The sequence below is a fragment of the Piliocolobus tephrosceles genome, chromosome 8, assembly GCF_002776525.5.
Source record: "Piliocolobus tephrosceles isolate RC106 chromosome 8, ASM277652v3, whole genome shotgun sequence".
In the NCBI taxonomy this organism is placed as follows: domain Eukaryota; kingdom Metazoa; phylum Chordata; class Mammalia; order Primates; family Cercopithecidae; genus Piliocolobus; species Piliocolobus tephrosceles.
The window spans coordinates 58,284,341-58,413,842 of NC_045441.1; the positions used below are offsets into that span (position 1 = coordinate 58,284,341).

Genomic DNA, 129,502 nt, shown 5'->3' on the forward strand with positions numbered 1-129,502 from the left:
TGTCTCTACTGAAAATACAAAAAATTAGCCAGACATCGTGGTGTGCACCACGATGTAATCCCAGCTACTCGGGAGGCTGAGGCAAGAGAATCACTTGAACCCAGGAGGCGGAGGTTGCAGTGAGCTGAGATTGTGCCACTGCACGCTAGCCTGGGCAACAGAGTGAAACTCTGTTAAAAAAAAAAAAAGTAATTGATAACTAGAGGGGTTAAATGACTTGTCTTTGATCACAGAATAATTTTGGACAAGTTACTTAGACTTTATGAGCCTTCAACCAATTGCATATTGAAAATAATCTGGAAAAAATGGAGTAGTTTCACCTGTACTGAACATATACAGACCTTTTAATCTTGTTATTAGTCCCTGAAAATGTAGTATAACAACTATTTACATAGCATTTACATTGTATTAGGTATTATAAGTAATATAGAGATGATTTAAAGTATATGGGAGGATACGTATAGGTTATATGCAAATCCTACATCATTTTATATTGGGGGCTTGAGCATCCATGGGTTTTGGCATCTGACAGGGTCCAGGAATCAAGCTCCCACAGATACCAAGGGGCAACTATACTGTGATTTATTTATTCATGTTCCTCCTGATAGACACAGACTATTTCCTGTTTGTTTCTTCAAATATTGTTGTACTTCATTTATTATGTATTTATATATTATGTATTTATGTTGTAATGAACATTTCTTCACTTTTATGAATATATCTTCAGAATAATTTCTAGCAGTGAAATTACTGGACTAAAAGTTATTCACATTTAAAATTTTGATAGAATGGTCAGTTTTCCCACAAAGAGGCTACTCCAATATGAAGAAATTTTCTTTTATAGCTGCCCACAAGTGGAATGGGGGAGATTAGGGGTAAAGGTGGCAGATTGAACATACCTATCTAGTTCTTTCTCTCTCCCCAAACCACTCAAACTAAAATAAAGATTGTTTTTAAGAGGCACAGACCCACAAGGATAGGAGAATGAGACAGGAGGTCAAGCAAAAATATTTTGAAGGGAGCAAGTGATGGACAAGTGGTAACTGACTTAACATATCTGGGCAAGGTGAATGTTAAGCTGGTAGTGGGAAATGTGAAATCCTTGATTTTAACTTTGAATCTCTCAAAAACTTTGGAATTGGTGGCACCAGCTACCTATCTATGGAAACAGAGTAAAGAGAAGTTGAGAAGTAGTTGGAGTGCTGGGCCCCTCCCTCCAACAATTCAGCGATGCTAGATCATTGCTCCATCCCCGCTTCAACCTTAACAGAAGCCTGGAGGTTTTCTTCTCTAGAAATGATAAAACACAGTCTTCGGACTGTGGATTCAAGCATAGGTGAAGGCAGTGGCCGAGCTATTATCTCAAAACACCCTGAGCTCTTATGTCATGCGGGACTCCAGCTTCCAAACAGAAGAACCGAAGAGCATACTCTTCCATATCTTACCAGCCCAAGAAGAAATAGTTGATGTTTCTAAGGTTGGAGGTACCCCAACAAACAGCTCAGATTACCCTCCCGTGAAGCCAAAATTGTACAGCCATATTCAAAGATCAGGGCTTCCAATAGGCTTTTTAATCCCTCTATTAAAGAGTAGACAATCAAGGAATAGCAGACCACTGAGAATAGCCTCACATGAAAGATAAAGACCAAAACATTCAAATAAACAACTGGAGAAAGCTAACTCAGAGCGGAGAAAAAGGATTATGCAAGCAGAAGAAACCTTCAAGGAAAAAAATTGTTAATATTTTTACAGGTGGAAAATAAAATATTTTAACTGCAAAATGAAAATAGGATGCTAGAAAACATAATTAACAAAAGAAAAATAAACTCTTGGAAATTAATAATGACATCAAAAATGAATATTTCAATAGAATGGCTGGAAGGTAATGTTGAGGAAACATCTCAGAAATTAGAAGAGAAAGAAAAGAGACAGAAAACAGAGGAAAATAAGTACGATAAAATAATTAGAGGATCAGTTCAGGAAGTACAGTATTTGAATACAAGCATTCAAAAGAGGAAACAGAAAACTGAAAGGAGGAAATCATCAACAAAGTAATTCAAGCGCATTTCCCAGAACTGGAAGACATGAGTTTCCTGACTGAAATTGGAAACTGAATGTGGTACTGAATGCCGACCACAATGCAAGAAAATAGATCCACACCCAAGATAGCATTGTGAAATTTCAGGACACTCAGGGAGATATTAAAACCTTCAAGGAGGCTGGGCGTGGTGGCTCATGCCTGTAATCCTGGCACTTTGGGAGGCCGAGGTGGGCAGATCACCTGAGGTCAGGAGTTCGAGGCCAGCCTGACCAATATGATGAAACCCCATCCCTACTAAAAATACAAAAATTATCTGGGTGTGTTGGCAGGCACCTGTAATCCCAGCTACTCGGGAGGCTGAGACAGGAGAATCACTTGAACCCGGGAGGCAGAGGTTGCAGTAAGCTGATATCACACCATTGCACTCCAGCCTGGGCAACAAGAGCGAAACTTGGTCTCAAAAAAAGCTTCCAGGAAGACAAGACAGGTCATATACAAAGAACCAGCTACCAGAATGACTCTAGATTTCTCAATAGCCACAAGAGAAGCTGGAATACAATTTTGAATCAAGTTATAGGTAGAATAAAGACATAGCTAGCCTTGAAAAGATTCAAAAAGTTTACCTCCCATGTGGCCTTTCTCAGGAAGCCACTCTTTAGCACCACTAAAACAATGGAGAACATCAAAGGAGAGAAAGGTTGGAGATACAGAAAATGGGAGAAGGGTAAAGGGACTCTCCAGTAATGGTAAAGGAAAATCCCCAGATGGTAACTCTGCACCAGACTTGGAGGTAATCAGTTCACGTTAGAATAGGCCCAGAGGCTCTGAGAGAGGCTTCTTCGGAGAGGTGAAATGGCTCGAATATCCGACCTGTCTGAATGTCTTGAGAGGAAATTCAGACATTTGGCAGAAAATTGAGGGTATGAATTACTGATAAATACATAGAAAACTAAGTGAAGGCAAAAAGTAAGATTCTTAAATGAATTTCAGGGGAAACACAAGAGTTGTATAGAAGAGGAAAAATAATTATGATTTACCCCATGAATCAGCTCTGAATAATGTTTATGTAGTTATAATAATGTGAACACTAAATACCAATCTAACCCAAATCAGTACATAAACTACGCTGGAATAATAAGAACATGGAGAGGGTGTGTGTATTGTATATGGGGAATGAAAGAATGAAATCTTCATCCAACATTGTGGGTGGTTAGTGGAGAATACCTAATACTGAAAAATAAAGAAATAGCAATACAAGCATGTTATTTAGAAATATAGAGGTAAATCTTTCTAAAAGAATTACCAAAGAAAATTGAAAGTGGGTGCCTCTAGGGAAGGACTTCTGCTTTTCTTAATGAATCTTATAGAACTATTCGACTCTTTCAACTATATGTACAGGTAATTCTGATTAAAAAAGAAAAGAGTGTGCCACCTCTGGTGTGTTCTTTGCCCCTGGGATGTTTGGGAAGACCTTTTAGGAGTGTGCTGTAAAGGTGATCCAAGCATCCTGAGGGTGACTGGATGAAATTCCTTAGTTTCTTTCAAGCCTGGAGTTTGAGTTTGATGAGCTTATGATTTTCAGTAATTAAACTATTTCCAAAGCATTGATGTCCTACGGAACTGTGGAAAATTTCTTCCTTAAACTGAAATATAACCCCAAATAATCTCTACTGTTGATTCTGGTCTTACCACTTGGGACATAAAAAACAAATCCAATCCCTGTTCTTTATCTGCCCTCTTCAAGCATGATTAGACTGTCTTCATCTAAAAACCATTCCTCACACTCACTGTTATGGTTTTTGATCTACTCACTTCCTGTTCAACTTCCTGTGATTACATTCCACTTCTGAAGTGTGTGTGTGCATGTGTGCATGTGTTCAAAACAGAACATAATATTCCAGTTGTAGCCTGACCACAGGACACCTCCTTCTTGGTTATAAAGCTCATCAGTCAGGAGTAGAGACTTCAGAGTCAGTCAGCCTGGATTTAGACCTAGCTGGTTTTTTTGTTTTGTTTTGTTTTGTTTTTTGTGAGACAGAGTCTTGCTCTGTTGTCCAGACTGGAAGGCAGTGGCATGTTCTCGGCTCACTGCAACCTCCGCCTCCTGGGTTCAAGCAATTCTCCTGCCTCAACCTCCTAAGTAGCTGGGATTACAGGCACCTACCACCATGACCGGCTAATTTAGTAGAGATGAGATGTCACCATATTGCCCAGGCTGGTCTCAAACTCCTGAGCTCAGGTAATCCACCCACCTTGGCCTCCCAAAGTGCTGGGATTACAAGCGTGAGCCACCGCACCTGGCCTAGACCCAGCTTTGATACTTTCTAGCTGTGTGACTTGGAATGAGTTATACAACCTCATTGTCCTTCAGTTTCTTTGTTGATAAAATGGGGACAATGTCAGTATCTTCCTTATGAGATTGTTGTGAGGATTCAGCAATATGATAAACACCCAGCACTTAGAACAGAGGATGTCAAATAGTATGTGTTTAAAGAGTGTTAGCTATTAATTTTTTCCTAGAATTTTCTATTCGTGTAGCTCAAGAAACCTATTAATATTTTTGACTGCTTGTTTCAATTAATCAATAAAGCAATCAATTAAACAGCATACATTTGTTGAGTGCCTCTCTGCACCAGATGCTGAGAAGGGGAATAAGACCCCTTATCTGGAGGAGTTGATAAGTTGAGTTAGTTAAGAACTAACATCTTTTATATTTGTTTTATTTTCTTATTTTGAAAAAAATCATTTTAATCAAAGGTATACATGCACATCATTTAAAAAGACACAGTGCTTCATGTCTGTTATTCCAATGACTCTGGAGGCAAAGATGGGAGGATTACTTGAGGCCAGGAGTCAGTGACCAACCTGGGCAACATAGTGAGATCTCATCCCGAAAAATAAAAAATATATTAGCTGGGCTTGGTGGCTTATGCCTGCAGGCCTAGCTACTTGGGAGGCTGAGGCAAAAGGATTGCTTGAGCCCAGGAGTTCAAGGCGCAGTGAGCCGTGATCACACCACTGTACTTCAGCCTGGGCAACAGAGTGAGACTTTGCCTCTAAAAGAATTTTTTTTTTTAATTTTAGTTTTTGAAAAGTTAAGCCAGGTATAGTGGCTCATGCCTGTAACCCCAGCACTTTGGGAGGCTGAGGTGAGAGCCTTGTTTGAGCCCAGGAGTTTGAGACCAGCCTGGGCAAGATGGCAAGACCTTGTTTCTATAAAAATAATAAATAAAAATAAAAATATTGTTAAATAGTATTAAAGAAATTACAATGATTCCCTGTATCACTCTTCACACTCTTTCATTGCTTCTTCCTAGAGGCAACTACTTTTGACTCTTCTAGCCATTTCTTCTGGCATATACATCTCAGTACTTCTAAATAATATGCCTAGATAAACTGTTTGCAATCGTGACTTTTAGACATAATCATCTATTATGACAGATAATACAAATCCTTCCTTTTTGTTCCCATGCTCCACCCTCCCAAGATAATGCAATTTTTGATTAAATAAACTTCTGTGTTTGCCTAACATTTTATGCAAATACAATTTCCAGTTGAGTACTGTGAACTATGGTTGCCTTTTCTAGTTTTTCCTGAAATTGTTGACTTTTTTCCTATCTGCCTGATTTTCTTTGTAGTTCTTCTAGCAGACACACTTTCTAATAGACACCAACATTGGATGGTTTATCACTTTCTTTTTTTTCCTTAGGAGAGCCCACTCTCCACCCCACCCCCCATCCCTTTCCTCTTCCGAGTTGAATGCTCTCCAGGCTGTTGCAGAGCTGTCATCTATCCTGAGACTTTCCTTCACTGTGGACCTTGGAATTCTCTAGATTTTTCTCCCAAGTTGGTTTCCTCGTCTCTTCTTTTTTGGTTTACTCTCTTATTTTGGGGGAGAACATCCTCCAGGAAGCAGGTTAAAAAGGATCTTCCCTTAGTCCCCAGTGTTGTGAAATTTCACAATAATCTGCCTGGATTGTTCTGGGCCCTTAGTGGCCCCTTTAGGAAATCTGGAAACTTATATCTTTCACTTCTGAGAAATTTGCTTGAATAATTTTACTGATGATTTCCTCTCGTTGGCTTTCTTTTCCCTCATTTTGAAACTCTTGTTTATCAGATATTCAAACTCCTGGATTGGTTCTCTAATATCTTCATTTTCTTGCTTTTGTTTTCCCCTCTGTCATTTTACTCACCTATCTAGAATGCCTCAATTCTATTTTCTGGTCCTATGTTCCCTTTTATAGTTTCCTACTCTTGTTTCAAAGGGGTGTCATTGTCTCTTATTTCTCTGAGGGTATCCATGATACTTTTAAAGTTTTAGTCACTGTATTTTATTTCCTCCAAGTCGCTTTTACTTATTTGTTTTGCTCTCCAGTTTTCTTGTCCTGGGCTTTCCTTAGGCATCTGGCACCCTTGGATGTTTGTTCAGGATTAGAGGACTAAAACGTGGATTGGATGCTCTCAACTTGCAAACACAGCTTGTTGACTTTGAGCTTCACTGTAGGGTGAGCCGGAGGCACTGTTTGTTTTAGGAAACTTTTCTGCTTCAGTCTTTTCTGACATTTTTTCGTGGACTAGTCAGATTCCTCAGAAAGAAACCTTTCTTATCTCCTGCCAAGGTTACAAGTGTGCTGTCACTGTTTTGGTGGCCTATTGAGGAAACAGCTGGGGAAGAAGGGCTGTGGGTCTCACTATTTTATGGTCACCGAAACCCTGGTTTGTGTTACTGTTCTCAAATCAACCACTGTGCCAACTGACCTCCGATCAGGAAGGATTCCTTCAAAGAATAAATCTGCCATCTTGCGTGGGGGAGGGGGAAAGGACATACTCAGTGATGTGGAGCAGAGAGGTGAATGAAGGCTCTGATTGCTTCTCACACAGCCTTTACCCAGCTCATCCTAGATTGGCTTTTTTCAGCGTAACCTTCAGTTTCAGAAGCACTATCTGAAACTGCCAGTTCCTGAGCCTTTTGAGGACTCTGTATGGTAAATTTTGTTGGTTTTCTGTTTTTGCCACTGTTGGCTGAGACCTGACATTCTATGGTGTGCTAAATTATGTCAGCCCTAACTGCATTTGAGCTGCATTGTATATCAGGATTATATTTCTCTCTCTCTTTTTCTCTAATTCTGTTTTCTTTATTCTCTCCTTTCGGGTATTGGCCTTCCTGGATGGATCCTGTTTCTTAAAAAATCTTCTTTCCCTTTTCAATATCTTTGTCTTTATCTTATACTTCCTGTGAGATTTCCTCAAGTTTATTATTTAACCCTTTCATTGAGCTTTTAATCTCTGCTATTACATTTAGAATTCCCAAGAGTTCTCTTTTTAAAAATAATGTCTGTTTCATGAATATATCTTTTATCTCTCTGAGGACATTAATATTACCTGAAAACTTTTTTATCTCCTTATTTCTTCTGAATTTCTTATTTCTGTTAGTTTCCTTCAAGAGAGTTGCTTTTCACAAATGTCTTGGTCACTTATTTATTTGTTTTTGTTTTTTAGTTATTTTTTAGAGATGGGAGTCTCACGATGTTGCCCAGGCTAGACTTAAACTCCTGGGCTCAAAGAATGTTCCCACCTCAGCCTCCCCGGTAGCTGGGATTACCAGCTTGTGCCACCCCGCCCAGCACTGGTCACTTATTTTTAAGGGAGAGGCACTAAAATGTTGATTGGAAGCCTTATTTAGGAGGATTTCATTAGCTGCTGGGCTTCTCTAAGGGTGATCTGGCAGGTCTCCCATTTTTTTCCATTGGAAGAACTTTAAATGTGCAAGGGGTGGGGGCAGGTTTCCCTTTGATATTTAGTTTCCCATGAGGGGAGTTGTCCAATCTCTTGCCTAAAGGACATAAACTTGCCTTCCAAGCATTCTGAAGCTGAACCTCAAAAAGGTTGACAACATGGGCCAAATTGGTGTCGATGTGTGTGGACGTGTTTCCTCATTCCAGTTTGACCCTATCCCCTAATCCTGGTTTTTGCTGGTATTTCACTGTACCCACTCTGGTGGCTGGAGTCCTATAGGCAGACTGCCTTGGCTGTTCCGTGTTTTTTTTTTTTTTTTTTTTTTTGTAAAATTTGTTTTTGTAATGTCCTTTAAGTAGATTTGGAGGAAATAAACACACATCTTTAACTCTTCAAGTAAAACTAGAAGTGTTGCCTTTATAATGATTCCTATCTGCTTGGCCAAATCTTGCCTTTCTGAACTTGTGTAATTGTTTACATGGAACTTCACTTCCCTGCATCTTTTTCATCAGACAAAGCACACTGGAATTTTGATTCTGTCATTTAATATACAAATGAGAGTATTTTGGTGCTGGCTTTCAAGAAGTTGGGCTAGGCTTCCTCAAGATTCTGGAATGTGGCTCAATGTATCAACTTCTGCAGGACAGCTATGGGCAAGAGAAAGAAGGCTGATACACGGAGCAAGTGCACTTGCTGTGTGTGTGAGGGCGAGAGAGGGACATGGATGTGGTGGGACGTGAACTGACTTGTATGCTGAAATAACACAGCATGCACTCATCCTCAACATGGTGCCCCTGCACTGCTTGGGCACCTCTGAGAAGCCTCACTGATGCCCTTGATTCACGTTTTGCTCTGCATTTGCATATTCAGATTGCCAGGTCCTCTTCTCCTGAGCAGAGTTTCTTGAGAAAGTCCAGGTGGTGCAGCATGGCGTTTTTGAAGGCTTGCCTGCCACTCCTGCTCTGACAAGAGGTCATAGCCTAATTAAGATAGTGTGGCCAGTGGTAAATCTCCATTCTAACTGGCAAGAACCATTGCTATTATGTTTGAGTGGGAACATAATTTTATTAAAAAGCTTAAAAACAAAAAAGCTCAAAGAATGAATGATTTCCAGGTTGTATTTGGAAAATTTAGAACTTAATGAATGATTGCACTGAAAGTCTTTCTTACCTAGCCACTAAGCAAGAAATATCCATAAAACAGTACTTTGCCAGCTTATCCTAAATTACATCATGATTTTGAAAGTAATAAAAATACTTTTAAAAACTTCTATAAATTACATTAAAGTATAAAGGGGGCTGCTTCCCCAAAGGCTTGGGCAGGGCAGCTTGTCTGCAGATGGGCCCAGGGGTGTAGCAGCACTTTTTATGAGAAAAATAAAAATAAATAAAAGTATAAAGTGGGTTTTCACAAATTCAGACTGGCTGTCATCCTATTAGTTCAAAATGACCCGTATTTTCAAGCAGATTCTAAGGTTTTCTTTTGAATTATCTGCGGATGCTTTAATGGAACATTAGGAATTTGCTTGCTGTTCTAATCTGGAGCCTGGGAAGCTGGTTTGATGTCAGGGCCAAGCTGTGGAGTGGGATGGGATAGTGCTCTGGTTAAGGTTGGCATTCAGTCCTCAGCTGTCTGTCCCATCCATGTGTTTGCCAGTCTCCATCTACAGGGCAGGAGGGAAGGGGAAGCCAACTTGTCCTGGCCTTGGGTAGAAAACATCTGCTAAGAGAAGGGTTTTCAATTAGGAGTAGAATATATCTGTTAACCAGAAGTGGTATCGATGGAATGTGGAATTTTTATAACAATTCTTAAGAAGTTCCTTAGCTAATATACTTCACCTTCATGATTATTCGTAAGCATGTTATGAATTATTATTAACTTTGTAAATGTTCAATGGATTTTTTATTTGTGACAATGACATTTATAGAAATCATTTTCCGTGCCTTATATGTATTCTGATTTAGACTTAAGGTAGTTATAAAATCCTTAATTGGATTGCAAAATTCAACTATGACATCATTTGCTAATTTATGTTTCCTAGACATAGGAATGAAATTTACTCCCAATAATACTATTGCAATTTTTTTAATGTCCTTAGAACCTTAACCTTTTAAATAAAGGGTAAAAATAACACCAGAATGCCTGTTAATATGTAATTTTCTTCTTAGACAAAAACTTAATAGAACCTTTAATTTCTATCATGGTGACAACAGAGTTCCTTTATGGAAGTATTGGTAAAATATAAGATGTAAAAAATTGAGCCCTGTGCCAGGCGCGGTGGCTCACGCCTGTAATCCCAGCACTTTGGGAGGCCGAGGCAGGCGGATCACGAGGTCAGGAGATCGAGACCATCCTGGCTAACACGGTGAAACCCTGTCTCTGCTAAAAATACAAAAAATTAGCCTGGCGTGGTGGCGGGCGCCTGTAGTCCCAGCTACTCGGGAGGCTGAGACAGGAGAATGGCGTGAACCTGGGAGGTGGAGCTTGCAGTGAGCCGAGATCGTGCCACTGCACTCCAGCAGGGGTGACGAGCAAGACTCCATCACAAAAAAAAAAAAAAAAAAAAAATTGAGCCCTGCTGCTAAGCAACTGAAATGAAATGAGTTGGGATTCTGGGTGGCAACATCTGGGATTCCAGGTGTTAAGGGATAACAGAGCCGGAAGCTCATCTTTCAGAGGTTGCTAGTGGTGGAGTGTTAGTGGAGCCAAAGAAGGAAAGTAAAGCAGCAAGGATCTTATGGCATGTGAAATGCTGTGTTACTTATCTTTCTTTTTGTAACCATTTATCGTGGAAAATTTCAAGCATGAAATTACACAAAAGTAGAGAGATTCATATAATGAACCACCATTGTAAAAACTTATTTTTAACCTAACACCTTCAACCTGGTATGGGAAAAAACAAAGTTCCAAGTATGTCCTTTTAAACATGGCAGTACTTAAACACCATAGCTAGGTCATATTTCTTTGCTGCTTTGTCCACTATTCCTCCAGCAAAAACCAGCATAAAACAAATGTGATTTTTTTTTTTTTAACAATAAAGAGCTTTCTAAATTTTGACAGCGATATATTTCTTTGGAGACACATTGATTTGATAGGGCTCAGGGCAAGCTCATGGGAATGAACCTGGGCATCTGACCTGCGGGGTCCGCTGTCTTAAGTCAGGTGTAGATGGAATTCATGGCAGAAGAAGCAGGTGCTAAAAAGTCACGGTCACATGTCCACAGTGGCCTGGGGAAACCTAGCAGACAAAGGACGCACTTGACTTATGGGCTTAAAAGATGCCAATGCTCTATTGTCCCTGAGAGCTAGTGGAGGTGAAGATGGAAGCTTTGTGCGTTGGGCCCCAGCGTCTCCACTTGCCTTTCTGGTCCTTCATGACAGCTGTTGCAGGTGAGCACTCCAGGGAGCAAAGCCTGCACATTCCTTTTCAGAGGAATGTTACTCTTTAATCTACTGCATGGAAAGCCCTAAAACCCCCTAGGGCCTTCCAAAAATAGATAGAGTTAGTCACTAGTGACATTTACAGGGGGTTTTGTTTTTTGTTTTTTTCCCTCCTTCTCCCCTTCTCAGGAATAGCAAAAGTTTTTCTTCTTTCTACGTAGTAAACTTATCTCCCTTGAGAATTTTTTACCCTGAAAGAAAGACATGGTTGAAGTCTATATGGTATTTACTGGATTTTATTGCAAAACACACACACACACACACACACACACAAACCACCACCACCACACACACACACCCAGAACCCAAAACCAAACCCCAAAAATGAAAATTCTATGCCCGTATGAGATATTTCAATGATGTTGAAGAGCTAAAATGGAAGCTATTAACTAGAAAAAATGGTGGTGAATTAGTGAAAAGCTGAAAGGAATGGCTCCTCTGAAGTAGTAAAAGTCTGAGATTTCTCCATTCTTCATTTGGATAATGAGTGCTTTCCAACCAGTAAGAACCCGGGAAATGTTTGTGTAAGTGCTGCAGAAGTCTCTTTTCATCACAGTGGCAGGTGTCCAGGACTCATACCTGCTTTATAGACAGACTGAATTGAGAAAGAAACCCAATGAGGATAGTGTGCCAGTAACCAAGGGGGAGGCCGAACCGCTTATTCATTGGTTTGTCCTTTCGTTTGGTCAATCATTCATTTCTTCATCCACTCATTCATTCATTCATTCATTCATTCATCCATTCATTGCTTCCTTCTTTCCCACTGTAGGGCTTTGCACTGGCTTTCTTGACTGCTTCCCTTCTTCCTTCAGGTCTCACTTCCTCAGGGAAGCCTCCGCTGCCCCCTCCACCTCCACTTAACAGGTGGATCACCTCCTTAGAGAACTATAAGCCATGGTAAATAACAGACACACCACTCAGTAAATATTTGTTGAATGAGTGATAAAGCTAATCCATTCAGACATGCATTTTTCCTTTGTCTCTTCACTAAGCAAGAATTTACTAACAATAGCTCTAGGCAGGTAGGCCAGGGCTGGCAGGAGAACAACGCTTTGCAACTGAGAACTCAAAACAACTCAGGCCCCACCTTCTTCAAAACCCAAGGTTGCTGAGGGTGAGGTGGATTTCAGCCTGTGTCTAGGGGTGGAAGTTCATGGAACTAACCAGAAAGGATAGAGAGATAGAAAACAGTGGAAACTGTTTACATTTCTGCCAAGCTCATGTGACTCTTAGAATTTGAGGTATATCGTTTTCCTTGTAAGGAAGCTGCAGCCAAGAGAGATTAGGTGACTTATTTTGAAGTCACGGAACTGATGGACTTGGTTCCCTGAGATTTCTTAGAATTGATTAAGAGTAGTTGCAGCCTGAACTGTAGGAACTTGCAGTATGCTCTGGTGCTTTGAATTTGAAGGGGACAATTTATTTCCAGAGATATGAAAGGACCCAGAGTGTGGATCACAGAGGAAACATCTGGAAGAGAAAGAAAGGGAACCCCTCAGAGTCACAGGGCTTTTCTATCCTACCTCAGTGGTGGAAAAGGAAGTGCCAGCAACTCCATCAAGAAAACATTCTGAGGGGTCGGGTGCAGTGGCTCATGCCTCTAATCCCAGCACGCTGGGAGGCCAAGGCGGGTGGATCACTTGAGGTCAGGAGTTTGAGACCAGCCTGGCCAACATGGTGAAACCCATCTCTACTAAAAATACAAAAATTAGCCAGGTGTGGTGGTGTGTGGCTGTAATCCTGGCTACTCGGGAGGCTGAAGCAGAAGAATCACTTTAGAAAAAAAAAAAAAAAAAAGAAGAAGAATCACTTGAGCCTGGGAGTCAGAGGTTGCAGTGAGCTGAGAACATGCCACTGCACTCCAGCCTGGGTGACGGAGCAAGACTCTGTCTCAAAAAAACAGAAAACATTCTGGGAAGGAGCTCTTCTTTTAGCAGTTGATTTAACCACTGCTGAGCTTTAACAAAAAAAATCAAGCTTTTCTCATGGCACTGTAGAAACTTCCATGGTTTCTACAGTGGTTGTCATGTTCCATTTAACTCACTTGTTCTATTTATAGGCCATCAATTGTGTATTTTCAAAATAACTGCACCTCCAATTTTCAGGCTTTTAGTGGGTACAAAGCCCTTTCATGCACATGGGGCTTACTTGACCCCATGTGAAGAAACTGAGGCTTAGAGACATTGGCAGTTTGCCCAAGAATCAACCCACAGGCTAGTGGAGGAGCAGGCGCTTGGGCCCTGGTCCCTGACTCAGCTCCCATACTTTGTCCTGTGTGCCACAGGGGAAAGGAAATGTTTCTCCTGCAGGATGGAGATTAAGGTTTTGAAAACTCTCAAATTTCATTCTTTCCAGTTTTATTGAGGTAAATTGACAAAAATTTGATATATTGAAGGTATACAAAGTGATGACTTTGTATCTTTATACATATACACACACACACATATATACACACATATATACACATACACAGAGTAATGATGACCACAATCAAGTTAACACATCCATCATATCACATAACTACCATTGTGTGTGTGTGTGTGTGTGAACACTTAGGATCTACTCTCTTAGGAAATTTCAAGTAAACAATACAGTATTATTATTTATAGTCACTGTGCTATACGTTAGATTCCCAGAACTTACTCATTTTATTACTGAAAATTTTTACCCTTTGACCAACATGGAATTCCATTTTTCTACTCAATCCATGTGTCATCCTTCTCAGAGGCATGCTTTACTTCCCTGAAACTTCTCACCACAGACTGGAGCAAAAGGTGACACAGTGAGCGGCAATCTACAAGGGTAATGACAGTGAGCAATTCTCCAGCATCCACTCTGTGGCAGACACCAAGTGCTTCATATACGTGAGTTCATTTCATCTCACCATAAATCTGTGACATGGGTACTATAATTATTCCCATTTTACACATGTGGAAACTGAGGCACAAAGAGGTAAAGACACTTGATTAAGATCTCACAGTGGGTTTAGTATCTGAGATCTACCACCACAAACTGAGTTTTTAAGCTATGTGACTCATTCACCACCACCACCACCAAGACACCACACCAAACTGACTTTTAACCTGTGTGATTCGTTTCAATGAAGCCTTTTGAGTACAAAGGGAAGGCTAGCATCAGTATGGCATTGTGCAAAATATTCTGAAAACTCTGGGGCTCAAAAAAACGACTTTTCTTTCGCAAGTAATTTTCCAAACAAATTACACTTCGGGAATAAGCAATCCTCACGCACAGTACAACACTCACAACTACCGAAGAGTGTAAAACTGTCAGTCCCCCTCCACCCTGTCCCCCACCGGGCCGCGCTTGCTGTTCAGTTTCTGGTGTGGACAAGCCATTTGGAGAGCTACTTTCTGGGCTGTGCTTCCAGTAGAAAGAAACGATGCGGGGGGTGAGCGGGGGCGGTTTCAGAGAGAGCTGAGGGTCGGGTGTCCACGGAGATTCCTCAGGCGAGGACCTGGGCGCGTCTGGGCCACCGGGGTAGGGGTGCCGAGGGCAGGGAGCGCTGCGGCGAGGATCCAGGTGCATCTGGGCGGCGGCAAGCTCGCCGGTCCCCAGCCAGAGGAGGGAGGGCGGCGAGGAGCGCACGGCAGCGCCCGGGGGAGAGGAGCTCGGCCCCACCACAAAGCCCGGGGCTTGGCCGCAGGGCGGGGGATTCTGAGGTAGCCCTGGCGACTTTTCAAGACTCCCCAGGCGGAGCACACCCAGGCCCCTCACACTTAGGCATTTCTGCGCCCTCTGGTTTGGAGGGACCCAGGGGGCTGAGGTGAAAGCAAGCTAGGGCTGTTTCTCTGACTCTTCTGGAAGACGAAGAGTGGCCTCATCACTGCGGGCCACGAGCAGGGTAAAGCACCTTCCCGAGCACACCGCGGACCACCAGGCCACCGCCAAGTTTCCCGGGGTGGGGGCGGAGGGATCCCTGGAGGCTGCAGGGCCCGGAGGCGTGGGGGTGGGAGAGCGGTAGGTGTCAGGCAGCGCTTCACAGGCTGTAGGCGCCCAAGGAGCCAACCAGAGAGGAACAAAATGGCAGCCATGCCGCCACACCTGGCAGCTGCACACAAACGCACGTGGGGCAAACGTTTGCTGATGGCTGCACAGGGAATTCTATTGTTCGTCCTGGTTTTTTTTTTTTTTTTTTTTTTTTTTTTTTTGAGACGGAGTCTCGCTCTGTCGCCCAGGCTGGAGTGCAGTGGCCGGATCTCAGCTCACTGCAAGCTCCGCCTCCCGGGTTTACGCCATTCTCCTGCCTCAGCCTCCCGAGTAGCTGGGACTACAGGCGCCAGCCACCGCGCCCGGCTAGATTTTTGTATTTTTTTAGTAGAGACGGGGTTTCACCGTGTTAGCCAGGATGGTCTCGATCTCCTGACCTCGTGATCCGCCCGTCTCGGCCTCCCAAAGTGCTGGGATTACAGGATTGAGCCACCGCGCCCGGCTCGTCCTGATTTTTTGTTCAAGCTGCCGTCTTTTCCCGGATTGGCCACTTTCTCCTCCTTTTCCTGTCCAGTTTCCTGTTTATCCTTTAAGACTTGATCAGGGAACTCCTTCCCTGAGCCCCCACTTCCACCTCAACCCCTGCCCCTCTGTCTGTCTTTCCCTGACAGATGTAAAATGACCTGCTAGGGAGTCAGCCTAGGACCGGGAACTTCTTATGTTTGGGGGTGGTTTTGCTTAACTTTGTCCTTCCAGTGCCTGGCGTTCAATCACTACATTGAGACGATGTAGAGTTCCTGTGGGATGCTCTGAACTACACCGGGGGTACCATTTGTCTGTGTGAAAGATCCCTCCACTACAGTTTTGGTCGTCTAATGATCTGCTTTATTTTTATTTTTTAAAATTGCTAGTGTTCTCTGTATTGTTGCAATTTTAGTATATGTGATACTGAAGCGGGCACATGATCTACCTTTTGGAAGCTTGGGAGACCTAGTGAAATAATGATAGAAATGGACCTATGAAAATCTGCCTTTTCCTTGAGAGTAGGGCTAAAATGTCCGCTACACTCAGTAATTTTGACTTGAGTGAGCATATATGGAACAGGGTGTACTGGAAAATATCCTCTTTTTTTTGTTTTGAGACGGAGTCTTGCTCTGTCACCCAGGCTAGAGTGCAATGGCAGGATCTCGGCTCACTGCAACCTCCGCCTCTGGGTTCAGGTCATTCTCCTGCCTCGGTCTCCCAGGTAGCTGGGACTGCAGGCATGTCCCATCACGCCCGGCTATTTTTTTTTGTATTTTTAGTAGAGAGGGAGTTTCACCATGCTGGCCATGCTGGTCTCGAACCCCTGACCTCAAGTGATCCGCCCACCTCCCAAAGTGCTGGGATTACAGACGTGAGCCACCGCGCCTGTCCAATGACCTATATTAATACGTCACCATAATCATTTAATTATCTTAGATATCCATTAAAGTACTGCCTGTATTACTCAAGTTTGGACCTTTAAAAGAAATACCCCGTTGAGAAATCTTATCTTGTTCCTGTGAAGGAAATGTGAAGTATGTTGAGATGGCCTGAAGAAATACTCCGTATGATTATTTCCTCCTTCTTGCTGTTTTCCTTTTTTCCCGGTGCCTTTCTTCATTCCAGACATGGTGCTTCGAACAATTTGACTTGGAGGCAAGATTGCAATATAGAAAATGGGCCACTGTGGAGGAGATAAGTAAATGCTTTGTCGCTTCTAAGTGACAGGGGAAACTGATCACGATTGGTACACTTATGACATGTAACTTTCTATATCTTTAGAAGATCGTCAGGGAAATAGAAAAAAAATCTGAAATCTCTGAGTAGGTTCTATTTTGTGTGGTTCCAACTAAATGAACTAAATTTGTGTTTAAAGATTGTAAGTCTACATGTAATGGTGAAAGCTGAAGGTTTTACACTGTACAAAAATAGTGATTTCCCCCTGTGGAGGGCAAGGAGACCGGAATAGGAGGGGTGGGTGGGGGAATCAATGTGTAAACCAAACATTTGAAATTTCAGTGCAATCTTCTTAGTCATCACTTTCATTTCTGTCTTCTAGGGAAATCTGACACAGCTAGAAAGCAATGGAAAACACTAAGAGTTGCATCAGATGTTGAAGAGGAACTGATATTATGGGATAAAAAATGATTCTCTAAGGGAGATAACTGATCATTTAAAGGTAGCAGTCTTTTTGGGAAAAGCTAACAAGTGTTCCCGAGGCCAGCCTGTCTCTTGTTAGCAATGTTGGCCCTATGTTAGAAGGAAGAATGGATGCGTTTTGTTGCTATTCCTTTTCCTCTCAGCATAAATTTGCAAGCATGGACTGTAAATGAATTTTCATGTCTTTTCAGGATGTTTCCCTATAGAGCAGTTTCTAGGTTCACTCTGTGGAACAGTCTACAATAGATTTAATATGGTTAGGATTTTGCCTAATTCTGATTGATGAGTGGTTTTCTTTTATTCATTCTTAATTCTGCATCTAATATTTGCTTACAGTGTTACTGTCACTGTGTATAACCCAGGGAGAGAAAGGAAGTAAAAGATGTGACCTCAGAGAGCTCAGAGGGGAGAAACAACACAATAATGATAACTCACATTCATATAGAACTTTAAAATTTAAAGGTTGCTTTTTACTGCTTTACCTCATTTGTTCTCTCTGCAAGCACATTGGGTAGGCTTTACTATTGCCATTTTACAAGTGAAGACAGTGAAGCTTGGAGAAGTTAAGGAACTTCCCCCAGATTACATTCCTGTAAATGGCAGAGTCTGAATTTAGTATTCTGACTCTAAAAGGGCATCAGGTTCCATTCAAAGGTGGTGAGTACTGTAGAAGAACATGCTAATGAGGCATTGTGAATAGTCAGAGTGAAATGGGGCTCTTCAGGGATGGTATCTTGGGGAAGCACACAGTGTATGCAGATTACTGAAGAGAGTCAAAGGAGATCCTGCTGTGGGGAGAAGGATGGAAAGTGCCATGGGAAGAGAACAAGGACAGAAATGAGGTTGACACATGGGGCAGAGGAAGGAGGCAGACCTTCATAAGCAGAGGAACCATGATTGGGAGTAATGGGGGCTAAGTGTAGGAGACACTGGGGGCTGTGTATGTAAGGGGTGGGGGAACAGTACACCTGGAATTTTCTTTCCACTACCTCAAGAAACCCACAGTGGAGGGGCTGTGAGTGCTCCTAAGAACATGTTCTGCACTGGTGCCTCAATAGAAAAGGGGGTTGCCAACTGAGTTATATATAGAACTTGTGCAAGGGAAGTTCTTATGCAAAATGACTAAACACACTCCATTGCTCTGCCTGGTTACTTATAAATATGTTTATGTGCAGAAGTTGATGGGAATCCAGACGTTGTCTAAGAGATGGCTCAGAGAATAAAATAAGAAAAAGTTGTTGTGAAAGACAAAGGGTTTCTAGGTTACCTGCAGCAGTTGATGACAGTCTGTCCTTCTGTCACAGTAGAGGCAGTTTAAGCCACATTCCCAACAAGCATTCTATATATCTAGCACTAACACATTGGAACTTGAGGGAGACTATGTGATGTAGCTTTACTCTAGGGAGAGATAGACAGTCTGGGGTGGAGAGGGAAGTGAGACCCCATGGGTGATCTCTGCAGTTATGTAACTGTCCAGCCACAAATCACTTATTAAACAACTGGATTCAGAAGACCAAGATCTACATTTGGGTCACTCCAGTTATCTTGAGATCTGGGACCCGTGGGGCTGGGGTGGCAGCTGATCATGTCAGGAGGACTCCTCTGCACAGCATCACAAGTACAGGAGAGAATGCTAAACTTGATTGGAAGCTCACAGAAGACCCCTGGAACACAGAGCAATAAGGTGAGGAGGGCTTAAAGAGCCTGGAGAGAGGAGCTAGGTTGCAGAAGTATTCTCTTACCTTCCTTTGAAATTTCCAGGTAGGTTCCAGGGAACACATGATGAAAAGAAACATCTGGCGAGTTAGTGCTCGGCTGGCTGCACCTAGAGCATCTCACCCAGGGAAATATTTGCCTAATTATAGCACAGGGATTGCAGTTTGCTGATCCAGGTTGGTTAAGAGCACAGACTCTAAAATCAGGGAGTGTGCAAGTTTACTGAAGCTCTTGGGGCTTGAATTTCCTCTGCAAAATAGGGATAACAGTAGTACTCATCTTGTGGTGAGGATCAAATGAGACAATGCGTGCATTGCAGGTTGGGTTCCTTGGGACACATTATGAGATGGAGATTTGCATGCAGGAACGTTACTGAGGAGTCCTTGTGATATCAGTACTTTTGGGAAAGTGCCCAATAGCATTATTGGGCACAGGGAGAGGGAGAATTCTGATGCAGTTGTAAGAAAACTTCACGAATCCCACCAGTGGCTGTGTAGCTGCAATAACCCTTCAATGTTATTTTGAATTGAGGTCGGTCTTATGGCCCTACATAAGTTAATCATTGGATATCAGATGTCCCTGGGATGGGGATGTGATCTTGGGCAAAGAAACTGTTCAGCAAAAGGCAATGCCTGAAGAGCAAGAGCTAATAGCTGTTAGCCACCAAAATTCCCTGCAGGTGGGGAAATTAGTGCTTGAGCCCTGAAGGGGGCGATAAACCTGGGTGATACACTGCAGGTTCACCGCAGTCCACTCTGCACCTCAGTCACTTGCTTCCTATCATAAGTTCTGACAGGAGCTTTTCTAGATTCTGGTGGTCTTCTTTTTCTGGGGAAACATACAAGAGTAAGGTGAATGGAATGACCTAGTGCTCTCACCACAGCAGCTGCTCTGGTGGCTACAACTGACACTGTCTTCCTCCTTTACTACCTATTCTAGTTTCCCTTTCCCATTTGATCCAAGTGGTTTACCTGGCAGTTATAAAACTAGGCTGTGACAGCTGTATTTACCTATTTTCCATTAAGAGACACCCGGTAGGTTACCTGGGTGCCACACATAGTCTTATAAAAGCAGCCCTCTCCCTCCCTGGGGATCAGAATCAATTACTCATGCCAGGAGGCTGACTCCTTTTCTTGTCTGCTGTTCTCTTGGTATGAGGAATGTGAAGCAACTGGGTGGCAGCCACACCTTATCATTTAATGGGAAACTTACTGTATCCTCTGGTGAAAGCAAGCAACCAACAATGGTGCAAGCTGCTGAATCTTTGTAGAGTATATCTCCCATCATCTGAAGGGCATGTGACTTATTAAGACCCCCAACATACTTGCTACTTCTTTCTCCCTGGGTCCCAGTAGCATAATGTCATCAGTAGTATGGACCGATAGGATGTTTTGCAGAATAGCAGGTGACCCAGCTTTCTTTTGACTATATTTTGAGGGAGGGTGGAGGAGTTAACACAGCCCAGGAGCAAGACTATAAGACAATGTATACTATTGTCTGTCCCAAGTGAAGGAGAACTGTTTCTGATCTTCCTTTCTGAAAGAGATGGAAAAGAATGCATTTGTCAGATCCATGGCTGCAAACTATGTACTAGAGGCAACACTAATCTGCTGTAGTCAAGATATCACAACTGGCAAAGCATTTGTGGTTGGCGATAGTGCTTAGTTGAGTTTGCGCTGGCCCATGGCCATCTTGCAGGATCCACAAATGACTTTGGTAAAGGTCAGACTTGTGAATTAAGTAGGAATGTGAAGGGGATCACCACCCTGCATCCTTAGATCTGTTGTTCCCCTTGGGACATGATACTGTTTTTGATTTATTATACTCTCATGGCTGGGTGGGAAAGGCAATTTCAGTGGCTTCTACTTAGCTTTCCCACTGTGATATGTGGAGGCTCTGCCAACAACCAAGTATGTTGATTCTAGTTATGAATACAGGAACAGGAAAAATGACTAAGTGAGTCCAGGGAACCAGTGTAGCCACTGTGAGCCAGAATCGAGCCAGAACTCCATTTATTAATTGGCCCCCTTAAGCCTCCACTCTAATGGTGGGGGTGGGGGTGGAGCATGATGTTACTTTGGATCCCTGGGTTTGCAGTGCAAACTTGTGTTCTGTGTCCAGCCATTCTCAAAATTCTTGGGATTTCCCCCTTTCCACGTGTACAATTACTTGAGTAAAGGACCATCGATTCTTTAGGGAATGATTGAGATAATAGTTACTATATATACTTACCATGGTATTACAGGATCCTCCCTCCTAGAGAAATTGCCCCTCCTTTAGTCAGTAGATTCTGGCTCAGATCCAGAAACTGGGCCAGGGATAATGACTTTTCGTTGGGCTGCCCTTAGTCTCTTAACTACCAATCCTTGATTTTTTGGGGGATTGGGGAGAGGTGGGGGTCTATAGATTGAACATTACTCTCACTGACTTGCCCTAGAAATCTTGTGTTCTATTAACTATCTCCATGGATTATGACAGTTGTGACCACCTTGCTTCTAGTGGTTAAAGGTGGCTACCTGGCCTCTTTTTAGGATTCTCCCTAAAAAGGATTTTAGGATCCACTATTGCTTTCCATGAGTTCAGCTCTGTTATAACAACTACTACCATCAGCCTGGTTCTATGGCCACTGAGAATTCTACTGAGAATTTCAGTAGAGAATGTTTTCTACTGAAATTCTCAGTGACATTGGTGGCCCTCTCACCAGGGCATTCCTTGTCACTTTGATAATCAGAATATCTTTTCGCCCCTCTCATGGAACAAAGCCATCTGGTATATTTTCTCATCTTGTTTAGTATGTCTGCTCTAGCATGCCTACTTTTCTGAGCCTTTTGATCTTTTCTTCCACTGTTTGCTGTGGCAGTTCTGGCATTTCTACTTTACTGTTTTCTCCAAACTTACCTGATCCATTCTACATGTGTCTTAGCACTGTCTTCTGGGGCATTAAATCCTGTCCAGGCATATTATTCTAGTTCCTGCTGGCATATGCTAGCTAAATACTGCAGTTTATTTGGGAATATGATCTTTTTTTTTTTCCTTAGAAGACCCAGAACTTCCTCAATTGGGTTATGTTGTGATTTAATTCTAGTTAGTGGTCTGATGGCCAAGATGGGATGTAGGAGTAGATTCTGAGAGGGTGTATTATTTTATCTATTGCTGTGTAACAAATTACCCCCAAAATCTAGCAACTTAAAATAACAAAATTTATTATCTCAGGATTTCTGGCTCAGTGTCTCCCATGGGATTTCAGTCAAAATATTGGCTAGGGCTGTGGCCATTTGAAGGCTTGACTGGGGATGGAGGATCTACTTCCAAGATGGTTCATAACATGGCTGTTGGCATGAAGTCTCAGTTACTCACTGGCTATTGTCAGGAACCCTCGGTTTGTTGACACATGGATTGTTCCATCATGCTGCTTGAGTACACTCATAACATAGGAGGTAGCTTCCCCCAGAGTGGATAATCCGAAAATTGAAAGAAAGAAGTCACAATTCCTTTTGTGGCCTAGCTTCAGAAGTCACGCACTGTTATTTCTGAAATATCCTATTGGTTACAAAAGTCATCTCTATTCAGAGTAGAAGGGGACTACATAAGGATGGGACTATCAGAAGGCAGGAACCACTGGGGCTATTTTAAAGACTGCCCAGCACAGGCAAGTGTTATTTCAGAAGAGGCCTTACCTGTCTTCAGGTAAGAGGTAGTGATAGAATTTATTAGAAAGGAGTGAGCCAATTCTTTAGGCTCGGAAGTTTTGGGGGAGGGGTGGAGAATCTGGGGATTTGAGATTTATGAGTGTATCAACATACATTTCCCCATTCCAAGTCTCAGGGTCTCACCTCTTCATGATTAGAGACGAGACTCTGATGTGGAATACCTTCTGGATTGACAATTCAATTTCCTCTGTGGTTCTGCTATTTTTATAATGAAGTCCTGGGCTGATACTCAGCGTTTTCTGCCCTCTGGCTGCAGGATATGAGAGTTTCTCTATGTGTTTCCAATAAGGCCTCTGGTAGTCACATTTAACTTTAAATAGTGATTAATCACACTCGGTCTTTCACTGTTTTTACTCAATACATCTCTCTCCCTGACAACAGCCATCAAATTCCATAACCCTTATAATTATTATCCAACCCATAGCTCAACTACTTAATACATTGCACCTGACAGTGCATTCCCTTCTACTGTTTCCCATCCTACTTCATCCTAGTGCAAATTTTTAAAAATTCACTGTGGTTACAAATCAGGGTATCTCAGTGCTTCATCTTATCACTGGGGCTGAGGTCCTCATTGTAGCCCATTTTAATGTTGCTTCTTTAGACCAATCCTGCACCAACTTTTGCTGGACATACTCATTACGAAATGGGCTCTGAGATGGAGATTTGCATGCTGAAAGGTAACTGGGGACTGCTTTTGTGAGTGAGGAAAATAAGATGGGTCAGAAGGAGATGAACTGCAGTGCAGTTACATGAAAGCCCTGAGTCAATACTGTGGGCTCCTCTGAGTATGGGATGACATCTCAGAGTTTACCTGAGTTGATGCAAAAGTGCGGGAACTTCATACTTCTACACTCAGCAGTCATTGGATAAGGGCTGCCCCCAGGAAGGGGATGAGCCTAGGCAAGGCAATTATCTTCAGCTGAAAGAAATTCCCTGTGAGGGACTCAGTTGACAGTGCTCAGCCCCACGCTCCCAACACTGGGAAATGAGTACTTTGATTCTGAATGTTGTGATAGATCTGGGTGGCACATTGCAGCATTGGGGCTGAGACTAGGGGGAAGCAAGGGGTGCCCTAGAGTATGACATTTAAGGAGGCATCCACTCTCAGGTGCCAATATGCACATGAACAACCCTGACAGCAAGTACCTTTTTAAATTTTGCACCTCACTTGCCTTACCCTGCACAGCATTCCTTCTAGTGTGTAAGGCACTTAACCCAGGGCGTGGCATATGGTGAGTGCTCAGTAATTGTTATTGTTTCATTATTGCTTTTATTATTGCTATACACTTAGGCACAGTTGAGTTTCCCACATAGCTGGAACAGGACAGCTGGCAGTGTGAAAGCAGCTTTTTAATCCTGGTTCTATCTTTGATAAAATAGTTATCTTCGAATTGGGTGCGGTGGCTCATGCCTGTAATTCCAGCACTTTGGGAGGCCGAGGCGGGTGGATCACGAGGTCAGGAGTTCGAGACCATAGTGAAACCCCAACTCTACTAAAAATACAAAAAATTATTCGAGTGTAGTGTTGTGCGCCTGTAATCCCAGTTACTAGGGAGGCTGAGACAGGAGAATCGCGTGAACCGGGGAGGAGGAGGTTGCAGTGAGCCGAGATTGCGCTATTGCACTCTAGCCTGGGTGACAGTGTGAGACTCTGTCTCCAAAAAAAAAAAAAAAAAAAAAAAAGGCATCTTCATTAGTGCCAGAAATGCCTTCCTAGAAGTGGGAGCTGTGGAAGAGACCATTGGTTGCCTACTTATAGCCCTTACTAATAGAACTCCAAAATTTTGGGTATCAGATAGCCAGATGCTTTAGGCGAGACTGGCCCCTCCTCGTCCCTGGTGAGTTCTAATTGGCCTAAGCCAAACATAGTGGTCTTGTTCCTCTTGCCAATGATTGGTTTAAGTGTGGACATGTGACAGAATTCTGGCCAATGAGAGAAGGGGACGTCTGTTGGCGACTTCTGGGAAATATTTTCCTCATTGCTTAAAAACAAATTTTTCTGAGGAATCATCCTTTGTATTCTTGGCATCTAGGACTATGGCAGCCATCCTGGGATCATGAGGGAAGCCAGATAACAGGTTTAACGAATACACTGAGGATGGCAGAAGGGAAAGAAGAAAAGATTCTGGTCCTCAATGATATTTTTCAGCTACTAAATCCTAGACCACCATACCTTCACCATTTGTTATTTGATAAAATGACTTATTACTTAAGCTAGTTTAGGTTGTTTTCTGTTATCTGCAGCCAAAAGCACCCTATTATAACTGGAAATTGTAACTATTGTAATTGTTAGCAGTCAGGCATTGCTGACAGATTTTGGCTACTGCTGAGTGGTGCAGGGACAGACACCTGACAAATCATTTCCTGTATTGGGAACTCAGAGTTGTGACTGTGAAAGATGGTTCTTCTCCATAGTCCTGGCTGTACGGTGTAAGCTTGGGAGCTGTAGAGTGGCCATCTTCTGCCTGTCGTGAAAATGGATACGTAAAAAAGGCTAGTCTTCAGAGAGAGAGAAGAAGGACAATTCTTCCCTTGCCTCTAGTCTGGGCATCTTCTTTGAGAATCTGTGTGCTTATCATGTTTGTTCCTCATGTGGTTACTTTGTCACATCAGAGCTTGTATTGATATAACTGTCTTGTACATGTATTGCTTTTCTTCTCAATTATATTTACTCCAAAGGTTTTTGTTTTTGTGAGTTCAGATTTGATCTTATTTACAGTCAGCAGCTTATTGGAATCATCATCCAGAATGTTACAAATACTGTTTGTTGCATGAACACACAAAGACAGCACTAGAGCAGAGGACAGAGGAGCTGTGACACCTGGGGTTTGATAAATAATGTCATTATATCAACGGGGGCCTGATTGTTCCCACCTTCACAGGTTTTGTTTTTTCCTGTGCATATGTTTGTCTTCTCTGCCTTTGTTCGGTTGCAGTCTTTGTGTGTGTCCTCGCTCTTGCACTTCCTCTGGAAGCTCTGTTGCCAAGAAACAAGGAAAGGCCAAGGCTCTTGATTTGAAATTCAGTGTTAATAAGAGAAGGGAGAAGGAAAGTTGGCAGACATCAGGTGTGCTTTGGGTTTGCTTAATTCCATGCCAGAAATAATTTTTTGACAACATGAAGATCAAGGAAATTGGGAAAGGTGCAACAATTGCTAGGGTAGTAAAGTTATTCTGTGCCAGGAATTTTGCAATAAAGAGAACGGAATTGGTACTCTGTACTTTGTTTTGACACAAAACCAAAGTCAGTTGTGCATTACGGTTTTGATTCAAGCAAAGTTTTGGATAACAATGGAGAATAATTTGAGAGCTTTGGAAATTGACACATGCACTTGATACTAGGATGATGGGTGTTTGGATTTTTATTTTTACCATGTTATTACAGTATTTAAATCTAAAATTATTTTGATGTAGAAATTGACTATCATATCCACATGTATCAGTGTTATCCAACTAAATACCTTAATTTGCCATTATTTCTAAAATTTTTAGTGTTAAAACAAGTTCTATTGGTATTATTTTTCTGATAGTATAACCTTCTCAGTGCCTATCATTTTGTTTTACACAGTTTATGTTGAGCAATTACTTGCATGAATGAATACCTAAATGGTGATTTAGAAAAGTGCTTCTCAAATTTTAATGTGTGTTAGAATCACCTGAGCATGTTGTTAAAATGCAGATTCTGATTCTTTCAGTAGGTTTGGGTGAGGCCTGAGATTCTGCATTTTCAATAAGCATCTAGATAGTGCCTGCTGTTTATGGACTACACTTTGAATAACAAGGACTTAGAAGATGAGAGAGAAAGAGCTTCATATAGATCAGCAACACCGTTTGGTGTTCTTCCACCTGTGTTCAAGTCAGTGGTAAGGTGAACGGAGCGGTGAATACAGTTGGACGTCTGGAGACCTGGGTTCTAGTCCCAACTGTGTCACTGAATTATCCCCATGACTTTATGTAGATTACTATCCTTTTTGGACCTCAGTTTCCAGTCCTGTCAAATAAGGGACTAGGGCTGGATCATGTTTCAAGCTGTCCTGAAGAGACCTCTAACTCTGCAGAGATGCCTCAGGACCCCACCCCTGACCCCAAGAAAAGTATGAGGCTAGTGTGAGGAGGAAGAGGAGCAGAGAAGGCAATGGAGAAGGAACTATACTTTAGAAAGGTAGGAGGACAACCAGGAACATGTCCTGTCACTAAGAAGATGGTTTTAAGAATGATGCAATGGGCTGGGCGCTGTAGCTCATGCCTGTAATCCCAGCAGTTTGGGAGGTCGAGGTGGGTGGATCACTTGAGGTCAGGAGTTCAAGACCAGCCTGACCAATATGATGAAGCCCTGTCTCTACTAAAAACACAAAAATTAGCTGGGCATGGTAGCATGAGCCTGTAATCCCAGCTACTCAGGAGGCTGAGACAGGAGAATCACTTGAACCCGGGAGGTGGAGGTTGCGGTGAGCTGAGATCGCACCATTGCACTCCAGCCTTGGCAACAAGAGCGAAAATCCATCTCAAAAAAAAAAAAAAAAAAAAAAGCATTAGGCAATGGTGGGTTGTGTCAAATACTTTCATTCAATTGTCATTCAACACAGTGTTTAAGGCCATTATGTTTCCCACTCCTGGAATATGACACACTTGTTCTTCTGAAGAAGTCTGAAAATTAATTCTAGACCTGACCCCTCACTAAGTGGTACCTAGAATACTTGAGGTTCATCCCTTAGGTGTATTAGTGTGCATATTCTCTGAATGTCTCCAGGAGGCAGGTGAATGGTGGGGGGACAGGATGAGGCATGGAATACACATGTGATCTGGATGGGTCACTTCATTGCTCTGCAATGTCCCCATAACCACCATCACTACTAACAGGATTCTTGGATGAGGCAAGGACTTAGACCTCTTACAGGTCTGATGTTCTAGGATTTGACTATTGTTACGGCAAAGGAAGAGGAAAAGGGAAATGCCAGCTAAATGAGTCAGCAGTTATAGCAAAACTATCCCACTGTTCTTGGGGTCTGATCTACTCACCCTCCTTCCCGCTTATTTCCCCGGTGGGTTCCCGAGGTTACAGTGGCTCCTTGAGAACAGGGAGATAACTGACTCATCCCGCTGCCACTCTTGGGCAGAGCTCAAGAGGAGCTAATGACCAAAGTCTGACCAATGGGTAAGCATACATGCTGAGATGACTTTTATGTCCTCTCATTATTTCCAGGAAAGAAAGAGGGGGAAAAAGAAAGGAACATTTTCCAGTGACACATTTTTAGTTTGAAACTAGCTGTGCATGAAAATCACCTGTAGTACTTTAAGAAAATACTGATGTCCAAAGCCCACCCCCAGAGGTTCTGACTTAATTGGCATGGGGTGGGAATCAGGCAGTGTTTGTTTGTTTTTCAAGTTTCCCAGGTGATTCTAATGAGCAACCAGAGACAAGAGTTATTTTAGTGCTTAGGATCATCATTTCCCTTCTCTTTTCAGTCTGACTGTGGGCAATTTGACCAGAGTCCTGAACTGCTTAGTAAGAAGCCTGTGGTGGATATGGATTATTTAAAGTTCATCTTGATCTGAACAGAACTGTTAGGATAACTTTCTCTTCAAAACTGATGTGTTTGGCTCTTGTAATCTTTCAGCTTTTGTAGCCTGAGATGGCTCTGGTGGGCGACTCCAAGCCTGAACAATGCTTCTTAGGTAGTAGGGGCTAGGAAATTGGTGTTCCTAACTTCGGCATACGTGGAATGTTTTAGCTAAGCATAAGCTTCCTGGATGACAGGGATTGTGTCTGTCTCAATTTGTCAGACAATGGGCAAATGTGGTGGAATCTTGCTTCTGTATTTTTTACATGGAAGTGGAATTCAGAGCCAGATCTCATAGAGCTAAGATTAGGCTCCACGGTGGAGCTTTAGCATTTCATATAATGACCTCCTTCAGTTGGCAGTGTTTACTCTCTTTCTGCTACCTCATTTCTCCTCAAGGTTTCAACGGTGACCTGCCAACAGCTCCCAAATCTACAGGTTTCACCCAATTTTTGACTCATGACCTGTTGACAACCTCCACCTGGATATGTCATGGGTTTCCTCAAAACCCAACATTTATAAAACTGAACATCCTCAAAACTTCTTCCCTTTCTCACCATTCCTGTCAGTTAACAGCAGCTCCATATACTTCATCACTTGGGTGGAACAAATCACTTAGCTTTCAGCCATTTGTGGAGGAAATATTTATTGAGTATCTACTGTGTGCCACCCACTGTGCCAACCACTGTCCATATGATGGTGAATAACCAAGACAAGGGCTTGCTCTTATGGAGCTTGCAGTCTTGTAGGGAGAAAGATAACAGAAAGTAAAGACATACTTACTTTCAGGTAGTGAGTAGTGCTGAAAATAAAGCAGTGGGAGAGAGAGTGATAGTGGAAGCTACTTTAGAAAATGTAGCCAGAGAGGGCCTCTCAGACAGACCACTTGAATGATGAGAAGGGCCATTAAAAGAAAGGGGATGATAAAGGAAACTGCAAGTACCTGGGCCCTGAGACAGTTAAAAAAACATCTGAGAGACCAGTGTCTGGAGTGTGGGCTGAGCAGTGATGAACTTGGTCAAACCACGTTGGACTTGTACAATGTGGTAAAAATGATGGATTTAACTGCACTTTATCCTAGTGTATCTCTTTTATCTACACCTTCCTTTCCAGGCTGCCAACCACATTGTTTATCAAGAACCTATTACATTTCTCTTGACTATTTACCTTCTCAACTTTGCCAACTCCTCTTCCTCAGGCATCTTTGCTGGCTTTTCTCTTTCTCCTCTTTAACCTGTATCTCTCAGCAGGCCTCAGACTTTTCTCCTGTCTCTCTCAAGAGTGCTACCCTAGACCAGCCTGCCTCAGATTCTGCTTCGGCCTAGAAGGGCCAAACATCTGGTTAGTCATCTTCCTTGGGTTTTAGCACATTATCACACACACGTTAGGTCTTAGCACATTATTAGAACTGGCAAATCCCTTATTCGATGGAAGAACTGATTTCCTTTTTAACCCTAATTCCTCTCCCCTACCCCCATTTGAATATGTATCTTTTCATTTGGATGAGTTCTTGTGGAATGTCCATTTTCTTTGAATGCACTTATTTTAAATTCTGTAAATGATATTATAGTATCCCTTCTAGTCTCTTTCCTACTTTTTCATTAAGCACTATGGTTTTAAGATCTATCCATGAGGCTATGTATATTTCTAATCTGTTGCTCCTAACAAATTATAATATTTCATGGTGTACATATTAATCAAGGTAGCCCAGGCTATGCTGAAGTAAAAACCCCCAAATCATAGTGGCTTAATATATAATTTTTTTTTTTTTTGATACGGAGTCTTGCTCTGTCACCCAGGATAGAGGGAGGTGGTGCAATCTTGGCTCACTGCAACGTCCGCCTCCTGAGTTCAAGCAATTCTCCTGCCTTAGTCTCCTTAGTAGCTGAGACTACAGGTATGCACCACCATGCCTGGCTAATTTTTGTATTTTAATAGAGATGGGGTTTCATCATGTTGGCCAGGCTGCTTTTGAACTCCTGACCTCAGGTGTCCGCCCTCCTTGGCCTCCCAAAGTTCTGGGATTACAAACATGAGCCACTGTGCCCGGCCCTGTTTATTGTTTATTCATGTAGAATCCTCTGTAAGTCTGGCTGTTCCCTCCATAGGTCATGGAAGCTCTATTTTTTTGTTTGTGTGTTTTTGAAACAGGGTCTCACTCTGTCACCCAGATTGGAGTGCAGTGGTATGATCTCAGCTCACTTCAACCTCCACCTCTAAAGCAAGTGATCCACCCACCTCAGCTGGGACTATAGGCGTGAGCCATCACACCCAGCTAATTTTTGTATTTTATGTAGAGATAGGGTTTCTTCACATTGCCCAGGCTGGTTTTGAACTCCTGGGCTCAGGCAATCTGCCCACCTAGGCCTCCCAAAGTGCTACGATTACAGGTGTGAGCCACCATGCCTGGCCAGGGAAGCTCTCTTTTAAGCCACGACTCAGAAATCCCTTCTACTTCCATTTCATAGCTATGTCACTGGGAAATTATGACTTTCGGGGTTGTTTAAGGAGAGAAGAAAAAAATGTAGGGAATTCATATCCATTCTTACATTTTTCAGACTTGAAGTAACACATATCACTGCTATTCACAGCACATTGACCGAAACTGTTGAATGGCCCCGACCAACTGTGGGAGGGGCTGGGAAATGTGAGAAGTGCATTGGCAGCCAGTGAGCCATAAATGTCTCTGATATAGTGAGTATCCACCATATTTTATCTACATACTGTCCAAGTGGTGGACATACAATTCCCCACCGACACAAACAATGCTGCAGTGAGTATCTTTGGCCTAGAATCTCATGAACCTAAGTGAGAATCTTTTTGGGAAGTTGTAGTAGGTTAAATGGTTCTCAAAAAGATAGGTTCACATCCCAACCCCTAGAACCTGTGAATATGACCTTACTGGGAGAAAGCATCTTTGAAAATGTAATTAAGGATCTTGAAAATAGATCACCCTGGGTTATCCAGGTAGGTCCCAAATCTAATAACAAATGTCCTTCTAAGAGACAGAAGAGAAAACACAAAGAGAAGGCAGAGGCAGAAAGTGGAGTGGTGCAGTCATAGTCAAGGAGCACCTGGAGCTGCCAGAAGCTGGAAGAGATAAGGAAGAATTCTCCCGTAGGGCCTTCAGAGGAAATGCAAATTTGATTTCAGATTTCTGGCCTCCAGAACTGTGAGAGAATACATTTCTATTTTTTAAGACACCAATTTTTTGGCACTTTATTAAGGTAGCCCTAGGAAATGAATACATAGTTTGGTGACTAGAAGTGAGGTGCTACTGTAACAAATACCTAAAACTATGGAAGTGACTGTGGAATTAGGTAATGTGTAATTACCCAAGGCTGGAAGAATTTTGAGGCAGAGGATAGAAAACTTCTGGATTTTGATAAGGGCTCAGAAGGAAGTAGGGTACATGGTGGAGAAAACTTCTATTATCTAAGAGAATTCAAATTTTGCTGTAAACAGAATGTTGCTAGAAGGAAATGAAGAATGTGTTACTGAAAGCTGAAGGAAAGGTCATCTTTTATATACAGGCAGAAAAGTTGGCAGAATCATGTTTTCTTTGTTGTATGGAAAGCCTAATTTGTAAGCAATAGCTTGAATATTTCTGAGTAGAAATAAAAGCAGACTTCCGAGAAAAGTATTAAAGATGCAGGCTGGTTTTTCCTTGCTGCCTATAGTCAAATAAATACAAGCAGAAAGATAAGATAAGAAAGGAACTGTTAGATAAAAATGAACAAGCACTTTTATTTTGGAAGTTACCAGTCTACCCAGATTGCAAAGGATGCTAAAGTTAGGAAATTCTTTTAGGAAGTATGCTCTAGAGAGAAGGCCAAGGATGTGGCTGGACAACCTTTTGCTGAAGAGATAAAGCATGACTCATGGATATACTCAAGCATCTCACCAGACACCAAAAATAGAAATGAGTTACTCATGGAAAATCTGTGGAGAACCCTTTTGTCTAATGGCATGAATCCCTGGACCCCCACAGGAGAACCACAAGGGTTTTGAGCATGTTGTATCTGCAGACTGCCAGCTTGAACTTTTAAAAGGATAGAAGCAGGATGAAATGTGAGAATGCTATCAGACTTCCAAACTTCTACAGACAGAAAGTGGGCCAATAGAGATAGTCAGCTGTAAATATTTGCTACCATTTAAGAAAATGAAAGAATGATCCTGAGGCCCACCATAGGTCCAAAGAATAGACCACTGTGGGCTCAGAGGATAGGGCCACCACAAACCCAAAAGGCAGAACTGCCATGGGCCCCAAGGGTGTGTTGAGTGACAGAGGATTATTCTCAAGCCTTGAAACCTAACGAAATTTGCCCTGCTCAGTTTTGACTCCTTTGGGATTGGTGATCCCTTTATTCCTTCCATTTAATATTTTTTGGAATGGAAATGTCTGTCCTATGCCTAGCCCACCTTTGTATTTTAGATACTTGTATTTAGATAACTTGTTTCCTAGTTTCATAGGTCCAGAGATGGAGAGGAATTTTGCCCAGGATAGACCATACAGATTTCAGCAACACCTGACTCAGATGATGCAATTTGTAACTTTTTGAGTTGGTGATGTTTAGATGACATTTGGAACTTAAAGTTGATGCTGGAATGGGTTAAAACTTTTGGAAATGTTGGCCTGGGGCCATGCTGCTGCTGTGCCCTACCTTTTGTGGCCCAAGCCACCACTGTACTTCATCCTCTCACCAGAGCCCATGCCACTGGGGGACACCACAGAGTTCTGGGCCCCATCTCTGATGCTGCTCTGAGGACTTGTATGCCAGAACCCAGTGCTGCTGCAACTGCCTGCAGGCCATACCTGACCTGGAACCAAGAAGGATCCCCTTGGTTAGGACTTCCTTCCCTAGGGGGAAAAGAGAACAGGGAGATCCCAGAAGTCTTTGCCACCAAGGATCCCAACAGCCTTTGCTGCTGCTGCCATAACCTCAGATATCTGTGGTCTTGGCTGTCTAGGACTCCTAGAATTGTCCCCAGTGCTGACCTCAATGATAGAGCTGCATGAAGAGTACACCACAGCACACACTCTGAAACCAGAGCTGCTGTACCCTACCCAACTGGCATTCTCACACCCTCCTGCAGGTGAAAGTATTTCCCCTACTGAGGCTAATCTGTAATGTCTGGAATAGGTGACTGCTCCCTCAAGTGTGCAGATATCTATGCAAAGCCCCAAGAAATACAAAAAGTCAAGGAAACATGACACTACCAAGGGAGCACAATAATTTTCTAGTAACTGACCCCAAATAAATGGAGGTCCATGAATTGCTTGGAAATGAATTCAAAATAATTGTTTTAAAAAAGCTCAGTGAGATGCAAGAGAACACAGGTAGATAACTCCACAAAATCAGGAACATAATGCATGAACAAAACTAGAAATTCAACAAAGAGATAGAAATCATGAAAAGAACCAAAAAGAAATCTTGGAGCTGAAGAATACAATGAATGAAATGAAAAATGCAGTAGAGGGCTTCAACGGCAGAGTCAATCAAGCTGAAGAAAGAATCTGTGAACTTAAAAACAAGCCTTTTGAAATTATCTGGTTCGTGGGGAAAAAAGAAAGAAAAAGTGGAAAAAAAAAGCTATGGGATTTATAAGACACTGTTAAGTGGCACAATGTATGCATTACAGGGGCCTCAGATACAGAAGAGAGAGAAAAGGGAAGAAAGTTTATTTAAGAAATAAGGCTGAAAACTTATTAAACCTTGGGAGATATGGACGTTCAGATTCATGAAGCTCAAAAGTTCCCATTCTCAACCCAAGTAAGCCATGACAGAGACATATATATATATAATCAAATTGTCAAAAGTAAAAAAAAAAAAGAATTTCAAAAGCAGCAAGACAAAAGTGACACACCACACACAAGAGAATCTTCATAAGGCTGTCAGTAGATTTATCAGCAGAAACTTTACAGACTAAGAAAGAATAGGGTAATATATTCAAAATGCTGAAAGAAAAAACTGTCAGTCAACAATACTTTCTCCAGAAAAGCTGACCTTCAGAAATGAAGGAGAGATAAGGACTTTCCCAGATAAACAAAAGCTGAGGGAGTATATCACCACTAGACCTGTCTTATAAGATATGCTAAATGGAGTTCTTCAAGCTGCAATAAAAGGACACAGTTTGCGAGTAAAGGTAAATATGTAGTATAGTATCATACTATAATATTTACAGTATTTATAGTATTATAGTATATTTGATATTTTATATTTGATAAATGTAGCATATTCATGATATTCTCATATGAAATGGTGGTATGTAAGACACTTTTAACTCTATAAAGCTTAAAAGATAAAAGTACTAAAAGTATAACTACATTATTTCGTTAGTGGATACATAATATAAAAGATGTAAATTGTGACTTAAAAAAAACCATTTTTATGGGGTCAGAGAGAGGCAAAAGTATAGTATTTCTATGCAACTGAAGTGAAGCTGTTATCAGCTTAAAACAGACTGCTATAACTATAAGATGTTTTACGTATGCCTCATGGTAACTACAAAGCAAAAATCTTTGGTGTATACAAAATAATAAAGAGAACAGAATCAAACATACCACTGGGGAAAAAAAATATATCAAACCACAAAGGAAGACTGCAACAGAGGACGAAAGGTACAAAAAAATTACTACATAGTCAGAAACAATTAACAAAATGGCAGGCTGGCACAGTGACTCATACCTATAATCCCAGCACTTTGGATGGCTGAGGCAGGAGGATCACTTGAGGCCAGGAGTTCGAGACTACCCTGAGCAACATAGCAAGACTCTGTCTCTACAAAAAATTTTAAAGAATTAGCTAGGCATGGGAGTACACACCTGTAGCCCTTGCTACTCTGGAGGCTGAAGTGGGAGGATCACTTGAGCCCAGGAGTTTCAGAAGTTCAAAGTTACAATGAGCTATGATTCTGTGATTGTGCCACTGCACTCCAGCCTCAGTGACAGAGCAAGACTCTGTCTTTAAAAAATAAAATAAAATAAAATGATAAGTCCTTACCATCAAAAGTGGCTTTAAATAGATTAAATTCTCCCCTTAAAAAATAGAGTGGTTGAATGAGTTAAAAACAAGGCAATTATATGCTTCCTATGAGAGATTCACTTTAGCTTTGAGGATACACATAAGCTGAAAGCAGAGGGTGGAAAGAGATATTTCATGAAAATGGTAACCAGAAGAGAGCAGGAGTGGTTATACTTACAAGAGACAAAATAGACTTGAAGTAAAAAACTGTCACAATAAAAGAAAGAAGATAATTGTTTAATGATAAAATAATCACTTCATCAAGAAGATATAGCAATAGTAAAGATTTATTCACCCAACATTGGAGCAACTAAGTATATAAAACAAACATTAACAGAACCAAAAATATTAATATAAACTGATAATGCCAATACACTGTCATTAGTACAGCATTAACTGGTATTATTAGTACAAATCAAATATTAACAGAACTGGTAAGAAATAATACAATAGTAGAGGACTTTAATATTCAACTGTCAACAATGGATAGATCATCCAGACAGAAAATCAATATGGAAACAGTAGGTTTAAACAATCCTATAAACCAAATGGAACCAACAGACGTACAGAACATTCCATCCAACAGTAGCAGAATATATATTCTTCTCAAGTGTGCATGGAACATTCTCCAGGATGGATCATATATTATATTAAAACAAGTCTTAATAAATTCAAGAATATTGAAATCATATCAAGTACCTTTTCCAACCATGATGGTATAAAACTAGAAGTAAATAGTAAGAAGAAAACTGGAAAACTCACAAATATGTGGAAATTAAACAATATACTTTTGAGCAATCAATGGGTCAAAAGAGAAACCAAAGGGAAATTAAAAACTTTGAGACAAATTAAAATGAAACCTCAACCTACCTAAACTTATGGGATGCTGCAAAAGTATTTCTGAGAAAGACACTTGTAACAATAAACACCTATTTTAGGAAAAGAGAAAGATCTCAGAAAACAAGCTAACTGTATACCTCAAGGAACTAGAAAAAGAGCAAACTGAGCTCACAGTTAGCAGAAGGAAGGAAATAACAAAGATCAGAGAAAAAAATAAATAAAATAGAGACTACAAGAATAATAGGAAAGATCAACAAAACTAAAGTTTTTTAAAAGACAAGATCGACAAACCTACACTGACAAAAATTGACAAACTAAAAAATTTTGGTTTGACAGCCAAAATAGACAAAGTTAGACTGAGAAAAAAAGAATACTCAAATGAAATCAGAAATAAGAGAAGAGACATTACAACTGATCTCACATATATACAAAGAATCATAAGAGAATAGGATGAATAATTGTATGCCAACAAATTGGGTAACCTAAAAGAAATGAATAAATCCTTAGAAACTACATCCTACCAAGACTAAATCATGAAGAAACAGAAAATCTGAGCAGACCAATAATGGGTAATAAGATTGAACCATTAACAAAAATCTCTCAATAATGAAAAGCCTAGAAACAAATGTATTCATGGATGAATTCTATCAAACATTTAAAGAAGAATTAGTATGAATTCTTCTCAACCTTTTCTAAAATATTGAAGAAGAGGGAACACTTCCAAATTCCTTTTATGAGGCCAGCATTACCCTGATATTAAAGCTAGACAAGGACATTAAAAGAAAAAAAAAATGTATCAGTATTCCTGATGAACATAGATGCAAAAATCCTAAACAAAATACTACCAAATGGAATTCAGCAGCACATTAAAAAGATCATTCACCCCAGTCAAGTGGATTTATCCTTGGGATGCAAGGATGGTTCACCTTATGCAAATCAGTAAATGTGATACACCACATTGAGGAATGAAGGATAAAAATTATATGATCATCTCAATAGATACAGAAGAAGTATTCTATAAAATCAGCCTCACTTCATGATAAAAATTCTCATCAAAAAGGGTATAAAAGGAAAGTACCTCAACATAATAAAGGCCATATAGAACAAGCCCACAGCTACTATCATACTCAATGGTGAAAAGTTGAAAGCTTTCCTTCCAAAATCAGAAACAAGACAAGGATGCCCATTCTCATCATTTCTATTCAACATAGTGCTAGAAGTTCTAGCCATAGTAATTAGGCAAGAAAAAGAGATAAAAAGATCCAAACTAGGAAAGAAATTAAATAGTTTCTGTTTGTAGATAACATGATCTTGTGCATAGAAAATGATTTGTTTTTCTAAGACCACCAGAGTGGGCACAAAAGAACCAGCGAGTAGGCAAGGCTAAAAGCAAAACTGCAGATTTATTCTTTGGTCATCTAACTTCAGGAAAGAAGATGTGGGGGGTGAAGTCTGTCGGCCTCCAGCAAAGGAGACCAAGAGTCACCCGGCAAAGCCCTCCAGCGGAGTTCCTAATACAGTCCCCGACAAAAATAGGGGCTGTGGAAGCCCGCCCCAGCACGCCCGCTGAGAGCAGCTTTTCTAGGAGTGGAAGGGCAATAGGCGGGGCACGGGCGTGTCAGGGAGAGGGAGGGGCTCCACAGGTGCCACCAGGTAAATCTTGGTCTCTTCAGATTGACATCACCTGGTGCATGCCTGATTAATCTGCACCTTCCCCGGCGTCAGCTGCATTTTTGCCCACATGGGAAAAGCTGGTGATGAAGAACCTGGAAATGCGCCATCTTGCCTCCGTTCGTCCAAACAGAAAACCCTAAAGATTTCACCAAAAAACTGGTAGAACTAACAAAGGAATTCAGTAAAGATGCAGGATACAAAATTAACATATAAAAATCACTTGTACCTCTGACACTAACAATAGACTATCTGAAAAATCAATAATTAAATAAGAAATTAGGAAAACAATTGCATTTATTGTAGAATCAAAAAGAAGAAAATACCTAGGAATAAACTTAAGTAGGTGAAAGATCTGTGCACTGAAAATTATAAAAGATTAATGAAAGAAAGAAGACTGAAATAAATAAAAAGATATCCTGGGTCCATGGATTAGAAGAAATAGTGTTTGTTAAAGTATCTCTACTACTCAAAGCAATCTTCAGATTCAATGCAATTCCTACAAACATTATAGTGACATATTTTACAGAAATAGAAAAAAAAATTTTTAAATTGTATGGCACCACAAGACCCTGAATAGCCAAAGGAATCCTGAGAAGTAAGAACAAAGCTAGAGGAATCACACTATCTGATTTCAAATTTTCTTATAAAACTATAGTAATCAAAACATTATGGTACTGGCATAAAAACAGTCACAAACCAGTGGAACAAAATAGAGAGCCCAGAAATAAACTCAAGCAAATATGGTCAACTAATCTTGTACAGAGTGTCCAAGAAGACACAATGGTGGAAAGTATAGTCTCTTTTATAAGTGGTATTGGGAAAATGGAATATCCATATGCAAAAGAATGAAATTGGACCCTTTTATCTTATGAAGAAACAAACTAAATGGACTAAACACATAAGACCTGAAACCAAAATTCTAGAAGAAAACATAGGGGAAAAGCACCTTGATATTGGTCTTCATAATGATTTAGTAAATATAACACCGAAAACATGTCAACAAAAGCAAAAATAAACAAGGGGAGCTACATCAAACCAAAAATATTTTGTGCCACAAAAGGAACAACAAAATTAAAAGGCAACCTATGGGATGGAAGAAAATATTTGCAAACTATATATTTGATGAAAGGTTAGTGACCAAAATATATAAGGAAGTCATATAACCTTAACCTCAATAGCAGAAAACAAAACAAAACAAAACACAATTTAAAAATGCGCAAAAGACCTGAATGTCTGTTTTTTCAAAGACAACATACAAATGACAAACAGGTACATGGAAGAGTGCTCAACATCACAAATCATCAGGGAAATGCAAATCAAAAGGACAATGAGATGTCACTTCATGCCTGTTAGGACTGCTATTTTCAAAAAGTAAAAGATAATAAGTGTTGGTGAGGATTTGGAGAAAAGGGAACTCCTGTACACTGTTGGTGAGATTGTAAATTTGTACAGCCATTATGGAAAGCAGTTTGGAGGTTTCTCAAAAAATTATGACCCATCAATCCCTTTTCTCAATATGTACCCAAAGGAAATCAAATCAGTATTTCAAAGAGATATCTGCACTCCCATGTTCACTGAAACATCATTCACGATAGGCAAGATATGGAAACATCGTAAGTGTCCTTTAACAGATAAATGGATAAAGAAAATGTGATTTATATATTTATTATATTTATATGTATTTGCAATGAAATATTATTCAATGTTTTAAAAAAGAAGGAAATCTTACTATTTGTGACTACATGGATGAACCTGGAGGACATTATGCTAAGTGAAATAAGCTAGACACAGAAAGATATGTACTGAATCATCTCACTATGTGTAGAATCTAAGCAAGTTGAACTCATAGAAACTGAGAGTAAAACGGTGGTTGCCGGTAGTTGGGTGAAGGGGGAGAATGGGGGATTTTGGTCAAAGGGTAGAAACTTTCAGTTATAAAATGAGTAAGTTCTGGAGATGTACTGTACAGCATGGTGACTATAGTTAACAATAAGGTATTGTATGCTTGAAATATGCTAAGAGTAGATCTTAAGCGTTCTCATCACCAAAACCAAAAAGTGGCAATAGCAACAAGAAAACCAGGTAACTATGTGAGGTGGTAGCTATGTTTATTAGTGTGATTGTGGCAATCACTTCATAATGTTTATATAACAAAATGTCATGTTTACAACTTAAATTTATAAAATCTTTATTTGTCAACTGTACCTCAGTAAAGCTGGAGGGGGAAAAAGTGAGACCTAAATAGAAGTTAGGGAGAAGGCATTTTAGGTAGGGGGACTGGCTCAAGCAGAAGAACCAAGGCAGGAGATAGTATGGCACATTTACAAGCAGGAAATCTATAGCTGGCATAGTGGGGATACTCAGTTGAGCAATGGAAGATGAATTTGTAGGAATGAAAATATTAGACTAAGAATTTTGAACTATTTTCTCTAGACAACAGGAAGCTATAGAAGATTTTTAAAGGGATGGAAACTGTGGCATTTAAGGAAAATTAATCTTTCAGTAGTATAACATGTAAATACATAAGCTATAGGAGACTTTGGGAGAATAGATAATGTATCTGTCTTATCCATCATTGTCTCCAAAGCACTTAATTCAGTGCCTGGCATGAGGTTCAAGTCAAAGGAGATAATTCGTGAAACAATAAATGAAAGAAGTATTGGCAAAGTTCAGTTAGAAGGCTATTGCACAAAACACCCAGTGTTATGAGCTGAAGCTAGGGTAGTAAAGGAAAGGAATGGCTACATGTGGGAGACTTCACATGGGAGAATCTATTGTGTATAGTGACTAATCACATGTCCAGGGAGAGGGAGAAAGTGAAGTCCAGCATGATGTGACTGCTTGAGAGAGAAAGGTACAGAAGAGGAGTTGTTTGGATAAAATGATAATGAATTTGGCATTTTTAATACATTTATTCATTCACTCGTTTATTTTATTCAGTCAAATGACAGCATTTTAGGCAGAGGGAAAACATAAAGAAAGTAAAGCAGGAAAGAGCTTAATTACTTCAAGGCATTGAAAACATGACAGTGAAGTGGAGCTTGGTGTACAAAGAGGAGAGTGTTGCCGCATGAGATTATAGAATATGTAGGTGCTGAGCTGTAGGGAGTGGGAAACAGAGGCCTAGAACTCTGGTGAGACATTAGATTGGGAGATACTTTATTACCAGTGGAGATTCTAGACAATTTCTCAGTGGCCTTCAGAGATTGCTTGGCTCTGTGGGAAACCTGGTGCAATGCTTTTCAGATACCCATGTCAAAAGTTAATTTAGCATGTTGTTCCAGGACAATGAAGCAGAGACTGCTGTATGAGTGACAGTTTGATATTCCCTCACTATAGGGACTTGATCATAGGCCTTAAACACCATAATTTTTTTTTTCGAGATGGAGTCTCGCTCTGTCACCCAGGCTGGAATGCAGTGGCGTGATCTTGGCTCACTGCAAGCTCCGCCTCCCGGGTTCACGCTATTTCCCTGCCTCAGCCTCCCGAGTAGCTGGGACTACAGGCGCCCGCCACCATGCCCAGCTAATATATATGTATATGTATGTGTGTGTGTGTGTATATATATATAAATATATATGTGTGTGTATATATATATATTTTGTATTTTTAGTAGAGATGGGGTTTTGCCATGTTAGCCAGGATGGTCTCAATCTCCTGACCTTGTGATCTGCCCGACTCGGCCTCCCAAAGTGCTGGGATTACAGGCGTGAGCCACCGTGCCCAGCCCAAACACCATAATTTCAAAATATTAAAACCAATCTTTTATACATAGGGGAGGCCATATGGTATTGTGATTGTAAACTCTAAAGTCAGACTGCCTGAGTTTAAATCCTTGCCCTGCTCTTCCTACCTGTGTGATCTTGGGAAAGTTTCTTAATCTCTCTGTGCCTCATACTCTTCATTTCGAAAATGGTGGTAATAGTAGTGCCTCCTTAATGGGTTTATATGGAGTATTGGATGAAGTGGTTTATGTCAAGTGTTAAGAACAGTGTCTGGTATATAAAAACATTTAATAAATCTTAGTACTGTTATCATTAGTGAAACCACTTACGAAATATAAGTTGGAGTATTTTTAAAATTAAAAAATAAAATAAATAACCCAATTTAAAAGTGGGCAAGGGACCTGAATAAGCATTTCTCAAAAGAAGATATACAAATGGCCAACAGATATAAGAAAAAATGCTCAATATTGCTAATCATTAGGGAAATGCAGATTAAATCCACAATGAAATATTGCTTAATACCTGTCAGAATGGGTATTATCAAAAAGATGAAAGATAAGTCTTGGCAAGGATGTGGAGAAAAGGGAATCCTTGTAAACTGTTGATAGAAATGTAAATTAGTCCAACTATTATGGAAAACTGTATGGAGGTTCCTCAAAGAAATAAAAATAGAATTACCATATAATCCAGCAATTTCATTTCTGGGCGTTTACCCAAGAGATTTGAAATCACCTTGTACTCCCATGTTCACGGCAGCACCATATGCAATAGTCAAGTTATGAATCAACCTAAGTGTCCATCAACAGACAAATGGATGAATAAAATATCGAACTGAATACTACTCAGCCTTTAAAAACTGGGTGCAGTGGCTCACGTCTGTAATCCCAATACTGAGAGGTAAAGGTGGGAGGATCTCTTGAGGCCAGGAGTTTGAGACCAGCCTGGGCAACATAGCACGGCGCCATCTCTACAAAATTTTTCTCTAAAAATTAGACATGGTGGGGCACACATGTAGTCCCAGCTACTTGGGAGACTGAGGTGGGAGGCCCCCTTGAGCCCAGGAGTTTGAGGCTGCAGTGAGCTGTGATTGCATCGCTCCAGCCTGGGTGACAGAGCGAGATCCTATTTCAAGATACAAAAAACAGGCAGGGAGTGTTGGCTCACACCTTTAATTCAGCACTTCAGGAGACTGAGGCAGGCTGATCACTTGAGGCCAGGATATTGAGATCAGCCTGGCCAACATGGCAAAACCCTGTCTGTACTAAAAATAGAAAAATTAGCCTGGCATGGTGGCATACACCTGTAATTCCAGCACTTTGGGAGGTCAAGGTGGGCAGATCACTTGAGGCCAGGAGTTTGAGACCAGCCTGGCCAACATGGTGAAACCCTGTCTCTACTAAAAATACAAAAATTAGCCTGGCGTGCCATTGCTTGGACTCAGGAGACGGAGGTTGCAGTGACCATGCCACTGCACTCAAGCCTAGGTGACAGAGTGAGATTCTATCTCAAAAAACAAACAAACAAACAAACAAAAAAACATGCAGTTCTGTCATTTGCAACAACATAGATGGAATTGGAGAACATGCTGAGTAAAACGAGCCAGGCACAGAAAGACAATTACCTCATGTTCTCACATATATGTGGATTCTAAAACACTTGAATTCATAGAGCAAAGGGTAGAGTGGTAGTTACTGAGGCTGAGCAGGGGCAGGAAATGGAGACATCATGGTCAAAGGGCATGAAGTCTCCATTAGACAGGAGGAATAAGTGTTTTTTCATTGAGCTTTATTGCATAGTGTGGTGAATATATTTAATAATAGTGGACTGCATATTTCAAAATGGCTGAGGGAATACCTTTCAAATGCTCTGACCACAAAAAATGATAAAAATATTTGATATGAATCAAAGTATTTGAGGTAATGAATATGTTAATTAGCTTGATTTAATTATTTCATATTGTATTCATAAATCATAGCATCACTTTGTACTCCATAAACATGGTTATAAATTATTCATTTATAATAAAATTTAAAAAATAAACTTAAAAAGGAAACCAATACAGATATTCACGCAACAAAGGTCATAGGTATGAACAGACTTTGTTAAACTAAGTATCTGGCAGATTTGTCTCCACGTTGGTTGTACCAGTTTACAGTCCCACCAACAGTGCACATAAGTTCCAACAAATTCTGCTAACACTTTCCATTACACAGCTTTCTAATTTCCTAATAGTCTAACAGGTACAAATCAAAATATCACCATTTCTTTAATTTTTCATTTTACTGATTGTCTTTTACTTTGAGTATTTAATGGTATACTTGATAGTTTTTTTGGTTTTCTTTTTTGGAAATTGTCCATTTATAGCCTTTGCTGATTTTCCTGTTGGGACTGCTTTCTTTTTTTGACCTTCAGGAATTCCATATGTATTCTAGTTGCCCTCTGCCCTCTCTCATTGGTTTTAGACATTACAAATATCTTTCTAGATTTTTTAATTTTTTTTTTTTTTTTTGAGACATAGTCTTGTTTCATCGCCCAGGCTGGAGTGCAGTGGTGCGATCTTGGCTCACTGCAACCTCTGCTTCCTGGGTTCAAGTGATTCTCCTGCCTTGGTCTCCTGAGTAGCTGGGACTACAGGCATGCCACCATGCCTGGCTAATTTTTGTGTTTTTTGTAGAGACGGGGTTTCACCATGTTTTGTTGGTCAGGATGGTCTCAAACTCCTGACCTCTGGTGACCACCCACCTTGGCCTCCCAAAGTGCTGGGATTGCAGGAGTGAGCCTTCTTTCTCTATTTTTCAGCTGTCCTTTAATCTTGTTGATAGTGTCCTTAATTGAAAAGAAGTCCTTAATTTATTTCTTTGATTACCCTCATCCATGTCAAATTATACTAACACCTTTTACTGTCTTTGTTGGAATTTACTAAATGATATGACAATGTCATGTTAGATGCCTTGTTCTTCTTTCACTTACCCTTGGGCTGTTGTACATTATTTTTTTCTGAACCCAGTAAACTGTGCAATCTTGGGTTTAGTAAAAGTCAGGAAATGGCAGGTCTTATTCAATAACAGAAAACACTGCAACTAATAAGGAACATTTGGTACTCCAGCACATTTCATTGCATTCAGGCTGCTCACATGTGGATTTGATGTCCTGTGGTTGGGCCGGAAGTTACAGCACCCTCCCGTCAAGGGCCCCTTAGGGTACCTACTGAGACACATCAGGGCAAGCAGCAAACAGCTCTTTGGCCATCAGTGCAAGTGACAGCAGGTGTGAATCAGAACAAGCAACAGCTGGAAAGGAGCTCAGGGATCATCCAGTTCGACCCCCATTTTACAGATGCAGGAAGTGGGGCCAAGGGAAATAAATGAGCTTGTCCAAGTCACGCAGCTGTCAGTGAATTGCTAGGACTAGAACCCAAATCTCTTGACTCCCAATTAGCACGTTTTCAGATTTTCTGCCTTCCCCAAGAGGAGGTCAGAAATCATTTTTTGAAGGTCTCGCAATCAGATCTTGGACTTAATCCAGGAGGTCAGCAGCCTCCAGAATTTGGACCCATTTAACCTCTCCAACCTTTTATTTGGCCATTCTGAGTTAGTCCCTGCCTCATTCCTCTAAAGCTCCATGCTCTACTCTTACCTTTAAGCCTTTACATATGCTGTGGTCATGCATGATCATGCCAGGCATCCCCTTCCTTCTTCTCCCTGCTAATCTCACCCTTCAAGTGCTCATCCTTGGAGGTATAGTACTACCTCTTTCATGCCACTACTAACTAGCATTATTCTCTCCCTTCTTTAGGTTTTCATAGCATCTGTGGTCTACGCAAATGCAATTTAGGCTTGATTATATGTTACCTTTGTTTTCTGGAATATTTCTGTTGTACGACTGAGCAAATCACTTAAAGTCTCTGTGCCTCAATGTATTCACTAATAAAAAAGGAAGAGTTCATAAATCATTTCTAAAGATGCTTCTCTATAACAATCTATGTCTCCATAAGATTTTAAACTCCTCAAGGAAAGGGACTCTTTCTTCTATTTCTGTTGAAATTCCCTTAGTCTCCTTGTTCTCAACTGGGGACAAATTTGCTCCTTAGAGACATTTAACAATGTTTGGAGATATTCTTGGTTGTCACAGCTGGGGAGGGAGGTGCTTCTGAAATCTAGTGAACAGAGGCCAGGGATGATGCTATACATTCTACAACGCACAAGATGGCCCCCTACAAAAAGGGGGTTTTCCTGCTCAAAGTGTCTATAATGGCAAACTTGAGAGATTCTGCCTCAGTCTCTAGGCCAACACCGTGAACATATAATAGACACTGAACAAATAATTTTGTCTTTCAGTTAAAGAGAATTATCCTTATAGAAGGGATGCTGTTGGATATGGAGCTGTCAGGGGAATGAAGAAAAGCAAGTGAGCACTCATGCAAAACAAAAGCTAAGTCAGAGAAGAGAATCTAATTTTCCTTAGTCAAGAGGGAGAGTAGGAAGTACTGTAAAGAAGAAAATGTTGGATGGACGAAAGCTGAGAGCTGAGAAGTTATTTACTTTGTAGGAGGTATTGACTTAAATGGCTCATCTTTTAGATATCTCTAGGGGAATATCTCGTGATTGTGGTAAACAGTGGTAATAACATTGGAATACATGAAGGAAAGTTCTGGGAATGATAATTTATGTTGTCAAGAAGACCTGTGTTTAGAAGATCCTTATTCTTACCTTCCTTTGAAATAAAGTCTAGGTGATAAAAAGTGTCTTTAATTTACAAATGAGGCAAGGAAATTGGTTGGAAGAACTCTGAACACTGACCCCCCCAAAAGACTCTTTTTCCAGTTCCCTACTCAGGATTTTTGGGGATGGGGATGATGGATGACTAATTGCTTTCAGTGACTCCTCCCAGCCTCTGCCTTGGCTGTGCTTCCAATGTTCTTCCTCATCATGCCATGTCTGTCTTTCTCCTTAGGTTATAACATGCAAGAAAACCAATTAATTGTTTCTTTGTCCCCCATCCCCTCTCCTCTTCATCACTTAATAAATATAATAAGAAATATCCTAGGCATAAAGAATAGAAAGCTCTTGAAAACGTTGGGATTGGAGGGAAAATCCACGACCTAGAAATTATTTTAAGATGGATATCATTATTCTCAACCTCTCAGAACACTTGGCAGGAGATTCCGTTATTAGTTCTCCTTGCTACCAGAGGTATTTGGCAAAGTTTTTGTTTAGATTTCTTTTGGGGAAGACATGCTTAAATTAAACATTGAAATTCATGAGAATATTTCAGTTCCTTGTAAACTTTTCTAATCACACTTCAAGCGAGGTATTATTTGTGGCTTCTCAATAAGGAAAAGTTCTCCCGAGGGGGACTTCCAACAGTTCATTTTAGCAGATCTCTGAGTTGATGGTCAAATGCAGTGCATCATATAACAGGCTGAAATAGGTATACAAGCATTACTTAGAACAGTTTTTAATGGCTTAGATTCTTCTCTGTTGCATAGGATTATAGATTGGATCATAGAAAAATGCATTATTCTCAGCCAGTGATATCTGGATTCCTTTTTCAGTTTTTCCAGTAACAGAAAAGTAAAAGAATTGAAGCACCTCTTTTTTTTTTTTTTTCACTTTCCTGTAAAGGTTTTTTGGGAAAATATTCTGGGGCAAGGACTGAGTGACTGTGGTATAACCAGTGTACAGCTCTATGTATAATAGAAATGTGATGAATAAGGGTGGCTCATTTGCTGCCACTGTATTTTTTGGCAGACGAATGCATGACATCTCTTGTTAAAATGGCCCAGAAGAAACACAGGAAGGAGTTATGAAAAGATAACACCCGTAAGTGTGACTACACATTTTGTGGTCCAGTCATCATTTCTGTAAGTCTGGAATTTTGTTTTTGCATGCTTCTTTAAGGTTGCCTTTTCTACCTTCTATCCTGTTTCCTTAAAAACACCAAATAACAATCTACAAGGAACTGAGTGTAAGAAACTTGAATTACTACTATAAACCCTCTCTATTGGTGGGCTTCTGCTTGGGATTTTTTTTCTTCCTCCCCCTTTTGTGAACACTTAAAAATACAACCCTAAAAGAGTTAGGGCAGCTCTTTTTTTGGTCTCTGGTTTTGCTTTCATAGGTCTTTTATGTCTGTGTGGCTGGGTGCAACTGAGGCTGGTTTTACAAGAAGCTACCAATTAGCCTCAGAATGGGAAAAGATGAGTAAACTCTTACTCTGAAGGTAGAGTTTGTATGACGGATGAAAGGGAGATCCCTTTTACACTTTATGAGAATGCATTATTTAGCGAGGCTCTATTTGATAGTTCTCCTGATTCCTTATGTGGAAGGTATGGCTCAGCCACTAGCTACTTCTTATATTCATTAGGAAAATAGGTTTGCTTAGTCATTGAGTTTTGAGCATTTCACTTTAATTGTGTTATTTTCTTGAATATAGAGGGTAAAACCTTCTGCAAATAACTTGAAGAAGCATGTGGTAGGCAGAATTCTAAGAGGGCCCCAAGATTCTGGACCCTCCTCCATGTACATGTCTCCTGCATAATGGATATGATGCAGGACCGTGAGTGTAATAGAGTTTACTCCTGTGATTAGGTCATGTTATATGGCACAGTTTATTTAAGAAAGGGGGATGATCTGGTGACCAGACTGAATAACATAAGCCCTTTAAAATCAGAGAGTTTTCTCCAGCTGGTGGTTGACAAGGAAGGCAGAAATTTGACACAGGAGAATTTGACATATTTTTATTGGCCTAAGAATAGAAAGGGCCATGTGGTAAGGAATGTAGATAACCTCTAAAGGCTGAAAGTGGTTCCCAGCTGGCAGAGTTCAGTCCTACAACTGTAAGGAAATGATTTCTGCCAACAGCCAGAGAGCATGGAAAAGGACCCCAAACCCTAGGGGAGAATGCAGCCCACCTTGATTTCAGTCAGGGAAGACCCTGAGAATGGAATTCAGCTACACTATATCCAGACTTCTGAGCTATGAAAGTTATGAGATAATAAATTTGTGTTTTAAGTCACTAAGTTTGTGGTAATTTGTGACACAGTGATGGAAACCCAATATGAAGCAGGAGAAAGGTTTTGGGAGAAGAAAGCCATGTAAAAACAACATTCTCATGTTTGGTTCTAAAACAGAGTGACTGTGATGGCCAATTTTGTGTGTCAACTTGGCTAGGCTGTGGTGCCCAGTCATTTGGTCAAACCCTAGTCTAGATATTGCTGTGAAGGTGTTTTGTAGATGTCATCAACATCTACAATCAATTCACTTTAAGCAGGGGTGATTACCCTCCATAATGTGGGTGGGCTTCACCAATCAGTGCTGGTTTTAAGAGCCAAAACTGAAGTTTCCCAGAGAAGAAGGAATTCTGAGAGACTGTAACATCAAAATCCTACTTCAGTTACCAGCATGCCAGCCTGCCCTGTGGATTTTGGACATGCCAGCCCCCACAATCCTGTGAGCCAATTCCTTAAAACAAATGCTTTCATGGACAGCGTGTTGGTCCAGTTTTTGTGGAGAACCTGGACTGATACAGTGATAAACTCAGTCGCCCTTGGGGACTACACAAATGGATGAGGTGTGTTGGCAGTTGATTTGACACAGTAAGGAATAGCACTACAGCTACAACATGGTGCCCTCTCAAAGGCAGCAGCTCATACACTGGGCCACAAATTGCAACCAGCCAGGAATACACGCCAGGCACTGCCAGGTCTTTTGATTTTTTAAAAAGTTTTTAAAGCCAGAAATCCAGAATTTTACACAAAATTGCCCGAATTCTAAATGTAGGCTATTTATTCAAAAAAATATATATATTTTTAAAGCATCATGTGTACCACAAGGAAACAATCAGACATGTTCAGAATATGAGCTGTCTTATAAGACACACTGCCCTGGTCTCTTCAATAAGTCAAAGTCATTAAAATACAAGAACAACAAAAGCAGACCAGGGCTAGGAGACTGTTGTTTAGAAAGATTAAAAGAAACTAAGGTGTGAAGTGTTGAAGTGTGATAATGTCTGTAATTTATTTCAGAATTCCTTTCTCTCCCTTACTCTTTCTCTCTCCACAAAAACACACACAGTAAAATGTTAACAATGATTGAATCTAGATACCAGGTACATATGTGTTTATTGTACTATTTTCTTATATTTTTTGTATGTTTGAAGCATTTTATCAGTAATTTTTTAAGCCACTTAGCAGAGTGGACCACACATATATGCCAGAGGATTCCAGTTTACAATTGTTAGTAAGCTTTACCACATTCTGTGTGGCGAAACAAGGGAATTTCAGGAAGAACCAGTCAAGGAGAACAGGAGGCTTGACCGGTAGCACCCTGTGCACTTGGTCTGGGGAACAGCTTCTGTGGACTCCACACAGAACTGAGCCTGAGACGCCAGGATTGGGTCACCTAGAGGCCTGTGTGACTTCAGCCATAGAGGGGATGAACACATGATGGCAGGAGCAGCAGAGATCTGTTGCCCTTGATTCCCGCACTCTGGGGCAGCCTGACTCAGAGACAGTAGGCAGGTGGATGAGTGCCTCCTTCCTTACTCAAAGCCTCAGGCACCTGCCACTCTGTTCTCTCCTAATAGCCCTGGGTCCTGTCTGAGCCAGGGGTGATAGTATTTGACCTCACTGAGTGTTAAATGACTGCCAGAAAGAAGAGCTCTGTTCTCCACCAGCCTGCCCCATGGATCCCCAGCAGGCCACCTCACCAGGCAATAGGACGCAGACTAATTGAGTTTGCCTCCCACTCAGACAACTGTTCAGGCCCATTTTGAAATCATGCATTACATATTTCTAGAGATGTTTGTAAGTGCAGCAAATACATTTAAATGTTTTGTGATTGGCTAGTTAAGAAAGAGAAAAAAAATTCAAAATGAATATAGGGACCAGGATCTCTACCAAGCTCTTTACTGGAGTTGGTCTTCACCTGGAAACCTCCACTGCAGGGGCACTGGTATCCCACAGTGACCTTCATCCCCTTACCTTGGGTCTTTTCTACTGCAAATGTGGTCTCTTGTACCCATCAGTTCTTCTCCGACTCTTTTCCTTCCACACTTACTTCCTCTAGGCTGCTAGCCCTGTGCATTTACCTGTCCAGAATATTGTTCCACAAAGCTCTTCACATAGAGAGATGTGAGACCCATATGGAGGTCTCTTGTTCAAATGAGTGCAAATGCATGCATTTCACAGATGGCTTGGGCTACACTAATATATTAGTATCCTATTGCCACTGTAACAAATTAGTACAAATATAGCAGCATTAACAAAACACCGATGTATTGCCTTATGTTTCTGGAGGTCAAAAGTCCAAAATCAGTTTCACTGGGCTAAAGTCAAGATGTTGGCAGGGCTGTATTCCCTCTAGAGGCTCCAGGGGAGAATCCATTTCCTCGCTTTCTGGCTTCTAGAGACCACTTGCATTCCTTAGCTCAAAGCCCCTCCCTCCATTTTCTAAGCCAGTAATGTAACACCTTCAAATCTCTCTGTGACTCTCTGCTTCTAGCATCACATTTCTCACTTGGACTCTTGCCTCCCTCTTAGAAGGACCCTTCTAATTACATTTGGCCTGCCTAGATAATACAGATAATATTATAATTTATTATCAGTTGTAATCTCACCATCTCAAGATCCTCAATCACATCTGCACAGTCCCTTCTGCCACATAAAGTAATATATTCACAAGTTCCAGCAAGTAGGAACTGAACATCTTTGGGGGCTGTTATTCTGCCCATCACAACTAATGTTTGGACTAAATAATAACTGTAGAATAAGGATTTGTATTATTTTGCTTGAAATCTATTTTTAAATGGTGATAAGTCTAGCTGATTTTTAAAGCTGTAGCCTAAACAATCATTTTCACTCAGCCTCACCATCTTCCTGTCATAGTTGCTTGGTAACTTTAAATGTCTTTTGCTTTTGTTTGTTTTAACAGAACTGTTCTTTCCAGTTTCTAAGCTATAACCCTCTCCTCTGCTGCCCCTATTATAAACGGAACTGTTTTCCTGTATTTTTCTTTTTTACAAATTTTGGGGACAAAATTCATTAAGAATTTAACTACTTGGATGAAATAAGAGTGAGAATTTTAAAAAATAGTTATTGCTGCGTAATGATGTTTTGGTCAACGATAGGCTGCATATATGACAGTAGCCCCAAAAGTTTGTAATACCATATTTTTACTGTACCTTTTCTATGTTGTGATACATAAATACTTACCATGGTGTTATAATTGCCTATAGTATTCAGTACAGTCACATGCTGAATGGGTTCGTAGCCTAGGAGCAATAGGCTATACCATATAACCTAGGTGTGTAGTAGGTTTGTGTAGTAGGTTCGTGTAAGCACACTCTGTGATGTTTGCACAATGACAAAATCATCTAACAATGCATTTCCCAGAATGTATCCCTATTGTTGTTAAGTGATGCATAACTGTATAATCATTGGTGAAAGACCACTGCTTAATAAAATCTATCAAAGTGTGTATATTTGCCAATTATTTTGATGTAGCCATTTTTTATCATGAGTAAAATAATATATGAACTTAAATTTTTTCAGGATAACAAAGGATGCAATAATATCCTTACAAAGATGAAAGCTAACTTGATACTTTAACATTTTTCAAATAAATTAGAATTTTATAATTTTCAGCCCAACCTGTAACTCTAGATCAGTTTCAACAAAGTTAAGTACACATCCATCTTTTTTTAAAAAAATCTATTTTGTAGAGGTGGGGTTCTATTATGTTGCCCGGGCTGATCTCAAACTCCTGGGCTCAAGTGATCCTTCTGCCTCAGCCTCCCAAAGTGCTGGGATTATAGGCGTGAGCCACCGCACCTGGCCATCCATTTTTTAACTCCATAAAGAAATGATCTCTATAAGATAAAATATAAATACCTATTTTAATAAGTAAAAGGAATTATTTGAAGTGTGACAGATCCTTTTATAGAGTATCTTACCTATTTTTAGAAGTGAGATGCAAGGTCTTCCATTTACTGTAAATAGTGATGTCCATATGAAAAGCCTGGCTATTTGTATACTGGGGGAGAGAAGGGAAATTCCTACAAGAGTTGCTTTTCCAAAATTGAGTAGTGACATAAAATTATCTTCAGTTTGTAAATTACTGTTGATTATGTTTTTAGTTCAAATATCTCTTTTTCCTTGTCGTAAATCACTTTGGTGTTTTCCTTGGAATTTGAAGTAATCTAAGCTGAAGTGTTATCGGAACATTTGGCAGGAATTCAGGAAATGGCCCTTGAGCATTTTGGTATGTGTAAATCCAAGAGGACTACGGTGAGATAGAGTATTTGGGGCATGTGGGCAGAATAGTTTTGTGATTTTTCAGCTGTCTTAAAACAGTGTCTGGAATCTTTGCAGAAATTTAAATGTGTCAATTTTAAGCAGATATAATCTTCATATGACTTGCCTTCTTTTTTGTCACTTTCACCCCTACAAATACACCTATACTTCATAGACTGTCATCTGAACACAGCAAGGAATGAATGAGATGCTGCTGTATTTCTTCCAGAGTAGATTGCCAAAGATCATATCATTGGTCTGGCATTTAGGATGGAAAGAGAGTTGTTCCTTAAGAAAATTACGATAAGACCTTAGTCAGTGCACATTTGAGAAAGTATCTACACATCTCAGAGAAACTATTTTTCCAATTATGTTATTTTGCTAACTAATTATTATGTAGACTCAGGGAAGATATGACAAAATAAGGAGGGAGGTGTAACCTCTGCACAATGGGAATTCAGTCCCTTCCCTTTGTCCTGGATCTGAAGCAGTGGTAAAAAACAGTAAGAGCCCATTCAACTAATTGCCAGTACTATTTTTCACTTTCTCATTCATTCAGCTATTCAGATTGGAGAATGGAAGTATAAGGGGTCTTTTAAACTATTTGGAAAGAAAAAAGATCTTTATATTCAGGCTCTATCTAGATGAATAAATGATTTGCAAAAAGATGACAACAAAACTCCAGAAGAATGAGTATTTTCATCATTGCGAGATAGGAAAGGCCTTTCTAAGCATAGTGTAAAACCAAGAAATCCTAAAAGACCAACATATTTGACCACATGAAAATGTAAAATATTTACATGACAGAATATACTCTGAACAAAGTTAAAGAACAAGTGAGAAAGATGGGGAAAAATTTGAAACATACATAGCAGATCAAAGGCTTATACAGAAAAAAATAAGGAAAAAGAGAAACTCAATTAAAGAAGAAATGCTAATTAGCAATAAACCTGCTAATATCAATAATACTAATTAGACTGGGTGCCGTGGCTCATGCCTGTAATCCCAGAACTTTGGGAGCCCAAGGCCAGTGGATTACTTGAGGTCAGGAGTTTGAGACCAGCCTGGTCAACGTGGTGAAATCCATCTCTACAATAATACGAAAATTACCTGGGTTTGGTGGCGTGCGTCTGTAATCCTAGCTTCTTGGGAGGCTGAGGCAGGAGAATCACTTGAACCCAGGAGGCCGAGGTTGCAGTGAGCCGAGATGGCGCAGTGGCACTCCAGCCTCTGCGACAGAGTAAGACTCCATCTCAAAAATAAAAAAAAAAATTAAAATACCCACTCTATATGACTATAGATATGCATATATACAGATATACTATTTGGTAAATCAGATTTGACAAAACTAAATAATCTGATAATGTTGAACGTCTGGTGTTAGTGAGAATAGGAGACAACGTAAAACCTAATTGAAGGGAGTATAACTTGTTATAACCTTTTTGGAGTGTGATTTCTTAGTGCCTATAAAAGTAATAATGTGCTTTTCTTCTACCCAGCAATTCTGCTTCTACCAACAGATGAGAATTTGACAAGGATGCTGCAGAGGAATTCTCACATCAGGCAAGGAGTCCAACCTGCTCATGTTTATTGTCCTGTAGTGCTGAGAATCTCTGAGGCTAGTATGGAGAGTGACGTCTATTTTCTGGTTGTAAGGCAGATCCCTTCTCCTGTAATACTTAGTTTGGATTCTATATAACTGAAGTGAAGTTTTAGTGACAAGCCCATCAACAGTGAACTTGCTCAGAGGCTCACTATCTACCTTAGTCCTCAGTTGTCAGGATCCCATGTGGATATGAAATAGGATGCAACTTGCAGTGGAAAAATCATGTCTCCAGTATGCTAGGATTGAGGCAGCACCTCTCTGCCTCTGCTGACAGGGGAGAGACTGAAGGAAGCTTAGCAATTCCCAGGGAAGTGATGTTATCTTGTCTGTGTGGTTTGGTTCATGCCAAGATGTCTTTGGATAACTTTATAAATAGCGGGTTATACTGAATACTAAATGTAGTGCGAGCTAGGAGAGGAAAGTACCTGCCTTTAGGTCTACCTTTATTCTTTAATAAACAAGGTAACTTACCTTGGTGCTTTGTGTTACTCTCTTATGGATTAGAATTTTTTGACCAGGTACAGTGGCTCACACCTGTAATAGTACTTCGGAAGGCTGAGGTAGGAAGATTGTGTGAGGCCAGGAGTTCAAGACCAGCCTGGACAACATAATGGGAAACCATCTCTACAAAAAAATTTTAAAAAATAAAAATAAGCTGAGCATGATGGCTTGTGCCTGTAGTCCCAGCTACTTGGGAGCCTGCGGTGGAAAGATCACTTGAGCCTGGGGAGTCAAGGATGCAATGAGCCGTGATTACGTCATTGCATTCCAGCCTGGGCAAAAGAGTGAGACCCTGACTCAAAAAAAAAAAAAAAAAAAAGAAAGAAAGAAAAGAAAAGAAAAAAAGGAAGTTTTTAATATTCTCTGTTTACTTATGAGAATAGTTTGTTTTGTGTTATATCAAGAAGAAACCAAAAGGTAGCTAAGAGTTTTCGAGAAACTTAATAACCATAATCAATCTCTCTCTCTTTTGCCTTACTTGCTCACTCTCACTCACTCTCTCACAAGTCCAGGTACAGTTGGTAGCTTAAACCAAAGTAATTTACCGTAACTACACAATCAGAAGCTTCCTTCTTGGAATTTATATTTATTTCTGAGTATTAACCTAAGAGAAATGCAAACAGCCATTACCTGTACCACTCATAGACATACATAGTCTCTTAGCCCCCCTGATCCAGATCTTTTGGATGACTTCAGAGGGTCAAATGTTCCAGGCGAGGAAAGGGGTGGGAGGTGTACTCAGATCACACTGCTAACCCCATGGGCAGGGTCTGGAATCCTGTTAGTGCAAAGAAGTGTAGAAGCATTTCTGTAACATAGTTGAGTAATTAAAACAATGAACCAATACCAAATAATATTTCAAAATGAGAGAAACTAATTTTGATGAGTTATCTTCTCCATTTGAATTTAATTGGCTCAACTAACTTTTTAACCCAGTTCAAATTCTGCCCATTCCTCCTGGTTTGAGTCTATCTTTGCTTATCCCTGCTCGCCAGCCCCAATCAGTGTGCCTCCTGGATTTTCTGTATTAAGTTACATCATCCTTTTGGACAAAGATAAATCTCATACTACTATTATAGTGCTCTCTCTTCTACCACAGAGGCATTATCATTCTGTTTGGACCAGTGATTCCCCCTGTGTTTCTGTAGCTTCTTTCCAGGGCCTGTGCTAAGCCATGAGACACCTTTTTGAGAATGAAATAAAACAGGTTCCCCTCAAGGACTGTGCAGCCCCAAGCTGGGGACCTAAAACAAACAGTACTTTATATTTCATTTACCATTCACCTCTTCAGCCAGGTGTCTTGTGCAGTTAACAACCTTTGTAATGGCATGTGGTCTCCCTACCCCTTCCTACTTCTGCTCTAGAGTATAAGAGAGATTAATGGTTAGGAAGAAGGATGCTGGAAGGAATAATCTGTGAAAGCCAAATGCAGTATCAGGCCAACTCTGGCCACAGCAGTGACACCGACTGTTTATGCACTCACCCCTCTTTTTATGGATTTCTGTAGAATATTAAAATGAGATTCATTTGCTCTCAGAGTTTTGGCAGGTACCCCAAATTTGAGAAGCAAATATGCTAGTATTCCAAAGGGAGGTATTGAACCAAATAGGCAGGATATGCTTGGAGACAATGACATCTGTGTTGCTGGCATTAGTCCATTGGCCAGCTCCAGGTGACATAATAGAGAGGATCAGAGATACCAGGTTGGAGAGCATCTTTGGAGAGAGTTGTCAGTGTGTGGGAGCACTGGGGAGGGAGAGGAGGGAATGCATCTGCCATTTCAAACCAACTAAGGAGAGCTGGAAGATAAACTCTCAGAGAAGTTGACATGTGTCCCCTGGAGTATGAAGGAAAACATGAGAAGTCTGAAGAGGGGAAACTGTCTCTAGTTTGCTGCTCTGGAGTCATGGAATAGAGAGTTTCATTGGTCATAAGTTGTACTTTCAGGGTTTGGTGAGGCAAAGCTGTTTCCCCTCAGTCAGTGAGAACCCCATGGAAGGGACTAGATTGGGTCATTTTGTGATAGACACCAAGAGGACCTTGAGAAAAGGTGACCTCAACAGATGGAGATGAACTGTCAGAAACCATGGGGCTGGAGTCCAGCTGATCTCTTTGGGAGATTCTTATCCATTGAAAGTCTTTGAAGAATCTATAAAAATGCTTCAGAAAAGAGAAAATTAGTATTTAAATTCTGCATCCTGAAAGGGCATGTATGCTGAATTATAACACACTAACTGAATAAGGCCTTTCTTTTACCTTTCTTACCTACTGGATTCCAACCATGGAATTCCAAAAACACAAAACAAAACAAAAACCAGCAGGTCAGACTGACTGTGGATGAGGTGAAGCAAGCAGGAAAGGAGAAGCAACTTCTGCTACCCTTCCCTCACTGGTGATTTCCTGGTGTGGCAAAGGCCAGAGATAGAGGAGAGGAGAAACTTAAAATTAAATTTTGGAGCGTTGATAATACACAGGGTGCTAAATATGAATAATGAATTTTTTTGTTATTGTTACCTGAGAGTAACTGAGAGTAATTGAAAAAGCCATGAGAAGTTCTGGAACTTTTGTCCAGGAGCAGGAAAGTACAAGTTGAGAGAGGTAGTTCTGTGGCATGGTCGTGGGAAAGAACATTGGCTTTCTGTTTCTACCTTTTCAAGTTTCAGTTTATTCACTGAGTCAGTGCTGTATTAAACACACAGGGTTCTGCTTGCAGAGAAGCATGTGTATGTTCTAGATCTGGCCCCTCTCACCTTCTCAAGGGTGTCAATCCTGAAGTTGTCTCCTTCCTCTTGTGCACCACTGACTTCTCCTTCACTACTGGATCTTTCCTACTAGCATATAATATAAAAATGACTTAGCATCATCTCTCTCAAAAAAAGTGATCCCATGCTCCCTTTAGCTATTGCGCAGTTCCCTGTTTCCTTTCACTGAAAACTTTCTGGAGGGAGCCATCCAACCTCAAGGTCTGTTTCCTCATCATTCATTCTCATCCTAAGCCCACTCCAATGGGCTTTCATCTCTGCCACACCACTGAATGGGCATTTATCAGTAACAGCAGTTCTCTACCCACATCTTGGATTTCTCAGCTGCACACAGGAGGAATGGTTGGTTCTCTCTTCTTGAGACATGTTCTTCTCTAGGCTTCTGTGCTACACATTTATCTGGACTCCTTCAACTCTACTGGCCATTTCTCATCTGCTAGCTCTTCCTCCTTCATCAGACCCCATCCTTGGCCTCTTCTCTTCTTGGTCAACATTCTCTTTTAGGCACTTTTACCTGGTCCAGGGACTTCATTGGACAGTGCAGATGTAAAATATTTCCATCCCTGCAGAAAGTTTGATTGTTCAGTGCTGATGTAAAAAAAGAAGACAAAATGCCCTATTAAGTAAAGCATACTTGAATCAGAATCAATAAAATAAAGTAAAATCAGGGACATCTGTGTGTGTGTGTGTATACGTGTGTACGTTTGTGTATATGTGTGTGTGTGTATATGTGTATGTCTGTGTGTACATAAGTGTGTGCATGTGTCTATGTGTACATGTGTATGTGTGTGCATATGTCTGTGTGTACGTGTGTGTGTGTGTTCATTAAGGAAAACACTTCCTTTGCTTGTGACAGAAAAATCAGCCCAAATTCTCACAAAAGAAAAGAATGTATTGGCTGATAGATGCTGAAAAGTTGAAAGATCCAGGGGAGCTTCAGGAGCAACTTAAATGAGGGCTTAGCCAATGTCCCCAGGATCCCTCTCTCTGCTCCCCATCCTCTGAGCAGCTCCACTTTTAGCTCTATTGACTCCTCATATATAAAATATGTAAATATGTTTATATATATAAATATGTACATATATGCACACATATATACATATAAACATATACATATATACACACATATATAAAGAAATTTATTATAAAGAATTGGCTCCCATGATTATGGAGGCTGACAAATGTCAGGATCTGCAGAGTGAGTCAGAAATCTAAAGACCCAAGAGAGCTAGTGGTGCAAGTCCAAAGTCCAAGTCTGAAGGCCAGAGAACTGATGGTGTAATTCCAGTCCAAAGGACCCAGGAAGAGCCACTGTTTCAGTTTGAAGGTACTCAGACAGAAGGAATTCCATCTTACTTGGGAGAGCGTCAACCATTTTGTTCTAATCAGGACTTCAGCTGAAGGGTGAGGCCCACCCACATGACGGGGACAATCTGCTTTACCCAGCCTACTGATTCAAATGACAATCTCATCCAAAAACATTGTCACAGAAACACTCAGAATAATGTGTTTACCATCCTGTGGCCCAGTCAAATTGATACATAAAATTAACCATCATGGTTTCACTGGACCTCATTGGTCCATGGTGCTTTTTGACCTCTAAAGCCCAAATATAGGGTCATCTATATATGGGTTGTGAAAAGAGGTAAGCTAGTCCCTATACAGGAGAATTTGAGGACTATTGCCCAAGAAGATAAGTGAAAGCTGGAGCAATAAACAAGTGTCTACTACAAGCTGCAGATTTGAAAGTTAAAGTGAGAATGGAACCAAAAAAACATTGAGTGACTGCTATAAACTAGGCACTGTCCTAAGCACTTTATATTGCCACTGAGCTGATAGACTTACTGAAAAAGTTTGCTTGTAGCCTTTTCTTCCCCTGTAGATTTACAATGTAGAAATTCACATCCCTTATCGCCAACCCACAATAAGAAAAACTAGGATTATATTTCTAAAGCTGTGAACTCTCTTGCTCCCTTGGGGAGTAAACTCTTTTTAAAATGTAGTGTTTCTGGTCAAGAAAGCAAATTTGCTGGGAGGTTGTAGGCCACTTTGGAGACAACTCTAAGAACACTTGTCTTCTTTTTTTCCCCACTTTTAGACTAAATTCCTGATTTACCTAGCCAAAGATTTAAAAAATCTCACAGTAAAGTGAAGAGGAAGAGTTTGTGTAAGACTGATATTATTTATTTCTTAAATATGTGTAAAGATTCACCATTGAGGCCCTTGTGAAAAGAGTTTTAATTTCTTTCAATTCCTTTAATAGATATAAACTATTCAACTTCATAGACATAGAACAATTCAATATATAGATTCAATTTATCTAATAGATATAGAACTGTTGAGATTTTCTATTTCTTCTTGTGTCCATTTTGGAGTTTATTTTTAAACAACATTTTATCTGTTTTATCTCAATTTTTAAAATTAAGTGACACACGATTGTTTATATTTATTAAATTCTGTAGTGATAATTTTCCTTTTATTCTTGATATTGATAATTTGTGTTTTCTCTCCCTCTTTTTCTTGATCAGCATTAATAAGGACTTATCAATTGTGTTACTATTTTCAAAGAACTAACTTTTGGCTGTTTGCTTTCCCTATAATATGTTTTTTAGCCTATTAATTCTGCTCATTAATATTTTCTTTCTTGTATTTTCCTTGGATTAAATTTGTCTGAACAAGGCTTATTGATTTTCAGTCTTTCTTTTTTTTCTCATCTCAAATATTCATTTGCATTTGGAACTGTAAATTTCCTTTTTGGCATCACTGTTTAATACGTCACTTTTATTATCATTTTGCTCGTATTTTCTAATTTTATTTGGTTTTTTAATCCTTGAGTTATTTAGAAGTATATTGCATGATTTCCAAATATTTGGGGGATTTTCTAATTATCTTTCTCTGATTTATTTGTATTTTAATTCTATTGTAGTCAGAGAACATATTACATATAATTTGAATCCTTTGAAAAAAAAATTAAGACTTCCTCTTGGGCTAACATACAGTGTGTTTGGGTATGTCTGCTATTAGTACAATGACATCAGCTCTCTTTTGGTTAGTGTCAAGATGATATATCATTTACCATCTTTTCATTCTCACCCTTTCTGTGTCTCTATGTGTATAGTAATTATTGTCTGTAGCATATAGTCAAGTTTTAAATATTTAATCTAACAATCTTTAAAAGAATTTTATTGTTTGGCTCATTCATATGGAATGGAATTACTGATATAGTTAGGTTTAAGTCCACTATCTTGTTATTTATTTTATTTCGGTTCATCTGTTCTTTGCTTATTTATTCTTCTTTTCTTTTCTTTTTCTTTTTTTATTATACTTCAAGTTCTACGGTACATGTGCATAACGTGCAGGTTTGTTACATATGTATACTTGTGCCATGTTGGTGTGCTGCACCCATCAACTCGTCAGCACCCATTAATTCATCATTTATATCAGGTATACCTCCCAATGCAATCCCTCCCCCCTCCCCCGCCATGATAGGCCCTGGTGTATGATATTCCCCTTCCCGAGTCCAAGTGATCTCATTGTTCAGTTCCCACCTATGAGTGAGAACATGCAGTGTTTGGTTTTCTGTTCTTGTGATAGTTTGCTAAGAATGATGGTTTCCAGCTGCATCCATGTCCCTACAAAGGATGCAAACTCATCCTTTTTATGGCTGCATAGTATTCCATGGTGTGTATGTGCCACATTTTCTTAATCCAGTCTGTGACAGATGGACATTTGGGTTGATTCCAAGCCTTTGCTATTGTGAATAGTGCCGCAATAAACATACGTGTGCATGTGTCTTTATAGCAGCATGATTTATAATCCTTTGGGTATATACCCAGTAGTGGGATGGCTGGGTCATATGGTACATCTAGTTCTAGATCCTTGAGGAATTGCCATACTGTTTTCCATAATGGTTGAACTAGTTTACAATCCCACCAAGAGTGTAAAAGTGTTCCTATTTCTCCACATCCTCTCCAGCACCTGTTGTATCCTGACTTTTTAATGATTGCCATTCTAACTGGTGTGAGATGGTATCTCATTGTGGTTTTGATTTGCATTTCTCTGATGGCGAGTGATGATGAGCATTTTTTCATGTGTCTGTTGGCTGTATGAATGTCTTCTTTTGAGAAATGTCTGTTCATATCCTTTGCCCACTTTTTGATGGGGTTGTTTGTTTTTTTCTTGTATATTTGTTTGAGTTCTTTATAGATTCTGGATATTAGCCCTTTGTCAGATGAGTAGATTGCAAAAATTTTCTTCCATTCTGTAGGTTGCCTGTTCACTCTGATGGTAGTTTCTTTTGCTGTGCAGAAACTCTTTAGTTTAATTAGATCCCATTTGTCAATTTTGGCTTATGCTACTGTTGCTTTTGGTGTTTTAGACAAGAAATCCTTGCCCATGCCTATGTCCTGAATGGTACTACCTAGGTTTTCTTCTAGGGTTTTTATGGTATTAGGTCTAACATTTAAGTCTCTAATCCATCTTGAATTAATCTTCTTATAAGGAGTAAGGAAAGGATCCAGTTTCAGCTTTCTACTTATGGTTAGCCAATTTTCCCAGCACCATTTATTAAATAGGGAATCCTTTCCCCATTTCTTGTTTCTCTCAGGTTTGTCAAAGATCAGATGGCTGTAGATGTATGGTATTATTTCTGAGGACTCTGATCTGTTCCATTGGTCTATATCTCTGTTTTGGTACCAGTACCATGCTGTTTTGGTTACTGTAGCCTTGTAGTATAGTTTGAAGTCAGGTAGCGTGACGCCTCCAGCTTTGTCCTTTTGACTTAGGATTGTCTTGGCAATGCGGGCTCTTTTTTGGTTCCATATGAACTTTAAAGCAGTTATTTCCAATTCTGTGAAGAAACTCATTGGTAGCTTGATGGGGATGGCATTGAATCTATAAATAACCTTGGGCAGTATGGCCATTTTCATGATATTGATTCTTCCCATCCATGAGCATGGTATGTTCTTCCATTTGTTTGTGTCCTCTTTTATTTCACTGAGCAGTGGTTTGTAGTTCTCCTTGAAGAGGTCCTTTACATCCCTTGTAAGTTGGATTCCCAGGTATTTTATTCTCTTTGAAGCAATTGTGAATGGAAGTTCATTCATGATTTGGCTCTCTGTTTGTCTGTTACTGGTGTATAAGAATGCTTGTGATTTTTGCACATTAATTTTGTATGCTGAGACTTTGCTGAAGTTGCTTATCAGCTTAAAGAGATTTTGGGCTGAGACAATGGGGTTTTCTAAATATACAATCACGTCATCTGCAAACAGGGACAATTTGACTTCTTCTTTTCCTAACTGAATACGCTTTATTTCTTTCCCTTGCCTGATTGCCCTAGCCAGAACTTCCAAGACTATGTTGAATAGGAGTGGTGAGAGAGGGCATCCCTGTCTTGTGCCAGTTTTCAAAGGGAATTTTTCCAGTTTTTGCCCATTCAGTATGATATTAGCTGTGGGTTTGTCATAAATAGCTCTTATTATTTTGAGGTACGTTCCATCAATACCGAATTTGTTGAGCGTTTTTAGCATGAAGGGCTGTTGAATTTTGTCAAAAGCCTTTTCTGCATCTATTGAGATAATCATGTGGTTCTTGTCTTTGGTTCTGTTGATATGCTGGATTACGTTGATTGATTTGCGAATGTTGAACCAGCCTTGCATCCCAGGGATGAAGCCCACTTGATCATGGTGGATAAGCTTTTTGATGTGCTGCTGAATCCGGTTTGCCAATATTTTATTGAGGATTTTTGCATCGATGTTCATCAGGGATATTGGTCTAAAATTCTCTTTTTTTGTTGTGTCTCTGCCAGGCTTTGGTATCAGGATGATGTTGGCCTTATAAAATGAGTTAGGGAGGATTCCCTCTTTTTCTATTGATTGGAATAGTTTCAGAAGGAATGGTACCATCTCCTCCTTGTACCTCTGGTAGAATTCAGCTGTGACTCCATCTGGTCCTGGACTTTTTTTGGTTGGTAGGCTATTAATTATTGCCTCAATTTCAGAGCTTGCTATTGGTCTATTCAGAGATTCAACTTCTTCCTGCTTTAGTCTTGGAAGAGTGTAAGTGTCCAGGAAATTATCCATTTCTTCTAGATTTTCTAGTTGATTTGCATAGAGGTGTTCATAGTATTCTCTGATGGTAGTTTGTATTTCTGTGGGGTCGGTGGTGATATCCCCTTTATCATTTTTATTGCGTCTATTTGATTCCTCTCTCTTTTCTTCTTTATTAGTCTTGCTAGCGGTCTGTCAATTTTGTTGATCTTTTCAAAAAACCAACTCCTGGATTCATTGATTTTTTGGAGGGTTTTTTGTGTCTCTCTCTCCTTCAGTTCTGCTCTGATCTTAGTTATTTCTTGCCTTCTGCTAGCTTTTGAATGTGTTTGTTCTTGCCTCTCTAGTTCTTTTAATTGTGATGTTAGAGTGTCAATTTTAGATCTTTCCAGCTTTCTCTTGTGGGCATTTAGTGCTATAAATTTCCCTCTACACACTGCTTTAAATGTGTCCCAGAGATTCTGGTATGTTGTATCTTTGTTCTCATTGGCTTCAAAGAATATCTTTATTTTTGCTTTCATTTCGTTATGTACCCAGTAGTCATTCAGGAGCAGATTGTTCAGTTTCCATGTAGTTGAGCAGTTTTGATTGAGTTTCTTAGTCCTGAGCTCTAGTTTGATTGCACTGTGGTCTGAGAGACAGTTTGTTATAATTTCTGTTCTTTTACATTTGCTGAGGAGTTCTTTACTTCCAATTATGTGGTCAATTCTGGAATAAGTGCGATGTGGTGCTGAGAAGAATGTATATTCTGTTGATTTGGGGTGGAGAGTTCTATAGATGTCTATTAGATCTGCTTGGTGCAGAGATGAGTTCAATTCCTGGATATCCTTGTTAACTTTCTGTCTCATTGATCTGTCTAATGTTGACAGTGGAGTGTTGAAGTCTCCCATTATTATTGTATGGGAGTCTAAGTCTCTTTGTAAGTCTCTAAGGACTTGCTTTATGAATCTGGGTGCTCCTGTATTAGGTGCATATATATTTAGGATAGTTAGCTCTTCCTGTTGGATTGATCCCTTTACCATTATGTAATGGCCTTCTTTGTCTCTTTTGATCTTTGATGGTTTAAAGTCTTGTATCAGAGACTAGGATTGCAACCCCTGCTTTTTTTTGTTCTCCATTTGCTTGGTAGATCTTCCTCCATCCTTTTATTTTGAGCCTATGTATGTCTCTGCATGTGAGATGGGTCTCCTGAAGACAGCAGACTGATGGGTCTTGACTCTTTATCCAGTTTGCCAGTCTGTGTCTTTTAATTGGAGCATTTAGTCCATTTACATTTAAGGTTAATATTGTTATGTGTGAACTTGATCCTGCCATTATGATATTAACTGGTTATTTTGCTCGTTAGTTGATGCAGTTTCTTCCTAGCCTCAATGGTCTTTACATTTTGGCATGTTTTTGCAATGGCTGGTACCGGTTGTTCCTTTCCATGTTTAGGGCTTCCTTCAGGGTCTCTTGTAAGGCAGGCCTGGTGGTGACAAAATCTCTAAGCATTTGCTTATCTGTAAAGGATTTTATTTCTCCTTCACTTATGAAACTTAGTTTGGCTGGATATGAAATTCTGGGTTGAAAATTCTTTTCTTTAAGAATGTTGAAAATTGGCCCCCACTCTCTTCTGGCTTGTAGAGTTTCTGCCGAGAGATCTGCTGTTAGTCTGATGGGCTTCCCTTTGTGGGTAACCCTACCTTTCTCTCTGGCTGCCCTTAAGATTTTTTCCTTCATTTCAACTTTGGTGAATCTGGCAATTGTGTGTCTTGGAGTTGCTCTTCTCAAGGAGTATCTTTGTGGCGTTCTCTGTATTTCCTGAATTTGAATGTTGGCCTGCCCTACTAGGTTGGGGAAGTTCTCCTGGATGATATCCTGAAGAGTGTTTTCCAACTTGGTTCCATTTTCCCCCTCATTTTCAGGCACCCCAACCAGACATAGATTTGGTCTTTTTACATAATCCCATACTTCTTGCAGGCTTTGTTCACTTCTTTTTCTCCTTTTTTCTTTTGGTTCCTCTTCTCGCTTCATTTCATTCATTTGATCCTCAATCGCTGATACTCTTTCTTCCAGTTGATCGAGTCGGTTACTGAAGCTTGTGCATTTGTCACGTATTTCTCGTGTCATGGTTTTCATCTCTGTCATTTCGTTTATGACCTTCTCTGCATTAATTATTCTAGCTGTCAATTCTGGCACTCTTTTTTCAAGATTTTTAGTTTCTTTGCTCTGGGTATGTAATTCCTCTTTTAGCTCTGAGAAGTTTGATGAACTGAAGCCTTCTTCTCTCATCTCGTCAAAGTCATTCTCTGAACAGCTTTGATCCATTGCTGGTGATGGGCTGCGCTCCTTTGCAGGCGGAGATGTGCTCTTATTTTTTGAATTTCCAGCTTTTCTGCCCTGGTTTTTCTCCATCCTTGTGGTTTTATCTGCCTCTGGTTTTTGATGATGGTGATGTATTGATGGGGTTTTGGTGTAGGTGTCCTTCCTGTTTGATAGTTTTCCTTCTAACAGTCAGGACCCTCAGCTGTAGGTCTGTTGGAGATTGCTTGAGGACCACTCCAGACCCTGTTTACCTGGGTATCAGCAGCAGAGGTTGCAGAAGATAGAATATTGCTGAACAGTGAGTGTACCTGTCTGATTCTTACTTTGGAAGCTTCCTCTCAGGGGTGTACTCCACCGTGTGAGGTGTGGGGTGTCAGACTGCCCCTAGTGGGGGATGTCTCCCAGTTAGGCTATTCAGGGGTCAGGGACCCACTTGAGCAGGCAGTCTGTCCCTTCTCAGATCTCAACCTCCGTGTTGGGAGATACACTGCTCTCTTCAAAGCTGTCAGACAGAGTCATTTGCATCTGCAGAGGTTCCTGCTGCTTTTTTTGTTGTTGTTGTTTAGCAGTGCCCTGTCCCCAGAGGTGGAGTCTACAGAGACAGGCAAGTTTCCTTGAGCTGCTGTGAGCTCCACCCAGTTTGAGCTTCCCAGCAGCTTTGTTTACCTACTTAAGCCTCAGCAATGGCGGGCGCCCCTCCCCCAGCCTCGCTGCTGCCTTGCCATTAGATCGCAGACTGCTATGTTAGCAATGAGGGTGGCTCCGTGGGCGTTGGACCCTCCCGGCCAGGTGTGGGATGTATTCTCCTGGTGTGCCCGTTTGCTTAAAGCACAGTATTGGGGTGGGAGTTACCCGATTTTCCAGGTGTTGTGTGTCTCAGTTCCCCTGGCTAGGAAAAGGGATTCCCTTTCCCCTTGCGCTTCCCAGGTGAAGGGATGCCTCGCCCTGCTTCAGCTCTCGCTGGTCGGGCTGCAGCGGCTGACCAGCACCAATTGTCTGGCACTCCCTAGTGAGATGAACCCAGTACCTCAGTTGAAAATGCAGAAATCACCGGTCCTCTGTGTCGCTCGTGCTGGGAGTTGGAGACTGGAGCTGTTCCTATTCAGCCATCTTATTCTTCTTTTCTAGTCTTCTTTTGAATTAATCAAGCATATTTTATTATTTCATTTCTCTACTTACTATATGGTTAGTAATAAATTGTGTTATTATTTTATGATTTCTCTGGAGACCATAATATGCATTCTTGACAATACTTTTCCTACAGCCTTAGTGCTATTGTCACATATTTTGTTTATATGTTATAATTTCAACAAGACATTATTATTCTTGTTACATGAAACAATCAATAGTATTGTATTTTTACCCACATATTTACACTTTCTGATGCTCTTTATTTCTTCTTTAAGTTTTATGCCTTTATATGATCACTTTAAATTTTTTCTTTAATTAATTTTGTAGTGAAGATCTGTTGGTTAAAAATTCATTTTCATTTGGGTGAAAATTTCCTTTACTTTTCCTTCGTTTTTGAATGATATTTTAAATAAGCATAGAATTCTAAATTGATAATCTTTTATTCCAGCACTCTGAGATATTATCCCATTATCTCCTAGCTTTCATAATTTATGTTGAAAAGTCAGCCATTCATTTTATTGTTGCTCCTTTGAAGTTAATGTATTTTTTCCCTCTGGACACTTTTAAGACTTCTTTTAATTTTTCATTATTAGAAGTTTGACAAAAATATGTCTGTTGTTTTCCTTTTATTTATCTTGCTTAGAATTTGATGAGCTTCTTGAATCTGTTGAATAATGTCTTATCAACTTTGGAAACGTTTTGGCTGTTATTTCCACAAATATTGCTTCTGCTCCCATTTATTTCTCCTTTTAGTCCAGAATTTTAAATAAATATGGTATACCTTTTAACTATCTTGTATGCTCAGTTTTCTTTTTACGCATTCTTTTCATCTGTTCTTGGATTTGTGTATTTTCTATAATTCTATCTTAAAGTCTAATAATTTTATCTACTTCTCTGTCCAGTCTGCTGTTAAATGTACCTAATGTGCTTTACTCAGATGTTATATTTGTCAGTTAGAGAATGTCCATTTGATTCTTTTACAAAAATTTAAATCTTTTTATATTCATTATCATTGCATCCATTTCCCCCATTTTCTTCTGTTTCATGTAGTATATTGGGTTTTTTAATAAAGTTCTCATCTGCCAGCTTCAATATTTGAATTATCTGTGGTTCTGCTTCTATTGTTTATCTTTTCTCTTGATTATAATGATCAGTCACATTTTTATGCTTCTCTGCAAGTCTAGTAATTTTTTAATTATAAACCAGACATAAATAGAAGCACTGCAGAGGCTCCAGTTGATGCCCTATACTAGAAAGAGCTTCCACATTCCTCTTTGGAAACACTCTTAGGATGAAGGTTTTATCTTCGAGCTGAATAGGGGCTAAGTTGCAGCTTTAGTAAAACTTAATCTGCTTCTGGTTTTTCTCTGTTCCTCAAACATAGCTATTCTGGACTTTTGATTACAGCCTGCAGGAATTCTGTCTTCTCAGTTCTGAAAGATTGTGGGGAATTTAGTGCTGTATGTTAGAGGTTTTGAACTTAGCTCTTTAGCCTTGCACCCCTTGTCCTATTACAGCTTCAAAATCTGGAAGATGTCCTAAGCAGGGTGGCTGGCTGTGTGTTTGAATGGCAAGACTTCTTCCTTTAATTAGACTTTTTCCCCTTAGCACCATGAAACTAGAGGAGATTTTATTATGACTTTTTGAAGTCTTTAAACAAATGCCCCAGCCTTCTTTGCATAGCCCCTGAACCCAGAAGATGTCCCGGGGGAAAACCAGCTATGTGTTTAGCACTTACCAAGTTTCTGGTTTCTCCCACCAGCCCCACGTGTCTACCAAAAACCTCTCTGGTTTCTCTTTCCCCAAGTAGATTCCTTCTTTATAAGTCAAGTCAAATTCTCAGTCCATGCCCAGAATTGTAAAATGTCCCCAAGGAAGAAAACAATTGGTGATTTATGTAGCCTTCATTGCTTCCTCATTTTCTGAGATTCTTAAAAATGTGACTTTCTTAATTTATCTGGCTCTTTATAATTATTGCAATGGGAATTCTAGTCTGCTACGATCTTACTACATTTTATTCAGGAACAGAATTCCCCGATCCTTATGTTTTAAGAGTAAAAGCCCACTAAAATGGGTACAACTTCAAAGATCGAGAAAGGCTATGGCCTGCCTTCAGTACTTGGATTCCTGGAGGAGTGAAGTTACATTGGTGGTCCAGACTTGGGCCCTTAATTGCAGAGGCTCTGAGAAAATAAGTCATATGGCTTCAGGAGATATTGCTAGACTTGATGCAGGAAGAAAGCTGTCAGAATGAATGGGAGGTTTTGAATGAACCGTGTAACCTTGCAGTAACAATTACAGTTAGTGGCAATCAAAACTAATAAAATGACTGAGTCCCTCCATTTTCCTAGATATAAATTCAATTTTTGATTGAAAGATAAGAGAGATGTCCTTCCATATTTTTATGGGTGGTGTTTAAATTAAATTAAATTTGATTCTGAGAATTGAATAAATTTTTACTCTATGTTTCAGAATACCTGTTGTACTGTTATTCTTACAGGTATGACCAGGCAACTGAGTACAAAATTGATTCAGAGGTATGGTACTTTGAATATGAAGCTTTATGAGTACCTTAAGTTTATTTTGCTTATATTGTCCTTTTTTCCCTATATACACATACACATACACATGTGTGTATATACATATAAATGTATATATTAAATATGTATGTGTATATATATATTTTGCTCTACTTTCTATTTTCAGTCATTGCTAATATAATATAGAGATTTATTAGTTTTTATTAAATTATGTTTTTTCATTATGTGTGTGTGTATATATATATAGTTTTTCAATATTAATATATGCATTTTGAACCAGAACCACACCTTTTATACCATAACTTTACTAGTTTTTGTTTCTTTGTTTTATCTCAAGTTTTAGTCAGTTGAAGAGTATCTTCAAGTTATTTCTTCTAGAAGATATATTAGTAGTTCATAAGTACTTGGATGCCTGTTGTCTTCATAAATGAAAAATAACCTAGAAATCCTTAGATTACAGAAGTTTGCCCCCAAAATTCTAGAGCCTTGACAACACATTGGAATCTCCTGGGGAGGTTTAAAAGTTACTGATGCCTGGGTTCCATCCCCAGCAATTCTATTTTAAGTTGTCTGAGATGTGGCATGGATATAAAGATTAAAAACAAACAACATCAACAAAAAATGCTCTAAGGCCCTACTGTAGGTCTATTAAATCAGAGTTTCTGGGTGAGGGCCTTGGGGATCAATACACTCTTTCTATTTTGTGTGAAAAATTCCCAAGTTTGCCAGCCATACTGTCAGTTTCCTGCAGTGTCAGTACTGGTTTTCATTGCCATCAATGTGGATTAAAATTTTGCTTTTACATTTTTAGATTCTTTGTAATTTTTTCTTTCCTGTCATCTCCTCTTTCCTCTTATCTTAGTTTTTCATGCCACCTGATTCTCTTTTAGCTTTTCCCTGCTTTCTCTATGGAGGTGAGTCATTTAACATTTTATAAAACAGTTTTCTGAGATTGTCATCTGTATTTTGCAGGAGATAATTTTGGGGGCTTTGCTTTTCTTCTGTATCTCCAGAATGATGCTCTCCTTTTTTCATGGTGTTTGTTTTTGTTAGACTTCTGTTTTTATTGCTGCTATTATGGTTTGGGTTTGTATGTGTTTTCTTCTTTTTCCTCATCTCAAATAAGGCAAAGCTAATCTCACTGGCACCAATCTCAGGCGATGTGGAGATAGGTGATTAGTTTTCTCAAATCTCTTTCTGTAGTGCAGTTATAAACATTCCCATCTCCCACTCAAATTCCAGAAGTCATGAAGGCTTTTTCTTCATGTTGTTTCCTGTTATGAGGAATCATTTTCTACCTCTACTTGCCTGTCCCTGTGATTCTCCAACTGGGTTCATTGGGTTCATTGAGTTCATTTGGTTCATTCGTATGAAGCCTTTCTCCAGCATTTGCTCTTACCACATATTCTTCCCCATCATCCACCCACAGTGCTTTTCTTGTTGAGGCCTTTCTTCTCAGGAAGCAACTCACTAAAGCCAGGACACACCTCCCACCTTACTTCCTGTCCAGTTGTTTTCTGGGGTTTTCCATGTCTGCCAGCTGGTGACATGGACTGAGGAACAATAGCCACTTAAGAGAGTGGCATCAGTGGGCTAGGGAGTAGCTGATTTGCCACTTTGGGGATGCAAGACTGACTTTCTGAGTTAGTGGTCTATCAAAGGGGCAGACTTGAAGTCCCTTCCTATCCTCATTCCAATAAATAAAGTAAGTTATGGTGAAAACTGGGTAGGCTATTCTCAAACTATCTGTGCCTGGTTTATAGTTAGTGTAAATCTACAAAGCTCCACAGGTGATTCCAAGGCATATTAGGTAGGGAACCACTGTTTTGGTCAGCAATTGGAAGAAGTTGCAGGAGGGACTCTGGGGTACCATTTCCAACTGAAATTCAGGCTGAATTTGAGAGGATAACTCCATGTGCAGGTGAGATTATAAGGGAAGCCAATAAAACAAGTGAACAAGTGTTGCAGTCATCCATGTAGTGGTGTTACCTGGGACAGTGACCCTAGAAGGGAAGGTGAGGACAGATGTGAGAAGCATTACTCAACACTTGGTGACAGGACTTGGATCCTGAATAGAAGAAGCAGGAAGAAAGTGGAAGAGCTGGCAACAGTGCTAAAGACTCCACTCCCCTCTGCCCACCCTACCCCTCAGTGTTCCTAGGCCAGAATCAAGAAGTACCCATCTGGTCTTTTTAGAAGTGGCATATTAAGGTTGAACAATAACTTAGTTTTATCCATTTACTAACAAGGATTTATTGAATACCTACTGTGTACCAGACATTTTGCTAGATCCTGGGGACACTTGGTTTAAGAGAAAAGTACACAGTTCTTGCCCTCACAGAGCCTTTAGTCCAGCGGTGAGACAGTGTCACTCAAATAACTCCCACCAATGAAGGAAATGAACCCCTCCACCCTTCCAGTGAAGACATGTAATAAAGGAAGCTGAGGAAGGAAGGGATGGGTGTCTGGAACATAACATTCCAGGCTGAGGACAGGTGACAAATTACCGGAGGACTACAGTTCAGCTTGAGGAGATGGAAAAGCCCCATTGTGGCAGGTACTCAGTGTAAGATGAGACCAAGTTCAAAAAGGAGCTGGGCAGGTGAACAGGACCTTGCAGGGAAGAAGATACCTTCTATCATTCTGTAAATAGTGCAGTACTGAAGCCTGCTTTGCTCATTTCTCCTGTATATCAGTCAGCCTTATAAGTTGTTGCTGATCTATCCTGCCTAAGTAAGCAAGTAGGATTTTCTTATTGTATGACCTATGAAGTTCTAAAATATATGATGAGTAATAAAATAAGAAGATTTTCTTTGCATAAAGCTGCTATGAATATTTAATCTGGCTTGGAAGGTCCAAAGTGGCCCAATAAATCTATTTTATAAACTTGAGCAAAGCCATCTGTTACTGTAAATCCAGTAGATTTTTCCAGTGAGGAAATCACTGGAACAGACATCATCTCTGTCTGCAAATGAACAAATGAGTACTTCTGCACCATCTGTGCCTCGTGAAGTCTCAGGATTTACAGACTCTGTCATCTTAGTCACCAAATAAATTTATTGTAATCTGTGGTCACAACAGTGATTCCTCCTCACCTGTGTGTTTTGTTGCTGTTGTTGTTTTGCAGATTTTTCGCGAAGTCTCATCATAAACTAGATTATGTAGAAAGTGGAAAAAACATTAAAAATCAGAAAAAAATAAATACCAACCCCTCAGGAAGTACATTCCAGTCCTTAATTCCTCCAGTGTGGTTGATAGGTCTGTCAGAATAACTGCAGGCTAATTTTTCCCTTCATTTTTAAAGTGATTTTTTTCCTACTAAATGATTTCTTTTATCTATTTTTTTTTTCATGAGCCTGACTTATTCCCTAGTTTGGGCCTTTATGTAACTTTAGCTCCAGCAGAACTTTGTTTTTCAGTCCATACCCTTGCTAGGTATCCCCAAATCCCAGTACCTTTCTCTTATTCTAATCATCTGATCTCCTCTCTCTTTCTCTCCAAATCCTCCTCCTCTCTCTCTCTCTCTTTCTGTCTCTCTCTCTCTGTTTCTCTCCTCCCCCACTTTTTACTCTTCACACATGCACAGAGGTACCATCTCTATATTTGCAATTGTGAAGCTCTTCGAGTTGCTAATAACAGAAACCAACTCTGACTGGTTGCAAAAAAGGAGAAATTTATTTGACGACTTCAGAGACATCTCACAGAACCAAAAGCTGAACAATCATGAGAAGTGTCTTTGGAGTCCACTGCTATTACCTGAACTTAATGCCAGGAATTCCTAATCTCCTAATCTCCTTTTTTTCATTCCTGGTTTCAAATTCCTGGGAGAGAGAATCTGACCAACTCATATCTATTCCTGGATCATCTGTATGAATAGAGGTGCAGGATTGTGTTGTGAGACAAGACTACTTTTGGTCTGCCCATGTCTACTGGGCTGTTCCCAGCATTCATAAACTAGGCAGCAACCCAAATGGTTGTGTACCAAAATGTCAATCCAGTCTTAGTTGTACCATAGATCTACTTAGATGAACCATAGTAATGACTGCAATTTTCATCTTCCCTCTTATATCCACTGCTTTTCAGTAGGATTCACTGTTACTAAGATAATAGTCTTGCCTGGTGCTCCAGCCTGGCTGTTATCACCAGTCCCTCACCATCTTCATCGCACACTGTACAAGTAAACAGTCACACAAGCCCAAATCTGTGTGTGAGAAAAGACACAACTAAACTAGTCAGAAAAAAGAAAACTCAGGGGATAATTAAAAACAATTTACAAAGATTTTTCAACTGTAATTGGTCTTAAATCATAGTAAATAGAACAATATATTTAGTAATATGAATTGCTATCTATTTATTTATTTATCCATTTAAAACATTTTCTGAGTCCTGACTTTGCGCTGATTTCTACTCGGGGCCATGGGAACAATGGTGAGCAACATTAGGCAAGTCCCTGATCTTGGATCTTCTGGTCTAGCAGGGATGATCAGAAACTAAGAGTCTCATGGAACCGTGTGTAACTTACAACTGTTTTAAGTACTCTAGGGAGAGGTATGGGGGTCTATGAGCACATTTAATGGGAAGTCCAGGGAGTCTTCCCTGAGGAACTGATGCTTGGTCTGAGATGAGAAGGCTGGGAGTGGGGGTGTCAGGGAGGAGAAATTGAGAGGAGTCTTTCAGGCAGAGAGAGCAGGGTGTGCGTGGGCTCTGGAGACCACAGGAGCCCTGTACATTTGAGGAACTGGGAATTCGGTGTGCAATTAGAAAGTAGAGTTGAGAGGAGCAGGGTGGGAGGCAGAGGACACAGCAGAAAGGGCCAGCCTTTGAGAGCAGGTTACAGTTTTGGCTGAGGAGCCACAGAGAGGCTTTTAAGCTGCAGCAAAAGGGGATCAAATGCAAGCTCTGAAATGATCATTCTGGCTGTTGTGTAGAGAATAAGTTGAAAGGGATTGAGAGAGGATATAGGCAGAGTAGGAGATACACTGAGTAAAATCTGGAAACAACTATTGTGAAATGTCTGTATATTCACAGAGTTAGCAGAAAGTCAAAATTTTCTGATAATTTTATGGCTATTTTCATTTTTGAACCTGCCAATCATTATAGTTCGAGATTATGTGAATAAAATAGCAATGACGTCAAGACAGAAATGTTAAGTGACTAAGATCTGCCCCAGATGATGAAACAATGATGTCAAGAGCAAGTCCAGGATAATTCCTACCTAAGCTGTCTCCTTTATTTCTCTTCAAGAGTAGGTTGGCCACTGGGAAGCAGCCATCTTGGTTATGGTTTTTCTTCAGCTGATCAAGTTCCTAACTCAGCCTACATATATAATAGATTTCCCTTGTCATCCACCAAATTGGAGACTGCACATTTTTGTGCTTGCATTTTTTTTTTTTTCTAAAGGCCTGTAAATATTATTTTGGGGACTGCAGGAAATACCAAATTTAGGTACTTAAGTCATTATGAAAAATATCCTTCAAAACTCTGGTAGTTTATGACTCACACTAGCAGAATTTTATTAAAAACATCTTCAGACATTTCAAAAGTAGCATTTTAAACACTGGCTATTGCTTACGATGATGGGAGAGTTTGAGGCAATCTGAGTGTTCAGTATCAAAAGTGGGAAGACTTTGTGTTGGACACAGAAGCTAGAAGGAATAGGTTAGATGTCAGATAGCAACAAGGATGGGTCTTATTAACACAGACCTGTGTTCATTACACAGTTATTTCAATGAGGAAGATGCAGTTCAGGTTCGAGTATTTTAGACTCACAATACAATTTAATTTCTCTGTAAGAATTTTAATAATTTATTTCTTCCTTCTTTCCTCCTTTCTTCTCTTCAATCATTTAGTTAGTATTTTTTGATTGCCAGGCACTGCGCGGGGCTCCAAGAATTCCATAAAGAATGACATAAGTGTTGTTACTCCTCTCATAGAGCAGCAGGACAGGCAATAACAGATAATTGTATAAATAAATACATGGTTATGCAAGATGATGAATTCCTTGAAGGAAAATGACAAATTGCTAAATTACAGAGAGGTAGACAATGGTAGGCATTTAAGGAAGTGACAATTGAGCTGAGACCTAAAGAATGGGATTTCCCCAGAAGAAGCAGGAGAAGAACGTGTCACTCAGCAGGAATAGCACAACAGACTTCAAAAGAAAAGTGCCCAGTGTCCATGAGAAAATGAAAGGAAGCTGATATAGGTGTGCATTTGAGGGAATGGGGCTGGGATGCAAGATTGTGCTGGGGAAACATACAGAGACGCCCTCTAAGTCTTGTTACTAATCTAAGATGTTAACCAAAAAACAATTGGTATCTGTTGAAGTGTTTTGAGCTGGGGAATCAAATGATTTGACACTATAAGATTATGTCTTTGCCATAAGGAGAAAGGATTGGAATAGGAGCAAAAATGGATGCAGGAAAATCCATTAGGAGGTTTCCCAGGAGTTCAGGAGAGAAGCAGCTTAGACAAGGTGGATGGTAGTGGAGATGGAGAGAAGTTGGAAGGATTTGAGAGATATTCCAGTGATAGAATAAACAGAACTTTGTGTTATATTGGATATGATGGTGAGAGTAGTGGAATCAAGGTTAACTCATAGATTTCTGGCTTGAGCAATTAGGTAAATGTTGATACCATTTACTGAGTGGGACAGGCTGGAGGAAGACCTCATTTTCAAGAAAGGATATAGAGATCCATTTTGGACATGTTAAGATTCCTGTATAGTTATGTGCAGTTGGGTCTAGAGTTGAAAGAGCAATTGAGGTTATATAAATAAATGTGGGAGTGATATATATTTATATCTAAAGAATGGAAAACATATTTAAAGTCATTAGAATACATGAGTTAGCTAAGAGGGAGAGTATATAGTGGGAAGAGAAGGAGCCCCAGGGTGGAGCCCCGAGGGGATCCCGTGTTAGAAAAGGAAAAGCCAGAGCCAGACGCAGTGGCTTACTGTGATCCAGCATTTAGGAGACAGGTGGGAGGATTACTTTAGCCAAGGAATTTGAGGCCAGCTTGGGCAAGATGGCAAGACCCCATCTCTACAAAACAATAAAAAATTAGCCAACCACAGTGGTGCATTCCTGAAGTCCCAGCTACTCGCGAGGCTGAGGTTAAAGGATTGCTTGAGCCCCAGAGGTCAAGGCTGCAGTGAGCAGCCTTGCAGAGTTAGACCCCATCTCTAAAAAAAAGAAAAGAAAAGAAATGAAACGAAAAGAAAAGAGCCAGGAAAGGACATCAAGAAGGAGAGTCCAGGAGAAAACCTAGAAGTGTGGTGCCATGAAAGTCAAGAGAAGAGAGTATTTTGTGAAGAAAGTGATTGCTGGTTTGAATGGTGATGAGATATTGAGTAAATTAAGACTGGAGAAGGTTCAATGGAATTGGCAAGATGGAGATCATTAGTGACCTTGAGAAGAACAGCTTGGAAGATAGTAGAGGTGGGAGAAGTCAGCTTACAGTTGGATTCGTTGTGAATGGGAGATGAAAAGCGGAGGTAGCATATGTACACAAGTCTTTCAGCAAGTATGACTGTGAAGGAATATAAGGAAATAAGTTAGCATATGGAGGGGACTGAATTGGACACCTCTTTTATGTTACTTTAAATCCTGTTGGCTCTGCTCTTAGCCTAGCCACTGCCTTGCTAAGTTCTGAGCTCCCCACAGGCTTAACTTGGCCATGCCTTCCTTTGAGCCCCTGCCTTTCACCACCTACTCTAGGGCTTCTTTGTTTTGTGGCTGGGAACATCTGAGGGAACCTTTTCAGCATTCATGCTTGTGCAACCCAGAAACCAGGGGAGTTGACAACCAAGGGATGACCCTTGACTAGAGGGCAATAAAAGCTGATAGATAAATGCTGTCCTCTTTTCTCTCTTTGGTGGACAGTTTTTAAGACCCATTGCATAAGTTTGCTCAGAAGGTCCCATGGGATTGGTGCCTGTAAAGGTGATTTAAAAAAAAAATGCATCTGTGTATTGGCTTCACTTCATTCTTTACTTTGCCCCTTTTTTTCCCACCTTGGGATCACTTCCAGATAAACCACCTACCTGCATTGAAGTGTTTGACTCATACCAGAGCATGATAGAAAGGATCCAGTAGAAAAGAAAAAGATGGAAACACAAAAGAGGTAAAGGATAACTAAGGGAGCAAGACCTTTGGGAAGGTGAGAGTAGATGGGATCCAGAGTCCTGTGGACAGGAGAGCAGATGAAGATGAATTTGGGGCAGGTCTGTTTGTAGTTTGGGGGTTGTATAGATGAGAGAGTTTCTGTATTAGAATTTAACTGGAGAAGCAATTGAATACATATCTCCTACTAAATATCTGTATTCTATGTATATAGAGAGATTTATTGCAAGGAATTGGCTTGTGTGATTGTGGGAAACCTCCAAAATTCACAGGGCAGGCTGTGAGGAAGGGCAGGCTGGAACTCTCAGGCATAAAATGAAATGTCCACAGGCAGAATTTCTTCTTCATCTGTTCTGTTCTTAAGGTGTTCCATCCAGCTGATAGGATCTGGCCCACTTGAATAATCAAGGATAATCTTCCTTACTACAGGTCAACTGATTATGCACTTTAATCACACCTACTAAATCACACTTTCACAGCAACACCTAGATTAGTGTTTGATTGAATAACTGGGGACTATAACCTAGTCAAGTTGATACACCAAAAAACAATCACACTATTTTCACCCCTAGAGCTGGAATATCTAATAAAAATGTTGTAATAATAGAAATGCTTTGTATCTGCATTGCCCAGTACAACAGCCACATGTGGCTATTGAACATGGTCAGTGGTTGGTGCAACTGAGGGACTGAAGTCTGGATTTTATTTAATTTAAATTAATTTAAATGTAAATAGCAATGCATATCTAGTGGCTACCATAATACAATTACCATACAAATACCATACAAATACCATACAATTTGGGCAGCACAGTTCTAGAGTACGAGGCAGGGTCATCAGTTGAGAATATTATTGCTGGTTAAAAAGAATACGTTGAAAAAAATTAAATTGATTTATCAAAACTAATGAAAAAGAACATAATATGTTCTCATTTGTTTTTCAACTTGCACAGCAGGAATCTCTTAGTCACAGCTGACATCTTTGATGCTGATCCTGTAATTTGCCTGTATCATAGTTTACAAACATGAACAGTGATCATGAGATTGTGATTCTAGCTGAGCAGGCTACACCACGCAGCCGTAGGTGTGTATTCCAGCACGGAGCAAGCTATAGTCTGTTTCCCAGAGGCACAAGCTCTCTTCCAGATGGCAACCTATTATAAACAACAGCACATGTACTGCATCACGTACTCCAATTAATAGCCTGAATTACATCTCATCAGCACTGTGAAAACACATGTGATAGCAAACTTGTCCTTTCTATAACAAAAACTCAGTGATTTCTTAAAAATAGAAAACATATGAGGCATGTTCCCTCAACACACTGCAATGAGACTTAAATTAGCAATGACAATAAAACTACTCATTGTGCTTGAAAGTGTAAAAACATTATTCTAAATAATTCCTGGGTCAAAAGGAACTCAGAACTGAAATTAAGATTTATTTAGGTAAATTAATGGTAAGACTACTATATATTAAAAAGGGGTACAGACAGAGACATGTTAAAATACTTCCCTCAGATGACTTTAAAATACCTTTTTAGAAAACAGGAGAATAAAATAAACATAATTACATATTCAACTCTAGAAGCTAGAGGAAGAGGATCAAAATTAGGCTGGGTGCAGTGGCTCATGCCTGTAATCCTAGCACTTTGTGAGGCTGAGGCAGGCAGATCACTTGAAATCAGGAGTTCAAGACCAGCCAGGCCAACATGGTGAAACCCTGTCTCAACTAAAAATACAAAAATTAGTTGGGCATGATGGCACATGCCTGTAATTCCAGCTACTCTGGAGGCTGAGGCAGTAGAATCACTTGAACCTGGGAAGTGGAGGTTGCAGTGAGCTGAGATTGCACCACTGCACTCCAGCCTGGGTGACAGAGCAAGACTCTGTCTCCAGAAAAACAAGATAAAATTAACTCAAAGAAATATAACATAGTAAGTAATAAAGACAGAAAGAAAACTAAAGTGTAGAATTGATCAATAAAAGCTAGAATAAAAGCTAGTGTTTATCCTTTATAAAATATACATGTCTGGGAATTTGTACATTAAAAAAAGTACAATACATTTTAGAAGTGAGGAAGTATAAATAAGGAAATATAAAAATATTCCTATGATTATAAATTGAGAGCTTTCTATGTTTTGGGTACTACTGTTAGATTAATGTGTGGTTAAATAACCGATCCATGCAGTAGAACACTGCACAAACATCAAATGGAAAGAGGTAAATCTACACAAACAACACGGAAAGTTGTCCACAACATACAAGCAAGTGAGAAAGGCAAGATACAAAATTGAATTCACATATGATCTTGTTTTAAAAAAAAGTATCTATTTGTATTTCTATTAATATCTATATTTTAAAAAATCTAGAATAATCTAGGGATTGGTACTGAGTCAGAAGATAACTTTTTTACTTTATCCACTTCTGCATTGTTTAATGTTTTTCACAATGTGCATGAATTACTTTATTATTATTATTATTATTATTATTATACTTTAAGTTCTAGAGTACATGTGCATAACGTGCAGGTTTGTTACATATGTATACTTGTGCCATGTTGGTGTGCTGCACCCATCAACTCATCAGCACCCATCAACTCGTTATTTACATCAGGTATAACTCCCAGTGCAATCACTTCCCCCTCCCCCCTCCCCCCTCCCCATGATAGGCCCCGGTGTATGATATTCCCCTTCCCGAGTCCAGGTGATCTCATTGTTCAGTTCCCACCTATGAGTGAGAACATGTGGTGTTTGGTTTTCTGTTCTTGTGATAGTTTGCTAAGAATGATGGTTTCCAGCTGCATCCATGTCCCTACAAAGGACGCAAACTCATCCTTTTTTATGGCTGCATAGTATTCCATGGTGTATATGCGCCACATTTTCTTAATCCAGTCTGTGACAGATGGACATTTGGGTTGATTCCAAGTCTTTGCTATTGTGAATAGTGCTGCAATAAACATACGTGTGCACGTATCTTTATAGCAGCGTGATTTATGATCCTTTGGGTATATACCCAGTAATGGGATGGCTGGGTCATATGGTACATCTAGTTCTAGATCCTTGAGGAATTGCCATACTGTTTTCCATAATGGTTGAACTAGTTTACAATCCCACCGACAGTGTAAAAGTGTTCCTGTTTCTCCACATCCTCTCCAGCACCTATTGTTTCCTGACTTTTTAATGATTGCCATTCTAACTGGTGTGAGATGGTATCTCATTGTGGTTTTGATTGCATTTTTCTGATGGCCAGTGATGATGAGCATTTTTCATGTGTCTGTTGGCTGTATGAATGTCTTCTTTTGAGAAATGTCTGTTCATATCCTTTCCCCACTTTTTGATGGGGTTGTTTGTTTTTTTCTTGTAAATTTGTTTGAGTTCTTTGTAGGTTCTGGATATTAGCCCTTTGTCAGATGAGTAGATTGCAAAAATTTTCTTCCATTCTGTAGGTTGCCTGTTCACTCTGATGGTAGTTTCTTTTGCTGTGCAGAAACTCTTTAGTTTAATTAGATCCCATTTGTCAATTTTGGCTTATGCTACTGTTGCTTTTGGTGTTTTAGACAAGAAATCCTTGCCCATGCCTATGTCCTGAATGGTACTACCTAGGTTTTCTTCTAGGGTTTTTATGGTATTAGGTCTAACATTTAAGTCTCTAATCCATCTTGAATTAATCTTCTTATAAGGAGTAAGGAAAGGATCCAGTTTCAGCTTTCTACTTATGGTTAGCCAATTTTCCCAGCACCATTTATTAAATAGGGAATCCTTTCCCCATTTCTTGTTTCTCTCAGGTTTGTCAAAGATCAGATGGCTGTAGATGTATGGTATTATTTCTGAGGACTCTGATCTGTTCCATTGGTCTATATCTCTGTTTTGGTACCAGTACCATGCTGTTTTGGTTACTGTAGCCTTGTAGTATAGTTTGAAGTCAGGTAGCGTGACGCCTCCAGCTTTGTCCTTTTGACTTAGGATTGTCTTGGCAATGCGGGCTCTTTTTTGGTTCCATATGAACTTTAAAGCAGTTATTTCCAATTCTGTGAAGAAACTCATTGGTAGCTTGATGGGGATGGCATTGAATCTATAAATAACCTTGGGCAGTATGGCCATTTTCATGATATTGATTCTTCCCATCCATGAGCATGGTATGTTCTTCCATTTGTTTGTGTCCTCTTTTATTTCACTGAGCAGTGGTTTGTAGTTCTCCTTGAAGAGGTCCTTTACATCCCTTGTAAGTTGGATTCCCAGGTATTTTATTCTCTTTGAAGCAATTGTGAATGGAAGTTCATTCATGATTTGGCTCTCTGTTTGTCTGTTACTGGTGTATAAGAATGCTTGTGATTTTTGCACATTAATTTTGTATGCTGAGACTTTGCTGAAGTTGCTTATCAGCTTAAAGAGATTTTGGGCTGAGACAATGGGGTTTTCTAAATATACAATCACGTCATCTGCAAACAGGGACAATTTGACTTCTTCTTTTCCTAACTGAATACGCTTTATTTCTTTCCCTTGCCTGATTGCCCTAGCCAGAACTTCCAAGACTATGTTGAATAGGAGTGGTGAGAGAGGGCATCCCTGTCTTGTGCCAGTTTTCAAAGGGAATTTTTCCAGTTTTTGCCCATTCAGTATGATATTAGCTGTGGGTTTGTCATAAATAGCTCTTATTATTTTGAGGTACGTTCCATCAATACCGAATTTATTGAGCGTTTTTAGCATGAAGGGCTGTTGAATTTTGTCAAAAGCCTTTTCTGCATCTATTGAGATAATCATGTGGTTCTTGTCTTTGGTTCTGTTTATATGCTGGATTACATTTATTGATTTGCAAATGTTGAACCAGCCTTGCATCCCAGGGATGAAGCCCACTTGATCATGGTGGATAAGCTTTTTGATGTGCTGCTGAATCCGGTTTGCCAATATTTTATTGAGGATTTTTGCATCGATGTTCATCAGGGATATTGGTCTAAAATTCTCTTTTTTTGTTGTGTCTCTGCCAGGCTTTGGTATCAGGATGATGTTGGCCTCATAAAATGAGTTAGGGAGGATTCCCTCTTTTTCTATTGATTGGAATAGTTTCAGAAGGAATGGTACCATCTCCTCCTTGTACCTCTGGTAGAATTCAGCTGTGACTCCATCTGGTCCTGGACTTTTTTTGGTTGGTAGGCTATTAATTATTGCCTCAATTTCAGAGCTTGCTATTGGTCTATTCAGAGATTCAACTTCTTCCTGCTTTAGTCTTGGAAGAGTGTAAGTGTCCAGGAAATTATCCATTTCTTCTAGATTTTCTAGTTGATTTGCATAGAGGTGTTCATAGTATTCTCTGATGGTAGTTTGTATTTCTGTGGGGTCGGTGGTGATATCCCCTTTATCATTTTTATTGCGTCTATTTGATTCCTCTCTCTTTTCTTCTTTATTAGTCTTGCTAGCGGTCTGTCAATTTTGTTGATCTTTTCAAAAAACCAACTCCTGGATTCATTGATTTTTTGGAGGGTTTTTTGTGTCTCTCTCTCCTTCAGTTCTGCTCTGATCTTAGTTATTTCTTGCCTTCTGCTAGCTTTTGAATGTGTTTGTTCTTGCCTCTCTAGTTCTTTTAATTGTGATGTTAGAGTGTCAATTTTAGATCTTTCCAGCTTTCTCTTGTGGGCATTTAGTGCTATAAATTTCCCTCTACACACTGCTTTAAATGTGTCCCAGAGATTCTGGTATGTTGTATCTTTGTTCTCATTGGCTTCAAAGAATATCTTTATTTTTGCTTTCATTTCGTTATGTACCCAGTAGTCATTCAGGAGCAGATTGTTCAGTTTCCATGTAGTTGAGCAGTTTTGATTGAGTTTCTTAGTCCTGAGCTCTAGTTTGATTGCACTGTGGTCTGAGAGACAGTTTGTTATAATTTCTGTTCTTTTACATTTGCTGAGGAGTTCTTTACTTCCAATTATGTGGTCAATTCTGGAATAAGTGCGATGTGGTGCTGAGAAGAATGTATATTCTGTTGATTTGGGGTGGAGAGTTCTATAGATGTCTATTAGATCTGCTTGGTGCAGAGATGAGTTCAATTCCTGGATATCCTTGTTAACTTTCTGTCTCATTGATCTGTCTAATGTTGACAGTGGAGTGTTGAAGTCTCCCATTATTATTGTATGGGAGTCTAAGTCTCTTTGTAAGTCTCTAAGGACTTGCTTTATGAATCTGGGTGCTCCTGTATTGGGTGCATATATATTTAGGATAGTTAGCTCTTCCTGTTGAATTGATCCCTTTACCATTATGTAATGGCCTTCTTTGTCTCTTTTGATCTTTGATGGTTTAAAGTCTTGTATCAGAGACTAGGATTGCAACCCCTGCTTTTTTTTGTTCTCCATTTGCTTGGTAGATCTCCCTCCATCCCTTTATTTTGAGCCTATGTATGTCTCTGCATGTGAGATGGGTCTCCTGAATACAGCAGACTGATGGGTCTCTTGACTCTTTATCCAGTTTGCCAGTCTGTGTCTTTTAATTGGAGCATTTAGTCCATTTACATTTAAGGTTAATATTGTTATGTGTGAACTTGATCCTGCCATTATGATATTAACTGGTTATTTTGCTCGTTAGTTGATGCAGTTTCTTCCTAGCCTTGATGGTCTTTACATTTTGGCATGTTTTTGCAATGGCTGGTACCGGTTGTTCCTTTCCATGTTTAGTGCTTCCTTCAGGGTCTCTTGTAAGGCAGGCCTGGTGGTGACAAAATCTCTAAGCATTTGCTTATCTGTAAAGGATTTTATTTCTCCTTCACTTATGAAACTTAGTTTGGCTGGATATGAAATTCTGGGTTGAAAATTCTTTTCTTTAAGAATGTTGAAAATTGGCCCCCACTCTCTTCTGGCTTGTAGAGTTTCTGCCGAGAGATCTGCTGTTAGTCTGATGGGCTTCCCTTTGTGGGTAACCCTACCTTTCTCTCTGGCTGCCCTTAAGATTTTTTCCTTCATTTCAACTTTGGTGAATCTGGCAATTGTGTGTCTTGGAGTTGCTCTTCTCAAGGAGTATCTTTGTGGCGTTCTCTGTATTTCCTGAATTTGAATGTTGGCCTGCCCTACTAGGTTGGGGAAGTTCTCCTGGATGATATCCTGAAGAGTGTTTTCCAACTTGGTTCCATTTTCCCCCTCACTTCCAGGTACCCCAATCAGACGTAGATTTGGTCTTTTTACATAATCCCATACTTCTTGCAGGCTTTGTTCATTTCTTTTTCTTCTTTTTTCTTTTGTTTTCTCCTCTAGCTTCATTTCATTCCTTTGATCCTCAATCGCTGATACTCTTTCTTCCAGTTGATCGAGTCAGTTACTGAAGCTTGTGCATTTGTCACGTATTTCTCGTGTCATGGTTTTCACCTCTGTCATTTCATTTATGACCTTCTCTGCATTAATTATTCTAGCTATCAATTCTTTCACTCTTTTTTCAAGATTTTTAGTTTCTCTGCCCTGGGTACGTAATTCCTCCTTTAGCTCTGAGAAGTTTGATGGACTGCAGCCTTCTTCTCTCATCTCATCAAAGTCATTCTCCGTCCAGCTTTGATCCATTGCTGGCAATGAGCTGCACTCCTTTGCAGGGGGAGATGCGCTCTTCTTTTTTGAATTTCCAGCTTTTCTGCCCTGCTTCTTCCCCATCTTTGTGGTTTTATCTGCCTCTGGTCTTTGATGATGGTGACATACTGATGGGGTTTTGGTGTAGGTGTCCTTCCTGTTTGATAGTTTTCCTTCTAACAGTCAGGACCCTCAGCTGTAGGTCTGTTGGAGATTGCTTGAGGTCCACTCCACACCCTGTTTGCCTGTGTATCAGTAGCAGAGGCTACAGAAGATAGAATATTGCTGAACAGCGAGTGTACCTGTCTGATTCTTACTTTGGAAGCTTCCTCTCAGGGGTGTACTCCACCGTGTGAGGTGTGGGGTGTCAGTCTGCCCCTAGTGGGGGATGTCTCCCAGTTAGGCTACTCAAGGGTCAGGGATCCACTTGAGCAGGCAGTCTGTCCCTTCTCAGATCTCAGCCTCCATGTTGGGAGATCCACTGCTCTCTTCAAAGCTGTCAGACAGAGTCGTTTGCGTCTGCAGAGGTTTCTGCTGCTGTTGTTATTGTTGTTGTTGTTGTTGTTGTTTAGCTGTGCCCTGTCCCCAGAGGTGGAGTCTACAGAGACAGGCAGGCTTCCTTGAGCTGCTGTGAGCTCCACCCAGTTCGAGCTTCCCAGCAGCTTTGTTTACCTACTTAAGCCTCAGCAATGGCGGGCGCCCCTCCCCCAGCCTCGCTGCTGCCTTGCTGTTAGATCGCAGACTGCTGTGCTAGCAATGAGGGAGGCTCTGTGCACGTGGGACTCTCCTGGCCAGGTGTGGGATATATTCTCCTGGTGTGCCCGTTTGCTTAAAGCACAGTATTGGGGTGGGAGTTACCTGATTTTCCAGGTGTTGTGTGTCTCAGTTCCCCTGGCTAGGAAAAGGGATTCTCTTCCCCCTTGCACTTCCCAGGTGAAGGGATGCCTCGCCCTGCTTCAGCTCTCGCTGGTCGGGCTGCAGCAGCTGACCAGCACCGATTGTCCGGTACTCCCTAGTGAGATGAACCCAGTACCTCAGTTGAAAATGCAGAAATCACCGGTCTTCTGTGTCGCTTGCCCTGGGAGTTGGAGACTGGAGCTGTTCCTATTCGGCCATCTTGCTCCGCCCCCATGAATTACTTTTAATAAGTGCATGATATTTCAAAGTAGCTATGACTTGAAATGTTCCCAACACAGAGATGATAAATGCTCAAGGGATGGACACCCCCAAAACTCTGATTTGATCCATGTAACAAAATATCACAGGTATCCCATAAATATGTAAAATATTATATGTCAGTTTTTTTTAAAGGCAAAAAATAAGTACATGGATGATCGTTTTAATACCACTAAGTATGTTAAACATGGTTATCAGTTTCCAGGAGACTGCTGTTTGGAGAACATTATTTCACTTTCAGAGTGCTGAAAGCAAGGCCACTCTGACAGTCTGCTTCTGTTCCATACACTTCTCACTCACTCTTAAAGAGGACATGCTTCGTCATGTGCATGGCATATTTTGTGGTGTGCTCTTCAAGCACGGTCACGAACTAATGAATCTTGATAATGGCACATGTCACAAGGAATGGAAACTTGAGGTGAATTTCAGGATGCTTGAAGGGGTAAATTTGAGATATGCAAGGACTGCAGGCTCTTGAGGGCTGTATCGGTGAAGTCCCGGTTGATCAAGAAGAGCTTTAGGTATCTGTACCAAAAGAGAGACTGAGGCTGTGGCTGTCTTTGTCCAGTAGGGCACAGGCACTGGAAGAGGCAGCTTCAGAGCTACTCCATTGCAAAGCATCAGCCAGCCTGACTTGGCACCCAGACCAGTTTTATAACTTATCATGTTTTTATTTTTCTTTATGCTTTCTTCATGTCTGACTCTCTCTTGGTTCTGGCACAGCCATTGTATTCAATACATTTCTATTGAGAATTTTTAAAGGTGTTCTGATAATGACTTGCAATTCTCCCCGGCTGGTAGTGGCAGCTTTTGAAGTTACCAGCAAATTGTTTTTCCAAGGTTGGGAACAAAGTTTGTTGTTTACTTTCTCTCTCACTGACTGACTGATGAACAGAATAATTTTGAGCTTAAGTGGAACCATCAGGATTAAATCATTTAACAAAACTTATTGAGATCCTGTTATGCTCTGGATCTTATTTTCAGTGCTTTGGAGCTTACCTCCTTGGTGGAGAGCTTAATGTCAGTGTGAGCCAGGACTAGCTGGAGAACTTGTTAGCCACAGATTGCTGGGCCCTACTGGAGTTTCTGACTCAGTAGGTCTGAGCTAGGGCCCGAGGGTTTGCATTTCTAACAAGTACTCTAGAGAGCTGCTCTACAGCAGCACTGTGCAATAGAAATATAAGGTGTGCCACAAATGCAAACCATGTATGTAATTTCAAGCTTTCTAGAAACCATACTAAGAAAGCAAGAAGAGCTGAAATCCATTTTAATGGCATGTTATTTGACCTAATACAAAATATTATTTTTACATGTAGTCAATGTTACAAAAGTTATTAATGACTTAATTTACACCCTTTTTTGGAGGAGTAAGTCTTTGAAACCTGATATGAATTTTATACTCATAGCACCTCTCAGTTGGGACTAGCTAAATTTCAAGTGCTCTATAGCCTCATGTGGCCAGTAGCCACTGTGTTGAGCAGTACAGTTCTGGAGTATCATAGAATCTAGTAGGTCTTAACCATTTTTCTTCCCCAGCATACCTGAGGGATAGGATGTATTTCCAACCATAACAGTGACTCATTAAGACTACATTTTCTAGAAAATATATAGGCAGTCCAGCCCCTCATTTAGTTGCATTAGGGGCTGACGAAGGCCATGTGTGAAGACAGAGCAGGTATAACATACTTGACTCAGTAAGAATGCTGCATTTTGGGCAGGAGGGTCAATTCCATATAAAGCACAATGCTCTGCTCACATTTACCTAACATTGGAATCCTATGGCTCCACAGGAGATGGAGCTTGGGGGAATAAGCAGAAAGAACTGTTTCACAGTACCTCAAAGACCATTAGAGCATCAACAACATTCTTTCGAGACCTCCCTGATAGAGCGGACTCTGACTCCTCAGTAAGGAGGAGTTGCAGGTTCATTCTGCATCTTACTTCAGAACACTGTAAACCTTGACGTGGTAGGAGCTCCCTAGCTGTGTCAGGAGCAGTGGTGCCCAGCAGATGCTTAGGGGAAGATGGCAGAGCAATGGCAAGACCTGAAAGAAGTGTCCTTATTCAGGGAGTATGTGTGAGGCACCCTGGGAACTTCTAGAGACACTTCTACAACGGAACTTAGACAGGGGCTGAAGGTCATATTGATGTGTAGGACAGGGCTGGCAGCACCCGGTTGATTGTTGTTAGGGTGACCTCATTATGGGGATACGTTCTATAGGGGTTCAGAAGAAGGACTAGGTAGAGATATCAGGAAAGGCTGCATAGAACAGGCTAAGCTTGAGGTAGTCCTAGTGGTTTTAGATGTGCAGAGATGGAGGAATTGGGGTGAGGGAACTTTAGGCAGAGGAAACAGCTGGAGAAAAGACCCAGGTGGGTAAGAGTCATTTTGACAGGAACAGTGCATGTCTGAAGAAAACCAGAGTGTGCCCAGGCTGCAAAAGATGAACAGAAGCATACTCTCTTGGCTCTGGAATATTAGGCTTACGACTTTGGTTTTTACTCCATAGGTAATGTAAACCCTTAAAGGCTTTTGAGCAGGGCTGTGTTGTGAATAGATTGCTATTGTAGGGGAAATAACTTGGCAACTGCATGTAGGATAAAATATTTTGAAAAAGGATTACAGCCCAGAAGCATCCTTGTCCAGAGGGTGGGGTAAGGAACTACCTGGACTTGGAACTAGGGTTGAGGGCAGAGGTAGAGGGAAGAATGGAGTAGAACTGATAGCACTTTACACAGGATGGTGGCAGGGATAGGAATAAAGAAGGGAAAGGGAAAGGTCAAAAGACAGATCTTGTAAAGATAGTGATCAGGGAAGCAAGGAAGGAAAGGAGTGAGAGATTGGGGAGAAAGAAGAGAAAAGTGTGAATGAGAGAGGAAGAGAAGAGAGGGAAGGAAGACACAAATGATACCAAGGATTTGAAGCCAGTGGAACTGTTACCTCTTTAGGACAATGCATTGGTACTGAAGGTGAATGGCAAAATTCATTCTGACTATGACCCTTTCCTGGTAGTTACTGAGAGAAGTGAGGGCAGCAGAATGAGTGTCCCTTATAACCGGGGTCCCCAACCCCCAGGCTACGGATTGGTACTTCTACACGGTACCGGTCTGTGGACTGTTAGGAACTGGGCCGTACAGCAGAAGGTGAGTGGCGGGCAAGTGAGTGAAGCTTCATCTGTATTTACAGCCACTCCCCATTGCTCACATTACTGCCTGAGCTTCACCTCCACCTTCCACCTCCTGTCAGATCAGCAGCAGCACAAGATTCTCAAAGGAGCGTGAACCCTACTGTAAACTGAGCATGTGAGGGATCTAGGTTGTGCACTTCTTATGAGAATCTAATGCCTGATCATCTGTCACTGTCTCCCATCACCCCCAGACAGAACCATCTAGTTGCAGGAAAACAAGCTCAGGGCTTTCACTGATTCTACATTATGGTGAGATGTATAATTATTTCATTATATATTACAATGTAGTAATAATAGAAATAAAGTGCACAATAAATGTAATGCGCATGAGTCATCCTGAAATCACCCGCCGACTTCCCTGTCTGTGGAGAAATCGTCTTCTATGAAACTGGTCTCTGGTGTCAAAAAGGTTGGAGACCATTGCTTTATAAAACAGTCCTACCGTAAGATAGTAACACATCTCTGTTGCTAGGAGACACATGCCACAGTCTTCTGCTGAGAAGGGGAGAGATGACTAGTTCCTAATCAAGTCAGCTAATATTCATAAAAAGATTTTAAATTTGATCCAAGGCAGATTCTGCCCAAATTTGAGATTAAGACAGTAGTTCTCTAACTCCCTTCCCGGCCCCCCAGGGCAGTGACTCCACCTTTTCTTGCCGACAGCTGTCCCAGGGGGTCTTTGCAGTGTTGCTCAGGCACCACTGGAACGTGCCAAGGATGCAGCTGTGGCAGGAGCTGGGCCATTTGTTTGATGCTGTCAGCCTCACTTAACACCACCATGAGACAGACAACTGTATCACTCTCAAGTGACAGATTTGAAACCCAGACTTAGAGAAATGGCTGGAAATGATTGTACAAACCATCTGCAGGACAAAATCCAAGCCCTTACTTTACATTGTTCAGCCAAGAAAGAGGAGAAAATGTACCCTGTAGTAAAGTTTAGGGGGGAAAACCATTTGTCCTTCATTTTGTCTACAGATCACATTTTGATTATATTGCAGTTTTTGTTTTTTCGGTATGCTTTGTGGAAGGGAGACATTAAGGAGTTTGAAAAACTTATTTAAAACCCTTGTGTTTGGTAAGAAATTTACCCTTTCATTTCCCCTGGAAGAAATCTAACAACTCTGGACTGTTGACAAACATTCCCTTTTGGTGTCCCAACTCTGCCTGAAGTCAAAATGAGGTAATCAAAATTTTCTAAGCAAATATGTAATCACTGTAATTTGCATATTATTTGCATAACCAGAGATGCTGGAATTTTCTCCTCCTTCTGTGGGAGAAACCCATTCACAAAACTTTCTTAGATTTCATCTTGATTCTAATTTCCTCCCTTAGACATATGAACATATTATAATCCGACCCATCCTCTCTCCCCATCTTCCAGCATTTTTTAAATAAATTAAATATCTGTACTCAAACCCTCATCCTGCACAACAGCAGGAAATCCGTTCTCTTCCAGACTCTTCCAGAGGACTCTAGAGAGAGTGATTTCCTACTATCTAGTAACAGCTCCTGAAGCCTTCTGCCTCTCTCCAGGCTATGCTTCAAGAATAAATACAGTTCCTCCTTCATTCTCTAAGATGTTGCTAATACAACCTAAATTATAGTGGTTAATCAGTTTCCTAAAAGATGAGGATGGCAAAGAGAAATTACAAAGCACAAAGTAAAGCCCTCAGATATCAAGGTCCTCTTCAGCAATTCCATTTCAGTGAGTCCTTTCTTCTTTTCTCCGCATGTTCTAGCTGGTGGCTGGGACCCTGTGCCTCACTCAACCCCAGGCATTCTTTGCTTTTCTCCCAAACTCCCAGGTCCCAACCTCTGCGGAGAAAAATGAAAATAGGTTAATTGAGCAAACTATCTAAAACTTCTCTTCCTCAGAAACCCAATCCATGACTCTCTGCTTAAGGAAGACCCCTTTTTACTTTATTAAGATGACATTTACCTCCTTTTCTAACAACTTTCCCCATTTGAATGTAGCCTAGGCCTTATCTCAGACAGTCAAAAAACCTTTCTAACAAAAGAGGTGTTTAAAGCCTTTCTAGCAAAAGAGGTGTTTTCCTCTAAAGATTGATCCACTATCCATCTAGCCAACCACAATCTGTAAGTAGATTTTTGTTCCCCCAACAATGTCATTCTGAAATATTTACTTTTCTGCTGCTTTGTCCTTAACTTATATCCGATGGTACAGTTAAAAATCAAAAAGATTTCTGGGATTAAAGAATCTGTGAAGAAAACAAGAGCCAACAAGGAAATTCCCTATAAATATTTAGCAAGCACGAAGATATTCAAACTCTTTAAAACCAGGTGAAGAAAAATGGTGTCACAGAAAATCCACATTTGGGCTTCAGGAAGATGACAGACCTGCATTCACATCCAAGTCCATCTTACCATTTTATTCTGTGTTATTGGGCAAGTCACTAATTTCTACAAAGCAGGAATAAACATACTGGCCTCACAGATTGTTGTAAAAAATGAGCAAACTTATATAAAGCCCTTGGTATCTAGCAGGTGGCTCAATAAATATTCCTTGTCTTCCCACTCCTCAGGCTAGTGAACTGCTATTGTTAGCCCATATAAACTGGTGCCTTAATACTTGAAGGTAACCAAAGGAATAAGAAATTGTTCATTAGGAGGGTTAAAGCCACACCCATTGAATCACCTTTTCTTTTGTATTCTTGTCCCCAATAGCATCTCCCCACCCTACATCTGTCTTTTGTACTCCCCACTCCGTCTCTCCTCACTGTCGTTTATTCCTTGCTATAAAATGGGAAACTGGCCATTGGATGGAGCCAAAATGTAACTAGTGCCTGTTCTAATTAATGAATAATATTTTATGTTCCTTCTTTTTCTTCATCCAAATAATAATTTAAAAGTTGTCTTTCTATGAAACAAAGAAAATGAATGAACAGGCTTTAAGTATATTGATCTCAGTTGATTTGGGGAGGCGGGGATGGAGGTCTCTTGGTTCTTAATAAGAAAGAGGTTCCTTAGTTTGCTTTAAGTCACTTTGTGTCTTCTTTTGATGTATTATTATTTACTATTTATTATTATTTATTATTATTACAGCCACACATCTTCAGACTGCAGAATGAACAAACAAGCAGAGAAAACCACAAGCATTCTGCAGTTATCACCCCAGGTGTCCAAAGCCTGGGAGTCATCCTCGATGCCTCTTCTTTCTTCCTATCCCACGGCAATCTTTCAGCAAGTACTTTTGGGACTCCCTCCAAAATATATTCTGCATCTACCCACTTTCCAGATCTCCACAATAATCCGAATGGTGTTGCTAGACTTAGCAAATAAAAATACAGCACACCTAGCTAATATTGAATTCTGGATAAACAATGGGTAATGTTTGGTATATAAAATATTATTTAAAATATTTTTTATTCTGCTTACATTATTCATTGTTTATCTGACAAATTTAACTGGACATCCTGTATTTTATCTGGCAAGTCTAAACTAGAATAATCTCTTTAAAAATATAGATCAGGGCTGAGGTGGGATAATCACTTGAGCCCGGGAAGTTGAGGCTGCAGTGAGCCATGATTGTGGCACTGTACTCCAGCCTGGGCAACAGAACCAGACCTGTCTCAAAAAACTGTATATCAGATCTCATCAGTCCACCAGTGACTTTCGATTGCCTGCTAAATAACAGCCAAACTCCCTGCTATGGCCTTTCAAGTCTTCCATGGACTGACCCTCATCTTCCTGTCTGGCCTGAGCCATACTACTCTCTTTTTCCTTGCCTTCCTCTTCACATAAGCCATCTTCTTGTTCGTAGGCCAGTCAAGTCTGTTGGTTGTGCCATTTCTTCAGCCTGCAGTTTTCTTCTCCACACTTTTACCTGGCTGGCTGTGTAACCAGACTCAGGTCCAGGCCACTTGTCACTTGAAAGCCAAAACCTCAAGAGACGAGATTCGATGAGAGGAAAGTTAGCTTTATTCGAAAAGCCAGCAACCTGGGGGAGGCAAAGACCACCTCATCGAGTTGCATCTCCAGAGAAGGGTTTTTTAAGGGAAATTAGGGGAAATGATGATCAAAGCATTCTTGTGAAATGTGCGCAGTCTCAGGCAGGCTGTTCGTCATTGCTTTCCTGGTCCATGTACTGCGGCTTCTACAGATCCATCCCCTATTCTGATCAGGCTTGGCAGCCCATTTCTAGAATTGTTGGTTGCACACACTTCCTTTTATCTCTGTTGAAGGTCCTGTTTTCCTGAAGCTGTTTTTAGTAAATAATCTGTAAATTCAAGCAAAGTAGTAATTATGTTTAAGTGAGCAAGCGTTTCTCTAGCATGGAGTCAGTGCTGTTACAGCTTCTTTCTGTTGATCTGGTCTGAGCCCATTTGTCTCCTCCTTAGTGCAGATTGGTCAGCAGAGGAGGTCCCACTAAGGTCCCTCATCCATCTTTGTCACATCACTTTGTTATTTTCTGTATAACACTCACCGCAGGCTGAGATTCTCTGCTCTATTGCCTCCTTCACTGAGCTCCATAAGATCAGGAAATATGTGGGACCTTTATCTTGTTACAGCCCTAGTATTTTAGAATAGAGTCCGGCATATAGTAGGTCCTCAGTAAGTACTTTTGAATGAAGACTCTAGTTGAGCAAAGAGGTGGCTTTTAACACTGCTTTGTTAATGCATGTCACCAGTTCAACTAGTGTCTCTATCAGAACAGGCAGACACATCAGCCCAGAGGGAATGACAGAAACCACATTATTGCTTGTTGAATTGTATTTCGTACTTTTCTGACTCAGTTTTCTGTACTGACAGGCTACTAAAATTTACATGATCCACTATTATGTGAAAAACAATTACAAAATGATATATATCATATGACCCTTGTAATACTCATAACACAATAAATATTTGTTGAATGAATAATGTTTTTCTAAAAATGCCTATATACAAATGTCTGGAAAATGGCCTGGAAAATAAACATACAAATGCAAAAAAGTAGATATTTCTGGGAATGAGATTATAAATAATACTTAAAAATTTTTTTCATTTAATTATTTTTACTATGAGCATATAATCATAATCACTTTTAGAATCAGAAAAATACAAAAAAGTTACTTCAATTTTTTAAAGAAAAAGATTTACCCATAAAATCTTTATATTTTAAGTGAAGTGTATCAAAGTATATAAACTGATGGTTCACAGAGAACTACAGATTGCTTTTAAACATATGAAAATAAGCCCATTCTCAGAGAAATACAAATTACTACTCTGAAATACTGTTTTCACCCATTAAACAAAAATCCAAAAGCTCAGTAATACGCTTTATTGGCAAGGCTTAGAGGAAAATAGCAACTTATATATTGCTATTGGAAGTATGAAGTGATACAACCTGTATAAAGGTCTACTTGGTAATGCTTATCAAAATTTCTGTCACATAAACCAGAAGTTGGCAAACTATAGCCTGTGGACTACTGTCTGTCCTTGTATAGCCCTTGAGGTAAGAATGGCTTGTGCATTTTTAAATGGTGGCAGCAAAAATCAAGAGATGAATACTATTTCATAAACATGAAAATGATATGAAATTCCAATTTTAGTCTCCATAAATAAAGTTTTATTGGAACACAGCGATGCTCATTCATTTACATATTGTCTATGGCTGCTTTTGCACTACTGTGGCAGAGTCAAGAGTTGAGACAGGGACCATATGGCCCACAAAACTAAAATATTTACTATCTGGACCTTTACAGAAAACATTTGCCAATCTCCTTTTAGCAGAAATTGTTTGACCAGTAACTACACTTTGAGTAATTCGTTTTATGTACTTGGACAGGTGCAAAATGAAATACTCAGCATTATTTATAAAGCATATAATTATAATAAACAAAACGTCCATTGTAGGAAATTTAATAAATTATGGCATACCCATACTATGGCATAGTAGTGGCTGTAAAAAGATGTAGTAGTGGTTGTAAAAAGATAAAGATGTGTTTTAGGTACTGATATAGAAAGATATCCAAGACTTATTGTTATGTGAACAAACTGCACATATTGTCAAATTCTTCCATGTTGAACAAATTTGGGGTCACTGTTTCCATTGTATTCTACGCACAATGGCACCCCTGGAGTTGTGCAACAGCAGCTGCCCTCATAATATGCCATTGCTTTGTAAATAGGAGGGGGAACATAGTATTCATATATGCTGATATGTGTATACACAAGCTTTCCTGTGTGAATGTTACATGAGATGCTACTAATAAAACTTGCCTATTGGAGATGTGGGAGCTGGACTAAATAGAGACAGAAGTAGAAGTGAGGCTTTTGACTATATCTCTTTTTAGTAGCCTTTTGATATTTTAACCATAGAATGACTGGATGTCCTATTTTTTTTTTTTTTTTTTTTTTTGGAGGCAGTCTCACTCTCTCTCCCAGGCTAGAGTGCATTGGCACATTCTTGGCTCATTGCAACCTCAGCCTCCTAGGTTCAAGCGATTCTCCTGCCTCAGTCCCCCGAGTAGCTGGGACTACAGGCTCCTGCCACCACGCCTGGCTAATTTTTATATTTTTAGTAGAGATGGGGTTTCCCACCATGTTGCCCAGGGTGGTCTTGAACCCTGAGCTCAGGCAATCTGCCTGCCTCAGCTTCCCAGAGTGCTAGGATTACAGGTGAGAGCCATTGTGCCTGGCCAAAAATTAAATACTCTTTTAAGGAATGAAAAATATATATGTAATTCTTAGGAGAGTCTTGTCTATTTATCTTGTTCAGCGAAGGCTATTGTCAGCCCACCAGTGCTGTCCTGCCAGCTGCTTTTTCGTCTTTGCAACCTGCATTCTGATTCTCTGCTTTTTCATAAGCAGTTCACTTCCCAACTTCACGCACACCTCTCTACCCTGTCCTTCTTACCACCTGCTCTGTGAAACTCCTGCTTTGTAGGGATGAGCTTACCTTAACACTAACCTGTGCTTGTCCCTTACCTGCCTCTGTTGGCCCTATGGCTCTCAGTCTCCCTGAAGGCCCCGGGCCTCCTGCAGAATTTCCAGGCAGTCTTCACCTCCTCTCAGGCCCCCTCTTCTCCTCAGCAGTGAAGGGGGTTGGGCAGGATTGCCTCACTCTGCAGGGCCACTTCTAGGCCATTCATTTCCCAAGACAGGTGTCTTCTGTTCTCATTCATCTTTTGGACTCCATGTCATCTATCCATGCTGTCCTCTTCAAATCAGTGATAGTATAGCCTTGTGTCTGCTCATGGCCACCTCCACGTCATCACGGAGGTGACGTCCACTCGTTCTTTCTTCTCCCCATGCAGGTTATCCTCCATCATGCCACATCTTTCTCCTTCTCCTCTACAATGCCGCTTAGGGGGATCTCCCACTTCTGGATTTCATACCTCAGGCTTCTCTCTGTTAGATCACAGCTCTCAGCTCTCTGCTCTTCCCTTTGCTCAAGTCCATTCTCCCCACTCTGATTACCACAGTAACCTGCCCAGTGCCTCAATCCCTTCTGTCTGACCTACCACAAAGCCTGCCACACCTACCAGCAGCCCGTGTGGCATGTCTTCACCATCACCCCTCTATGCCGCTCATGGTGGAAGCTACAGAACAAAGCTATTCTGGGGTCCTCCTGTCTGATTTCAACCTCTGACATACTGTTAATTTTTTTTCTTCTTTGAGACAGGGTCTGTGGTATGGTTTGGCTGGGTCCCCACCCAAGTCTCACCTTGGGTTGTAATCACCCCACGTGTCAAGGTCAAGGCCAGGTGGAGATAAATGAATCATGGGGGCAGTTTCCCCATATTGTTCTCATGGTAGTGAATAAGTCTCAAAAGGTCTGATGGTTTTATAAATGGGAGTTCCCCTGCACAAGTTCTCTTGCCTGCTGCCATGTAAGATGTGACTTTGCTCCTGATTCTTCTTCAGCCATGATTGTAAGGCCTCCCCAGTCATGTGGAACTGTGAGTGAGTTAAACCTCTTTCTTTTATAAATTACCCAGTCTCGGGTATGTCTTTATTAACAGCATGAGAACAGACTAATATAGTCTTGCTCTGTCATCCAGGCTGGAGTGTAGTGGCACAAACATAGCTCACTGCAGCTTCCACCTCCCAGGCTCAAGTGATCTTTCTGCCTCAACCTTCCAAGTAGTGAGGATCACAGGCATGCAACACTATGACCAGTTATTTTTTAAAAAATTGTTATAGAGATGGGATCTGGCCATGTCATCATCACCCAAATAGTCATTTTATCCCTACTTTCTCCTTTAACTCTAATGAAGTGGTTCTCAAACTTCGCCCTTTGGAATCACCCGGGGAGCTTTTAAAAATTCCAATGCACAGATTGTACCCCTTACCAACTATATCAGAATGTTCAAGGATGGGAACCAGACATCAGTATTTTGTGAAGCTCTTCAGCAAAGTTTGGAACCACCACTGTAGTGTTTCTGGTTCATGCTCATTCTTAGGGAGGACTTCAGTGTTGAGAATTGAGACCACCTGCATCGGTGAATAGAGCTTACCTCTCGGAACTAAGCACTATGACCATCTCTGTCAACATGGCAACTATTCTTCCTAGGAAATTATTGTCTGTAAATCAGTAAGTAACTTCCCTATTTGTTTTTGCTGGGCAAATAGTTTGCTCACCAAGGAAAACAGCTGTCTTCTCTGGACAATAGATTATTTGCCTTGGCAAACAGTTCGCTTGTCAAACCACCGTTTGCTTGTTCAAAACTTGATTTTTCACCTTGGCCTGTCCACGAAGACTAAACAACATGTCATGAATTTTGTTGATTCCCAGTCAGATCCCCACTTAAAAGATTTACCTTGAGAAATCCAAATCAAAGCCACAATTAAATACCATCTCATACCAGTTAGAATAGCAATTATTAAAAAATCAAGAAACAAAAGATGCTGGTGAGGCTGTGGAGACATAGGAATGCTTTTATATTGTTGATGGAAATGTAAATTAATTCAACTATTGTGGAAGACAGTGTGGCAATTCCTCAAGGATCTAGAACCAGAAATACCATTTGACCCAGCAATCCCATTACTGGGTATATAGCTAAGGAATATAAATCATTCTATTATAAAGATATATGGACATATATGTTTATTGCAGCACTATTCACAGTAACAAAGACATGGAACCAACCCAAATGCCCATCAGTGATAGACTGGATAAAGAAAATATAGTACATATACACCATGGAATACTATGCAGTCACAAAAAGGAATGTGGTATCATGTCCTTTGCAGGGACATGGATGAGACTGGAAGCTATCATCCTCAGCAAACTAACACAGGAACAGAAAACCAAACACCTCGTGTTCTCACTCATAAGTGGAAGTTGAACAATGAAAACACATGGACACAGGGAATGGAATAACACATACTGGGGCCTGTCAGGGGGTGAGTGAGGGGAGGGAGAGCCTCAGAACAAGTGGCTAATGCATGGGGGGCTTAAAAACTAGGTGACGGGTTGATAGGTGCAGCAAACTACCATAGCACACGTATACCTATGTAACAAACCAGCATGTTCTGCACATGTATGCCAGAACTTAAAGTAAAAAAATAAAAAATAAAAATATTTACAGTACATAGGAAAAAAAAATCACCTTAAACCCACAAATCCCTGTAAACGCAGACCCACAAATCCCTGTAAATATCTACCCCTTAGTTTTGCTTGGTTCTAAGGGTTTTCTGTGGTCATTTGGGGAGGTGGTGTTTGAAGTTACAGTGTAACTTCACTGACCTCATTTCACAACTTTAGGCTGGGATTCTAACCTCAGTCATGTGAATCCCATCCTTTCCTAAAAATCTGGATCCCCCAGCCACTTTTCCCTTTGAAACATCCTCTCTCTTCGGATTCTTTTTCTCCTGTGTACTGAGATTTGCCCACATTGACATGATCTTCATTTGAACCTGGTGGCTCTTTTCACTACAGGGCAACGTTCTGTCCTATCCAAATACTTGAATACATGAATACATGAGGCACCACCACTTCCTCACCTTCCTGGGCAGCCACGTCTCTCCTGGCTTTCTCCTCACTCTTCACATATCTAAACCTTTTCTCCTACATCTTTCTAATGACCTCTCTATTGCCACATTCAATAGACTTTCATCAGAAGTTTGATGACTCTATTGGGATGTGGCACTGTTATTTCCTCTCTCTCTTTTTTTTTTTTTTTTTTGGCTTCCATGACATGTCACTTTCCTAGTGTCACTACCTCACTCTCATTCTCTCACTTTCTCTCTCTCCTTCCTACCTTTTTTTCATTTCTCTTCCCTACTCTACTTACCAACTGTGAGTACCCTCCAATACTGCAGTCTACTCATACACCCTTCTTGAAGACATTTGTTGTCCTGGCTTCAACCCACACCTCGAGAATGACATCCACATCAGTAAATCAAGCACAGGAGATAGCAGATACTTCACAGACAAACACCCCTGGATTTATTCATCATGTAGCTGATGAGGGTGAGCACATCATTTTCAGGGAATGTCTCATAGGACTAGATGGAATTGCCAGCAGAATCTGCATCTGGATGTGAGAAGGGTAGGACTGCCCAACAGCAGCTCCGTAACCTAGGGCAGGGCCTGTTTTCATGATACCTGGTACATTCCCATGACTGTCACTCTATCCCAGCAGTACTGCCTGCAGGACACCAGCCTCAGGTCTCTGGCTGACACTCAACATAACTGGAATAGAGTTTATAAAAGGAAATGGGAAATTCCCTCTTTTTTTTTTTTTTTTTTTGAGACGGAGTCTTGCTTGGTCACCCAGGCTGGAGCACAGTGGCACAATCTCAGCTCACTGCAACCTCTGCCTCCCAGGTTCAAGCGTTTCTCCCTGCCTCAGCATCCTGAGTAGCTGGGATTACAGGTGCCCACCACCACACCTGGCTAATTTTTGCATTTTTTAGTAGAGACAGGGTTTCACCATGTTGACCAGGCTGGTCTTGAACTCCTGATCTCAAGTGATCCATCCTCCTTGGCCTCCCAAAGTGCTGGGATTATACGTGTGAGCCACTGCACCTAGCCAAAATGCCCTCTTTTAAAATTTTTTTTTAATTTTTGTGGGTACATAGTAGATATATATATTTATGGGATACATTAGATGTTTTGATACAGGCTTGCAATGTGTAAAATCACATCATAGAAAGGAAATGCCCTCTTGAGAAGAGAGAGGGCAACATGAGTGGTCGGGAAACATGAGTGATCTTTTGTTGTAGCAGGGACACAGTGACTTTCTTGCCCTGAGGTAGTCATATCATAGGAACTGAGTTAGAGGTGGAAGAAGAATCCTCAGAGGATGTGTTCAGGAATTACCCCTGAAATAGTTTTGGAGACATTTATAACTGCCCTTGGGCAAGTCATATTGATGTTTCATCCACCCATCCAGTAATCATTGTCTAACAAATATGTTGACAGAAACTTTTTAGCAGGTACTGTGCTAAATGTTGGTGATACAACATCAATAAATGTGTCCCCTGCTTCCCAAGAGCTTGCACCCTGGCACGCACACAACCACATGTTAGACAAAGCAGAACCTAGAGTTAGACAGGCCGGAGAGAGCTAGAATCAGATGGATTTGCTGGCAGAATCTGCATCTGGATGTGAGCAGTGTAGAACTGCCCAACCATGGATCCATAACCTGGAGTGGAGACTGTTCCATGATACCTGATACAAAAAGGTATCGTTAGTTATAATAGCATTTAAGTTTCACAAAGTGTTTTCACATTCATTCTCTCATTTAATATTCATAACAGCCTAATAAGGCAGTCAGAGAAAATAGTGTTGACTCGATTTTACAGAAGAGGGTATCAAGTCATAAAGAAGTCATGTGCAAAATCATGTGTCCAGCATATGGCTGAGAACTGAGCAGGAACCCAGGTGACCAGGTGGAATGTTCTGCTTTTTCTGTTACCTCAGGCTGACTTCCAACCTCGGGTTCCTTATCCGCATAAGGAAGGTGCTAAGCTGGTGGTTTTTCTTTTCTTTTCTTTTTAAAATAGTTCCTTTAAGTATAAAAATCTGACTCTATAACAACTTCCCTTCCCCAGGGACTGTGGAGGGACAGATAAACCAAAAACTAACAACATTGTTCCCCTGCCTACCGCACAGGATTGTTGTAAAGATTACATTACACAATCCACTAATCCACTGAAAACACTTTGTGATAAATAAACTAGATGCAATCTTAGCACTTTGTGTGCATCACTTTATTAAAGACATTTCTCCAGGTTCTCATTAGTTTTCCAAGTACCTGCCTCCTCCAGGAGACTACAAGGGCAGAACATGTTGTACCTCATCATTAACAATCATACTATCCACATGAATTGTTGAGAAAACAGTGAATAAAATGAGGCTTAGAAAGGCAGGTCACTAGATCCCTGTGCTGTGTTCTTTTTACCTCAATGCACATTTTTTGTGTTTCTCAAAGTACCTAGCTCAGTATGTTGGTGGAAGTTCACAGTGGAAGTTCAACAACTATTTATAAGATGGGGGTGATGGTGGGGGAGAGGGAGAATGAGGAGGCAGGAAGAGGAAGAAGAAAAAGAATAAAAGAAAGAAAAGCATCAAAATTCATAAAAATGCTTTTATCTCCATAGATGTGAGTGCCAAGACTTCGTTTGTCTTGGCATCCTCATATTTTCTCAGTATCCCAAATAAGCATGCCAGTAGAGCAGGTCTGCCATGGGAGAGGGCGCCTAGGAGTTCTCATGACGACATCATGTTCCAGAAAATCACAGCAGCAGCGGCAGCAACAGCAATAGCTGCCCCCACATTCCTCTGGAAAGGCTGGAGCGTTGTTTTGTGTTGTTTTAGGCTCCCTGCCCCAGGAAGCATTATTGGAAGGAAACACTCCACCCTGACCCTCCCAGCTCCCAGTGCTGGCTTGTGGTCAGTAAAGTAAATGTAATTTGTGCCTCTTAAGAAATGTGGGACAAGAGACTGCATGGAGCACTGCCAACATGACAGTGGAGGTGCGTCAGTGGGCTCGGTGACAGGTGGCAGAGGCCAGCGGTCTGGGGAGTCACTTACAGTCACGGAGGCTTTTTCTCCCAGCCATTGTCCATTGATGGGAATGTGGTAGTGGGCAGCCAAGCCACACAACGGGAGCCTGGAGAGAGAAGTCTAGTGCAATTTGCACATGAAATGCGTTATTTAAATAGCTACGCAATAAGTCAATATCCCTAGGAAGAATTTGCTTATTGGCTGCCTTCTTTTTTTCTGTTTTTAAGCGAGTCTCTTAAAGACACTTATTTTGGCTTTACACGCACGCTTAGGCTTGTCTTATTCTTTTAATTCTGAAGTTCTACTGTTCAACAGTTAGGAAGGAACTGGCTTTGAATCTGGAAACAAGAGCAGGCACAAAGACAATGAGATAGATGGTGGGCTTGTTTTGTGGACGTGTGTTAGAGAGAGAGCACCACTCATGTACAGAAGAGAGGTTTGAAAGATTGGACATACAAAGTGGAGTCTAAGCCAGACACGGTGGCTCACACCTGTAATCCCAGCACTTTGGGAGGCCTGGTGGGTGGATCACTGAGGTCAGGGGTTTGAGACTAGCCTAGCCAACATGGTGAAACCCTATCTCTACCAAAAAAAATACAAAAATTAGCCAGGCATGGTGGCACACACCTATAATCCCAGCTACTCTGGAAGCTGAGGCAGAAGGGTTGCTTGAACCCAGGAGGCAGAGGTTGTAGTGAGCTGAGATTGTGCCACTGCACTCCAGCCTGGGACACACAGAGCAGCAATACTCTGTCTCAAGAAGAAAAGAATGACCCCAGCACTTTGGGAGGCTGAGCGGGTGGATCACCTGAGGTCAGGAGTTGCAGACCAGCCTGGTCAACATGGTGAAGCCACATCTCTACTAAAAATACAAAAATTAGCCGGGTGTGGTGGTGCGTGCCTGTAATCCCAGCTACTCAGAAGACTGAGGCAGGAAAATTGCTTGAACTGGGAGGTGGAGGTTGCAATGAACTGAGATCATGCCACTGTACTCCAGCCTGAGTAACAGAGCGAGACTCTGTCTAAAAAAAAAAAAAAAAAAAAAAAAAGAGAGAGAGACAGAAAGAAAGAGAAAGAAAGAAAAGAAAAGAAAAGAAAAAAGAAAAGAAAAGAGGTCTAGCTGGCAGCACCAGGGCCATCCATCAGCCAATAATGGGATTGGGGATGGCTACTGCTGGAAAAAACTGCACACTGGGATTGCCTCTTGTCCAATATATGGCATCTGCATTGATTCTAAATCCTCCCTACATGGAATTAGGCAATGGTGTCCTGGTATGCTTGTTCTTTGAAAAGAAAGAGAAAGAAAAAAGATCCTGGTCTGTAATATTAGCCAATATTTCAGTGTAAGTATTCTGACTGTGGCCAACTTCCAGCTACCTGCTCAAAAGATTCCTGAATATTTAACAACCAGCTCTCTGGGGCTGGTACCCACAGCTCCAGCATACCACTGGCTAAGATACAGATTGCTACTCACCACTTCCAGGCTTTGGCTTTGCCACTATTAGCTGTATGCTCTGTAGCAAGCTCTTAATTTCCTCAAACTGCAGTTGTCTTTTGAAAAACGGGAGCTGAGATAATGCAGTAACACTGCTTGGTGTCTCTGCTGAGCCTACACCACTCTTCTCTAAGAACTGCATCCTTCCTGGTGCTCCCTAATGGTGCCATATTCCGCCTGATTTTTCAACTTCATTTTGGAGTCTGACAGATATCCCAACTGCTTCCAATAAATGCCCTTCTGCACTCAAGCCAGTCTGAGTGGGATTTTGTAAGTTGCAGCCAAAAGCACTCTAAGTAAGGCAGAAATTATTTCCAAGACCTTTGTGAGTTCTGATATTGCACCAATTGTTCTGAGTGTGGTCTGCCGACCAGCAGCATCAACTTCACCTGGGGACGTGTTGGGACTGTCAGTTCTCAGGGAACCACCACAGACCTACTAAATCAGAAACTCTAGGGATGGGACCCAGCAACTTGTGTTTTTACAAGCTTTCCAGGTGATTCCCATGTGTACTCAAGCTTGAGAACTGCTGCATCACTATTCTAAGGATGGTATGACTTATTTGAGAAAGGCATTTTCAGACTGATCCAATTTTCTTTTCTGATCAATGAAGGTCAAAAGTTCATGTTTTACTGGTAAAAAAAATTGATTTTTATAAACGAAACATATGACCATTACAACGTGAAAGACATCAATTTCGTTTTCTCCTTTTTTCCCATTGTAGTTTCAATGGACAGAGACATTTCAAAGACTAGCCCAAAAGAATATAAGGAGAAGAAAAGTGTAGAGAATGAAAATACTGCCAATAACTAAGCAGAAGTAAAAAATATGCAGCAGATAATTTCAAGATACTGAAGGTCAGAAAGAAATACAGAACAGGAAGCCCAGATGCTGTGTGGTTTTTGCATTGGAAAAGATTTCACAAAATGTGCCATTAACACATTGAAGTGACTAATCATTTCTGGCATTAGGAAACCACTTAAGAGTCCACTAATGACTGATTTACATAAGTACAGTAAAAAGTGAAACAGGAAACTTTGACTTAACTTCATCCTGACATATATCAAAAGCATAGTTTTCACTGTTAGATTTGGAGAGATGTGGCTAGATAGCAATTTTCACTATAAAATAATCTTGAACAGTCCATTCAAATGGATAGAGCCTGTTGGTAAGCTGGTTGTTTGAAACTAACACTTTTTTTTTCTATGGAAAATCATACCTTTGGAGAGCAGACTGAAGACTGGACGATGGAATCCTTAATGGAAGTAAACTGGAGGGCTGGTAATTGGTAATCGTGCAGGTGATTGGGAGGAGAGGGGCCCAGGAGAGGAGCTGCACTGGGTAGAGAGGGTACATAGAAAGAGAGAGAGTGGAGGGAGCGGAATCAGGGAAGGACAGAGTCCTCTAGTGGGAGGAATGCAGGCTGAAAGGGGCTCTCTTTCCAGAAATGTTACCAGTATTGGGTCTGAGGGTAAGGGAAGGTTCTGCAGCTGAGTGACTGAGAAAAACAAACTGTATTTTTCACCGTGCTTACACTCACACTTCACTTCTGGCTGCCAAATGTATAGGGGTTATTCTGTGTGGGAATAGTTTTCCGGTTCTCTGCAGACACCAACTGGATGTCCAATTCCAGGCTGCACTGATGAATACAGAGCACAAACCCCGTAAGACTGCCTCCTACATCAGTGCCAGCAGCAAGTCCCAGCTTGTGATCTGTACTTTGAATCAAGGGTTCCCATGACCCCCTTCTCAGGTTCATCATTTACTAGAACAGCTCACAGGACTCAGGGAAACACTTGTGTTTACTGGTTTATTACAAAGGCTACAGATAAACAGCCAGATGAAGAGATACACAGGGTGAGGTCTGGAATGGTGCAGGGCACGGGAACTTCTGTCCCTGTGGAGCTGGGGTATGTCGGCTTCTGAGCACATGGACGGATTCTTGTTCACAAACCCAAAAGCTCTTTGAGCCCTGTCCTGTTGGATTTTTATGGAGATTTCGCTATATAGGGTATGATTGATTTAAATCATTGACCATAGTGATTAACTCAACTTTCAGCCCCTCCCTGAAGGTGAGAGGCTGGTGCTGAAACTTCTAACCCTCTAATTACATAGTTGTTTCCCCTGGCAGCTAGCCTCCCTTCAAGGTTCTCCAGGAGGCCCTAGCCATTAGTCATCTCACCTTAGCATACAAAAGATACCCTTCTGAGATTACATCAAGATTATATTATAATATTTCTTATTATAAATCACAATACCTCAATGACCAAATAAGTTTGTTATTAGTATATTGGATAAACAAGTTGGAAACTGCCGTACTTGCCAACCACTGCTGTGCCCACACTCCATTGTGGTATAGACCTCTGAAGCGAGTTTGAATAGCACAGTGGTTATGACTATTGGCGTTGCTGTCAGATGGATGCTGGTTGGAATCCCAATTCCTCCATTTATCTGCTGTGAGACTTTGGGCTAGTTACTAAAACATACTGTGTCTTAGTTTCCTCATCTGTAAAATGGTCATGATAAAGTAACAATAAAAAATATATATGGTCCCTGCCACCAAATATGTATATAACGTGCCACCACCACAGAGTTCCTAAACTTTTGTAATTTCCTGAATGATAGAGGTGCTAGGTACATTATTGTTCTAACATTTAGTCTGTGATCCTGATTCCTGATACAAAGCTTCTAATTCCTTGGAATTTTTTGGGTAATGGGAGCTTCTTTTGTTTGAATAAGGCAACTCTTGTTAGACTCCTAGAAGGGGCTAGTCATCAGAAAGATTAAGCTATGATTAGAAGGTTGGAATTTTCAGCCCCATTTTGTATCCTCCAGGGAGGAAAGCGGGGCTGGAGATTGAGTTACTAATTGGTCATTCCTATATAAAAATCCCTCAACTATGAGTTTCACGGAGCTTCTGGATCGGGAAGCATACACAGAAGCTGGGAGCATGGTACATTTCAATTCCATGAGGACAGAGGCCCCTTTTGTACCTCACCCTCTGTATTTCTTCATCTGGCTGTTCACCTATATCCTTTATCCTATCTTTTTTAACACAATAAACTGGTAATGGTAAGTTATTGTTCCTCTGCGTTCTGTGACTCTTCCTAGCAAATGATCAAACCTGAGGAGGGTCTTGGGGGAACTCTGATTAATAGCCAGTCCATCAGAAGTACAGGTGACACCTAGGACTTGTGATTGGCATCTGAAATGGGGGACTGTCTTGTGGAATTAAGTCATTAACTGGTGAGATCTATGCCAACTCTGGTTAAAATCAGAATTGAATGAAATCACAGGACATCCAGTTGATGTCCTGCAGGAGAATTGAATATGTGGGGAAAAACCCCACATACCTGGTCACAGAAGTGTGTTGAATGTGAACATACAGAAAAAGTTTATTTTTTCTATACAATAAAAATAATAGGGTTTACCTGACAAAGTTGTTTTGAGAATTCAGTGATATATTGCATGTAAAACACTCATCACACTGAGCATTTAATGTATGTTAGATATTGTCATTTGTAATTAATCATTGAGATACCTTAGATGATTCTCATTCTTTTTGAAAAAGGTAGTGATAGATCAGAGTTTAGTTAGAGAGGTCAATTAGCTAACACATGTATGAAGTATAAAGAGGACTTAGTTAATGGTTGTAAGAAATTGTATCTACTTCTTATGTTAGTTGGTGGCTCACATCTCTGAATCTTCACAGAAGATCCTACCAATAAAAATTCATATTAGGAGTGTGATTTATAGGAACTTAGGAATTCTAGAGAAAATAAACATAGGAAAAACTTCCATAATAACTTATGATGCAGAAAGAGGTATTTATTATTACAGTGCTTATTTCCTTCAATATGACTGCTGTTTAAAGGAAATAGGAATTGAAAACAAACCCTGCTAGTAATGTAGGGAAGCTGCCTGGATATATTTAGCCAAGGGCCTAGCTCTTCTAACAGCCCCAAATGCTAAAAATATTCACGAGTGTGGTTTTTGCCTTCGTTGTGCTGGGTAAATATACGTATACACTGCCCTTTAGGGTTTTTGAAATGCTTTGAAATACCTTCAGAATTACAGCTCTTTGGCTCCAACACAGAGTCCTTGTGGTATGGGGGCAAAGCAATCTTGGTTAGTATGTGAAGCTAACCAAGGGATATGCATTTGAAGCACATCCCTGTGTGGAGTCTCTGACTTTCATCAGAGACTTGGGGACAGGTTCTATTGGTGCATCCATGTTTACTGCAAACTTCATCCCTGTAACACACCCTTAAAGTCCAAGTGTGTGCAGGGCAAAGGACCAACTTCAAAGGAACATGAATCCTTGTACCAGATCGAGTTTGAGAGCTCTCCCATTCATTTCTCTAGGTCTGTCCTGGTTAGTTGTACATCCTCAGTCACTGCATGAGTTCCCAGGAGGACCAAGATGGTGGAGTCAAACAAGGAGTAATAAATGGAGAAATTCGGGATATGACTGGAGGGCCAAGATGGTGGGGTCACACCAGGAGTAATAAATGAAGAAATTCGGGATATGACTGGGAGATTGGGCCAACAGAATTTACTAATGGAGTGGATGTGACATTTGAGTAAAAGAAAAGATCAAGGATAACTCCAAGATTTTTGACCTGATCAAGCTGAAGTTTTTTCCTAAGATGGCAAACACAGAGTGAGGAGCAAGTTTTGTGAGGGGAAGTGAAGGACTTGGTCGGGCCACTCTTATAGTGTCCTATTGCGCTGTGAAAAAACCCACCCAAACACTGAGTGACTTACAGCTGCAATTTATTATCTTTCATCTTTCTGTAAGTTGACTGGGCTTAGCTGGGTGATTCTGTTTTTCGCTTGCAGTTACAGTGAGACATCTGGGGCTCACTTATATAGCTCTCTGCTGGGAGCTGAGCAAGGACCATCCATGGCAGTGCCAACATATGTTGCTTGGCCTTCTTACAGAGGGGTGGCTGAGTTCCAAGAGGGAGTGTCCCAAGCGGTTGCATTCCAAGAAAGTCAGGTGGAAGTTCCAAACATTCCTATGGCCTAGCCTAACAAGTGCACAAAGCGACTTCTGCTGTGTTTTATTGGTCAAGCAAGTCACTATGGCCAGACCCTATTCAAAGGAACGAGAGAAAGGCTTCACCACCTGATGCGAGAAGCAGGGAGGAAAAGAGCTGTTGACAACCATCTTTGGACAACCTCTATCACTGATGTTGTAAATTTGAAATACGTCTTGATATTCAAGTCTGGAAATCAAGGAGAGATTGGGTCTGGGAACTGGGCAGGAACTTTTGTAATTGTGGGACCAGCCCAAACTGAGCCTACTTCATTGATAACAAAGTGTCGAGTTACCTTATAGGTATAACAGAGCTAAAAACCTGCAAGTCATATAACCTGGGCATGTGCTATAGAAAAAGCTTTGACCTCTAACAACACCCAGAACCAACGATCCCTCCTCTCAAGAACCAAGAGGACCGGCCCATGACTGGAACATGAACAATGGAACGCTTTCAGAAGGAGGAGTCCATTGGCCTGGAAGATCTGGGGCCAAAGTCTGCCTCAACATACCTTACCGTAAATGACCAAATTTGAAGTCCTCCAATCAGACCAAACCAATGTTCCCAAATCCTTTCCCTTGCCCTTCAGGCCCATAAAATTACCCCAGACCCCAAATCAAGGAGACAACTTTGAACCCAACCCCTGTCTTTTTGCTGGCAGGTTTTGCAATAAAGCCTTTCTTTTCTCAAAAGCCAGTGCCATAGTTATTGGCCTCTGCACTCAGCAACCCCATTTGCTCCACAGCAAATTCCTCCTCAGAGATTTCTGTTTGGAGCATTAGATCTAATGTTGTTAAATTAGAAACAAAATGCCTTCCTGTGTGTGTGCTTTTTTTTTAAGTGATCGATTTGGAATTATGTTATTCTGTTGGATATGTCTGTGGTAGCTGATAAATGAACTACATATTTTAATCATACGTAATATTTATTAATTGTTTAACACAATACCTCATGTTAAGCAGCTACTCTAGACAAGTGTTGATTATGGTTATTAGCTACATATATGTTTTATATGTTATTAGCTATATACATATGTTTTATATTTCCTTATTCATGTTCTTTCTAAACCAGATAGATGTCCCCATGCTGGGGCTCCATGATGCACTAATCTGGCTGTATTCACATTGAGTTGATCGTTCTTGAGGTTGTACATCAGTTCAGATGACCAGAATATTAATGTGTGCACCACTTCTCAACTTGGAGCCTTCTGACATATCCTCAGAGCCCATTAAATCTATAAAAATTTAAAATGTGTTTTCCTATTTATAATACTATTAAAGTAATAAAAATACATTCTAGAATCCCTGCATTAGAGGAGCCTGATTACTAGGCCTTTAGTTTAACAAAACGTGACTAGAGTGACTCCATCTTAAAGTTCGTAGCTAGGCACTCACAAAGCACCTATAAAGTGAATGCTTATGGTCTGCAAACAGTCACATTGTAAGCTGACTGCTCTTATAATTGCAGAATATTATGGCCACACAGAACATCTCCCACAAGGCCTACAAAATGTCCGGATGTCCTAAGAGTGCAGCTCACTTTACTTAAATATAATGTTAATGGGCAGGCTTAGGTTGAAGGATTAATGGTCATTGATGGCACCAATAACCCCTGCCTTCAGTGAGCACATCTATACATTCTAAGTATAATTATAGCTCTATAGTTTCTTATAAGTAGAGACACCAACAACGGACGGCACGTTCTTCCTCCTGCTTTCTGAGGATGCCATACTCAATAACAGAGTAGTTCCTAATAAACTTGCTTCTTTCACTGTGGTCTGAGATTCACCCTGAATTCTTTTCTATGCAAGATCCAAGAACCCTCTCCTAGCATCTAGATGGGGACCCCTTCTTCTGGCAACATCTTGACCACCTCCTTTTACTGAAGTCCCCCATACAGTTTTAGAGGGCATTTGCATTAAACATATGGTCATGTTAATACCAAGGAAACCCACATTCTATTACAATACACATACTGAGGTTTTGTGGTCATTGCACAGAGAAAGGCAGTGGGAGAACGAATGGCTAGGAACATCTCTAGGTGAAGCTGTAAAGACTGCAGAGCTGGCTGGAGGTACAAATTCAGTCAGTGGTTTTGTTGTGAAATCCTGTCTTCGTATATACAAATTAGCAATGATCAATTAGCAATAAATACTATAGTGAAAAACCACGAATTTTCTTTCGTTAAACAGCATTTTTAAATTTCAATATTGTATTTTGGAGTGTGCTAATTGGCCTTTCAAGAAAATGGATCTATTGTTTTAAAAAAGCTTTGTTTTTTAAAAAGAAAAACAGTAATTACAGTAACAATAATGGTTCCAGGGCCGGGTGTGGTGACTCACACCTATAATCCCAGCACTTTGGGAGGCTGAGGCGAGAGAATTGCTTGAGCCCAGCAGTTCAAAACCAGCGTGAGCAACAGAGTGAGACTCTGTCTCTATACAAAATTAAGCATTTAGCCCAGCATGGTGGCATGTCCCTGTGGTCCCAGCTGCTCAGGAGGCTGAGATGGGAGAATCTCTCGAGCCTCATTAGATAGAGACTTCATTGAGCCCTGATTGGCCACTGCACCCAACCTGGGTGAAAGAGAGAGACCCTGTCTCAAAGTAATAATAATAATAATAATAATAATAATAATAATAGTTCCAGTGGCCAACATTTGCAACAAGTAAAACTAAATACATCAGTTTATTTTCTACTATTAAACCAAACATCAACAGGTTAATGGCAGCAAATAACATCAACCATTACTCTGAATTAATATTGATAATTTTCATTTTGTTAGTTTTGTAGTTTAGTTTGTGTTTAATTTAAAGAAACATAATTAAAATGATTTGTCCACACTAATGATTTATAATATTTTTTCATTTAAAGGATTACTTCATTACTCATGTTTAAGAAACAGTGACATAATGAATAACCTCCTATAAACCCAAGAAACATTCTCAACATCTGGCTAGTAAGAGAGTTTAGAAAACCCACTATAGGGCTCATTTTTTTCCTCCCAAAGATGTTGATAGACTTGGAAAATTCTGGATCTAGTCGGTTTTTGTTGTCGTTGTTTTGCTTTGCAGATATTTAAACAGATGTTTAATGGAGGAATTTGCTCTTTGTGCTCCAATGAAACCAATCTACTTTCAATTCTAAGAATGTGCCAAGCTCTTTCCCATCTCAGCACCTTTGTACTTACTGTGTCCTCTGCCTGGTCTAGAGCACTGATATGGTTTGGCTATATGTCCCCACCCAAATCTCATCTTGAATTGTACTCTCATAATTCCCACATGTTGTGGAAGGGAGCCAGTGGGGGATAATTGAATCATGAGGGCGGTTTCCTCCATACTGTTCTCGTGGTAGTGAATAAATCTCACGAGATCTGATGGTTTTATCAGGGCTGTCTGCTTTTATGTCTTCCTCATTTTCTCTGCGTGCTGCCATCCATGTAAGATGGCACTTGCTCCTCCTTGCCTTCTACCATGATTGTGAGGCTTCCCCAGCCACGGGGAATTGTAAGTCTAATTAAACCTCTTTCTTTTGTACATGACCCAGTCTCAGGTATGTCTTTATCAGCAGCGTGAAAATAGACTAATACAAGCACCTTCCTCTGCTTTTTGCATGGCTGATCCTTTTTAATCCCTAGGTCTCTGCTTCAACATCCTTTCTTCAGACGCCCTTCAGTAACCACCCCTGTCTAAAGGAGGTGGTTTATTCTTATCCCTCATCACCTTCTTTATTTCCCCGCAGACACTCGCAGGATCTCTTATTCTTTAAAATGTTAATTTTACTGATTCATTGCTTGTTTTCCTCATCAGGCTTTTCCTCATGGTTTGATGAGGGGTTGGGGGAGGAATAATGGTTCCTTAAGGCCCTGTTCTACTAGACAGTAGGCCAGATCATCAGCACCTTAGTCAGGATAAGATCTATGTAAGTTGATACTCAATTAATAGACTCAATGATTGAAAGAGTGACCTGTTTTTACACCTCAGATTTTTATCCATTCATTTTTAAATTCTGTTGAGTTATATAGTGAATAATTACCATTTTTATTAATTCTAACATGCATATTTCCTTCATCATTTAGTATCTCTAAAATTGATCTTAACAATTGATATCATGTCCCTTTTTTTGGTGGCTCTCTTTTAAAACAATGCATAAAACAATGTGCATCTTACACACAGTGTGGATGGCATTTGGGAGTCCACCAAATAAGATAACTCTATGTCTTTAAGGCAATTGGCTAACATTAATTTGTCCAGTGAAGGAACTTAGACACACCTTGCCAGGAGTCAGCCACTGTAGTGCTTTTCTGCAAAAAATGGCCACCAACAAACCCTGTGTACCATGCAGCTCTTTCAGCCAAGAAGTGGAGTCTTTCTTCTCTGCATGATTCTAGGTTGATCCTGAGATCTACTTTGGTCAGGTCAGTAGAATGTGGGAGAAGTGACACTGATTCCTGATCCTTGAGAGCATTTCCAGTTCCTTTGGTGAGCCAGCTACCTCAATGTAAATACGACTACTGAATGATGAGAGACCACAGAGACAGAGTGACAGCAAGAGTGAAGGTCCGGGTGAGGGAGTTGGGGGAAAGATAAAGAGAGAGAGAGAGAAAAGAGAGAGGTCCTTGGAGGAGTAGTGAGCTACCCCCACCATCAGCCAGCACCAATGCCTAAACCCGTGAGTGAGGTCATCTTGGATCTTTCAGCCCCAGGCAACACCATGTAGAGCAGAGGTGAACCATCCCTAGTGAGCCCTGTCTGAATTCCTGACCCACGGAATCAAGAACAATAAAATGGTTTTTGTTTTCAGCCACTAAATTTTAGGGTAGTTTGTTACACAGCAATAAATAACTGAGACATCAACAGAGTTAGAAGTTAAGTCCTACTAACTGTTCTCTCGGTTTTCTCCAATTTGGAACAAGTTCTCTCCCTCAAATAAAGAAATAAACTTTAATGATGTGAGCCTTAGTAAAAGTGCCAATGTTTCTCCCAGATCAGATTTCCTGGCACTAACAAAACAATCATGAAATGCTATAAGACGTCATAGTTCAAAACCAGATTCCACGGGGGGATTATCACTTCCTCAAATCACCTTCCTACTTGCAATTATTTCTGTTCAATGTGATGGTGCCTCATTGAGTATCTGGGGCTCCTAAAAGATATTTTCCTGCATAACTTCATGTAAAACCGTATAATCACCATGAACGCCCATCTAAAAGTGTCCACTGTTTCTAAATAACTTGATTGCCTAGCCATGGCAATTCCATAAGAGAGCAACCTTTGAATGACAAATGTTGGCTCAAGACCATTGTTAGTAGGATGATCTGGATTTGATAAGCATCAGAACTACTACGGCACAGGAGTGCCCCCCAAAGCAACACTCTGGAGAAGTACTGAAGACATCTCCCCTGAGAATTGCCACTTAGAATAGCCAGCCTGCTGACCAAGCAGGATCTCCTCAGTGTGTGGTAGTTTCTCAATCGGAAGTATGAAAATCAGGAACATTGCGAAAGGGAGGGCAAGAGCTCTGAACAATTAATATCCGGTGAAGTGTGAGAGGGACACTTGAGCTCCTTACTTTGCAGTAACAACCTTGGAATGGAAAGCTATTTTGGTAGCCAACTGTGGAAAGTGAACATTAACCAAATAAAACCATGGGGTCATAAAGCTAGGAATGTGCAGGAATTCATGAGTCTGATTTTCCTCAGCATATTTGCTCTTTCAGAAGAAATTTTCCTCTATTGCTCCATGAAATATGAGTGTGTGTTTACATTTTTAAATAAGCCACATTATATCATTAGGTCCTATTATTCCTAATCCACAGCTCAATCCATGAATGCAATCCAATAACTATAATAACTGTAACATTTATTTAAAAGTAAACACAGTACCTTTTCCTCTGTGTTTGCCCAATCTTTTTTATGGGACACTAAAATTGAGAACGGAGTATCTTCTTTCACCTTTGACTGACACATGAGGCCTTCTCTGGAGATAAGCTGGGGTTATAAAACCTTCCATGAGTGAGAGGCTGAATCCATCAGTCATCTCAGAAAACCTCACAGCCAGTTCTACTCCATATGAAATCTGTCTGGGCATCAATCTACTGACGGATGCAATGAAGATGCAGATCAACACTATTCTTACTGTGATTCAGTGGAGTGTCATACTCAGCATTGGATGGCTGCATAACATCCAGGAGAGACATAAACTTAAGAAGAAAACTTAGGAATGGAATCATTATCAAGAAAAAACAAACCACAAAGGAAAGGTGAGTGTGTATTGGAAAAGTTCAGCCTGACAGATACCGCCCTAGATTCAGTGATTTGCCAGGAGGCAGAAAGAAATGTATCCTTTCCTATCAAGTGTTAAAAGCACAATATCATTTTGTCATTGTTGCAAAAACACATTGACACTCAGCAAGAAACCCCTTCCTGAAGTTCCTGGGCTTTTCCCTGGACCCTTCAGCAGCCCTGGAGGAAACAATGCCAGATATTATAGGCTATGCTTTATAAATTCTCAGTTGAAGCTTGGAAATCACTATTAGTTTTTCTTCAAATAAGTCTAGAAAAAGTAGGACAGGTTTCTTTCAAGCAAAGAAAGTAGGGAAATTTTTTTTTGATGGAGTCTTGCTCTGTCTCCCAGGCTGCAGTGCAGTGCATGATCTCGGCTCACTGGGGAGCCACAGTTTGGTACTCAGAGTTGGGCTTGAAACAGTTGAGCAACAACTCACTTTTCTTTATCTTCCTATGCATTTTCAGCAGTCATCATGATTCACATGACATAGTTCCTCGAAAGACCAAGAAAAAGTCACACAATACTTCCTATTTCCTATGGTGCAGGGATACACATATTCTTTCTTTCTTTTTTTTTCTTTTTGAAAAAGGCTGTCGCTGTGTCAACCAAGCTGGAATGCAGTGGTGCAATTACGACTCACTTCAGCCTTGACCTCCTGGGCTCAAGAGATCCTCCCACCTCAGCCTCCTGAGTAGCTGGGACTACAGACACATGCCACCACACTTGACTAATTTATTTACTGTAGAGATGAGGCGGGAGAGGGGTCTCACTATGTTGCCCAGGCTGGTCTTGAACTCCTGGGCTCAAGCAATCTGCCTGTCATGGCCTCCTAAAGTGCTGGGATTAGTCGTGTGAGCCACTGTGCTCCAGCCTTCATATTATTTATAACTACAGCACATAGTTAAGAATGTCTGGGACTTCGGAGTTGGAAGCATTAGGAAATATTTCTGTGATTATGATGGGTGCAGCACACCAACATGGCACATGTATACATATGTAACAAACCTGCACGTTATGCACATGTACCCTAGAACTTAAAGTATAATAAAAAATATATATATATATAGATACTGGGCAATAGTGTCCGTTTCTAATTTATTTTTTAAACTATTATTTTCACTGCAAACAAACTAAAAGATAGTGACTTTTAGGCCTGGTGCAGTGGCTCATGCTCACAATCCCAGCACTTTGGGAGGCTGAGGCAGGCAGATCAGTTGAGGCCAGGAGTTCAAGACCAGCCTGGCCAACATGGCAAAACCCTGTCTCTACTCAAAATACAAATATTAGCCAGGTGTGGTGGTGCGTGCCTGTAGTCCCAGCTACTCGGATGGCTGATGCACAAGAATCGCTTGAACTCGGGAGGCAGAGGTTGCAGTGAGCCAAGGTCATGGCGCTGCACTTTGACCTAGACTACAGAGCAAGTCTCTGTCTCAAGAAAAAAAAAAAAAAGATAGTGACTGTTATAATAAAACCGACTTCTTAAACGTGGAGGTAGAAAGAGTTAAGACTTTGCATGTATATATATGACACTAATCCGTATCTAAAATTTCATATTATGGATTAAAATTCTGAAATTTGGGTTTCCATTTAATGGTGTAGTTAGAAAGAGAAATCCAATCAGGATATAACAGGATTATAAAACCACTATTAGTCCAACAATTCTCAAAATGTGGCCGGGGACCACTGGGGGTCCCTACGTTCTTTTTGTGAGATTGCAAATCCTGCCTTTTCCAACTATACATCTGTCTAAGACTTGACTTTACTGTGTAAGACTGGATTTTCTTTTTATACTTCAGTCAAAACAACATAAGTAACAGAAGTAGATATGAGATTTTAGCCATCTTCTCTGAGACCAGACATGAAATAAATTTCTATAAATATAACACAATGCCAATCTTATCATTGCATTTTGTGGGGTTTGGGGAAAATATAGTTACTTTTCATGAAAAACATTGTTAATGTTAAAAAATCATTTGTTATAGTTATTTTAAATGAATGAACACATATTACAGCCATTTCTTACTTTTAATTTCTAATATAATAAACATTAATACATATAAATCACACATACAAAAGCTCTTTAAGGTCCTCACGAAGTAAGTTTTAAGAGGGTAAAGGGGTCCTGATATTGAGATGTTTCAAAACTCCTGTGTGAATCCCGGTTCATTTTCCTCAAGTTAATTCTTTGGACTTAGTACCCATCCAAATCCCATTTCTTTAGCTTGAGTTTGTTACCAACTCTACCCTCTTCATTTTCCCTCCCAACAGTATGCTTATGTGCAAGGGTAATGTAAAAATATTTAGCACATTATGGCATGGAAACCCACCAGTGAAAACATTTGCACAACCGTAAGCAAAGATTCTGACTGAAAGCAAAAAGTTCAGTCCCCCGTCTCTGAACTTCTAGGTCTTTCCACTTGTAAATTCCATCTGCCTGTGGATATATGAGAATTCCCTCTCTCATCCAAAAGACTCTCCTGCTTACTGGTGAATCCTGGGGGGCTGGACATAGTACCTAGCACACTGGAGGGACTCAGCTGGAATCTGTGCATGAGTCCATATTTATCTGTCCTGAGTGCAAACTCTGCCTCACTTAGTAGTGTCCCTCACACCAGTGTGGAGGAACACAACACAGGGTTCCGTTATGGCAATGAGACTGAGAACAGTTACCAGCCACTTTCATCACCAACCTAGATTGCCCCAAGGATATGGAGCTTCAAATGGTCTAATATTGTGCAATGTCTTAAACACCTGGATGAGATTTGTTGAGGCTTAAGGAATGGGTGAAATGCCTCAGAGATCTATGTTAACCAAACCAGTTAAACCACCCTAGTTAAGACGTAGTTAGCACATCGCTTAGCATGCACCAGAATGAGTTTGACACCAGAAATGCATGGAATGTATTGAGATGCCGTATTTTGGTGAAATGAGATTATGAGAACTGGGAAATCCAGATTCAGGGGATTTCCGAAGGCCTGAGGCAAGACTATGACCACCAGCTCTGCACACTTTGAACTCTCCCCAAGTGAGCGAGCGTGTGATTCCGTGGGCACTCATTCCTTCCTTCTTAATATTATGGAATGAATTGTGCACCCACCCACCCTGAATTCAGATATTGAGGTCCTAGCCCTCAGTACCCAGAATGTGATCTTATTTGGAAGTAGGGTCTTCACAGAGGTAATCAAGTTAAAGTGAAGGGGGGCCGCTAACCCAATAGAACTGATTTCCTTATTTTAAAATAGGGAAATTTGGACCCAGAGATACATTCAGAGAGAAGATGATGTGAAGGCACAGGAAGAATGCCCTGTGAACATCAGGACCAATGCCTGCAAGCCTAGGAGAGAGGTCTAGAACAGATCCTTCCCTCGCAGCCCTCAGATCAAACTAACCCTGCAAGTACCTGGATTTTGGACTTCTGGCTTCCAGAATTAAGCAACAGTAACTTTCTGTTGAAGCCATCCAGTCTTGAAGCCACCCAGTCTGTGGTGCTGGGTTACCGTGGCCCTAGCAAATTTGCCTGCGGCTTTCCGAATCACAGCCCCGTTTTGTCACAGGGGAAGAATTCTAAGAAGTTCTTTATTTGGCCCAGTGAGGGATAGAATAATGAGCATTTCCCTCGTCACAGTTCTGACAACTGCCTCGGTCACACACGGCTTAGGAGACTGGCCACTTCCTCTGCCTTCAACTTGCAGGAGACTTCAATAATAAATGTGTAGAAGCGTTTGGTCTTCTCAATGCTGGGAATCCAGGAAGTATGGCCTGGCGTACATGGAAGCCAGTCCCCTAATGACCTCATTGACACAGACCTCATTTGGGGATCTTCTTCTCAGGCACTTCCCCCTTAGCTCCTGAGGCCAGAACCTGACCCTGCTGTGTCTCTCTTCCATGCATCTTTTGCCATCTCTCTCTGCTGTCTGGAATCTGCAACAACATGAGGGTGCTCAGGACTTTGATGTTGCTGCTGACCTCAGCATGCCCCAGTCCAAACCTACCCTTTTCCTCCTGGGCCCACATCCGCTTCTGCTCCCCACTTCCCCAATGTCTTCGTTCTTTTCATCATATGCTGACCAAAGAGTCATCTTTAGGCATGCTCTGTGTCCCTTCTGCTACATCTACTCTGTTGCCCCATCTCCTGAATTCTTCCTTCTGATTTCTTCTCACTCTTCCTTCACCGTGGGTCAGTCCACTGGGGCCCCATGTCAGGACACTGGATGACACTGTTTGGACATCTGGAAGGATTGGGTAAAGGATACAGAGAAGTCTAAGGAGGGATAGGGTGAGTCCGGGATGACTGTGGATTAGGCACCTGGTAAAGCTAATTGGGGGGTGGGTAAGGAATGAGGTGAGGGTATCTATTGCATATATTTTATGGTAATAAAAGGGAGTTGAAAGGTCAGTTGCTTGTTTTTGGGAATTAAAAATGAGCACGAATGTCAAAATGTGAGCAACTTTGCACAGAATGGCAATATCACAGTGTCATGGATCATCGCAGAAGCCTTCTCCTTGTTGCCTGCATTTCCTTCCTCTAATATTGTACACACTACCACCATATTTAAATATGCAATTCTGGTTAAATGCACCATTTCATTTATTCATATAGTCAACAAACATTTGCTGAGCATGCTTCTCATTATTGAAATTTAGTAGAAAATGAGACTGAGTGAATCCCTATTATTTTCCTACCATTCCCTCCAACAGCTCCCGCTCCAAATCATTCTTTTAGGCTCACTCTTAGTCTTAGTCACCACATATGTGCATGTGTGTGTGTGTGCATGTGTGTGTGGTGTAAACATATGGCAAATACATAACTAGGGCCCCAGATATAGATTTGTAACTCATTTATTACAATCGAAATGAAGATAGTAAAGGGTAGAGATGCCCAATGGTTACTGTGGTGATGAGCACTCTACGAATAGCATTATTCCCCTTTGATGGCATTTTCATTCATAGGATAAAATGGAGAAAATATGAGAACATTTCCAAAAATGTGGGAATTATCCCCTCTGACATGCCATGCATTTGTTTTCATTTTTCAAATTTTAAGCTTGAGAACTTTTAAGCTGGCTTTTTAAAGTTTATGCAAGGAGAACAAACTTAGTTGCTTGGTTTACTGCTCTTCTAATTCCTTAGATTTGTAATATAAAGCAGCATCCCATTTTTAATTTTGAAAGGCAAAGAGCTATGCCATTGCCCTCATCCTTCTCCCAATTCCACTTGTTTGATACTCCCCAGCACCAGAGATGCAGGCTGTTCTAATTTCCTCTCATCCAAGTGCAGGGAAACTTTCTCCCAAGTTTTCTCTCTCAACTAATAACCATAAGTTTTTGGAGAGGTCAATCAGTTCAAAATATATGACATTTTAGGCCAGATGTGGTGGCTCATACCTGTAGTCCCAGCACTTTGGGAGGCTGAGGTGGGCAGATCACTTGAGGCCAGGAGTTTGAGACCAGGGTGGCCAAGATGGCAAAACCCTGTCTCTACTAAAAAATACAAAAATTAGCCAGACGTGGTGGTAGCTGCCTGTAATCCCAGCTGCTCGGGAGACTGAGGCATGAGAGTCACCTGGACCTGAGGGGGCAGAGGTTGCAGTGAGCTGAGATCACACCACTGGACTCCAGTCTGGGTGACAGAGCAATATTCTGTCTCAAAAAAAAAAAAAAAAAAAAAAAATGACATCAAAAAAGATTAATCATACAGACCTCATAGAATGGTCAGAGATAAGTTATAAACTGCTGGGTATTTTCTGGATTTAAACCAACTAAGGCAAAAGTTTGGTTTATATTGAGCAAGCATAAAGATGGATATAATCTGTGACTGAGTGCTCAATTCATCACGCTCTGAGTCTCCATTCCAAGACACCATCAGCTGCATAGACTTGGAGGGGGTCCAAGGGAGGAAGTTGGGGGTGAGGAAACCAGTGGAAAATGCCCAGTTTCATTTTAAAGTCTGTTGAAGGGGTACGACTTGTCTGAACTTCTTTGAAAGGTTTTGGAGAAATACCTTGCACATGACAATTAGAGAAGTTCTGGTTATAGTAGCAGGAACTTATTTAGATTGTCCCTGGATCATGAGTAAGAGGACACAAGAAAGAGAAGCCTCTGGTTAAGATATTTAGAAAGATGGGGTAGAAAGATGGGCCCCTGGGTAGTTGGCTATTGTCCCATAAATCAGGGCCCCTCACCTTCTGGTCAAGCCCTGCAGCCCGATGGGCAGAGGGGCATGTGTCAGCCGTACTTGACACATGGTTTTAAAGCCAACACTTACTGAATGAGCAGTTAGCAGGTACCAGGCCTAGAACTGTGCACTTTGCAAGCATTGTCTGGTTTAGCCCTCTTAGGATCCAGAGACTCATCTCAGCCCCATTTGATAGAGGAGACCACAGAAACCCAGAAAAGTTAAAAATTGTTCCCAAAGTCACAACTTGGTCTCCCCATCTCCCAGAGTTTCTTAGGCATCACCCCCACTCCTTCAATGCTATCACTGATTTTGGTTTTTTTATGTTCCTCCAAGGCTTTCTGTACTGTACAAGATAAATGCAGAAACTTTCCTGTGTGCCATTGATTCAAAATTCAGCATGCATTTTTAAAGAATTATTAGGGACTAGGTTTGTACTAAACAGAGATGAAGACATACAGCCCCTGCATTGAAATCGCTCATCCTTATTTATTCATTCATTTATTTATTTATTTATTTATTTATTTATTTATTTATTTATTCATCCATCCAGCAAACTTTTCCTGAGCACTTTCTATCCCAGGTACTGTACTAGGTGCTGGGAATAAAAATCCAAATCAGATACTGTGTTTAACATTAATATTAATTAATGTTAATAGTAATGATAATAACAATACTACTAATAATAGTTAACACTTACTGAGTGCTTACTGTATGCCCTCCACTGTGTAAGCACTTTGTACTATCAACTCAATCAATCTTCACTACAAGCCTGTGAGCTGGGTACTATTATCACAATCTTGATTTTACAGATGAAGAAACTGAGGCACAGAGAGATTAAGAGATTTGTGATGGGCCAGGAGCAGTGGCTCATGCCTGTAATCTCAGTACTTTGGGAGGTCAAGGCGGGTGGATGGCTTGAGCTCTGGAGTTCAAGACCAGCTGGGGAAACACGGCAAGACCCTGTTTCTATCAAAAACAAAAACAAGAACAATTTACTAGGTGTGGTGGCATACCTGTAGTCCCAAGTCCTTGGGGAGCTGAGATGGGAGGACACCTGAGCTGGGGAAGGTCAATCCTGCAGTGAGCTGTGATCACACCACTGCACTTCAGTCTGGGCGACAGAATGAGACTGTCTCAAAAAAAGTTTCAAGCCATCCGTTTGAATACTGCATGCACACCAGTGTGGGAAGTAGATGCAACAACAACAAAACATTTGCAAGGCAGTGAAATTGGAGGGAATTGAGGTCAGTCCATAGCCATGAAGGCCCAGAATCAGCGACCAAATATGCCCATCTCCAGGATTCCGGTAGGGTCTCTTGTCCCCAAAGTGGGCGTGTGGCTCTTGGCAAGCTAGGTTAGGAGAGTTGCCTAAGTGTGATGAGCTGGATATTCAAGCTGGCAGAAATGAATTTCTTATACCTTTTTTCAGCTTCATTTCAGATGTATGGGGCTGTTTCTACAACAATTGAACTCATGGACACATGGACAAGATGGCTTTGGTTGTGTTTGAAAAAGGGTCAGCAGCAAAGGGACCAAGAACATATATTGGTGAAGGACAATCTCTTAAATAAATGGTGCTGGAAAAACTGATATCTACATGCAGAAGAATGAAACTAGACCCCTGTCTCTCACCATATATACACATCAAATCAAAGTGGATTAAAGACTTAAACTGAGGACCTGAAACTATGAAACTACTAGAAGAAAACATTGGGAAAACTCTCCAGGACATTGGTCTGGGCACAGATTTCTTGAATAAGACTCAAATGCACAGGCAACTAAAGCAAGAAATGGACAAATGGATTACAGCAAGCTAAAAAGCTTCTACAAAGCAAGGGAAACAATCAATGAAGTCAAGAGATAACATTCAGAACATAAGAAAATATTTGCGAACTATTCATTTGACAAGGGATTAATAACTAAAATATCTAAAGAGCTCAAACCACTCAATAACAACAAAAAAATCCAATTTACAAATAGGCAAAAGATCTGAATAGATATATGTCAAAGGAAGACATGCAAATGGCCAACATGTTTGTGGAAAACTCCTTAACATCACTAATCAAGGAAATGCACATCAAAACCACAATGAGATATCATCTTACACCAATTAAAATAGCTGTTATCAAAAAGACAGAAAATAACAGATGCTGGTGAGGATGAAGAGAAAGGGAACCCTTGTCCACTGGTTGGTGGGAATGGAAATTAGTACAAGCACTATGGAGAACAGTATGGAGATTTCTCAAAAAACTAAAAACAGAGTTACTATATGATACAGGAATCCCATTGCTGGGTATATATCCAAAGAAGGGAAGTAAGTATATCAAAGAGATATTTGCATTCCCATGTTTATTGCAGCACTATTCACAATAGCCAAGATATGGAATCAACCTACATGTTCATCAATGGATGAATAGGCAAAGAAAATGGGGCAGATATACACAATGGAGTATTATTCAGCCATGAAAAATGAAATCCTGTCATCTGCGGCAATATAAATGGAATTGGGGGACACTGTTAAGTGAAATAAGCCAGGCACAGTTAGACAAATATCACATTATCACTCATACTGTGGGAGCTAAAAATCTTGATCTCATGGAGGTAGAGAGTAGAATGATGGTTATCAGGGGCTGGGAATGGTAGTGGGGAGAGGAGATAAGGAGAGATTAGTTAATGGGTACAAAAATATAGCTGGATGGAAGAAATAAGACCTGGTGTTTGGTGGCACAATAGGATGACTATAGTTAACAATAATTTATTGTATATTTCAAAATAATGAGAAGAGTGGCATTGGAATGCTCCTAAGACAAGCAAATGAGAAATGCTTGAGGTGCTGGATACCTCAGCCACCATGATCTGATCATTATACATTGCATGCTTGTATGAAAGTATCACATGTACCTTGGAAATCTGTACAACTATTTTGTATTCATGAAAATAAAAATTAAAATTACATTAAAAAAAAAAAAAGTCGGCGGGATGCTAGTGGCCTCCACCAGCAGGAATCCTGGGATGGTGTTTCCCTTATTAAGATTCCACAGGGACAGGCACACCCCAAGTGAAAGCCACATCTGTGCCTTACTCAGGGTCCTAGTGTCAGTCAGATGAAACAGCACGGTGTTTGTGTAGTATTCATTCATTCATCAGTAAATATTTAGCAAGTGCCTACTGTGTGCCTAGAAACTGTTCTAGTCCTTTGGGATACATAGTGAACAAAATGGAAAAAAAAATCCTTTCTCTCATGGAGTTTACATTCTTGTGGATGAGGCAGGAAATAAAGAATAACTATTATAAATAAGTCAATTGCCAAGTACGTTAGAAGGTGATAACCTTCTATATAGAGTTATGAGTTCATATAGAAGGCAAGAAATTGAGAGTACAAGCTTGGGGATCTAGGGCTTGCTCACTCTAGGGTCTGGTTCCTGGAGGTGACCAGGCAGGGTTCACCGGGCAGGTGATATTTGACTAAAGTCCTGAGGAGGTGGGAATAGCCAGCGCCAAGGTCCTAAGGTGAAGGGAGGTGCCTGGTGTGTCTGGGGAACAGCCAGGTGGCCAGTGTGGCTGGAGCAGTTAGAAGGAGGAGAAAAGTAGGAGGTGAGGTCAGAGGGAAAGTGCCTGGTAATGCCTTCTAGACCATTGTGGAGACTTTGGCTTTTATTTTGAGTGAAATGAGGAGAGCAATGGTAATGGAGGGATTGAGAAAGAGTTTGGTTCTGGATAGATTTTGAAGCCAACAGATGTCCCAATAGATGACAGGCTGGGCATCAGAGGAGGGGTACCAAGGTCAAAGACTACTCCATGGTGTTTGGCGGGAGCACCTGGGAGGATGGGGATGCTGTTCCCTGCATCTGAGACAGAAAGGTTCCTGTGGAATCGTTTGGGGGAAGACCCAGCCCTTCACATTAGACCTAGGAAGTTAGGAGGCTGTTGGACATGAAGATGAAGAAGACGCGTGGGGACTTGGAAATATGGGCAGGGGTGCAGAAGAGAGGCCTGGGCAGGGGTCCTCAGAGGCAGGCGCTATTGAAAGCCAAGAGACTGAATGAAGTCACCAAGGGAGGAAGAGAAAGAAGAGGGTGGAGGACTGCATGCTGGCCCTGCAGTGTGAAGACACTGGGAAGGGGCAGCTGTGGAGACTGGGAAGCAGCAGCCCCTGCTAGAGGAGGAGAGAGCCGGGTGTGTGCAAGTGGAGAACAGGTGTAGACAGGCAGAGGAGAAACAGCTCGGTCTGTCTGCTGCCCACAGTCACGAGCACAGGCACGCCCCAGGGGAAAGTCGCCTCTGTGCCTTACTCAGGCCAGATAAAACAGTTTTAAAGAATAGAAACAGCTTCTCTTTTCCTGCCATGCCGGTGGGGGTGGGGGGGAGGGGAAGAGAGACTGCTTTAGCAATTTGCATAATTGGGCCTTGTGAGAAAGACCCCTGTGAGTCCAGTGCTGAAGGGAGTTGATTTTAGCCACAGCAATTAGTCATTCTCCCACTTCATGAGCTGACTGTGCGTGGTTTCTAAACAGGCAGCATTTGTTTAACAAAATAATCAGCATCTCCATTTCCTCCAAATCATCCTTGAATGTAAAGATCATTTGAAAAAATGCTAGGCCATGCTATGGTGCACTCCTAGGGGTGTCTTATTCCCATTTTCCTAATTTCAGAGGGAAAAAAGTAGGTAAAGCCTTGATGCACAAATTTGAAAATAAAACCAACATTCTCCTGTACGCACCGGCCTCTTCCTGTGCACCCCCAGCCCTGTGGTCCTTAGAGCCGCTTCCTACAGTATTCATGACTTAGAACAGCCCATTCTTTAAGCTGGTCCAACATTCTTCCATCGGCCTGTCCACACTCTCTGGTTTGGGCTGGACCCCCAAGGAAATGGGCTTGGCTGCCTCAGGCTGTGGTCTAGGGACAAAGGAAAACCAAAGTCTGAGTTCTGGGTAGATGTTGTCAAGAGACAGGAAACCACTCATGGCTTAACTCCAGGAGCCTGCAAGGTCAGGCAGTGGGTGAGTGCCTGTGAGCAGAGCCCGGAAAGATCTCTGAGGTAGCAGCGCCCTGGGGATCTGAGCCTTGGAGGTGCTGAGTCTTTGGATGAGAGGGAACTGATAGAAGCTCCGGTCCATTCAGTCATTCAATATTCATTTACCCAATGACTCCCATGGCTCACGTCCTTTGCTTCTTTATGAATTAATAATGCTTATTTTATGATGTCACAGAAACCAGACATAGCCTAAGCCTGAGAAGTCTGGGAATGGTAGATGGTATAGTGTCGGGGAAACCACAGTCGCTGTTGAGTCAGACTGGCTTGGGTTCAAATCCTGGTCTGGCCAATTGTACCTTAAAGGGTAGCTTAGCCTCCCTGGGTCCCTGTAGTTCCCGCCAAAGGGGCCATTATGATGTGTTCCTTGAGGAGCTGTTGTGAAGATCACGATGAGGCGTGGAAAACACCTGATACAGTGCTTCTCACATAGCAAGGACTCCATGTATTGTAATGGTGATCATTTTTTGTTTGTCATAGCAAGGTGTGGGTGAACTAAGGAGCCTAAATGAGCCTTCTCTTGCAGAGGCTGAGAAAATGAAGGGTTACTGCTCTAGAAGAGAGGTGGGGAGGGTGCCAGAGGCAGGCTACTGTTCAACCTATTTTGCCTTGGGCAGACATTGATGCCCTGTCCCCACACTCCTTTCATTCCCGCTGGGAGATGGCTTCCAAGGTGTGGCTCCAGGCCAAGGCCAATTACTGAGGTTTGCCTGTGGGCTGTAACCTCTTTACCACAGTCACCCTGAGCAGAAAGCCAAGCGAGTAATTTCGGAGAGCTTGTGTGCTGACACGTTTTTGATGAGGTGAAAGGATCTGACTCAAAGCTAGCCCTCGACAGTGAAAATTAAGAAGTGTTTCTAAGCCTGAGCGGCAGCTTTGAGCTGTGTCCGCAGTCAGGAATGCATTTGAAAAGAAATTTGAAAAAAGAATTTTGAAAGGCTCTGAACTCTTCTAGATGGTTCTGTATAGACACTCCCCACGGTCCATGTCCTGGGAAGGGGTAGACACAGCTCTGAGCAGCCTAGCTTGCCGAAGCAGCAGGGCTTTCTTGCCTGTGCACCTCTGTCATGCCTGGAATGTCCCTGGAAGAGGGAACTTGCCCCGCTCAGCCCCCCCTCCAGGGAAGTTACCTGCTTCTCTCTCTCCTGCCATCACCCGAAGCCCAGCCCTGCCCTGGCTTAGGAGAGAGGAAGGGAGCCCAGTCCTCACCCTCCTTCTCCAACTGCAGTTCAGCATGTCAGAGCTGGCAGTGAGAAGTTGGGAAGTGTATTTTCTGCCTCTTCTAAAGGGGAAGCTCATGGTTTTAGTGCTCAGCAGAGATCCCCATAGGCTAAAAAGTCTTAGCACCCATGATGTTCACCCCCAGGTGCAGGATACTGAAAGTAGACAGTTAATAATAAACAAGTACTCTACCTGACAGCAAGTGGGTAAGGGGTGACAGCCAGCGGAGTCTTGGTTTCCAATTCCTTCCTAATGTGGTCGCTGCTGGGCGGCTCTGCTGCTTGTTAGACAATCACGGTTGCTGCCCTGTTAGTGTACGGTGGGGTGTGGGGAGCACAGCCATGGCGTGTATTTGATGATAACTCAGGCCAACTCAGGTCCTTTTTAAATGACACTTCCTGATGCACGACCTTTTTCCCTGCAGCACCTCTCCTTCAAAGACCCGGGAAACAAACACTGAGAATGAAGCCAGCCTGCTGCTTCCTGACCCTGGACGGATCCTTCCATATTCCAGTATCACAGTCATGTCTGCAAGCATCCATTCTATTAAAGCAGTATGCAGATGTAGGTCAGAAGACAGAGCAGCGGATGTGTAGAACAAGTAAGTCTAGGGATCTAATATACAACATGAAGACTAAAAGAAAAAAAAGCAGTATACATTTTGTGAGACCATACTTAGAAAAGCAGCAAACCCGGGAGAATGAAGTACAAGGCACACTGGTTTCACTTGATCAAATCAGCTTCTGAAGCTGATCTGTGAAGGGGCAGGGAAGGTTGGAACCCTCAAGCATTATTTGGGGGAGTTCACAGGTTTTAAATAATTCCGTAAGATTGATAACACTTTAATGAGTCCCTAAGCAAGAATGAGATTAGATAAAATTGTTGTGGATCCACTGACTAATCACAGAAAATAGGTAATTTCTATGAAAAAAAGTGAGCAATGCTATGGGTGTAGATAAGGTAACGATGGACACAGTGATACCATGCAAAGGCTCAGGTTTGTTCTCCTAGCATTTTGGATGCCTCATCTACATGTAACAGATAATAATCTGCTTCTTTGCATGAAGAACCACATGCAGCCTTTTCCATACATTAGCTCATTGATTCCCAATAACAATCATAACACTATGTATTATTTTCCCCTACTTCAGATGGCAGAACAGGATCAGAGAAGTTTAGAAACTGCCCTCAGTCACCCAGTAGGGAATGGAGCTCAACCGTGAACCCTGGAACTCCTGACTCCAAAATCTGCTCTTTTTGACAGGCTGACCACACAGCTTCCCAATGACAGCAGACAGGAGAGACAGGAGGGAGGGAGGGAGGGAGAAGAAGAAGAAAGAGAAGGAGAAGGAGAAGGAGAAGGAGAAGAGAAGGAAGAGGAAGAAGAGAAGAAGGAGCAGGAGGAGGAGGAGGGGGAGGGGAAAGGGAGGAGGGGGAGGGGAAAGGGAGGAGGGGGAGGGGAAAGGGAGGAGG

The 129,502-nt window shown here is 40.8% G+C and overlaps 1 long non-coding RNA gene across 1 annotated transcript; it reads left to right on the forward strand.

The window, feature by feature from the left end:
• The first annotated feature begins 18,906 nt into the window (after nucleotides 1-18,906).
• Nucleotides 18,907-119,995, forward strand: LOC111545052. Its single transcript, XR_002732327.1, has 2 exons — nucleotides 18,907-19,034; nucleotides 118,842-119,995. It is a non-coding gene; the product is annotated as an uncharacterized LOC111545052 (long non-coding RNA).
• The last annotated feature ends 9,507 nt before the right edge of the window (nucleotides 119,996-129,502 follow it).